General features: G+C 42.7%; 1 protein-coding gene and 1 non-coding gene across 2 annotated transcripts; both read right to left on the bottom strand.

Moving 5' to 3' along the window:
- Positions 1–12,853: 12,853 nt before the first annotated feature.
- Positions 12,854–87,942, bottom strand: SNX31 (sorting nexin 31). The gene is made up of 14 exons (XM_053559107.1): positions 87,822–87,942; positions 87,646–87,720; positions 75,321–75,435; positions 71,230–71,294; positions 50,103–50,213; positions 45,765–45,855; positions 44,750–44,837; positions 41,710–41,779; positions 33,908–34,000; positions 31,532–31,735; positions 25,443–25,556; positions 21,639–21,716; positions 15,835–15,891; positions 12,854–13,236 (listed from the first exon to the last, which is right to left on the bottom strand). Exons 1-14 carry the CDS (start codon positions 87,885–87,887, stop codon positions 13,141–13,143), a joined length of 1,323 nt encoding a protein of 440 aa, XP_053415082.1. The 5' UTR covers positions 87,888–87,942; the 3' UTR covers positions 12,854–13,140.
- LOC128564224 (U2 spliceosomal RNA) lies at positions 76,552–76,749 on the bottom strand. Its single transcript, XR_008374081.1, has one exon. It is a non-coding gene; the product is annotated as a U2 spliceosomal RNA (small nuclear RNA).
- Positions 87,943–134,270: the final 46,328 nt, after the last annotated feature.

The following is a 134,270-nucleotide window of genomic DNA, read 5'->3' on the forward strand; positions in this document are numbered from 1 at the left end:
GAAAAGTTTCTTTCGCTATGCAAGGTGACATATTCATAGGGTTCTAGGGATTAGGGGTGGATATCTTTGAAGAATTATTATCAGCATACCACAAATGCCCTAAAACTTAAACTTAATTCTATTCAGGTAAATCTGCCTCTTCTTCCTTATTTCCAAAGTCTGTTTGGTCCTGAGTTCTGATCGTGAGAGTTCCAATGGGGTACAGGATAGGGGGATGCCTGTAATTACAAGCAGAATAAGTGTTATGAAGGGAAAGAGGAAAGCTATATGAGAGCAAACAATATGGGACCTATTTTAAATAGAAGGGCAACAATGGGCTGGGAGCAGTGGCTCACACCTGTAATCATAGTACTCTGTATCTGGTGGATTGCTTGAGTTTGGGAGTTCAAAACCAGCCAGTGCAAGAGTGGGGAGGATAGCTTGAGCCCAAGAGTTTGAGATTGTTGTGAGCTATGACATCATGGCATTCTACCAAGGGTAACAAAGTGAGACTCTGTCTTAAAAAAAAAAAAAAGAAAACGCCAGAAAACAAGGTGGGTGACGCCTGTGGCTCAAAGGAGTAGGGTGCTGGCCTCATATGCTGGAGGTGGTAGGTTCAAACCCAGCCCCAGCCAAAAACTGCAAAAAAAAAAAAAAAAAAACAACGGTAGGGCAAAAATGTTTTTGAATAAGTGATATTTGATTTGAAACTGAAAGTATGAGGAGTTACTTATGCAAGGAACAAGGGCAGCATTCTAGACAGAGGAGGAGGTACGTGTGGCCTGTCAATGGTGATGGCAGGGCAATGTGGCTGAGTTGTACCTCTACCATGGATTCCTCAGCACCACCGCAGTGACTGACACACAGGAATGTTAACTTAGTAGTTCTCAACCCTGGAAGCACATTGCAGTCACTGAAGAAAGTTTAAAAACACCAGTATCCAGACCCTAGTCACGACTATGTCAGAATTGCTTGGAAGTAGGGCCCAGGCATCAGTATTTTTAAAGGCTGCTCAGAGAATTCTAATGTGCAGCTAGGGCTGAAGTGAGAATCACTGTATTAAATACAACAGAGGGAGTGAATGAATGAAAAATGAAAGAAAACATTTGCTTGGGGTAGGGTTTTCTTCTTAGGAAAAAGAAGAGTCTTGGATATATTGGTTATATATGCCTATTCAGTCTTAGAAAATGCAGAAAGACTTTCAAAAACAGCACAATGGAATGCTTATCAGAGGACATTCAAAGCGATCTAGGAATCACCCCTGTGTAACTAGTTGTCCTTGTAGAAAAGAGATGTGGTCAGAATGCAGAGAATTTAAAAAATAACCATATCTACAAAGGAAGAGAATTTCTTTCTTTCTTTCTTTCTTTTTTTTTTTTTATTGTTGAGGATTCATTGAGGGTACAGAGTACCAGGTTACACTGGTTGTGTTTGTCAGGTAAAGTCCCTCTTACAATTGTATCCAAGAGATGTGTCACACACTGTGACCCTCTACCCTCCTCCCTCCTGCCCTCTCTCCACTCTCCCTTTCCCTCACCCCCCACCATGTACTAGGTCATCATTTGTCCTCATATCAGAATTGAGTACATGGGATTCCTGCTCTACTCTTCTGTTCCAGAGCACATTCTGGGTTTCTGTAGTACTAATGAATGACCGTGAGAGGGCGACATGCTCCTGGAAAGGGTAGCTTCCACGGGTCTCCAGTCTCTCAACCCAGACCAGCAAGAATCCGGTGTTTGGGACACACTGTGGGTTCAGGGGCCTAACAACTGAGTGAACCAGAATGAATGAACCACAAGATATGAAACAAGCAGCACATATTTATCTTTACAAGAGTTAGATTCATTTCAGCTCCTCAAAAGTTTTAAACATTTAAACTACCAGAAAAAAAAAAAAGAAATGTGTATGCGTGCCACATATTTTTACAAAGCCATTTGAGGAAAAATCTGAAGCTGAGAAAATATGTTCCTTCAGCAACTGGGAAATAAATATTCAAGCAAAACTTTCAGAAAGGGATCTCTCTCCTTTTGTTACCTGAAAGTAAACATCTTACATGTCCTTGAATTTCTGGAGTTAATTGCTTCTAAGATATCAACAGTTGGATGTGTGGAAAGAAAAAGAGTTTGGCTCCTTCCTGCACTGGCCCACACATGCCAGAATCACACGATTTTCACACACATATAGGGTGAAATAATGTGTGTGATGGGAATGTATATAGTGCTTTGCCCCGATTAACCTTCCTTCCCCAAAACTAAGCAACTGAACACTAGTAAGGAAATATCTTTTGCAAAGATTTATGCCAGGGTTTTTCAACCTTTTCTATCTTGCCGCACACTTGACCCTATAATTAAACTTCCACAGCACACTTAAAATATGTTGATTTAAAAAAGTTAAAAAAAAAAAAAAAGAATATACTTACTGTGCTTTGAACGTCTTTTGAAAATAATTTAATTAATGATATTTAAAAATTTTTGTAGCACATGGGTTGAAAAATCACTGGATTATGTAAATACTTTGAAAAGCCTTTAAAGGTGACCAGGAAAATCCTGGGTTCAGAGAAGCAGAACTAGGATGGTGTTATGGGATAACAGATTTATTCTAGGAATTCCGCTTGAACAATGGTGGCAGGAGTTCAGAAGTGAAAGGAGTCCTGGAGAATCAGGGAAAGAGTCACAGGCTAGACTGAGGATTCCGGAAAGCCAAGCACAGCTTGGGAGCCCTGAAGTGGCACCATGGAGGGGAGCTGTTGCCTCTGTGGAGTTAGTGGCACCATGGAGCATCTGGTGGCTGGCCTGGAGCTCCGAGGAAGGGCTGGCCATGGAGCAGACACTCAAGAAAAGCTGGAAACTGCTGGGCCCCTCTGCACCACACGGCACTGTATCTGATCACAAAAAGACCTTCAGAGTGTGATAAGCCCTTCCCTGACTGCCTCCCAACTCTCATGCAGCATCCTCCTCGGGTTCATTCTAAACTGGAACCACAGAGGAGAGAGGATTCGGAGAAATATAGTTCCAAACATCGCGAAACTGACAAAACAAAACCAAAAATAATCCAGCACACACGCAGGCTCTTACAACTAATTTTGCAGATAGGAAAACTGAAGGCAATATAAATTATTTTTCTAAATGCATGTTGATAACTAGAGGCAGAAGCAAGCTCAGAATTCAAGTCAGAGGGATCACCTTCCACTTACATTCATGACTCTCATCTTCTGTGGAACTTGAACACTGGTATTGCAAGAAGAAATTGTAAGAATGTTTTATACATCACTTCTGACTTCCCTTTCTAGGCTAAGAGTTGGTTTATGAGTAGTCTGTGTCCTATCACCAGGCATAGATGACACTACCTTGATTCTGTCATCTCTGGGCACCTGAGTTACAGGGTTCTTTAGTGAGAAATTATGCTTGTGAACACAGAACTCAAAATCACTGAGTAATCGGGCATTTGAAATTAGTACACTGCTCGCCCCTTACCCATGAGGGATGTGTTCCAAGACCCCCCAGCGGATGACTGAAACTTCATTACTAAGCCTTATGTTTATTGTTTTCTTCCTACATGATATAAACACCTATGATAAACTTAACTTATAAATGAGGTACAGTAAGAGATTAACAATAAAAGGGAATAATTGTAACAATATACCATAGTAAACGTTATGTGACTGTGGTATCTCTAACCATAAATATGTTATTATGCTGTAATAACCTGTATGGTTTTTTTGGGGGTAGAAGCAGAGTCTCACTCTGTCACCCCATGGTGTCATGGTAGCTCACAGCAACCTCAAACTCCTGAGCTCAAACCATTCTCTTGCTTCAGCCTCCTGACAGCTAGGACTACAGGTATTTGCCACTGTGCTCGGCTAGTTGGCTTTTTCCCCCCTATTTTTGGAAATAGGGGTCTCACTTTTGCTCAAGTTTATATTTTTAGAGATGGGGTCTCTCACTCTTGCTCAGGCTTGTATTTAGCTCTTTTCAGACCAAAGTCGATCATGGACAACTAAAACCATGGAAAGCAAAACTGTAGACAGACAACTGTATCTTACTTGGGATACAAGATATATGACAACTTGGATTCTAAAGCTCCTGAGACATGATACCAACCAACTCTGTTGCATATCAGTGAAAAAGACAATAAAAAAATCTTGAAAGACTGGGTAATTTATAAAAAACAGAGCTTATTGCTTACAGTCTGGAGGCTGGAAGTCCAATAGCTGGGTGTCGGGGATGTTCCTGCTGCACCTTCACCCTTCATCATAGGCGAAGGCTAGAGGGTGAGAATAAGAGGTAGAACTCAAGCCTGAAGCCCTCTCAGCAGCAGCACCAATCTCCTCACCTAAACCACTCATAAGGACCATGGGCATTTTAAATTAGAGGGAGAGATACAAAAGGTTGTATTACAGAAATTAAAAGATGAAAAGCAAATGCAAAGCAAATTCTTTCAAGCATCAACAAGGCCTGGAAATAATTTTACTGAAGCAACTTAGAAAGTAGCTTATATACTCGGGGGTTGGGGGGAAGGGAAGCTATTCAATGATGTAGAAATTGTGAAAGAACGCACTATTGAAGTTGTAGGGTGCTTAGACCCCAGTAACATTTCAAAGTATAATAAAAACAACTGCCTCTCTTAAGAAGAATCATAACTGATCAGCAATGTGAATTAGCATTCCACTTAACAGAACAATCTCATACAATATTTCAAAAGGAAAATATATATTATTTGTTATTGACTCGGTGCAGGCTTTAAACTTCATTCAGGCAGATTTTCTTCACTTCAAAGAGTTACTTGTTTTGGGCACTCTTGTGAACAGAACATGGGGAGCAGATGCCTTCAACAACTTTTAAGATAAATGTCGTGAAATTGGACTGATTTGGGTAATTTCAGTGAGTGGATGTATAGACAGTGCACCTTCCACGACAGGAAAACACGAAGAGTGTATTGCATAGATTTTAAAAAAAGTATTAATAGATCCGGATGCTCCCATTTCTTTTCACTATATTTTGCATCAGCAAAATCTCTGTGGTAAAGCTACTATTTTAAGTGACACTTTGCAACAAGTTATAAGCCTTGTTATTCATGCAAATGCAATGTGGCATTGTCACTTTCATAACATGCTAGAGTTAAACATACTAAAGTGAATTTGCCCTGTCATTGTAAAGTGCAGGGCAAGGACAGGTGTTAGCCAAAATTTTATCTGTGCAAGAACTGATAGTTAAATTTTATGAAGAACAGAATCACAAATGTGAATCATTGAAAGATTTATGTAGGAACGCAACATTTCTGTGTGATATCATGTCAAATCAAAACAAATCGAAATTTCTTTGCAAGGTAAAATTAAATCTATATATGATACATGGCAACAAATCCAAGCATCTTTTAAAAAAGCTATCTTTTTTCAAAATACTTCTTCAAAAGGAAATTTTACTTATTTATTTATTTATTTTTTGAGACAGAGTCTCACTTTGTCACCCTGAGTAGAATGCCATGGAGTCATCATACCTCACAGCATCCTTAAACTCTTGGGCTCATTTGATCCTCTTGCCTCAGCCTCCCAAGTAGGTGGGACTACAGGTGTCCCCCACAATGCCTAGCTAGTTTTTCTATTTTTAGTGGAGATGGGGGGGGGGTTCTCTCTCTTGCTCAGGTTGGTCTCGAACTACTGAGCTCAAGCAATCCTCCCAGAGTGCTAGGATTATAGGTGTAAGCCACTGAGTCTGGCCCAAAAGGAAATTTTAAATAAACATTTTCCTAAGTTAGCAAAGATCGTGAATGAGCAGGATGGTGTATGTGAATCATTTGGAGAATACACAGCTGTTAGTAGACCTATTAATTGGAGAATACAGTGAAAGTTTCACTGACTTTGAGAACCATGACATCACACTGAAATTAGCATTTCAGCCTTAAATAATTGATATCTCCAAGGCACCAAAAGTACTACAGATGGCATTAATTGGGCTGTCTGTAGATGACATTTTAAAGTCATTGTTTGATACTAGGAAAGATCTAATTGGAATACGGAAAAAATGCAGTAGAATACCCTTGCCTTCAGCAACATGCTGAAAAAAGTGCTTTCTTGCTTGTCAACCACTTATTGTTTCTAATCTACACTCTCCCACCTAACCTAAATCAAGATGCCCTTAAGGTCGCGCATGACTGATACCCATCTAGAGGAGCAACTGAAAATGTGAACCTTCATGGTACAACTTCATAATACAACAACATACTCAAAAGCAGACACAACAAAGTCATTCAAAGGTTAGTTAGCTTTAAAATTGATAAATACTTTTCATTTTTTAAATTATCAAGTGCATAGTAGTTACATTTTTATAAAATAACATACCTTTTAAAGTATATATAATTTAAGTTTCTTGAATATGGCCTTATTTGATTAAAGTAAATTAATGCAGCCTTCCAACATGAAAAGGTCCTCCGTCCTTGACCTAAACACTTCCCATTAGACACCACATTCCAATCTTGCTGCACTAGGGATTAAGTTTCCAACATGCGCTTTTTGGGGAACACATTCAAACCATAGAAATAGCTGTGTAAATTTTCTCAGAAGCAGTCAAGGAAAAGGAACAGAAGATACTATCAGAAAAGCTCATAGTCCAGGCTATTCTTGCCTGTCCTCCATTTTTTCTGACCATAGGTTTTCTTTCTAATCTTTTACTATGCCCATTCCTTGAGACCAAGCTAGTTCAGGGCTTGTTAAATATGGGCAAAGGAAAAGCTAAGGGTCATGCTGGTCCCCAAAGACCCTGAGATGTCTGCTCAGTTCAGATAATGAGCAGATTTGAAGAATCTGGCAATCTGTGTTGTTTAAGAGCTCACTTTAGCATCTTCTGAGGGAGTTTAGCTCACCCCAAGGACTCAAATTGAACTGAAATTTTAGACTTAGAGGGACCTTAACTCTCACATTAATCTCAAAAACAAACTCTTGGCAATCATTCAGACAGAAGCAAAGCAAATCTCCTTCTCAGTCTTGGAACATACTCCAGGAACTATCTGTATCTGACCTTGCCTCAAAACACTGATCCTGTGGTTTCTTTTCTATTTTTCTTCTTCTTTTTTTAATCCTGTGGTTTCACTTCTACCCTTACAAAACTGGGATGCCAGCAAGTTAAAGCCTGAGGCTATTCTTCTCTAACTTCTGAGGATATAGCCGTACTCTGACAACTGTTTTCTGCAAATTGGACTAGACTAATACGTCTTTTGACCTTATAGTCCTGTCTTAGTCTGTTCACACTGCTGTAACAAAATACCACAGACTCTCGATAATTGGGTAATTTATAAATAATAGAAATTTATTTCTCACACTTCTGGAGTCTGGAAACTCCAAGATCAAGACACTAGTACCTCAGTGTGTGGTAAGGGTTTGCTTACAGCAAGATGGTGCCTTCTTGCTGTGTCTTTTCATGGCAGAAGTCAGAAGGCAGAAGACAACAGGTGCTCCCCCTTCAACCTCTTTTATAAGAGCACTGATCACACTCATTAGGGTGGGGACCTCTGCCTTAATTATTTCCCCCAAACCTCTAGCTCTTAAGACCATCACCTTAGGGTTTAAGTGCCAACATGTGAGTTTTGGAGGGAAACAGTTATCAAAACCATAGCAACTCTTAGGCTGGACGCAGCGGCTCAGGCCTGCAATCCCAGCCCTTTGGGAGGCCAAGGCAGGAAGATCTCTGGAGGCCAGGAGTTCGAGACTGGCTTGAACAACATAGTGAGCCTGTTTTTACAAAACATTTACAAAATTAGCTGGGTATAGTGGTGCATACCTGTAGTTCCAGCTACTATGGAGGCTGAGAACCATCGCTTGAGCTTAGGACTCCACTCCAGACTGGGCAACACTGAGTAAGACTCAAAAAAAAAAAAAAAAGCGAAGAAAAGAAATCTTAGCAACTCTTGACCAGCAAGAAAAAACTTTTGTTGAGAAAATAAAAAAGTAAGTAAGGAACACAAATTAGCCTATGAATTTATTTTAAGGCAAACAGAATAAGAGAAGACTCTTGACAATAACTGCAAATAACTTTTATTTTGTAAAACCTGAAAAGTGAATTTTATATGTCTTACAGCTTACAAGATACATGTAAAAAATGTAGTTCATTGTTTTTGTGTTTGTTCTTATTTTGCTAATCATCCAGCAGGACTTTTTTTTTTTTTTCATTAAAGGAGTTGCAACAGGGAAGTACGGTTTTGGGATTTTTCTGTAGTGAATTCATTGCCTAAGATATCCTCAGCCTATCTTCATTTTTTTTTTGCAGTTTTTGGCCAGGGCTGGGTTTGAACCTGCCACCTCCGGTATATGGGGCTGGCACCCTACTCCTTGAGCCACAGGTGCCACCTCCTATCTTAATTTTTAATCCCCAGACTGCATGTCACCTCTGTTTTAGTTTTGAAAAATGAAAAAGAAAAAGAAATGAGGTAAGAAGAAAAAGGATAAAGAACAACCTGTAACACAAACTGATACTTGCTTGCAAAAAAGTAACCAGTACTTAACTGCATGATAAGAATCCAGTTACCTGTTAAGAACCTCAGGTTTAACACTGTGATTTGAATTCAGTCAATACTTAAAAATAAATCTTAATCTACAATTTTCCTATTTTTTTCTTTAATGTGGTATTGTACAAGGTGTGGGAGTGGAGTTTTGCTCATGCTTTTTGTTTTGTAGAAAATCAAGTTCTGAACTTTCCTTTATCTGAACCCAGATATAGATTTCTATCATCTTGTCCTCTGCACACCAGACCCATTACAAATGGGGAGCTCCCCAGAAATTCTGCCTGCTTTTGACAAGAATAGAGCTTGTATTTCCATAGCAAAGCCAACTCACAGTTACCAGGTTTGGCTGCCCCAAGTGCCTCCACTCAGGACAACTGCTGCAACCCAGAACCCATCGAATAGTACGTGCTCGTGTGGACAGATGAAAAACCCATTAGGAAGGACGACCAACTCTGTGTTCCCACGTTTCCAGGAAAGAAACCACATTTAGAGTAGGAGCAGTGCAAAATCACTAGGGTCAGCAGCCTTTAAATCCACTGACTGTCTCGCCTCTTTCAAGATATCATGTGACTAGAACCCTTCTGGTTAGCTAAAGATGTGCCTTCCAGAATAGCACATGGGTTACGGCTAGACCAAAACCCAAGCCCACCAACCACATCATGTACTTTTCCTTAGCTCTAATTTTTCTCAGCTGGAAAAGTGTTATACAAACAACTGACATACAAGAACACAACTAAGTAACTTGCGAGCAAAATATGATTATTCCTCAATAAAGGAGAAAGTACAATTGTAAGGCTTAAAAGCCATTTGTAAGGAATAACTAGTTAGTGAGACTTTTTCTTTTTTTTTTATTTTTTTATTTTTTTTATTTTTTATTGTTGGGGATTCATTGAGGGTACAATAAGCCAGGTTACACTGATTGCAATTGTTAGGTAAAGTCCCTCTTGCAATCATTTTTCTAAATTAACTCGGCATGTCCTATTTTTGTGTGGCAGCAAAATGTACCTACCTTCTTGGATCACAATGACAGGAAGGACAGCACCCTCTGAGGCAGGGACATTCTCTCCACTGCCTTGTGGGGTCCTGGGCCACTCCTGCTGCCTGCCCGCTGGGCTAGCACACACCCACTGAAGGAGGAGGGACAAGTAACCAGTATGCAGGGAAGTAGCCTTGCTTCTGTTGCTGGCTTTTCTTTTTTTGTGCGTATTTTAGGATCTTTTTGGCCACTATGTTTCCACTAAAGCTTGGAACCTATTTGGTTTATCTGCAAATGACGATCATTCAGCTCTTCTCAAATTTACTTTGAGGGTGATCTGAAGGTAATGTCTAACTGAAATATTTAACCAAAAATTTGCTTAATTGAGCCAGGCAAAGTGGCTCATGCCTATAATCCCAGCACTCTGGGGTTGAGGTGGGTGGATGCCTGAGCTCAGGAGTTCAAGACCAGTCTGAGCAAGAGTGAGACCTGGTCTCTACTAAAAATAGAAAAATTAGCCAGGTGTGGTGGTGCATGCCTATAGTCCCAGCTACTTGGGAGGCTGAGGTAAAAGGATCACTTGAGTACAACAGTTTGAGGTTGCTGTGAGCTGTGATGCCAACGCACTCTACAGAGGGTGACAGAGTGAGACTCTGTCTCAAAACAACAACAACAAATTTGCTTAATTGTATACATGGGGGTATCTGAGAGATGTAAGCTCACCACTTACAGACATAGATGGAGACCCTGCTCGGGGGAGGACGTCAGCTCTTCAGATAAGTCTACACATGCTTTCCTACACCCAAAGCAGCTCACACAGTGGGGGGTGGGGGGGAAGGGGCACAATTTAATCAGCTCTGCCCTTTTTTCTCATTATTTTTTATTTATTTTTTTTTTTTTGTAGAGACAGAGTCTCACTGTACCTCCCTTGGTAGAGTGCCGTGGCATCAAACGGCTCACAGCAACCTCTAACTCTTGGGCTTACGCGATTCTCTTGCCTCAGCCTCCCGAGCAGCTGGGACTACAGGCGCCTGCCACAACGCCCGGCTATTTTTTTGTTGCAGTTTGGCCGGGGCTGGGTTTGAACCCGCCACCCTCGGCATATGGGGCCGGTGCCCTACTCACTGAGCCACAGGCGCCGCCTATATGTTGATTTTTTTTTTTTGCATTTTTTGGCCAGGGCTGGGTTTGAACCCACTACCTCCGGCATATGGGGCCAGCGCCTTACTCCTTTGAGCCACGGGCACCGCCCCTTTTTCTCATTATTATTCATGTCAAAATTTTCAAACTCTGAGGCAGGGACGTTTTCAAATTTGTCTGTGGATAAATTGCTTAAGCTAGTGATTTTTGGAGTATGCACAGCAGTGAAAACACATGCGCACATCTAGAGGGCTGAGAATTGATGTTGGTGAATGAAGATGTCTCAGGAGAAAATGTGGCTGACTGGGGACCTCTTTTGCAGGCATGTGAGGAGTGTGTATGCACAGATAGTAATTTCTGAAGCTGTACCATCTCCCTTAGGAGCTGCCCAGATACCAGCAGCAGCCTACCTGGTCTCCTGCAGTGCTGGGGTCTATGCTGGTGGGAGGGCTGCAGCCCAGCAGATCATCACCTCCAGGAGCACCCGGGGTCTTCTCCCGGGGTCTGCAGCTGGGAAGCCCACTCAGGCGGTCGGAGTTCAGACTTTTTATCCAATGATCAAATGCTTAGATCGAGAAGTGACGTAAACTCCTAAACTCCTTTTAGATAAAAATAGTTCCAGTAGTTCCAAAGAGGGATAATAGCCTCCTCTTCTTCTCTCACACAACTACTAAAGAATGTGTCATTTTACAAAGTAGGTTTTGAATTTTGTTCCCTGCTATCCCAGTTCCTTTATTCTTCATGTTATATACCACAAAATGTATGTCATGCGTATTTTTCTTCTCATAGTCTCATATCAATATTTTGAAAAAACTACTAAATACAATGCTTCTGTTTTTGCCACCTTAATAAAGGATGAACTTCTGTACATATATGGGGCATAACTGCATTCGCATATACAACCTGATCCTCTCACATTTTTTCTTATCTCCGAACTAACACTTTGCTAACAGTAGGGTTGTTCACTGTTTCCTAAACACCAAACTCACTCCCCTATCTGTGCTATCCTGCCCTTTCTCCAGGGTCCCCCCACCTTTGTCCCCACACAGCTCTCCACTGGGGCCCTGAAACTTCCTTTGACACAGAGGTCCACACTACAGGCTCATTATAAAATATTACAGATGCATCTGGGGTCAAGTTCTAAAGTTGCAAGTCGTCTGGGATTATTCACTCTGGCATAGCAAGTTGAAACCTATAAAAGTGATGACATTGAACTATTTTTAACCTACAAAAATAGCAGTCACAGATGGTTCAATTTAATACATGCATTATCTTACCCCCCAAATTCTCTTTGTATTCCTAGTATCTGCAGAGCTCCTTATATTGTATAGGTGTTTTCTACTAAAAAAAAAAAAAAAAAAAAAGACCTGGCTATCCTTAAATTGGTAAAATAGTAGATAAACTTCCATTTTAATCTGCAGATGATTCTAATCCACTAATATATTCACTATGGATGATTTGGGATGACTCTGCCAAAATATTCTAGAACTTTAAAATATGAATGTAAATATAAAATGTAACTATAAAACTTTAAGGTACTCGAAGTTATGATGTTAGGCATTGAATGATAAATATTATAGGTTTCTAATAAATTCTAAATATTGAAAAGGTCATTCACAGAATTTTTATCAGTAAATTCTACATTCACTAAAACATATTTCATATTTATTATATAACCCACTTAGAAAAGAACATTGAAATATTACATTTTTTGAATACATTATATAGATTCCTCTATCCCTCTCCTTATTGTGGCCTTAATTCTCTACATAATTACATTAATTACTATTAGATAACTGAAACTGGATTGGAAAAAATCTAGTGAGAAAGCTTACATATTTTTAAAGCTAAGAGACTTAAAAGGTATTTGATTATGAAGTGCAGGGCCTTACGGCTTTCCAGATAAAAGCATCTAAAACAGCATGTTGACTGTTGAACTGAATTCAGGATCCTAAGGGCAGGATGCAAGAACAACAGTGCTGAAACACAGAGCTGGGCAGCCGATTACCCTGAGGACTTCCACACTGGTCGGATCGGAATTGCATAAGGAAACCGATCGGAATTTCACCACCTTCTTGTTCTAGTCCTGTGTAGATGGATCAGAGAAATCCAGATTTGTTTTTCAGTGATTCTACTTACAGCCACGTCTTCCTCAGCTGAGGAGTCATGTCTTTAGAACTTGACCCCAGATGCATCTATAATATTTTATAATGAGCCTTTCATTCATGTGATTTCAGAATACACAAAAGACTGCATGAAGCCACGTAAAGATCTGTTTTAGGGGGAAAAACTAGAATGAGCTTCATATTAATTGACTCAGACTTGCCACTTAGGAGCAACTAAAAGAAACTCTCACATTGGTTCCTATTTCTAATCTTGAGATTTACATGAACTGCTGAGGCCTATGTGCTGAATACAGGCTATTCTAATGCCAGAAACACAGGAATAGGTCAAACTTCTTTCACGGAGGGTAGGAAGCCCACCTCAACCCCCAAGTTCTTTCACTGTCTCGAGATAGCACTATGGGACATTTTAAAATACGAGACTTTTTTTCAAAGATCTTCTTCCTTTATGGTCCCAAAAACACAGTCATCTTTAGCCATCTTAATCTTGCTTGTTCTTGGCAGAAAACTAGAAGAGTCTTTCTGCTGCAAAGTAAACAGAGGTTGGAAACGTAAATGAGAGAAAATAATTTCCACAACACTAACAATAAAACAATTGAAGGAGCTTAAAACTCTATTAAAAGGGCGACAGAAGGTAATGTTTCTTTAAGCAATGGTTATTTTAAATGGTTTGCTCCTGTAGAAACTTGATTTAGGGGTAGGTGTGGGTACACCTGTTAGGGTGAGGAGGGCACCCCCTGCTGGTTTGCAAAGGTAGACATGTCAGTCTTTCTGGACTCTGGGATGTCACACCAGTTGCATTTAACTCTCTGTCTTGTCCTTTTCTCCTCCCTTAAAGACTTCCCATTTTTAACTTTGTCGAAGTCTTTGGTGTACACCCCACACAAATACAAACTTTCAAAAAGTATTATACTTATTTTAAAGCATTTTAAGAAGTCATGGCTACCCCAAACCTTTAGCGAGCGGTCTGTCTTCAATATTTATGAAATCTCAAAGACAGGGACATAGAGAGTAGAGCGTGAAAAGAAAAAAAAACATGTGGGCACCTCGATGGGCAGAGAGACCATTTTTCTCTACAAGAGATTTGTCTTGGTAGAGAGGCTCCATCACGGAGTGGTTCAAGGAACAAACAAATGTTGTTTGTAAACAACAAATAAAGACTGCTTGGGTTTGAATACCTCTTCCGCTGTCTCACTGGCTGTGTGACTTTGGGCAAGTTACTTAACCTTTCTGTGTTTCAGTTCTCTACCCTATAAAGGATAAAAATAATATGTAGGTTGTTATGGGTATTAAATGAATTATATGGAAAGTAATTATGGAAAGTAATTATAACAGTGCCTGGTTTAGGATGGGTTCTATTCTTATGAAGGGTTGCTAAATAAATGGATATTCAATATAGTTGGATACCAGGTCCCCTTCTGACATGGTGGTCCTGTTCTGAGCGTGAGGTGGTTGTGTGTCTGTTTTAGGGTCACTTGTCACCTGAGAGGACAACTGACTCGTTCACTGTTGTGCTGTGTGTTGTGTTGTCTGTTGTTCTGACACAGTGGCTCTCAAACTTGAAAATACATCAGACTCATCCTGAGGGTTCGGTTAAACAGGGATTTCCAGTAGGAAATCCTACCAAATCCCAAATCCCTGACCCAGTAGGTTTTGGGGCCTGAGAATTTGAATTTCTTTTTTCATTGTCTTTTGGTGGTGTTGCTTTTCAGACCTAATTTCTAGTAAATGGTGCTGACGCTGTTGGTCCAGGAACCACACATTAAGAACCACTATTCCAGGATAATGGTTCCAGTCCTGAGCATATATTAGAACCACTTGGGCAGCCTTTAAAAATTCAATTACCCAGGCCCCTCAGACCAATTAAATCAATCTCTGAGGGTATACCCGGCCATCAGGTTTTAGAGCTCCCCAGGTGATTCCCATGTGCAGCGATGGCTGAGAATCACAGCTCTGCTGCTATCTACTGCTAAACATGCATGAGTTTAAATATGAAGCAATTATCATATGTGTAAAGAAATTAAAGCGTGGGCCAGAGTGTCTTTCTGGGGTGCTTGTTATGAATGCTGATATTTTCCAAGTTCTCACCCCAGATCTACTGTGTCAATTTTAAGGGATGAGGCCCAGGATCTGTCTTTCCAGAAGCACCTCAGTAGTCCCTAGCGCACACTTAGATTTCTGCCTAAAGACACAGTAAGTGGTGGAGTTTCTGTCTCCTATCTCTGACCTAACCAGCCAGAAATGCTGTTATAATGAAAGAGAAACCTTTGCACTTAACTTTTACTTGTCCCCCTGAGCTTATTCACTCAAGAAAGGACCTTTTATACTTAACATATATGTAAAGACTGTACTTAATACTAAGGACCTTTATGTATACAGAAGACATTGTGACAGGTGCTGAATCAATAACAAATCCCATTCAAATGCTACTCAGACATCAACTTTCATTCACCTACACTAGGACTTGGCCGTAGAAAGGAAGAGTGAGGCAGGTTAGTTAAGGGCATGGTTCTGTGGTCAGACTGCTTGCTTCCTTCCACTATGATTACTGTGCAACTTTGGGCAAGTCACTTCACTTCTCTGTGCCCTAGTTTCCTCAACTTATAGGATCATGGAGGATCATGGAGGAATTTTTATAATTCACATAAAAGTGCTTGGAACAGTGTGTGGCAAAAATAAAGGCACAAAAATATTGTCTGCTGTGATTTTTTTCTATTATTAACTGTACAGCAGATCTAAAGGCTCAAAAAAGTATCTTATAAACTTAAAAGTTGTTTTGTACAAAGCACACTGCAGGAAACCTCTGAAACTAAAATACGGTATACTAAAATATACAAACGAGAAAGAGACCTTTTCTTCCAAAATGCATGAGGTATAGAAGAAAATCACCAATGAGTTTTGTGTTCCTCTCAGATATTTTCTATGTAAAAATTGTCTTATCCCTGCTGGGGGCTACAACAAAAAGCTGTATTTTATGTCAGCCTCCAATTGGCCCAACTTACAGAGAAGACCTTCTGAAAAACAGAATTCTGGATTATTCCTGGAAGTGGAATGACTCTGGATTAAAAAAGGGCAGATTTACCAAAATTACGATGTATTGATTACATAAGTTTACTCACAGACCTGGCTTTGCTGAATGTGGTATTTGTTACTTTTGCCTTGTTCCGGGACTTCAATCTGCTGAATAGATTAGTAAAATGTCAGCCAGCACTGCCCAGAGAAGCAAGCAACAAATACCCTATTTAACTAGCACATTGGCCCTTCCACCATAATCCTCTTAATGGTCCCAAAGGCTGCCAGTGAGCAGGTATTCCCACCTGTCATCTGTGCTTTTCTCCTTCACTCGCCAGAGGCTAAATGTTACGAAAATGGTGTCCCCAAAAGTTAAACGATCTTTGACGTTTAACATTAGTGGCTGCCTACGGATTTTGTGATTTAAGAAAGCTTTTAAAATAACTTTACAGGAGATGAAATGTACTTCTAAATTCTGAAATAATCCACGGAGCGCCAGTCCACATGCTGAATCAAAGCCAAATGGGACTTTGGTTCATCAAAAGGCACCATTAATCAAATGAAGAATCAAAGTGAAGTTCAAGACACTTGAATATACTTTATGTATGTAAGGTGAACTTAATATACCAGTCATGGTCCCAGCAGGAAACAGATGGTGCATTCTCGGGGTAAGTGGGGAGAATTTTAGAAAGGAATTATTTAACTATTTAATGGAGGTGTGGACAGGATTAAAGCAAATCAATGAAGGGATGTTGGGGCCCCCAAGGCTGGCAATGACGAGGGTTGAGGGGCAATTTCATACCACCTCTAGGCCTGCAGGGGCAAGGGAACAGCTGTTACAGGAACCTGACAGCAGCTGTGGCTGTAAGGAGGCAAGGTTGCCTGACAGGAGCTGCAGCCTCCAGGGGAGGGATATGTCAACCACAGCAGGGCTGCAGGTGAAGAAATCCAGATCCAAGCTCCCTTCCTCCCCCAACCTTCCGCTGGACTTCCCAAGGAGTCACCTTCTACACAGCAAGGTCACAGAGCAAGGTGGGGAGTGAATCTGGAGGGACACCTCTAGTAAATATGACCCAGCCAGGACTTCAGGGCAAGAGTTTTAGAATTTTCTTAATTGGAAAGAAAAGAACTATTAACCAACTGTGCAGTTTGTGCGTATCTCAAACAGGGCCCAGTGCTTAGACCTCGACAATTACAATCGTCTCTGTACTAATTGCCTTCCCCGGGAACAAATAAGCTCTGAGACAGAATAAAGGGGTGAATTAAGTTATTTGTCATTGCTTACTATAGAATCAGACATTTCAAAATAAATAGGTTAAATAACTGCAAACGAGGACTGCCTTTTAACTGCACTTGACAGAATGTGCCAGTAATCAGTAAGGATGCCATGATGAACTTTTTTGTTGTAAAATAAATTGCTTTAAATAGGTATGCATGAGACTTCCTTTCGGTTAGTATTTTTTTTTTTTTTTTTTGAGACAGAGTTTCACTTTGTCACCCTGCGTTGAGTGTCACAGCTCATAGTAACCTCAAACTCTTGGGCTCAAGCAACCCTGTTGCCTCAGCCTCCCGAGTACTTGGGACTACAGGCACCTGCCACAATGCCTGTCTAGTTGTTTTTAGAGATGGGGTCTCACTCTGGCTCAGGCTGGTTTCCAACTCCTGAGCTCAGGTAATCCACCCACCTCGGCCTCCCAGAGTGCTAGGATTATAGGTGTGAGCCACTGTGCCCAGCCTCTGTTAGTATTCTTAATAGAAATGTTCATATATTTGAAGCTTATCTCAATAATTTTTTAAAAATCAGTCAGATCCCAGAAATGAGAAATTAAAGCTCTGATGTCTAATGTATTTTGTTACTATTATTATTTTACAATATTATATTATAGTTTGTAAATGATCTTGTGCCATGAAATATAGAACTTGGGGGGATTACTTAGCATTTTTCTCTCTTCTTCTTCTTCTCTTCCCCCTCCCTATGTCCAAAGAAATAAAATCATAAGCAGTTTCTAATATTATCAGTTTCTCTGACTTACTACAATAAGGCCTTAAATTCATTATATACTAGGGGGAATAGAGTTGAGGAAAAAAGTGAATCTTTTTCGATAATACAATATTCCTGTATTTTCTCTTTCATCAACAAATCAGCTACTGTTAATAATATAAACGGCTGTGTGCAGTGGCTCACGCCTGTAATCCTTGCACTCTGGGAGGCCAAGGCGGGTGGATGACTTGAGCTCAGGAGTTCGAGACCAGCCTGAGCAAGAGCAAGACCCTGTCTCTATCAAAAATAGAAAAACACCTAGCCTGGCCTGTAGTCCCAGCTACTCAGGAGACTGCGGCAAAAGGATTGCTTGAGCCCAAGAGTTTGAGGTTGCTGTGAGTTATGACCCCACAGCACTCTATTGAGGGTGACAAAGAGAGACTCTGTCTCTCTCTCTCTTTTTCTCTCTCTCTCTATATATATTATCACTTACATATAATCACACATATATAATCACTTATTTCTATACAGCAATTTCCCTCTGGCTCTCTAAAATTTTGTCCTCTAGCTATATTCAGACAATTCTCGTGACTGTTGTTTATAGTTTTACCATTTTCTGAACTGGACCAGCTCTTCAAAAGGCTACCATTCCTAGGACATCAAATACTGAAACTTTCCTTTGTAAATCAATAAAGAAGTGCAAGGTGAGAATTGTGGTATGGGCCTAAAACTCTGTAAAGGCACAGGCCTAGCTAAAAATGCTGATAATAATCAGCCACTGTACTCTTTGTGGCTTCTCTATAACTGGTTTCTGGTGATATTATGGAACCACATACCAGCACTAGAATGCCTACGGCTGGACTTCTTTGAGGGAGATACAAATTTGTCTAAGACTCTTGTTTTCTCTTGTTTTATTTTCTGTCACACATAGCTAAAAGTAATCCTCACCAGTATACTTTATTTTAAAATAAAATATCTTTTATTTTATAAATAAAATTATCAATAAATTAATAGTTAATAGTTTAAAAGTTATAATTAACTTTTATAATTCTACTCTAGTTAAAAGTAGCAAATATTAACAAAATTGATTCAGGCTTCTTCAACAAAAATATTATGCTTATTTTTCTTCTGGCTTATGGCTAATAATTGCACTTAAGAATTTAACATGATTTTTTTTTTTTTTTTTTTTTGGTTTTTGGCTGGGGCTGGGTTTGAACCTGCCACCTCCGGCATATGGGACTGGCGCCCTACTCCTTGAGCCACAGGCGCCACCCTTAACATATTTTTGTCATGGTTGTATGTTTATATTATTCTTTAGTGCATTTGTTTGACTCAAAATTTAATGATTTCTTCATAAACAAGTTAAGTCTTAACTTTCAAAACATTGCCTAAAGCTAACGAAGCTAATCTACCTTATGTTAGCAATAAAGTTCTTCTTTCCCTCATTCCATCTTCCTGGAAGAAAACCAGCGTGCTTTAATCTGCTTGTACAGACCATCTGCTTCATTTATGGGGCTCATTTGGGTTATAGTTTCCTCAATTTCTCCCCCCTGCTTCAGATTCTTCAAGACCATCAAAATCTTGAACTCAGGGTTTGCCTTGCAAAATAGAGATCTTTGTGTCCTAGCCCGTGCAAGCCTCCTACAAGTGCTGTGTGTTAGTTCACACTTTGTGTGTTTTCCCGGAAAATAGGGAACTGTCATGAATGTACATTTGTATAGTGATGTTAAGCCACAAAATGACTTCACACAACTATACTTTGTGAGGAGGCCTACCACTTGGTATGAGTTCCAACAGCTAAACTGTCTCACTCCTTTACATTCTTGGGTTCCGTTCTACTCATAGCTTTAGAGATGACATTCCAGATTGAAATGTAGACTCTCCCTTCAACATCCTGAAAACTCATTAGAGGACGGGTCTGAATTTTTCTTTCTGAGAACCAAAATGAGTTAAAAAAAAAAAAATATATATATGTAGTTTTTGGAAATAAAACTTGTTGAATATTTGGATAAAGCAATACAAGAGTAGTGACTAACATGCTGATTTTGCTATCTGTGAAAGAGAAATCATGGTTCTCAATTCATGTACAAATCTGAAGAATGCAATGCTGTGGCTTTTCTTGAAAACTTTAAATAGATGACTACCTTCCCTATTCTAACTACTTAGCTATTCATCCCTCAAGTATTTCCTGTAATAAAGCCTCTTACATTTTATTTATCCACATTTAAGAGCACTTCCCCCTTTTAATGAGACCACTTCAGTTAATTACTTTTCTCTTTCTTCTTCTTTTTATATAGATAAAAAGAACCTAAGAGGGCCCATCCTGCCTAAGAGGTTGGATTTTATTATTCTTTTTAAAAGAGTCCTTGATTCCTTTATTGCTTTGATTTACTACTCTCTAGTACATTTTGAATTATGCCCATTACTAAGAGGCAGGGAATTTATTTTCCCTGGAAAAATATTTTCAGTTCTAGAAAAAAGAGAAATAAGTATAAAATGCAATTATTTTCTTAAGAAAAATCTGTAAAGTCAAGTAAAGACCCTTGTTAACTAAAGATGCCACCATCCTTTTATAAAAGACTAAATTTAAATGAAAACATTAGGGACGTTTCCACATGTTTTCCACTGTATTTTTAAAGATCAGTGTAACAGTCTATAAAAATATTAAGTTTACAATGTCATCTAGGCATTAGCATTTGTAATCATTTTAAAAGATCAAATTATACTGTCTTGGGTGATGCCTGTGGCTCAAGGAGTTGGGCACTGGCCCCATATACCAGAGATGGTGGATTCAAGTCCGGCCCTGGCCAAAAAACTGCACACACAAACAAAAAAAGTATACTGTCTGTCTTATTTGGGACATTCTTATATCATCATGATGACAGGCAATTAAAAAGATTAAAATCTTAGCAAAAAAAAAAAAATTTTTTTTTTTTTGCAGTCTTTGGGGCTGGGTTTGAACTTGCCGCCTCCTGTATATGGGGCTGGCTCCCTACTCCTTGAGCCACAGGCACAGCCCAGCAATTTTTTTTTTTTTTTTACAGCCTGCCCACCAATGCTTTCAATGAGCCACCAGGCCTTTAATAAATAAATGCAGCCTAGAAAAATAAAGTTTAATTTTATATTGAGAAAAAATCATAGCTTTGATAGTTTCTTTGACTCAATGGCTTTCTCCAAAAGGCATTTTCATTTGGCACAATGGAAAAATCAAGAAGCTGTGAACTCTTTCTAGAGACAAACTTGAGACCTTATTTATAATCATTTCCACTGTGTTAAAGATCCCTGCAAGCTGGGTGCGGTGGCTCACGCCTGTAATCCCAGCACTTTGGGAGGCCACGGTGGGTGGATTGCTTAAACTCAGGGGTTTCAGACCAGCCTGAGCCAGAGTGAGACTCCATCTCTCAAAAAAGAATAGCCAGGCATCATGGCAGGCACCTGTAGTCCCAGTTGCTTGGGAGGCTGAGGCAAGAGGATCACTTGAAGTCAAGACTTTGAGGTTGCTGTGAGCTATGATGCCATAGCACTCTACCGAGGGTAACAAAGTGTGACTCTGTCTCAAAAAAAGAAAAGAAAAAAGAAAAAGATTACCCAAGATCCTAACTTTATGATGTAGCTTTTATGATAAACCCAAGCCTCCATGTGGGCGAAGGCAGAAAGAAAATGAGACAGAGTAGATGGCAGCGAGTTCTCTGTAATCCAAAGACAACTTCTCACTGGGAAAATGGCTTGAATTCGAAAGCCAGCCTTCCTTACACACTGCCATTCTGAGCTCTGAGCTGCCAAAGGAAGAGGAGCTCCCTTCTGTGTGGTTTGGATTTCTCCCTTCAGGACCAGATCTGCTGGCCCAGGGAATTCATGAGTGTAGTTTGGTCACCAAGTGTCAGCTGACGGTGGAAACTTAAAGTGAAAAATAAACACAGCCAAGAGCACTTACCATTTCTGGATTCTCTGCAGCTAGCTTTACCATCTTTTCTGAGACCATCTTTTTCAAGCAGCTACTCAGCAAAAAAGCCTAATAGAGCCAGAAATAAAGAACTCTCTCAACTATAGAAATCGTCATTCTCTTCCTTACCTCCTTATAAAACAAAGCAGAGTTTGAGCTCTGCCCTCCCATAGAATGCTTCCTAGAATTTAGTTTGCATAGGATGCAATTAGCAAGTAACCATAAATTTTCTCAATTACACAGATACAGGCAAAGTAAATTTCAAAAAGTCAAATTTAAAATGCCCAGGATCTCATTACTAATCTTTTTCCTCTTAACGCCCCCCACCCCCCGCATCCCATGTTTTCTAGTATTTTAGAAACAGATCACGTTTTATGAGCAAGAAACAAAACTTATTTATTATAATCAAATAAACTGATCATGATCAATCTTATATTTAGTTCTATATGTATTTAAACCTATTATTAGGCATAAATAGTAACCTGTGTAAAAAAATATTTTAGCAGCTTATTGCTTTTACTGAACTAAAAAATAAAAAATCAGCTGTTTTTCTTCCCTTTCTCAGTATCTTTAATCCCTCTTTCAAGACTGATCGTTGCCTCCAGTGTCATCTGTGGCTTCATCATGATAGTTGGTGGTACCAAGACACATATAGCTACACATGTTGTACACAAAGGCTGGGCATCCTTGCTCCAGGCTCTTCACTTCAACTTCAAATTTAAGGTTCTCTATGATTTTCCCACTTGCTCCTTTCCCATGAATCCTTTGTCTCATCCTGCTCTTAATTCTTGACAGTTTTCTCCTTTGGTCCTACGAAGTTTAAGACTTAAAGCTGAGGCTGCAGAATCTCAGCAGAGCTATGTTCAGGGATGGTCACGGTACTAGAGTGGATGATGGAAAGGAGGAAGAAGAGAGAGAAAAAACCCAGCTAGATAGTAGCCCACGTAGAAAGCTCTTGCAGGGAAGGTCATAGAAAGCAGAATTCGAGGGAGAAAGGGCTACATACAGATCTCAACATCTTGCGGGGTTATGAAGCATGCTAGAAATTAATTTTATGTAAGGGGAAAGGAGGGAAGAAAGAAAAAAAGGTTGCCACCAATAAGGGAAAGAGTAACAGATACAAAGTTCATACATAAATTTTGACTTCCTGGCCTTGCTAAGAACTGGCCCCATTTGTCTGTGCATATATGTAACTTACATGAAACTAGAGAATGAAATAGTTAAACAACAAAACCTCTGAGCTAATGCAGCCAGGAAGGATGTTTAATGGTACTAAACAAGATGCAGACCGATTCTGTATTCCCACACAAAGCACACAAGTATGGAGGCCGGAACTCTGTTATAAACTAGGTTAACTTATGAAATACAAAGGGACTGAGCTTTTCTTTAAAGGGCCTATAAAGGTTTGGAGCCCAAAACCTTATTTGTGCTTGCAAGGCATACAAGCCACATCTCTGCCTTTTGCAAAAGTAGCCCTTGGGTACACATCAATAAAACTCACACTCCAAAGGAAATAAGACTTTATTAGGAATTCTTTGAAGGAATGTTTATTGTACTTCTTTATAGTGGCTTAAACTCATTTGCTACTGAATAGATTAAAAAACCATAATAAAATTTAACTGCACTTAGCATTCTAGGGGGAGGGTGGTTGGGGGAGGGGTGTTTCCACCAAAATCTTTCTGTGTCTGTCCAAGTGAACCAAGCTACCATTCTGTAAGGATGTTTCACATTTAAAGTGAATCTAAGGACTCATTTCTTTAACCCAGAATTTTGGTTTAGTGCTTTGTGTTTTTCAGAGGACTTTCATATCATGACCACAATTGCACTAGAAGTAGAGTGTTGAAAGAGGGTGGTGATTACCAGAAACCAGAAGGCTCCATGGAATTTAGCATGATCACCAGGGAATAAAAGTTTACTTTAATATTTTGATTTCATCTTAGAACATCTGTAGTTTTGATTCCAATTTTAAATAGCTTAATTCAGTAAACAGAGTTTTTCAATTGGATTTGGTGTTAAGAAAATTAGGAGTTTTTTGGGTTTTTTTTTTTTCAGTTATCAGCCTATAGCAGACATGGATAGTTGGCTATCCAATAGCCACTGCCCCTTCTTGTCTTTTAAGAGATGTTGATTTTATTTGGGATGATAAAATGCTTAGCTTAGGTGATGATTCATGCTTCCTCTAAGCCAATCATAAATCCTGTTTCTCTTTGCTAGTTGCCTGATTTGCAAACTCCTCTGATTTGCAAAGAGTGGTAATAAGACCCAGTATGGCCAATGAGACATAACAGAAAGTCTACTGGGGGATTTCTAGGGTAAAGCTTTTGCTTTCCAGATATGTGAGATACAGATTAAGCATTCCTAATCCAAAAGCCAGAACTTCTGGAGCAAGGACAAGTGGAAAACACTACAAATGGAGAATTCCACGCCTGACCTGTGTGACTGGTAACAGTCAAAATTCAGGCACACAACACAGTTTTCATTGCTGGTCTTTAGCATCTGCTATGGGTATTCTGGTGGGACTACTTTGCTCAGTTACCCTGAACACGTAGTTTTTTTTACTGTATTTATGGACCGTCACACTTTCTACTATTAACTACTTACATGTGAATAAATGTAAGAAAATTATTACTTATTAGTAATATATAAGTTCAGAGTTGGGAATGGTGGTCAAATAATCGCAGAGCGTCCACATGGGTGGCTGAGCTAGTGACACCTTCACTTTCTGATGGTTCAAGGCATACCAACTTTATTTCTTGCATGAAATTACTTAAAATATTACATAAAATAATCTTCAGACTAGGTATATAAGGTGTATATGAAATAAATTTTGTGTTTAGACTCAGTCCCACCTTCTAGATAACTATTATGTACAGTCATGCACTGCTTAATGGCAGGGATATGTTCTGAGAAACGTATTGTTGGACAATGTTGTCATTGTGTGAACATCTTGGAGTGTACTCACACACACCTAGATGGTACAGCCTGCTACACCCCTCGGCTACAAGCCTATGCAGCATGTTAGTGTACTGAATACGAGGGCAGTATAACACAACGGTAAGTATTTAGGCACCTAAACATCAAAAAAGTACAATACAAATATATTATTAAAATCTTATAGGACTATGGCTGCCTATGTGATCTATTGTTTTCTTAACTGTTGTTATGAAATACAAAATCTAAAACTGTCCAAAATCCAAAAAAAATCCCAAATCCCAAACCTCTGGTCCCAAGCATTTTGGATAAGGAGTATTGGACCTGTAGCTTTTGATCTGCTTGGAAAAGGCCCCGAAGAAAAAAAGAATATCAGCAATCCAATCTTTACCTTTAGTGTTATTGAGATAATTTAAAATGTGTATTGGCTAAACCAGAAGTAAAGAAACAAATCCAGTCCACCATGTGTTTTTGTAAATAAAGCTTTACTGGAACGCAGCCCGGGGGCAACATGTGCTGTCTGTGGCTGTTTCCAACACAGTAATTGCAATAAGGATCTTAAGGACCTCAAATCCTAAAGTATTTACCACCTGGTCCTTTGAGAAAAATTTACAGATACCTGGTCTAAGGCACTGTTGTTGAATCTCCTATTACTTGGTAACTAAATTCATTTTTAACTGATACGAAGGCCATGGTGACTAGCAAAATAAAACAAAATAAAAAGTCATTGCAGTCCAAAAAGAGAGTGTGTGGCACACTCCAGTGCCCTGCTCTAGTTGGGTTTGGGTAATGCATTTTTTCCACCCAGCAAGCAAGACAACATTTTAGCACAGAAGGTTTTTATGCTCTGCCCTGAGAACTTACCTGCTTGGTATAAATAACAAACCACTGCCAACGACTATCTTCACTGTATTGAAATCTGAGCTCCAAGTTCTGGTTGAGAGTTCGCTGGGGCCCACCCAAATCCAGCAGAGTTCCCTGCAGAGGAAAAGATATTTGATATTCAATAGAAGTTTAAGTGTCTGTTAATGTGTTGGCCAAAATATCAAAATGAACAAGACTGTTCTTATCGCCAAGAAGCTATCAGTGGATTGAGGAGCCACGAAAGTAAACCACCACAGTGTGGTGTGGTGAGTGCTGGAGCGGAAGCAGACACAGGTCTATGGAAGTAAACAGGAATGGGCACCTAACCCAGGCTGGGAGGGGATAGGGGGCTTGCTGGAGGGTGGGGGGCATCTGAGCAAAGTAGAAACCATCCAAGTGCATTTTGTTTTGGAGGGAGTGAAGGTGAGAGGTGGTCCCTGGTAGAAGAAGGGGCAAGTGCAAATTCACTGAGGCAGAAAGGAGCCTGGCACGTTGGAGACACCATGAGGGATGGAGTGTGGCTGCAAATGGGGCTCCAGGCACAGAGGGTGGTGTGAAAAGAGGTTAGAGAGGCAGGGTAGGACCAGACCCTGAAAGCTGGCTAGGGAACATCTGTGACTTTTGCTGTACAGCATCTATCACTCTTTTCCCTAGTATGGGGTCTCAAATTCTCTTGGGAAAACCATCTCTCTTCCACTGGAGGTTATCTATCAGGGAATGGTGAGTCAGAAGGCGGCATAAGACATAAGGTTAGACCAGTTGAATAAGTGATTCTGTGTGTCCTCCATTTGATTCCAGAGTAGAGACACCCAAAGAACAGGCCCCAATAAAGAGTTTGTGTTTCCTATAAATCTGACCTTCTTTGGTCCCTGCCTTTCATAAGCTTCAGCTTTTCCTTTGAATCTGTAAATTACTACATATCGCTCCAGTAATTCCCTTTTCTACTAGCATTGGTTTCTGTTGCTTGCCACCAAGAAGCCATAACTCTTATAGGTTTTATAAGCTAAGGATCTTTTCCCTACAGAGGGCAACAGACATTAAGAGATTTTAGCCAGACACAGATGTGTACACCTGTAATCTCAGATACTCAGGAGGTTGAGGCAGAATTCTTTGAGCCCAAGAATTCAGGACCAGCCTGGGTAACATAATAAGACTTTGTCTCAAAAAAAAAAAAAAAAAAAAATATATATATATATATATATATATATATACACATATATACATACACCCCCCACACACACACATACTTAAAAGCTGGGGAGTAATACAATTAGATTTATATTTTTAAAATATTGGTCTGACAGCATCAGTGTAAAAAATGAACTTGGGAATAGCTGTTTTCAGACATCAAACAACAGATAATGCAGGATTGTTAACCCAGAAAGAAATAAAATAAACAAGTGAGTCCCACAATTATTCCAGCTTACTGCCTAAAAGAGTTTTCAGGATGTAGCACAAGGACAGGGAACCCAAAAAGATCCCAAAGATCTTGTTGAATTGAGGAGAAAGAGACGTTTAAAGAAGCTGAAGTTCAAACAAAGAGCAGGGCATTACACACAGAGCTCTGAGGCCTCCTCTCAAATATTTGGCTGAATAATTATCTATGTACATGGAAAGTACAACTCAGTGAGGCGAGGGAAAGAGCCGAAAAACAGTAGCTTGAACAATTCCAGGAGCTCACAAATAAGGCTGCAGAGAGTTCATGCTCCCATCAGTCAGGATAGAGCCACAAGGCCAAGATGTTGGGTAGAGGTCTAAGATGAATAGCTAATGAGTAAAAGGCTAAATTAGCCTTAAAGACTACTCTGGACTTTGCAAAAACTTAAAAGCAAACCTCAAAAAAGTAAAACTAATCCCAAGTAACTTAACTGCATGTCAGAACAAAGTCTAATACTCTTTTAAGGAATTTAATAAAATTCAATCATGTAAAATGTGACAATGTTTGGCATACCACCAGAAGATTAGCTGGCATGAAAAAGAGAAGGAAAATATTATCTGCAAGCAGGAGAAAAATCAACCAATAGAAACAGATCCAGAAATGACAGACATGATGGAATTAGTAGATAAAAACATTACAACAGTTATTTAAAGTATGTTCCACACACTCAGGAATTTGGGGAAAAAATAAAAGCATGAGAAAGAGAGAAATAGAAGATGTAAAAAAAGTCCTAAATGAAACTTCTAGAGAAGAAAAATACAATATTAGAAGTAAAAATTCCCTGGATGGTATAAACAGCAATACTAGATATTATATAAGAAAATATTAATAATCTTGAAGCCATAGCAATAGAGACCCCAAAATAAAGCAGAGACAGAAAAAATACTGAAGTAAATGAAACAACCCATTAATGAATACAACTATACCCATTAGGTTGGCTGTAATAAATAAAAGACAATCAGATAATCACAAGTACTGGCAAAGATATGGGAAATCCAGACCCCTATATGCTGCTAGTGGGGATATAAAATGGTAGAGCCACTTTAGAAAGCAGGCTAGCAGCAGTTCCTCAAAAATTTAAACTTAGAATTATCATTTGACTCAGTAATTCCACTCTTAGTATATACCCAAGGAAAACGAAAACTTAAGTTCACACAAAAGCTTCTGAACAAATGTTCACAGCAGCATAACTGACAACAACCAGAAAGGTAGAAGCAATCCAAATGTCCATCGGTGGATGAATGGATAAATAAAATGTGTTGTGACTATTTGGTGAAATATGATTTGGCCATAAAGAAAATAAAGTACTGATAACATGCTGTAGTAAAGATGAACCTTTGAAACATGCCAAGTAAAAAGTTAGTCAGGAAGACCACCTATTACATGATTCCATTAATAGGAATTGTCTAGAATAGACAAATCTAATTTATAGGGGCAGAGAGTAGATTAGTGGGGTTTTCCTGGTTAGTGGTTGGGGGAATAGGGAGGTAACAGGTAAGTGGTTTGGGTTCTTTCTGAGATTAGAAGTGTTCTAAAATTGACTGTGGGGAAGGTTGCCCAACTCTGTGAATGCACTAAATGTACACTTGTACAATGCACTGAATTGTACACTTTATACAGGTGAATTGTGTGATACACAAGTTAAACCTCAATAAAACTTTTACAAAGAAAGACAATAATTATGTCACTTTGGTGGAGGAATATATATACGTATCATCAAGAGAGAACAGAGAGCCATAAATAGATCCACATGAATGTGCCCAACTGATTTTTGACAGAGATGTAAAAATAACTTAATCGAGGAAAGGCAGCCATTTCAACAAATGGTACCAGAGCAACTGGACTTACGCAGGCCCAAAAAAGAAACCTTATTTTAAGTTTCATACTCTATATAAAAAATTAACTCAATGGATCAGGACTACATGTAAAACCCATAACTATAAAACTTTCAAGAAAAAAATAGTAAAACTTCAGAGTCTAAGGTTTAGCAAAGAGTTCTTAGACTTGATACCAAAAGTATAATCCATACAAGGAAAAAAAGATAGGTTAGATTTCATCAAAATTATCTGCCAAAGACCCTTTTTAAGAAGATAAAAAACTACAGAGTAAGAGAAAATATTGGCAAACTAGATGGTCAAGAAAGGACTAGTATCTAGAATATATAAAGAATTCTCAAAATTCAACAGTAAAAATCCAGATAATCCAATTAGAAAATGAGTTAAACATCTGAGGAGACATTTCACTGAAGATGTACAGATGGCAAATAAGCACATGAAGGATGCTCAGCCTCAGAAGCCATGAGGGAAACGTAAATTGAAATCACAATGAAATGCTATTATAGGCAATTCCCAAGTTACAAACATCTGACTTTCGCTTATAAATGGAGACTAATATAGTAAGCCCCAGAGTTGCAAACATTCGACTGAAGTTTGACTTGCACTTATGAATGGAGGCTCTCACAGGGAGTAGGTAAATGTACTTGTTTCAACTTACATACAAATTCAACCTGTCTCTTTTATAACTGGGGGATGCCTGCACATACCTATCAGAATGACTAAAATAAAAAACAATGACAACACCAAAAGCTGATGAGGATGCTGAGAGACTGGGTCACTCATACCTTGCGGGTGAGAAGGTAAAATGGAATAGCTGTTCTCTGAAACAGTTCAACAGTTTCTCATGATTTAATAAAAAAATTTAAAAAAAAAAGCAAACAGGCAATATCATAAGACCCTTCAGCCTCTCTTCTGGGTATTCATGCCAGAGAAATGAAGACTCGTGGAAAGACAAAACCCTGTACATGAATATTTACGGCAGCTCCATTCATTATAGCTAAAAACTGGAAACAACCAGATGTCTTTCGGTGGGTAAATGGTTAAAACAAATGTTGGCACATGCATATCACGCCCTACTGCTCAGCAATAAAAGGAGACTAATGAGGGCGGCGCCTGTGGCTCAGCGGGTAGGGCGCTGGTCCCATATGCCGGAGGTGGTGGGTTCAAACCCAGCCCCGGCCAAATTAAAAAAAAAAAAAAAGGAGAATAATGAGTGGATGAACTTCCAAAGAATTATGCTGAGCACAAAAAAGAAAAAGTCAATCCCTAAAGTTACTGACATTTACAGAATACTCAGAAAAATAGCAGAAGGCACATTCTTTTTAAGCACATATGAAATACTTACCAAGAAAGATCAAATTTGGGGCCATAAAGCAAGTTTCCATATGTTCAAAAGGACTGAAATCATGTCAAGTGTTTTCTCTGACCCCTGGGGGGTGAGAGGGGGCAGGGAGAAGGGTTAGGGAGCTGTTCCACCCATCCATGTAGGCAACGCTGAGACTGAGCTGTGCGCTGGAAACCAAAGGAGATCTCCGAGGGATAACAGGGCTGGCCTCCATCAGCACTTACACGTGCAGGATATGAGTGAGGAGAAAATAGCTAGTTTCACGATTCCTGGTTTGGAAGGTGGGGGTGGTGGGGAAAGTACCGCTTACCAAGCCAGGGGCCCAGGAGGAAGAACTCCACAACAGGCAGGAGAAGGGAAGCACGAGTCTGCTTTGGGAAAGTTTGGAGACGTCAGTGAGATACCCACGATGGCATCTAAAGGGAGCAGGAAATCCTGGGCCTTGGAGAGGGGGCTGAGCAATTGATTTCAGAGAATCAACTGGGGAAAGATGCTAAAAATGGTCCCCTGGGAAACACCAGCGTTTGGGCAATGCTTGGAGGGAGAAATGGCCCACAGGAATAGTGGGGAAGGAGAGGAAGTTTTGAGAAGCAAGAGATAGTTGACAGTGTCAAATGCCCCAGAGAGGGCAAGTGCTCAGCTAAAAAGTTCCCAGTAAGCCCATGGATTTAACAAGTGGCCTCATCGTGGCTGCCCTATTAGCTTTTTCCCTTTACTAGTCAACCTCGGTTTCCTGTGCAAAGAGGATGATCCCACTTAGCTGAATGAGTTCTGGTGAGAATTTAATAACAGAGGTGGTGGTGGCTAGCAGAGCACCTGGTACAATGTAGGGACTCAATAAATCTGATAGGAGTTTCTCTTGTAAGGAGCTGGTGATGCAAGCACAAGCCAGGGCTCCTTAGGAAGAGCTCTGCTGGTCATGGCCAGTTTTGAAGGGTAGTGATCTTATCAGCACTGAGCATATAGTAAGCACTCAATAAATGGTAATTGTTCAAGCAGCAGAGGTCTGCTTTTGGAAGGCAGGAAGACTGGTGTCTCTGCTGCTCTGGATGGGGAACCCATGTCAGACTCCGGATAGGTTTTACCACTGAACGAAGTGCACTGTGGCTTAGATGCCACTCTACTCAAGGCAGGGATGCAGGCAGCAAACCTGTCTCCCCAGCGCCAACTTTGTCCTCCAAGAGCAACAAGATCTTATTTATTTTTTTGCCATTAGTTTATTTATTTTTTGTTTTTAAGTTTCTGGTTAATGTGAGGGTACAACTAGGTTACAATGTTTGCATGTGTTATGTAGAGTCCCTCTTGTAGTTGTGTCCTGCAGCCAGGAGGTGCTCCATATCCCACATTGTGCCCATCAAGTGACAGCATCCCAACCCCCTTTCCCTCTCTCCCTCCCCCCAGAGCAACAGGATTTTAAAATCACAGTTGGAAACTTGCAACCATGGGCAAAGCAAAGTGCCAAGATACTCACAAGGAAAGTGACCTGCCAGCACTTCACCCTGTTCATCTGGAAAACAACGTCCTGGGTCTGGTTACCAGGCAGGGTGATGCAGCAGCTGATCTCGCTGTTGCCGATGGAGAGGACAGCCCCGCAGCCTGGTTCCGGGCAGTCGCAGGTGCACGGGTCCAGCTGCATGTACCCGTAGTGCTGTACCTCCCGGCACAGCTCCAAAAACTGTTCCAAAATCAGGGCAGGTGATGGGTAGAGGGAAGCAAAAGACCATTTGAAGCAAACAAAAACCTCACATCACAAGCTCCTGCCATCCTCACAGAACACATGGAATCAAGACCTGGATGAGTATGGTGGCTCACGCCTGTGATCCCAGCACTTGGGAGGCTGAAACAGGGGGATTGCCTGAGCTACAGGCTCGAGACCAGCCTGAGCCAGAGCGAGACCTCATCTCTAAAAATAGCTGGGTGTTGTGGTGGGCACAACTACTTGGGAGACTTAAGCCCAAGAGTCTGAAGTTGCTGTGAGCTGTGACACCAGGGCACTGTACCCAGGGTGACAGCTTGAGACTCTGTCTCAAAAAAAAAAAAAAAAGTGAAGCTCTATTTTGCAAGAGAGTTGATGATGAATAAATAACCTATTTAAAATGAGTATTGGTATTTGCTATTCAATAAAGGGGCATTATGATATCACTGTATGAAAACCAAGAGATGGAAATCTGCAAGGATTATATACTTGAAAAAACCATTTCTTTTAAGAAGACTGTATCTGAAAAACACAATATAGGTAATTACAGAAGGTATATTTGTATTTTAACTTAGATCAGTGGTGGGCAAGTACTTACATATAGTAAGTATTTTAAGCTTTCTGGGTTTATGGTCTCTATAGCAACTACTCACCTCTGCCATTGTAGCACAAAAGCAGCCTTACACATTACATGAAAAAGTGTGACTATGTGTCAACAAAATTTTATTTATAAAAACAGTGACCCATGGACCATAGTTAGCCTAACTCTAATTTAGATCAGATGATTCTTTAAATTAATTTTATTCATTTTTAATTCCAAGTTTTATTGTATATATACATAAAATACTAGTTATTAACACTTTTGCTCCTTTAGCAGGAGAAGAACTTCACAAATAATGCTGGTTATTTAGCAGTACATTTCAGTTAATTTCAATGATTTCATTTTTTTCACCTAATTCATGTATTCAAAATTTTAAAAATGTATTATTATAAATAATATGATAAATTTAAGTAAAGCATTTATTAAAGAAGATAAAATTTGCTTTGTGGAAAAAGTACAAGTATACATTTAAGGAAAACCTCGTAAAAATAATATTCTTAGTGCATTAAGAAGTTTATAGGGCAGGCATGTGCTTAGAATTGGTTGTGATACACACAATCTGTAATTGTGCCTGAAGCACCAGCAATATTCTACCCATCAAAATAGAAGCTGTAATTGTACAAATTTGCAAATGCACAGAGAAACTCAACTCCAAGGTTTTTGTGACAAAGCTTAGGTAGAACCCCAGGGATTGGTGGGGGCGGGTAGTAAAAAATAATGTCAGTATGTACCTTTTCCTCTTTATTTATTTATTTTTTTTGTAGCCCATCAATAAAAATCTCAAAGTGTCTGAACCTTTGAAGAGTTACTTTTTATGTCACCCTAAGTATACATAAGTCCTCTAAATTTTAATTGTATTCTATTTAAAATCAATGCTGTAGTTGTGAACATTGGCCAAGTCAAAAGAAGAAAAACAAGAAAACAACACAGTGAAGCAGAGGCCATTTCTTCTGTTAAAATGTCTTGTTTGTCAGACTCATTCCCTGCTGGGGGGGCAGGAGGTGTGTGAATTGGTACCACCTTTATGGAAGCTTTAAAAACAGATGCTTAGAAATATATCCTGGGGAATAATAGAACACATGCTCAAAGACAGGATGTTGGCTGCAGTGTGCAGGGACTTCAGCCAGGAACTGTGGCAGGTGCTGTGAATCCACAGAGTAAGTATAAATTAGACACAGTCCTGGGCCTCGTGGTACTCACTGCCAAAGTGACTTATAGCAGCAAAAGCTACAAACAACCTGACTTCCAATAAGAGAAAGGTGGTTCGGCAGACGATGACATAATCATGAAAAAGAATACTCTGTAGTCACTAAAAATGATTCTGAGGATCTATGTTAATTAACATGGCAAAGGACTCACTATCTACGGTCTGTATTTTTACAATCTTTTAAAAACAAGCTTTCATTAATTCTATAATCAGAAAAATCAATAAAGGTTTTCTTTTTTTGAAGAGTCTTTCAGTGCTTTATAAATTACCGAAGCAGCTCAAATCCAACATGTTTCTTTAACCCCCTTCCAAGGGATTTCTCTTGGTAAAATATTTGATTCACCTTTGTTTGATTATCTTCTTTCTGGAGGGCTTCTAATTTCTCCCTCTGCACCTGTGTGGGTTTGGCCCATCCTTTTCCAATGTCCTGTACTGCCTTAAAACAACAGAAATTGTAAAATGAGCAATCTTAGCAGAAATTAATCTGATAAAAACATACTTGTGTATGAAGCACTATTAGAACAGACCCAAGTGGACACATGTTTCAGCACTTAGCATGTTAGGAAGGTTACTTTTTAAATTAGTGAGTTAGGAAGAACAATTAATTTGGCAAAGAAAATAAAGTTAGCTTTTCCCCCAGCACTACCTGATCAAATAAATCCCAGACAGATCAAAGATTTAAATGTAAAAAACCATAAAAGAACTTGAAAAGATATCTTTTTCTGATCTTGATATAAAATATCTTTTTAAGATATAAAGACCAAAATGTCATAATGAAGGGATACTAATATATAATTACCGAAAATATGAAGACCACCAGAACAAAACTAAATCAAATGGAAAACCAGGGGAAATGACTGCATCACACATGGCCAAACATTAATATTTATATAAAGCAATAAGAGAAATGCAAACATTCACAAACAAGGAAAATGGATAAAAGCCATGTATTGGCAATTAACACACACACAAAATCCCAAATGACAAATACATTTGAATCATAAACATCAATGTTAGAACAAATTGTTTTTGTTCATACTAATGTTGCCGTAATTGTTACTGTTTATACTAATGAAAAAGTTTCAGCTTATTAATTAATAACCTGTAGAGTGCTTATTATGGGTCTGGCAGTGTTTGAAGTATTTCAACTCAATCCTTATAGCCACTCTGTGTGATAGATGCTGTTATGATATGCCCCAAAATAGATAAATGAGTTACAAAATAGGAGTATAGCAGTAGACCTTAAATTTTTACAAAACAAACAAACAAAAAAATGTTGTGTGCATACTTATGAGTCAAGACAATGCATGCGCATATAAATGAGATATACATGAAATAAACACATCGGCAAAGCTAACAGTTATGTGTGGGGGTGATTTAAGATTTGGGGTGACATTCACTTTCATTTTTGAACTCTTCCATATTTGCACCTTTTTTATAGGATGAAAATTTTACAATTTTTTAAAAAATTAAAAATTGAATATATTGTTGGGCCCTGTCTGGTCAGCTTTGGGTAATTGCCAAGTGTTCCCAAACCTCAAATCCTTAATGGGTTTCTCAGTTGTTTCCTAATCCCTGGCAGGTTTAAGCAGAACAACACTGGGCTGGAAGGCAGACATGGCCTGGAGGACAATGGCCCTCTCTGGAAGCTCATCAGGGTTGTTCTGGAGCAGAAGGAAACCTGGAAGTAAGAAGGCTATTGTCTATTTTCAGCCTGCCTTCCTGCTCCAGGCCCTTTCCTGTGCTCATCCTTCTCCCTCTGGCACCTAGATCCCCTCCCCTTTAGCCAGCCTGGCCCTGGACAGCTTGGTATGAGCTGTAGTCTCATCAGCTGCATAACCCCAGAGTGTGCTGCTGCGACTTACTGTGATTGAACAGCATGGTCCATTGTTCCTCAGTTAGATGGTCAACCTCCCAAGGGACGACCCTGTGCCCTCCGCCTCAGGGAATCTTCCCCAGTGTCCTACATACTGCAAACACTCAATAATCCTCTGCCAATTACCAGGTGCTTCTTTACACCTTAGTCTGAATGTAAGTCTACGTGTTACGTCCCTCAGGGTCATGCTTTATCTCTGAAAGAAGAGAACACTCTTTTGGACATTGTGGAAAAGGATTTAGAGAGGAGAGAAATAACTAATATTTGTTGAGAACCAGTTTTAGATAGGTTTTCTCACTGACTTTTTCCCAGCTCCAGTAGTGCCCCCTCATCCTTGGGTGGGGGGGTCCTTCCAAGACCTATAGTAGTGGCCTGAAGCCACAGATGGTACCAGGCTCTATATGTGCCATGTTTTTTACTGTGTTACACAACTTTGATAAAGTTTAACTTATAAATTAGGCACAAAACTCTTGCACTTTGGGGCCTTTATGAAGTAAAAGAAGGGTTACTTGAACACAAGCATTGTGGTACCTCGACAGTCAATCTGATAGCTGAGATGTTATAAAGTGACTAACAGGCAGGTGGCGTGCACAGTGTGGATAGAGTGGGCAAAGCAAGGGTTTCTGTGCTGGGTGGGATGGAACGGGATGGAATGAGAATTCATCATGCTACTCAGAGATGTGCACAAATTACAAGTTATGTATTGTTTATTTCTGGAATTTCCCATTTAATATTTTTGGACCATGGTTGACCACAGGGAAAGTAAGACTTCGAATAAGGGGATACTGCTATATTCAGTAGGAGATGAACAATTCTCACCATTTTATAGATGGGTAAATTGAGGTTCAGAGAGGTTATGACATTCAAGATAACCCAGGAAGTGAGTGGCAGGAATTAGATTAAACCCATGTCTGAGCACCACCCTCAAGCCCTCTTACCCTTGCCCAAGCCACTGACTTCTTACCAGGTAGGCACATACCTGCCCCAAGGCTCTCTCCTTGTTGCTAAGTGTTCTGAGAAATGAACCTACAGGCTTGGCGCCGGTAGCTCAGTGGTTACAGCACCGGCCATATACGCTGGGGCTGGTGGATTCGAACCCAGTCCAGGCTTGCTAAACAACAATGACAACTACAACAAAAAAGTAGCAGGGCACTGTGGTGGGCACCTATGGTCCCAGCTACTTGGGAGGCTGCGGCAAGAGAATCACTCAAGCCCAAGAGTTAGAGGTTGCTGTGAGCTGTGATGCCATAGCCCTCTACTGAGGGTGACATAGTGAGACTCTGTCTCAAAAAAAAAAGAAGAAAAGAAATGAACCTACACACCACACCAGAAAGGAATCAGCAGGGACATGAAGAACTAAGCACATTTTTCTTTTCTTTTCTTTTTTTTTTTTTTTTGGCAGTTTTTGGCCAGGGCTGGGTTTGAACTCTCCACCTCCAGTATATGGGCCGGCGCCCTACTCCTTTGAGCCACAGGCACCACCCTAAGCACCTTTTTCTTTCCTGCATTTACTTTATGTTAGGACCCCGAAAGGACTGTTAGCACAGGGCAACAACCTCAAAAAGAAGGCATGGCTACAAAGGAAGATAAACAGGACTCATGGTGGTAAGTATTAACTGAAAATGTAATCAGTCATCAGTAGACTAGCATCCTCAAACACAGATTCAAATGGTCTACAGCAGAGGTAACACAACTGTTTTTGTTTTATTACCTTTAAAAAGAGTTGGCCCTACAAGGGTACATGTGAAACTTACTAAATGTAGAATATAAATGTCTTAACACAATAACTAAGAAAATGTCAGGAAGGCTATGTTAACCAGTGTGATGAAAATGTGTCAAATAGTCTATAAAACCAGTGTATGGTGCCCCATGATCGCATTAATGTACACAGCTATGATTTAATAAAAAAAAAAAAAAAAGAGTTGGCCCTGTTTATGGGTTCACAAGTCATCCCTCAAATGCACTATATATAGCACCTCACTAAGTTGGTCCAGACTGTGAGTCAAGTCTAGACAAATGTTGCTACAAAGTTACATGGTTCCTTCCCTGAAGACTGGCTGAGAGGGACTTATACAGAACCTAATTTTTTTTTGTAGAGACAGAGTCTCACTTTACCACCCTTGGTAAAGTGCCATGATGTCACAGGACTCACAGCAATCCCCAGCTCTTGAGCTTTCACGATTCTCCTACTTCAGCCTCCCGAGCAGCTGGGACTACAGGGGCCCGCCACAACGCCCGGCTATTTTTTGGTTGCAGTTCAGCCGGGGCTGGGTTTGAACACAGAACCTAATTTTAAAAGGGAAATCACATAGCCATGGTTTTCCAGAGCTCCTATCACATACCAGCACCCTCCACAGAGGGCACAGTATGAGGCATAGAGAACAGGTGGGTATCAAAGTAAGGCACTGGCCATTGGGTACTGGCTGGTTGAAGCATGGTGGAGGAAGGCCAGGGACGTATGTGCCTGCACGGGGCACTGGGCGGCGGGAGAGTCAGGAGGCCAGGCCAGCCCCCCACCTCTCACCAAACCAGAGTCCCAATGTGGGGCTAGGCCCTCCTGGAGGAAGGGGCGCCTTTTTCTAATTTGTACAAAGTTACTGTATGGGCTGAAACGCAGGCCCAGAATTGACTGAACTTTCAAATGTTTAGAGAAAGCCCAGAAATGTATACTTTTAAATGCAATCTCTCATTTTGTTTATTTATTTATTTATTTATTTATTATTTTTTTTTTTTGTAGAGACAGAGTCTCACTTTATGGCCCTCAGTAGAGTGCCGTGGCCTCACACAGCTCACAGCAACCTCCAACTCCTGGGCTTAAGCGATTCTCTTGCCTCAGCCTCCCAAGTAGCTGGGACTACAGGCGCCCGCCACAACGCCCGGCTAGCAATCTCTCATTTTGTTAACATCATTCTTTTTAAAAAAGCTAAAGATGCTTGTGTAAATTTAACATAATGTGAAAAAGAAAGAGAGAGAGAGAGAAGAAAGGAAATAGGTTGCGGGAATCCATTTGACTCCTTGGACATCATCTGCTTGTAAAAAATCAAGAGTAGCTCATAAAAAATCAAAAGAGTACCTTTTCTTTTTTAAGTTTTTACTGTGAAGGTGTTTATTCAAATATAGTCAGAACCTCTATTGAGTTTAGATCAGATGATTTTTCACAAGTTATCAACTCTTTCGTGTCCAAAGGCAAAGCCCTAAATGGGCTGGGTCAGACATCTGTCACCAGTACTCAGGGGCCATCGTCAGACTTCCTGGGTGCCTGACTATATTCAATGTGAAGTAAAAATTATCTTAAGTCTTACACTAAAATAGTGGCTCTGACTTAGAAGTATGCTTTTAAATATGACATTTTGAATTTTTTTTTTGAAGTTTTTACAGTGAAGGTGTTTATTCAAATAACGGAGTATCTTTTAATAGTTAATTATAAGGACTCCATTTTTTGCTATGTATCAGATCTCGTGAGAGCTTTGTGAGTTAACTTTTTAAAAGGATGACTGCTTCTCAGTCAGCCAGGTATCCGAGGCACCCAGGACACAGGGGAAGGCAACACAGTCTCTGTCCTTGGCCAGTCAGAGTCTGGTTAGGGAGAAATGCAGTGAATGGTATTAGCAATGCTGGGTGAGAAGTGCTGGAACAGAGGATATAAACAAAACACCGTGGGAACAGGGAGGGAGGAAGGCATTTTTTTCTTTGAGAAGAGTCAAGGGCAGCTTTCCAGAGGAGGCGGCCACTGGGGTCCTGACAGCCCTGCTGCTTCCTTTGGACTTCTCAGTACTCCACTCAGACTCAGGCGATGATAGTGATGGTGATGATGATAATAGTAAGAGCATTATGAGAGCAACTACAATAGTTTGAAGATTTTGCCATGCAAAAAGCCAAGATTGGAATATAACAGTCTATTAAAGCCGGGAGAGCCCTTAGACACTATTAGTTCAACCTCATCACTTAACAGGGAGACGTCGTGGTTCAGAAGGATGAAGTGGCTGGCTCAGGACTGCACAGAGAGAGGGCTAGGGGCGGAGCAAGGGACAGACTTCACTTCTCAAACTGCAATTCAGTGAGCTTTCCATGAAGCTACCTTTTTGCCAGCTGCAAGCAGAGGAAATACCATCATCTATTTCTCCCTGGTTTACAACTCCTTAATGAAGACAGATTAAGAAATCACAGCATGGGGCTGACAATTCTGACCTCTCACCGCAGTGGGAACTGGAAGCCATCGAGACTGTAGTTCCCACAGGAACGATACTAGAATTAGGTGATGTGTTCTCAACTAAGGACTTGACATCACAAAAACCAGACACCGTGTATCATAATGGCAAGGATACAATGAGCTTTATTGAACATTTAAATTAAGTTAAATGTTCTTAATGAACTTAAATGTTCATTAAGCTGTGAGCTTTAATGAACATTTAAAATGGTAATTCAGCTCCAAGTTATATAACGTGGGTATAAGTATACTGGACGTGATTATATGTGGATGGAAGTGTAATATGAAATAAACTCAAGCTATGTTCTGGCCATACAAATATAATAATGAATATTAAACATTTAACGATATTTTGATTTGCCTCTTTAGGATTTAGAAAAACGTTGTGGTCTTGATCTCTTAGAAAGTCACCTAAGGAAGTACACAGTGAGGTTCTTTCCTATGCCCTCTAGTAAGTCAAAGCATAAAAATCCACCCGCTGACCTTTTTTTTTTTTTTAAGACAGAGTTTTACTTTGTTGCCCTTGGTAGAGTGCCTTGGTGTCAGAGGTCACAGCAGTCTCAACTCCTGGGATCAGCCTCCCGAGTAGCTGGGACTGTAGGTACCCACCACAACCCCAGCTATTTTTAGAGATGGGGTCTTGCTCTAGCTCAGGCTGGTCTTGAACTCCTGAGCTCAGGCAATCCACCCACCTCGGCCTCCCAGACTGCTGGGATTACAGGCTCATTGACCTTTTTGTTGTGCCGAAAGTTATACAGTAGGTTTTGTTGTTTCCTAGTCTCCTTGAAAAGCTCATTAAAAGTAATGACTGGACCATAACCTCTCTCCTCTTTTCGAAATTCTACCTCCTGACTTGGAGGCAGCCCTGGCAGCGCTGTGACCATCACCCTGCCTGTGGCTTAAGAACAGATTATAGGATATTCTCAGGGACTCCTAGAAGTTTCCAAGTCTCCCTCCCAAAAGGGTCCAGCCAGGCCTGGGCAGCGTCAGGTCCCTGAGGATGTTGGCTTGGTGAGCGGGTGAGCGTGCACACTTGGAAGTGGCCGGCAGAGCAGGTGGAGAACTGAGGTTGGGTAACGTGGTGGGTGCATCATGTCACAACTTGGCAGAACCTCCACCTTACCAGGCAGGTGAAGGGAACAGAGGCCAAGCTCTCAATTTATTTTATTGGAGGCTAAGGGGCAGGGATAGGCAGGACCAACTATATAATGTGCAGGGCCAATTTGTGAAGAATGAAAATGCAAGTTCTTGGTTCAAAAATAATTAAGAATTTCAATAGCAGATCATCAAACAAGCAAGAGGCCCTATACAACTGCATGGATTTCGTGGACATGGAGTCAGCCGTCGGCGCAGGTAAGGGAAAAGAGGGGTATGCTAGAGTGAAAGTCAGGGTCATGTGTGACTTTAAATTATTAGGTATTCTTTCTAGGCTCACATCAAATTAGCCTAAATAATACAGAGGGTGCCAAAAAAGTATATACATTTTAAGAAAAAAACAGACTGTATTAAAATTAAAATACTCAATATATATCAGTAATGTTTGCTGTCTTGCAGAATCTCTTGTAATTGCAGAAGTCAAATGTGACTTGAGGATTACAATTTTAATACAGTTTGTTCCTTTTTAAAGATGCGTATACATTGCAAATGCAGAGAGCAATTTAAAATAGAGGTAGAATTCTTTCTATTCCTCTTTCTAAACTGCTCTTCTTTTGTTTTTTTAAATCATAATAAAACATACACAACATAACATTTATCATTTTAATCCTTCCTAAGTGACCGGGTCAGTGGCATTATACGTGTATACATTCACAATGTTGGATAACTGTCACCACTATCTATACCTAAAAATTTTTCACGAGCACCCAACAAAAACTTGTATCAATTAAATACTAACTTCTTTGTGCCTCACCTTAGCCCCTGCTAACCTCTGTTGTACTTTCTGTTGGTATGAATTTGCCTGCTCTAGGTATGAATATAGAATTATTACCTACCACATTTTTTAAAATGATTCCAAACCAAATAGCCTGTAACACACGTTCTGAGGATTCTTGGCAACACTCACCTGCATATAGAGCAAGTCTATGGCTGCTCTACAGCCCATCAGCATGGAGTCAAGGGCTGGATCCAGATACCTGCATAATTCAGGAGCATTAGTATAATTCACATGCCATGGAAATGGCACGCCCAGGAGTGAGTGCGTTAGAGAGTGGAGGCCCTCTACCCTAAGAAGCAGGGACCCCTTTACCAACAAAGCCACACCCCTATCTGTACTTGTCTACCTTCTCTGTGTACCCCCCCCCACATCTCTTTTCTTTCCTAATTTCTTTATTCTATAAGCTTTTACCTGGTGGGCTCTGAGAGTAAAGATGTAAACAAAAAGAAAAGTTCTAGTGGGAAAAGTCCATATCCCTGTCCACACTCAGCCTCCCTCTTGGACGCCAAGTCCTGGATTGCCTTTCCCTTCCCCTGAGGGCCTGGCAGAGTCATCTGCCCCATACGGACCCACCCCCATAGTCATCACCCTGCACCAGGCCATCCTCATGGCCTGAGCTGCTCTAGTAAGCTTCTTCATAGGCTTTCTGCTTCATTTGTGTGCCCTCAACCTCACTCTTCACATCCTAACCTGAGTGCTCCTTCCTGGGTACCCCTTGAGACTCTCATAGCCCTGGGAGTTCGATCTACCCTACTTGCTTCCCAGGCCCTCGGTGGACCCTCTCCTGCCCTCATTTCCAGTTCCATCTCCTACCATCCCCACCCCAGCACTACATTCTAACCCTGCCTGGGAGACCCCTTCCTACCCCAGCCTCCTTCCCTGACTGATCCACCTTGCTCTGCAAGCCTCAGTGGTGCCCTCACCACTGGTGTCTCCTCCCCAAGGCTGTGTTAGCCACCCATCCTCTGAACCTGCCCAGCACCCTGTCTTCATCCCGACCACTGCTCTGATCAAGTTTTCTGAACACCATATGTGAAGAACCTTGAGACCAGGGGCTGGGTCCTATCCAGAGTTGTTTCTCTGCACCTTCATGGAGTGATTTGCAGATAGCAAAGGCTCCATGTCAGTCTGTTAGATTCAGAATCACCAGGATGAACTGAAACTAGTTACTGCACAAGCAGGGCAGCATTTAAGAAAGGAGAGGAACTATCAGGAAACAATGCACTATGGCTAATCTAGAGCTGACCAGAAGGTAAGGCAGAGACTCTAAGTTCAGAATCATAGGGTGAATTGGCCGATGGGTGAGCTTAGACCAAGAAAATCAGGGCTGCACACTTCACACTCCATTTCGGTACAACCTCGCACATCCCAGAGGCCCCTGTGTGCAGAGAATAGCAAACACTGCAACAGAGAGTTAGAGGACGCCCTGACCCCTCCCAGACTGGGGCTCTGGTAGGCCAGGGCAGGAACCCTCTGGTTTGGAAGTGACCACATCACCCTGCAGAGAGGACCCAGAGAAGTCTCAAAGAAAAATCCTTAGATCTCCAGCTAGACCTTACTGCGAGGCCTCACTTGTTATGAATATACAGCTTTTGGACCTTGCACCCTAGTGCTCACCTAGCAAGGCCCCCTCTGGAAAGAGGGTGAGGCACCTGGGGTCCCCCACAAGGCTCTCCCCTCATCGGTTCTGGTCCCTAGCTCAAACACATAAGTTCCCACAAGCAAAGGCAATCTGCTGGATCCTAGATGCTGGCCTATGATTGGGTAGAAGATGTTTTATCTTGTACTTATTCTAGAATTTACCTATTAAGTGACCTATTACCTATTAAGACACAGGCAAAGCCTAATTCAAGCTGCAAGGTAAGGAACAGAATCCTCCTTGCTCCTTTGATCTCAAGTTTTCAGGAGAGGTCATGAGCAAAAACAACAACAACAACAAAATCTAAGCCCCAGGGATTTTGTCTTCTTTTGCTTACTATAATTATTATCATCAATATAACAGTAACAGACATAACCAAAACTCACTGAGCATATGGGATTACTTTATTTAACCCTCACAATAATCCTACGATGTAGGCACTACTATTCCCATTTTACAGATAAAGGACTAAGGCCTTTAGACTAAGGTTACATAGCTAAAACCTGAAAGAGCTGGGACTTAGGTTCCCATATTCTGGTCCCAGGAACAACCATGCTCAGCCATCACCTCAGTGTAAGCAGCTTCCAGAACAGCTATTCTCTAAACAGATAAATGGAACTGAGTCCTTCTGTCTTTCTCAGGGTGCAATGGCACAAGATTTTGACCATTTCTCAGAGTACTTCTGAACAACAGTATATGAACTTCTAGCTTTGCTGAGATCTTCCTTCCCAAATTCAAAGCCACAAACGGGGGCTCTAGTGAGGCCAAGCTAACTACTATTCCTAGATTTCAAAATGCCTTTCCTGAAAGCGTCTGTGGGTGGGGATGAACCTAAGCGCATGTAAAATAGCCATGGTAATAATGGTGGGAACTAAAGTTTATAGGAGTGGGTGGGGCAGCATCCTGCTTCTCATTGCTATTTTCTATTTGCTTATTCTCCACAGGACCTCATATACCTGGGGGAAATGATAGTATTTTCTGCAGAGGGACACTTGCGTCCTTATCAATCTAGGAATATGGGTGGCCCTGGTATGCAATGCTGTCCATTAGGAGCATAAGCCCAATACGTAGAGTTCAAATTCCCAACAAATCGGCTGAGTCCACTCATTGCCTTCAGAGAACACCACACGTCAACAGAGGAATCAGATCTTGTGATAATCACAAACTCCTTCTGTTAATACGGTTAGTAATCCTTTCCAAAGCAAACCAATGGCCAGCCATTTATCTCTCTTACCTGCTTCGAACCTCCCTGGCCTGCCCCTGCTTTTCAAGCCTGTTTTCTTGACTGCTCAGGAGAGGTGTGGAATAGATGGCCACCTTCCTCATTTGAATACCCCCGAGTGGCCAGGTGAGACTGGTAAAAGCTGTCCTCAGCGTCCTATTCTGTAGGATAAGCATCTGGTTCACGCTGCCTTCTCTCAGCTTCACTGCTCTTCCCAAGACTTTCCCGGAGTCTCTGGTCTCCAGCTGTCAGGCCGGAGCAGGATGTGGTGAGATGTCCTCAAAGGCCTTCTGTACTCAAGTACTTACCACTTTCGGAGTCCAACTCTACAGTTTTCCACTTCAGAACTCCGAAGACTAACATAAGGGAGTTCAAAGTCCGCCAATTTTTTCACCACTAGAGAAGGGAGGAAGGCAGTCTTACTGGTTGAAACAGCACAAAGAGTTCACACACAGTAGCTTTCAGATAAGAAATAAAACATTATTACTAGAAATAATAAAATCACAATAAGAATATTCTCTTGCATTTTTAACTTTCTGAAGTTCATTCAAAGAATAAATATCCTTTGATCCTCATAAAATACCTGCTCCTCGAGTAGGGGATATTTCACACTGTGCTATCGCGTCTATAGCACAGGAAATAGGTCCAGAGACATCCAGCACCTTCATCAGCACTCCACAGCACCTTGGGGCCGTGCCACCATCTGGACCCTTGAACTTGCAACTCAAAACCTCCAACCCACAGGCTCTGGAGGATATATGTAAACTACTTTAATATTGCTGATACCACTAGACAACTAGAAAAACATTTGTAACGTCTAGAAACACACTGTAGAGAAAAGCAAATTGATGTGAATTGGACTGTCTTTTATTATTTCATGAAACATTTTAAATAAGAATCTAAGAACTTATTTCTATCATCTATGTTATATCAAATATTCCTTAACAGGGAGAAATCATGCTGGAGTGGGAGGTCCAGACACCTGGAGTCTAGGACTCCATCCCCAGAAGGGTGTGACATGGACTGAGAAGGACACTGGGATTGGGACACCAGGATTGGGACTGGGGGTGCACAGAGGAAGTGCGCTTGCTGGGATGGCCTGAGGTCTTGCTGGAGCTGCTGGGCCACAGCTCTCTCTGAACAAAGATGCAACCTTCCACCCCTCAAGCCTTTGCCGCAGGGGCCAATAACAGTAGCAGAGACTATCCCCTGGGGGGTGACTGGCCCCTGCTGTGACTCCCCCTCCTCCTGGGCTGTCTCCCCCCCACCTCTACCTACACACACACATCCCCTGGCTGCCCTCATTCCCTCTTGTATTCTTACGAGAGAGCTTGCCTTCCTTGCAAAACCGAAAGAGAAAGAGGCCGAAGTAGTCCAAGAGCTCCCGACACAGTTCAATTTTGTGTGACACCACCTTGACCAAAGACAAGCAAAAAGGGGGAAGGTTAGGAGTATCCACTGTGCTTCTTAACTGACATGCAGATTTGGAAATTGCCTGCACCGTCAGTAAAAAGTGCCCTTGTGGGTAAGCAGACAAAGAAAGCTTTTTGGAATCTAAAAATAGTACATATTTTAGAACATCTAGAAATAGAAAAAATTAGAGCAAGGAAAATAAAAATCAGTCCCACCACAATGGACAGAGGCTGTCCCAACTCAGATATGGACACATCTCCTGGTTATTTTGGTCTTTATTGTTCTATGGAAGGCAGCAGCCATCAGCAGCCACACCCCAGGAACATCTGTCCTGTGATATCTGCCCATGGAGGGTGCACACTAACTTATCCCCCTGTGAGCTGGATTACCAGACATTCAGGACAGGGCCACTCCCCGCTGCCCTGGTGGCAAACCAAGTGCACCTGTTCCTGTCTCCCTTTATCACTGCAGGCCTGCTTCTCCTGATGCCTCCTGTGATGGTCAAGGGTAATTTACTATAGCATTTGCTTCGTGAAAACCTCAGACGCCAGGTACGAGCTGATTCATTTCACTTTCCTCTCTGACCTTTACATCAAAGGGCTTTCATTTTGACACCAATGGTTTCATTTCTACCATCTGGTCTTCAGACTGTAAGAGAATCTTCCACATGTCCACAGGCTATCGCACCTCCCCTCCTCCCCCAGCCTGGCCCCTCTTGAAGACTGGGCTCTCAAATTTTCCTTGCTCTCCCAGTCTTAGCTTGCTGAGCCACCTCTGTACCACACCTGGGCTTGCCTCCCCAGCACCGCACAGGAGCACTGCTCTAACCACAGCTCTCAGCTCTCTGGGTGGCAGTTGTACAAATACCAGGCTCAAAGGGGCACTTTTCTTGTCAGAGATCTGCCAATTACCCAGCAGGCAGTCAGACTAGGTGGCTGGTATCAGTGGGTGTTCTCAGCCATGGCTTTGAAAATAAAGAACAGCTCAGGAATAGTTTCACAACTTTCACTTGACGACATGATTCCCATTGCCCTTCTGTCATGCTTCCCCCCCCCCCCCCCCCCGCCCACACACACCCTTGCAAAACACCCGGGAGCAAAACACAGGTGCTCTTCCTTGCATGGGGGTGACTGTGTGGTAGGTATTGTGTAGGAAAGACTTCTTTCCTACAGTAAATCTGGCCCTGTCCACTCCAATCCTATCTCTCTCTTTTTTCATCCATTTGGCAAAAAATATACCAAGGCAGCAGATAAAGAAGAGTGGGATCAAAAAAAAAAAAAAAGAAAGAAAAAAAGAACAGAGAAGCTTTTTAGAATTTATACAGATGTAAATATAAAACTTCCTTTTGTGAGCAGTGAGCATCAGCAAAAGAGACAATAATATTTTCTCTCTTCACAGTGTTCACGGTTATCGAAACTCAGGAACACAAGCACCCTCAGTAACTCAGAGCAGCCCCAGGACATAGCCTGCTACTGGCCCTGTGAGCCCACGAGAAAGGAAAAGTCCGGATGGGCTGAGGCGAACCCGAGGGAGCAACGTGGGAATGGCAGCTGGTGTGCTGAAGACGCCGAAGATGATTTTTACTTAGAAAATGTAAATGATGTTTTCATGCAAACCAGAGAATTTGCCAGCCCCGGGAAGGAACTTCACATCCGTAGCTGGCCAAGTGCTCCCTTTACCTTTCATGGGAACTTACCACTTCCAGGGTAGAACCTCCAGTAAAACTTACCTGATCTCAGGCTTGAGTTTCTCATAAGCCAGTGCAGAAGGAAAGCTCATTTTCTCTAAGACCACAAGTGTGCCTCAGCAAATGCGAGCTATTAGTTTCAAGAGAAATGGACAGAACAGGGGTACTGTGGAATCCAGAGGGACTGCCCCACTCAGTATTGTTCAGTGCTCCCTCTGATACCAACACTACCACCAGTAATGACCAATAACCGCATTTATAGAACATGAACCATTTCAATAATTACTTAGACCTTGTCTTTAGGTAAAGTAACTTACCCAAACTCACACAGCCTCTACCGGGGCAGCACAACACAGTCCTGCATCACTTAACTACATGGATATGTTCCAAGAAATCCATCACTCGGCCATTTCATGGTTGGGTGAACGTCACGGAGTAAACTGACACAAGCCTGGTCTAGCCTACTACACACCCAGGCTATATGGCAGGCCTATTGCTCCTAGGCTACAAACCTACACGACACATTACTGTGCTGACGAATGTAGGCCATTATAACACAACGGTGTTTGGGTATCTAAATACAGAAAAGGTACAAGAGAAATATTACACTATAATCTCATGGGATCACCATCCAGAATTGACTGAAACATCATTGTGTGGTGCATAGTTGTTATCTGAATCCAAGGTTCATCCTAAACGCAGAAGCTAGGACCCCAAACCAACACTTCTACCTTCACCTGCAGGTGTCTGGTTGGGCCAGTGAGCCCAGGGTGAAAACATGTCCACAAAGATGCCTGCAGGCAGGACAGGTGCCCCTGACTCTGCAGAGCCCCACCCATTTCCAAATTATCTTCTGTCCTGCAGCAGCACCCCTGAGCGACCTGCCTGGGCCCAGATGCATCTGCATTTGTGGAGCTCACCTCCTCTTGCTTCGTTTATGTGACTATCACCCACTTTGCAGGTCCTTGGCAATTTAGGCAACTGTGTTTCTGTGCTTTTTATTTTGAGTGCAAACTCCATAAAGCATCAAGGGCTTTGGATGCTTTTTAGAAAAATTATTATGGAAATCTGCAGAAGAGATTGGCAAGACTGAAAGCAAAGAGACTATTGATGGGCAGCTACAGAAATATAGGTAAAAAATGCTGAGGGTGGAGCTGAGGTTGGGACCCGGGAGGGAGAGGAGGAAATGGAGAGGCTGTAAGTATGAGGGAGGGCCGGTATACAGAATCAGTAGGACTTGTGGGATGGAGGACTGGGAGCCTGGAACTTCTTAACAAGTGGTCTCAGTAACAAGGTGCTACAGATACTGTTCCCCCGCGTGGGGAATACAGAGCTGAGGAAAGGTGGGGCAGGGTATTTATGATGACTGGGGAAAAAAAGAGTGCTGGAGATGCAAACCACTCCACTGAGGCCAGGAGGGCATGGGCAGCCCGGAAAGAGGATACAGATGCTCAGGTGAAGGCAGGCCTGGCAGCTCGGCACCCAAGTGGGAACACTTTGGTCTCCCAGCTCTGAGGGGTCAGATACCACAACCCCAGCATAAGAACTTTCTGTTCTTTGAAAGGTCCTAGAGACTTTCCAACTTTTCGTGTTTATAACTTCTTATTCTTTCTTGCATATTTCTCTGGAGGATTAGAAGTAAAATCCTCCAAAGGGAAAAGGGCCTGGAGCTGGCCCTGGGAGCGGTATGTGGGTGTGAGACAGCAGCACGTGCTGGGCAGCTCTGGGTCCTGCCCCTCAGTTCTCAGAGAGCTGACTAAAACTCAGCTCTGGCCCTGTGAGCCCAGAATTAGACCCACCAGGCATTGATTTCATGAGTTTTCCCTAGGGGGGGGAAGAAGACTTCAAGAAATTTCCTGTCGGCTCAGCACCCGTAGCTCAGTGATTAGGGCAATAGCCACATACACTGGGGCTGGTGGGTTTGAACCCAGCCTGGGCCTCCTAAACAACAATGACAACAGCAGCAACAACAACAACAATAAAAATAGCCGGGCGTTGTGGCGGGCGCCTGTAGTCCCAGCTACTTGGGAGGCTAAGGCAAGAGAATCACTTAAGCCCAAGAGCTGAAAGTTGCTGTGAGCTGTGATGTAACAGCACTCTACTGAGGGCAACACAGTGAGACCCTGTCTCAAAAATAAATAAAGAAAGAAAAGAAAAGAAAAGAAATTCCCTGTCACCCTATGCCAGGAACTATCACCAGCCCACCTGGGTATGGCCTGTTTCACACTCAGCCAGGCTCGTACCACTTCCTGCTCCCATCCCTGCGGGCATTCCATAATAAAGCAGTGTGCACATTTTCAGGGAAGTGACAGGAGCTCTAGGAGGGACCTAGGTGATCTCTGGGAAATTGGTGCCCATAAGGAGGGTGACATCGGAGAGCCTCTGGTGGACTGGCTGGAAGTTAGAAGTTCTCCAAGGGATGCACCTCTGCAGACGAGTCACCCACAGAGCAAAATAAAAAGGCAGGAAGCTTCTGGAAGGTAACCATTTCCTAAGCCCTGCTTTTCAAACAAAATTATTCCCCAATTCAGTTCTGGAGCTGGAGTTTAGACAAAGCTTACCTCTAGGACTCTTTCGGCAGTATCCGATGTTAGAATTTCCACTTTAATACTCCTTTCATTGGGCAGAAATATATCCAGAGATGTTTTCTTGATAGTGATGTTAAATGTGTTCTGTAAGCAAAGGAAAGCAAAGTCAAGTTCCAACCATCCTTCAGAGCTGCTCAGGCCCCACAAGTGGACAGCCAGCTGCATCCCTTCTCCAGGCACCCGAAGTACACAGACCCAGGCACAGACAGGGAAGAGGGGAGACCTAGGTACAGTCAGAGTGGGGTGAGGAGGGGCCAAGGCAAATCAGTAACATGAAGCTTGAATTATTTCCAGAATATTCATTATGGAGCAAAAGTTTTTGATAAAATCATCCACATACTTAACAATTTCAGAATTAACTCTCCCATTTTCGAATATTTCTAAGAATCCCTAAAAGTTTACATCTTAGATTCTTTCTTTTTTTTTTTTTATTAAATCATAGCCGTGTACATTGATATAATCATGGGGCATCATTCACTAGCTTCACAGGCCGTTTACCAAGTTTCACATATACCCTTGTAAGATGCACCCTTAGATTCTTTCTGACACTAAACATCCAAGACTTTTCCTCATGGCTCCTAATTCTCCAATTCTTGGGCATCAAATGGGTGTCCAACAATTCAATTTAATTCTGACATGATTTACCCCAAGTTAGCATCCGATTCCACAAGTTAAAGGACTCAGTTCCACAAAGCCAACCCCCTTCAGATACCAGCTACAAAGGGGTGTCTGGGTTACCCACACTTCCAGCCAACTGACCACAAATGCAGGGATTCCCATGACCTCTTCTCAGGTTTGATAATTTGCTAGAATGACTCAGAACTCAGGGAAATGGTTTAACTACTGGCTTATTACAGCAAATGCAACTCAGGAACAGCCAAATGGAAGAAATGCTCAGGGCAAAGGGGCGTGGAGTGCCCACGTGTTCACTAGCCGGGGCGCTCCAAACTGCACCACTTAGGGGGTTTTGTGGAGGTTCCATTATGGGGGCATGGCTGATTACAGCACTGGCTTTGGTGATGGAACTCGATCTCCAGCCCTTCTCCCTTCTCAGGTCGAGAGTGAGGATGAGACTAAAAGTTCCAATCCTCTCATTGTGTTCAGCGGACCAGTTTCTTTCTTTTGTTTTTTTTTTTGTAGAGACAGTGTCTCACTGTACCGCCCTCAGTAGAGTGCCATGGTCACACGGCTCACAGCAACCTCCAGCTCTTTGACTTATGTGATTCTCTTGCCTCAGCCTCCTGAGCAGCTGGGACTACAGGCGCCCGCCACAACGCCCGGCTATTTTTTTGTTGTTGCCGTTTGGCCGAGGCTGGGTTTGAACCCACCACCCTCAGCATATGGGGCCGGCGCCCTACTCACTGAGCCACAGGCACCACCTGAGCAGACCAGTTTCTATCCTGAAGCTGACTAGGAGCCTCCAGCCAAAAATCAACTCAGTACAAACTCTGGAAAGTTGAAAGGCACTTATACAACTAAGAAAAGATATTCCTATCACTAAGGAAATTCCCAGGTTTTTGGAGTCCTAAACCAGGGACTGGGGACAAAGATCAAGTGTGTTTTTTTTATCACACTACACCACGACATACAGTAGTGTATGATTTTATTACAGCAAAAGTCTAACCTCACAACCTATGTGGCCAACACGGGGAAACAAGTGCCCATCCAACAAGTGAGTGCCCAGCTGAGGGCCCAACTTCCCAGCTCCACACAGCCCTGAAGGACAGGTGCTAGAAACAGTGACAAATCTGGAGACCTGCACACTTCTCAGGATGAAATCCTCTGGAATGTTGACAGGCTAGAGACACTGTAAGGCCATCAGAATCCAGAGAAGCCTGGGGCTGAGGTGGAGCTCCAGTTACCCCAGGGAGAGGCACCCCAGAAGAGGTGTGGCCTAGAGAGGCCAAAGGCTGCCCAGAAGGGGCCTCATGGGGATCTGTGGCTTCTGGGGATAGATGGTTCTCAGCATCTCCCTAGCAGAATCCTCTCAGTTCATAGACTGGCTTATCTCTGATTGAGGTCACAGCTTTCTCATCCCAAGTTCCCAGAGAAGATTAAACTCTGATGCCCCAAGACTTCCATTGCTGCCAAGAATTAACTTCTCTCCTAGGCCTTTGGATGGTGCTAGTCAGGTGACATCCTCGAGAGAAGAGGGAGAGGAGTGAAATCGTTCTCTGTGTTAGGAGACTGCTGTAGAAGCCAGAATACCAGTAACACAGTGGGGAGGAAGGGAGGAAGTCTCTTTTCACTGACTAGAATATTTGCATCTGGCCCAAGTCACCTGCTTTTGGGTGTCAAGTGGGGGGAGGAAAATCCAAATGATCAATCAGCTGATTGTTTGGGGATCACAAAGTTGGGGTTCAGGCAAGCTGATTAGGTGAGAGCCTTTCCCCTCATCAGACAATGCCATACCTTCCCTCAGACCTAGCCACCCACATATGCAGCAGATTAGGCCTTGGGCTTCGTAGGGTCCCCAGGGGCTCCAGCAACTCAGTCACCTTGCCCAAGCACCTCAAAAGAGTGATTACATTACTGACAGGCCTTTCTCCTCCCCAACCTTGTTATCACAGGGCAAGCTTTGCCTTTAAATTTTAATTCCTCCCACATAAGTTTTTGTGATTCTAAATCTAACTACTTTAGAAGAGAAATCTGTTGTTTTCCAAAATCAAACTGTTCTTTGAAAAAAGCATCATATTATATGCACATGTCTGGGCAGCGTGTATACCTGATGTGTCATTTATGAATATAATCCCTATGTATTTACTATACACAAATATACTGCTAGATCATGACACCGATCAGCATGCCCGTGCCAACTCTTCACGTACAGCAGTTCACTTAAATGAACTCTCCTAACAACTCGAGGAGGCATGTGCACTTAATCCTATTTTTTCAGATGAAGTAAACATTCGCAAACGTTAAATAAGTTGCCTGTGGACATGCCGCTAGTTGGTGGCAGAGGCAAAATTCAAGGCTGGCTTCACATGACTCTAGAGCAGGCGTCCTCAAACTTTTTTAAAAGGGGGCCAGTTCACTGTCCCTCAGATGGCTGGAGGGCCAGACTATAGTTAAAAAAAACAAAAAAAAACCTGTGAACAAATTCCTATGCACACTGCACATATCTTCTTTTGAAGTAAAAAACAAAACGGGAACAAATACAGTCCACACGGCTTCATGTGGCCCGCGGGCCGCAGTTTGAGGATGCCTGCTCTAGGGCCTGGGTTCTGAACAGAGTGAACATATTTCCCAGGTGGCCCAGAAAGGCTTTGGTATGAGCCTGTCACTCATTCTTCTCACTCTCAAAATACACCATTTGGGGTACATTATAGGGCTGCCCTACAGCTGAGCCTCCACGGCTATGCTGCTGCCTGTGCGTTTGCTGCTTACAGATGGCCAAGTGTATAACTTTCAAGCAGTCCCGTGACGTCTCGCTGTCAGCATGGACTATCATCAAACAGGGGCTACCTGCCAGGTTTTCCCTATATGCCCCCAGTGCAGGGACAGCCCCCTTCCTAGCAGCCCTTGAGAATGACCCAGAGCCCTTCGACAGAACGCAGGGCGGCTGGCCTCCCCCTGCACAGCACAGGCCCTGAGCGCCCCATACAACCCTGGGCCACGCTTTCTTCACATCTCTCACTTCAACTCTGAGCTTCCCAGGAAGGGGTAGGGTGGTTAAAAGATTTCCCTAGTTTTCCTGCAAACACAGTAACAGACTGAGGGCAAACCACAGCAGGGCCCCCAAGACCCTGTATGTAGCTGAGACACAGCTGGTCAGAGAGAAACCTGACCCCCAGAGCCACTGTTCAGATAGTCCCTCTTCAGATACATTGTTTCCTAGGCCTTGGGTCTTTAAAGGTTTTGTGTCACCTCAGGGGAAAAACTCAAAATGATTCGGAAAGAATGGCATTGCTCGATTAATAAGATTCTAAAGGAGACTGTTATTTCTTTCTTTTCTTTTGACTCACTATGTCGCCCTCGGTAGGTAGAGTGCCATGGCATCACAGCTCACAGCAACCTCAAACTCTTGGGTTTAAGCAATTCTCTTGCCTCAGTCTCCCAAGTACAGGTGCCCGCCACAATGCCCGGCTATTTTTTGGTTGCAGTTGTCATTGTTGTTTAGCAGGCCCGGGCCAGACTCGAACGTACCACCTTCAATGTATGTGGCTGGCGCTCTACTCACTGAGCTATGGGTGCTGAGCCAGGACAGCATCATTTCAATGCAATTCCCAACTCAAACCATACAGCAGCCCATGAAATATCTACATTATGATAACTGTTAAAATGATATAAATGTTAAATTCTTCTATAAAAGAAAAGTGAGGAAGCAGATTGGATTGGCTGAGTGGGTGAGATTACAGATGGCCCTGAAATCGGAGACTCTAGGATTTGATTAAAGAGGCAACAGGGAGCCATGGTGGTTCTAGAGCAGGGAAATGGAAGGATAGAGAGAAAGTTGCAGGAAGATTTGTTCAGCAGTGTCATGAAAACAGACCAGAAGAGAGACTGAAGGAGGGGGAGACCCCTGAGAAGTTGGCAGGGCCATCCCTATACCAGGTACTGAGGGACTGGGCTGGAAACACACAACCCCCAGGGCAGACTGCCTGGACTCTGAGCCTAGCTCTGTCACTCACTGAGAGTGGCCTCATGTGAATGGGTTGCCTCCCCTCTCTCTACCTCAGTCCTTCAGCTCTAACCTAAGGATGGTGACAGTGCCTACCCCTTTGGGCTGAGGTGAGCATTCAAGGAGATAGTGTATATGGGACTTAGAGCAGCACTCGTCACAAACATTCACAAAAACGATAGCTTTAGTGTTTTGTTGTCATTAGCAGGAGGAACAAGGAGGAAATTATATACATTCAATTTCACTTAGTAGGGTGGTGCCTGTGGCTCAAGGAGTAGGGTGCTGGCCCCATATATCAGAGGTGGCAGGTTCAAACCCAGCCCTGGTCAAAAACTGCAAAAAAAAAAACAAAAAACAAAAAACAATTTCACTTAGTGGCAAAAACTAGGAAAGAAAGGAGTCAAGAAAATATTCGGATGTTTTCAACCCTCACATCCGGTCTAGTTCTGAGTCCTGCACACTTCACACCCTAAACATTCTTGAGTTCAGCTGCATCTCTCCACCTCCCACCAGCGCCTTAGACCTGACGGGTCATCTCCTTTGCCCTGCACTCCCACCCAACCTCCTATGGGTCTCCCCGCTTCACTCTCGCCCCTGTTGAGCACTCCCCACACAGCAGCCTGAGAAGGATTTTTAAAAGCACAAACCTAAAAATGTCCCTCTCTTGCTTAAAACTCTCTGATGTCCTCACACTGTTCACAGGACACCCAACTCTTTGCCATTGGTCAGGGCGAGGCAAATTGGTGGGTCTCTGCCCCTCGCTTTCCTCCTTAGCACATCCTACAGCTTGCCTCGCCCAGTGGAATTCTCCCTCCCCAAGAGAGCAGGAGAAGGAAGGTGGGGTACATGCCCTGTGTTAGGCAGCTAGTCCTGAGGCAAAGGCCATTTTTACCATGGCAGGGAGAGCAGCTCTGTGAGAATGAAGTCATCAGACAGGGAAGCAGGCCTTGGGGCAGGGGTGGGAAGAGGGAGCCAGTCAGACTTCTGAGACCTTTTAGTCAAGTGAGTAAATCTCCCTCTTGTGATTTTTGTCCTTTACAATTGAAAAAGGCCTGACCTGCTCGGCACAGTGGTTAGGGTGCTGGCCGCATACACCGAGGCTGGCGGGTTTGAACCTGGCCCAGGACTGCTAAACAACAATGACAACTGCAACAACAACAACAACAACAACAACAAAATAGCTGGGTGTTCTGGTGGGCACCTGTAGTTCTACTTGGGAGGCTGAGGCAAGAGAATCGCTTAAGCACAAGAGTTCGAGGTTGCTGTGAGCTGTGACACCATGGCACTCTACTGAGGGCAACATAGTGAGACCCTATCTCAAAAGAAAAGAGAGAGAGAGAGAGAGAAGCCTGACTCATAATGGAAGCAGTGGAGCTCACCTTATCCACTCTAAGTGTCTATTTGTTGAATGCTCATGGCTTTTTTATACTTCATTTGTTTAAAGCCAAGTGGGATGGCTGTTTAGATGATAAGCATCGCATCTTCAGACTAGCATCATGTAGTGATTTTATTTTGAACAGTACTCTGCACCAATAGACATTTAATAATCTTGGTGCTGTATTTCTAAAAAGAACCAGCATAGTGACATCTAAAACAGAGCATTAAAAATGGATCATCGAGGCTGGGCGTGGTGGCTCACACCTGTAATCCTAGCACCCTGGGAGGCCGAGGCAGGTGGATTGCCTGAGCTTAGGAGTTGGAGACCAGCCTGAGCAGGAATGAGACTCTGTCTCTAAAAATAGCCGGGTGTTGTGGTGGGCACTGATAGTCTCACCTACTTCAGAGGCTGAGATAAGAGGATCACTTGAGCCAAAGAGTTTGAGGTTGCTGTGAGCTGTGACGCCACAACACTCAACCCCAGGGTAACTGAGTGAGACTCTGTCTCAAAAAACAACAACAAATGGATCATTGATATACAGTCTCTCTCTCTAGCTCATCACTGCATACTTATCTTATAGATACTTCAGAGGTCTCCAATGATCTGTTTTGACATCGCAACACTGGTTTTGGTTGAGGTAATCTCCTTTCTGTGAAAAATCTCCATAAGAGAGGCAAAAGGTTAAAGGCCACTAACCCATCGCCATTGCTGAGGATGAAACAAATGGTCCTCACTTTCCTTCCTCCTTCTCTCTAGAGTACGTCCTTGCCCAGTGGAATTCTCACTCACATTCTATTGCAACCTTCTCCGCTTTCCCCAAGACTCCACCATGACTACTACCTCCCTCATTCCCACCCTTTAACCTCACCTCCTACAAGTCACAGAGAAAGCATCAAGTGGGAGCTTACTCTCCTTCCGCTCATCATCTAAGCTTGGACCATGCCGCCAGCCTAGTACAATTTTTCTCTTTGTCTTACATTGAATTTAAGAGGTGCCCTTTCTCTGCTGCATCGCAGATCAAGTCCAAACCTCCTTCCTCAAGGACTTGGACCATTGATTACCAAGGTCTCTCCTGCCCACCATCAGGCAAACAACTTCAATCTCCCTGATCCTAAACAACCAAGACAGAGACTCTGGATGTACCATCTCTAAGGAAAAGAATCTGACCTGACTATGGAGAAAATTCTGTTTTCAGCACTGCTATAGGTACAGAAAGAGTTAGTAATATGTTTTAGGAAGACTAAATTTTTTTTTTCCTAAGTGATACAGTTTTAACTTGAGGAAAACAATAGATGTTCAAGGTAACCACAGACATTATTTACCTGTGCAGTAAAAAATATTTCCATATTATATAATAATTATATAGTAACCAAGGATTTAATTTTTAAAAATTGTGATATCCACAAAGTTAGGGAGAAGGGAGACATAGAAGAGGTGAAATAAGAAAGTTGAAATCGGGCGGCACCTGTGGCTCAGTGAGCGGGGCGCCGGCCCCATATACCGAGGGTGGCGGGTTCAAACCCAGCCCCGGTCAAACTGCAACAACAACAACAAAAAAAAATAGCCGGGCGTTGTGGCGGGCGCCTGTAGTCCCAGCTACTCGGGAGGCTGAGGCAGGAGAATCGCCTAAGCCCAGGAGTTGGAGGTTGCTGTGAGCTGTGTGACGCCACAACACTCTACCGAGGGCAATAAAGTGAAACTCTGTCTCTACAAAAAAAAAAAAAAGAAAGTTGAAATCATTATTCCCTTTAACAGTCAGTGGGCCGTGTTTCAAAATTGAGGAGTAATGGCCAGATGCTATGTCATAGCCCTGCAGACGCAGCTACTTCAGAGGCTGAAGCAGGAGGATAGCTTGAACCCAGGAGTTTAGTCTAGCCTGGGTGGCATAGCAAGACCCTGTCTCCAGAAAAAAAAATAAAAGAAGGAAAGAAAAGCATATGTAATTAACCTCCATATTTTTAGATGCCTGAAGAAAAAGCTAAAAGATTGCAAAGTCCTTGCTTTGAGAGATCTGAGGACTATTATAATTCCTTTTTGCACTTTTTACTTCTAAAATCCTGCATTTTTCTTTGATTAAAAAAATTTGTAGAATAATAACACAAAGAGGAGAAATGATAGCATCAAAAGACGTTTATGTGATGAGATAAAAGCAAGTGCAAAATAGATGAAACATTGGTTTGGAGTGGTAACCAAAGAAGAATTTGGCTCTATTTGTGATATTTGAATTTTATTAGAATGTTTAATGTATTACTTATATAATTAATAAAATGTAAAATTAATAGGAAAACACAGTTAGGCTGGGCATGGTGGCTTACACCTGTAATCCCGGCACTTTGGGAAGCCAAGGTAGAGGGATGGTTTGAGCCTAGGAGTTCAAGGCTGCAGTGAGCTACGATCATGCTTCTGTACTCCGGCCTAGGCAACAGAGTAAGACCCTGTCTCTAAAAAAAAAAGCAAAAACCAAACCCCAAATCAAAAATACCAATTAGAGGGAAAAAGTTCAACTTAGTGGAGTAGGTTATATAAAAAAAAAAGTTAAATAAGCTGCCATCTAGTTTTTTAGTGTTTATGGTGGTATCAGGGAGAAAATCATAATCCACTCTAGAACACCGAGAAAACTGCCTTCATTCTTAAGAGACCTCAAAATCTTACAATAATATGGGCGTCTTTAACATATTTTAAAAACATGTGCTCCTTTCAAATTGAATTTAACAACCAGAGAAATCTTGGTGTTTCTCAGGAAGATGATCGTGCTTTGTTGATATTCTGCTCTGAGGTGGAGGATGCCTGATGGCCAAGATGCTTATACCTATAGCTATAAAACCTAAGGTTTATGCCCAAGAAAATCCACTTGTGTGTTCAACAACCCCTAAACTTCCATCACATGAAGTGATCGGCCCTAATCATTTCTCTATAAAGAAAAAGGGAGGTACTTTTAAGAGGAAATTGGGGTATTGAGCCAGGTATCATGGCTCACACCTGCAATCCCAGCACTCTGCGAGGCCAAGGCAGATGGATTGCTTCATCTCAGGAGTTCTGAGCAAAAGCAAGACCCCATCTGTACTAAAAACTTGCTGGGTGTTGTGGTGGGCACCTATAGTCCAAGCTACTTGGGAGGCTAAGGCAAGAGGACCTCTTGAGCCCAAGACTGTGATGTTGCTGTGAGCTGTGATGCTGCAGCACTTTACCAAGGGTGACAAAGTGAGAATCTGTCTCAAAAAAAACAGTAGAGGAAAATAAAATATTATCACTACCTACATTTTACAGAACACAAAACCAAGAGCGAGACAGAGGAAATGGGGGGGAAAGTCACTTCCCAGAACCCCAAACATAGACATAGCTAGACAAAACTTCCTAAGTAAATAAATTGCCCCCAACTTCCCAGGTACACAAAAGCCACTCCAAATGGCTTCTTAGTCTTTTTCCCAAACGTGTCGCTTCATGTGGGGCCCTAGAATATTGTAATTAAGAAGCAGGAAGATAAAAAAGTCTTTAGTCTAGACTCTGATTTTCCCTTTTCAAGTCTCTTTATCTCTAAAGTGACCAAAGAGCAAAACTCTAGAGCAGAGTAAGTCAGGGGGATCCTTGATACACAAACAAGAGGGATTGACGTGACACCATGGTGGGTGGGCTACCAACACTCTGGAAATCTCTCCCACCATCCATGCAGTGGGGAGCTGAGTCCAAGCTCCTGGGGTTAGACCCCAGCTCCTCTGCTTCTTAGCTGTGTGTCCTTGGACAAGTTGCTTAACCCCCAAAAGGGATACTAATAGCACATCCCTCAAGTTGTGAGGAATAAATGTGATGTTGTGCCTGAAACGCTGGGCCTCACACAGACTACCAGCCCCTTCTTGGGCCAAAGCCCTCTTCTTATTGGATGTATGTTGGCTTTGGCTGTCTTCGATAAAGGCTTTCCTTAGGAGCCTCCTGGAAGGTCACATGGAGTCATGCCTTTAACACAGTGTGCCCTTTCCCAGGAGCAGGAAGATGCTCTAGGACTCACTGGAGAGCCAGGCCTGGGGCAGGGGAACCATTTGGAAACTGTGAGCCCCTGCACTTAGCACCATAGTGAAAACAGCCAGGTGGGGAAACTGCCCAATCTCTGCTCCTGGGGCTCCCTTCATGGTCTGGCTCATCCCAGCCTCCCGACAGCCCTGCTGGAGCAGTCAGGCTGCAAGTCAAGCCAGCCACGTCTCTGCCGCATCTCCTGTGTCATCTAACTGCCAGGAAATCACTCTGGCCCTGGAGAGAGGTGGGGAAGAGTCTGATGGCAATGGGAGCAGACACTCACCCCCAATAAAAAGTGGCTCCTGCTTCCCTTTCACCAATATCAGTCCAGCATCTCCCAAACTAATCCATTCCTGGGATTTGGCCCAAGTCTGTGTGAGGCCCGGGGTTTCAGACATTATGTTTAATTTTCCCCAAATGGGGGTGGAGAGAACCAGCTAGAGTATATGATCTTGCCTATCCGCCCACCCTTTCAAACACCAGACCAGGGCACCCTCCCCACCACATCTCCCGGACACACACTCATCCTGTGACACTGCCTCCCATCCCTCTTTCCACCAAGTCACACACCAAAATGACAATATTTGCACCGCACACTGGGGTAAGTGGGCATGATGCCACTGGAGGAGGTGGGGCACACTAATGCCGCAGCACAGTTGAGGGGATGAAATCTCTGCACAACCCCAACCCTCTCCTGGAATGAGGTCCTGCACTTCAGCATTTGGTCCTGCATCACAGTACACAGCCCCACAGCATGGCGTTCAGGACGTTTATTGATGTGCCCCAGCAACACGGCAAACTCTGCAGGCGGACTGGGTGTCGGCTCACAGTAGCTGTTTGATATGTTTTGAGTGTGCAGACAGTTAAGTGATAGGATCAAGCAGGACCAGGCACAATGAACACAGGATCATCTTCCTGACTGAACCTTAATGTCCTTTTCAAAATCATAATATCAATGTCCTTTATAAACATCTTTAGGAGCAAAGTTACCATTGTCCTGCTCTCCTAGTAGAAGCAAACAAAAAACATTTGGAAGGAAAACCATCTTTGAAGAAACAGTCCTGAACCTGAACCTCAGGGATTTCAGAGGGGCTGCCAAGCACAGTGGCCAGTGAGGCAGGAGGTGGAGGGCTCAAGGTGCCTTGGGGCCCAAGCTACACATGAGCTGCCTCAAAGTGGTAAATTGCAGGGCTCCACAGTTCTGGGAGCACAACTCTGGGCCCATCTGACACCATCTGGTGGCAAGGGATGCTGAAGAGATGTGTAGACACTCCATTTTTGCAAAAAGCAACTTCTTAGCATGGCTGGGAAGAGAAAAAGGGACTGGGGTTCAGAACCATAATGGCAAACTCGTATGTATGAACATTGCGCCAGATACGCTAAATGCTTTAAGGGTATTGCTTAACTTAATCCTCAAAGCAACCCCAAAAGACAGGAGTACTTCTCTCCATTTTATAGGCGGGGAAACTGAGGAAGAAAGAGGCTAAGTAAATGGCAGTAAGTTATAGTAATCAAAAGTGGGGCAGCCAAAACTGGAATCCAGGTCCTACCACTCTGGAACCTGAACTCTTAACCACTAGGCCAGTTCAAGGGCTTCTGATCTTTGTAAACAGAAGACTCTAGAAGACGAGATCATGACTCCACGTGCTGTAGCTCATGGCTTTACCACAAGACTAATGCACTGCTTGTGCCCTAGGGCACAGTGTTCATGAGAAAGTACTCTTTCTCACTAGAAAGAAAGGAATAGGAAACAAGACCCAGAAACACAAAAGACAGATTCAACTGACTGATTGTTAAATGAGACATGACTGTGTGTGTGTATGTTTGACATACACAAAAATGTATAGAAAGAGAATATAGAGGCATCTGGCTCTGAGGAGAGCATCAGACGCTGGTGTTGGAGTAAAGGTCGTCATGTTTCAGCAGTGCTTGAGCATCTGCAGCGGCCAGTAGTTTTCGCCCTTGTGGTCCAAACTGGAAACAATGCAAGTGTTCATCAAACAGTGAACAAATAAGTAACATGTGATATATACACATGGTGTAATACTATCCAGTAATTAAAAGGAACAGACTACTAATAAATGCTGCAACGTGGATGAACCTTAACAACATTATGCTATGTGAAGGCTTTGTGTCACTCAAGGATGTGACTGTGGACTTCACTCAGGAGGCGTGGCAGTGGCTGAACTCTGCTCAAAGAAACCTATACAGGGATGTGATGCTGGAGAACTATAGCAACCTTGTTTCAGTGGGGTATTAGTCCCTGAAGTCAAATCTAATGTTGAAGCAAGGAGAACCATGGATGGAGGAGAGAGGAATCTCAAGTTGGCCCTATCCAGGCAGCTACAAGATTGCATTAGGATGAAGCATTGCGGGGGGGGGGGGGGGGGGCGGAGACAAGATGGCTGACTGAAGCCAGCTTTTCACAGAGGCTCCCGTCTAGAAGGAGCATTAAAGGACAGAAATTTAGCAAGTAACCTGGTGGATTAGAGCTGCACCAAGAGAGAAGGTTGAAGAATGCACATCAACACTGCTGAGGTAAGCTGCGACCCCAAGGATACAAACAAAAGGTACAAAATCCATCACCAAGCAGACAGGAGTACCCTCCCCCATGAGAATGGCTCGGAGTGCCCCACAAACAAATGAGCAGAGTTCAAAGGTCCTCCCACTCCACTCCACGGGAGAGACCCTCTAAAAACTGGACCTACCTGCCCTACTAGGGTGCCATGGCATTCTCCTGCCAGGCATAAAAATGTATAAAACTATATATATTCTCTACCTGCAACTCTGAGCTCCCAGCACTCCCCTCCACTCTCACTCTGAGGTCTGGAGGCCTGTCCCCCAGGAGTCCAGATTCTTGGGTGATTTCTCGAGGCGTGTGGACAGGGCCTGAACTGCAGCTGGTCAGTGCTGGCTCTGGGGCATGGGAGTGAGGAGAGGACGCAAACCACACTGAAGCAGAGGTGCCCCAAGGCACAGAGCAGCAGCTGTCTTTTAGCAACAATAGGCCTCACTCCTGGATATTCTGAAGCCACACCCCCTGTCTCCATGGGCAACCAGAGGAGGCCGGGCATCTACTCAGGTGTCAAACACCACAGAACAGATCTGGGATGGAAACGCAGGCCTTGTGAGTAAAGGGTTTGCCTGAGGCAGTACTGGCCTGCCGGAAAGTTCCCAGGGCAGGGCTGACCCAGAGGACCACTTTACTGAGCCTAAGACGCACCAGGCCCTCAGGGGATCATCAGCCTATAGACAAAGGAAGACAGGAGGCTAGAACTGATGGGTAACCAAATACAAACCTGCAAGAGCAAAGACAGGGCCTGAGGTGCAGGCTCTGGGAACTCAAAACAGCTTTCTCTTCTGCAGGGGAATTTAGCAGGGACAGAAACAAATTCCCACAAAGTTGTTCTGTTCTGTTCTGTTAGTAACATCAATCAGGGGCGGGGCTGCAACTGAGTGAACACCCCCCAGCCTCCATCAAGCCCCGGAGGTTGTCAGGCCTCACCTTCCCCTTCTTGATAGAGGCAGAGCGCAGTGGCCTGGCTGAACAGAAATAGATTTCTTTGTGATTCAGGCAGGTGCAAACCCTTGGAGTATCTGTTCACTACAGGCAACTGGTCAAAGCCCTGCGGGACTATCAGTGACTGGGTGTGACAGAGGTGCAAGGTGGGGAAGGAGGCATCACCCTTCCCAGACTAATCTATTTGCTGGGTGGGTCCTCCTGACTCCACGGAACACTGGAGCAAGCCATATCAGAGTAGTCACCAGACCCCTGCGATCCAGTTGCCAGAGACCTTTTAAACTCTCCCACCTGAGACAGGTGCTGACTAAGACAATTTATTTGGACCTTTTGAACTGAGCCAATCGCCCAAGGACTATTCAGGTGGTGCCCTGGGTGTGTGGTTGTAGGAAGGTTTGATTTTCCTTTTCCAATTGGTGCCTGTGGGGGGTGGGGTGACTTAATTGCTGGTATTTCTCCACAGCTGAGACTTCAACCCAGAGTAACTGTTTCACTAGGGTCAAACAGAAACCAGCTGCAAACAAGACAGAACCACTTAGCCCCACCACACCAAACAGGTTCCCAGTTTCTCAGGCCATAGCACTGTACAGGTCCTCAACAAAGCTCCAGGGGCAAAATCAAAAGGTGTAAAACAATCATGGGGCGGAATCAGTGGAAAAACTCTGGTAACATGAATAACCGGAATAGATCAAACCCCCCAAGGAAAGATATGGCAAATGTAACTGAAGATCCCATTCATAAACAGCTGGCCGAGATGTCAGAAATTGAATTCAGAATTTGGATTGCAAACAGGATTAATAAAATGGAGGAAAATTTGGAATTAGGAATTCGAGCAGCAATTCAAAAGTCAGAATTAGAAATTCGAGGAGAAATTCAAAAGTTGTCTCAAGAATTTAACAAATTTAAAGACAAAACCACCAAAGATTTTGACTTGCACTGAAGCAAGAATTTACAGCCCTCAAAGATCTGAAAAATACAGTATAATCCCTCAGTAACAGAGTGGAGCAAGCAGAAGAAAGGATTTCTGACATTGAAGACAAAGCCTTTGAAAGCTCCCAAACTGTCAAAGAGGAAGAGAAATGGAGAGCGAAAATGGATCATTTTCTCAGAGAGCTCTGGGATAATTCGAAGAAGGGTAATATCTGCTTAATTGGAATCCCTGAAAGTGATGAAGTGGCCTTGCAAGGCACAGAGGCCCTTCTTCATGAAATTATGAAAGAGAATTTTCCAGACATGCCAAGAGATTCTGAAATTCAGACAGCAGACAGTTTCAGAACCCCAGCACGACTCAATCCCAATAAGACATCCCCCAGGCATATCATAATTAACTTCACTAAAGTTAATGTGAAGGAGAAAATTCTGAAAGCAGCCAGACATACCAAATCCATTACCTACAAAGGGAAAAATATTAGAATGACTGCAGATCTCTCTGCTGAAACTTTTAAGCCAGAAGAGGGTGGTCATTGACTTTTAATCTCCTAAAGCAAAATAACTTTCAACCCCGGATCCTGAATCCAGCTAAACTGAGTTTCATTTATGAGGGAGAAATTAAATACTTCAACGACATTCATATGTTGAAGAAATTTGCCATAACCAAACCAGCTCTTCAGGATATTCTCAGACCTATCCTCCATAATGACCAGCCCAATCCTCTACCACAAAAGTAAACTCACTCAGAAACTTTTGATCAAACTCCAACTTCCACAGTGGCAAAAGGATTAAAAATGTCCACTGGACTTTAAAAAAACTCGATACCCCAAATTTTACCAGACTTATCAATATTCTCCATTAATGTGAACAGCTTAAACTGTCCTCTAAAGAGGCATAGGTTAGCTGACTGGATACAAAAACTCAGGCCAGATATTTGCTGCATACAAGAGTCACTTCTTATCTTGAAAGACAAATATAGACTCAGGGTGAAAGGATGGTTGTCCATATTTCAGGCAAACGGTAATCAGAAAAAAGCAGGTGTTGCAATTCTATTTGCAGATATAATAAGCTTTAAACCAACAAAAGTAAGGAAAGATAAGAATGGTCACTTCATATTTGTTAAGGGTAATACTCAATATGATGAGATTTCAATTATTAATATCTATGCACCCAACCAGAATGCACCTCAATTTATAAGAGAAACTCTAACAGACATGAGCAACTTGATTTCCTCCAGCTCCATAATAGTTGGAGATTTTAACACTCTTTTGGCAGTGTTGGATCAATCCTCTAATAAGAAGCTGAGCAAAGAAATTTTAGATTTAAACCTAACCATCCAACTTTTGGATTTAGCAGACATATACAGAACATTTCATCCCCAAAAAACTGAATACACATACTTTTCATCAGCCCACAGAACATACTCCAAAATAGATCACATCTTAGGTCACAAGTGTAACCTCAGTAAATTTAAAGGAATAAAAATTATTCCTTGCATCTTCTCGGACCACCGTGGAATAAAAGTTGAACTCGGTAACAACAGGAATCTGCATACCCATACAAAAACATGGAAGTTAAATAACCTTATGCTGAATGATAGCTGGGTCAGAGATGAGATTAAGAAGGAAATTGCCAAATTTTTGGAACAAAATGACAATGAAGACATAAATTATCAGAACCTCTGGGATACCGCAAAGGCAGTCCTAAGAGGGAAATTTATAGCACTGCAAGCCTTCCTCAAGAGAACTGAAAGAGAGGAAGTTAACAACTTAATGGGACATCTCAAGCAACATTCCAACCCCAAACCCAGTAGAAGAAAAGAAATAACCAAAATCAGAGCAGAATTAAATGAAATTGAAAACAAAAGAATTATACAACAGATCAATAAATCAAAATGTTGGTTTTTTGAAAAGGCCAATAAAATAGGTAAACCTTTGGCTAACCTAACCAGGAAAAAAAGAGTAAAATCTCTAATCTCATCAATCAGAAATGACAAAGACGAAATTACAACAGACTCCTCAGAAATTCAAAAAATCCTTAATGAATATTACAAGAAACTTTACTCTCAGAAATATGAAAATCTGAAGGAAATTGACCAATACTTGGAAGCACGTCACCTTCCGAGACTTAGCCAGAATCAAGTGGAAATGTTGACAGGCCCACATCAAGTTCTGAAATAGCATCAACCATACAAAACCTCCCTAAAAAGAAAAGCCCAGGACCAGATGGCTTCACGTCAGAATTCTACCAAACCTTTAAAGAGGAATTAGTACCTATATTACTCAACCTGTTCCAAAATGTAGTAAAAGTAGGAAGACTACCCAACACATTCTATGAAGCAAACATCACCCTGATCCCCAAACCAGGAAAAGACCCAATAAGAAAAGAAAATTATAGACCAATATCACTAATGAATATAGATGCAAAAATATTCAACAAGATCCTAACAAACAGAATCCAGCAACACATCAAACAAATTATACATCATGACCAAGTCGGTTTTATCCCAGGGTCTCAGGGCTGGTTCAATATACGTAAATCTTCAGCACATAAACAAATCAAAAAACAATGACCATATGATTCTCTCAATTGATGCAGAAAAAGCTTTTGATAGTATCTAGCATTCCTTCATGATCAGAACACATAAGAAAATTGGTATAGAAGGGACATTTCTTAAACTGATAGAGGCCATCTACAGCAAACCCACAGCCAATATCGTATTCAATGGAGTTAAATTGAAATCATTTCCACTTAGATCAGGAACCAGGCAAGGTTACCCATTGTCTCCATTGCTCTTTAACATTGTAATGGAAGTGTTAGCCATTGCAATTAGGGAAGAAAAGGCGATCAAGGGTATCCACATAGGGTTAGAAGAGATCAAACTTTCGCTCTTCACAGATGATATGATCGTGGAAAATGCTAGGAATTCTACTACAAAACTTTTAGAAGTGATTAAGGAATACAGCAATGTCTCAGGCTACAAAATCAACACCCATAAATCTGTAGCCTTTATATATACCAACGATAACCAAGCCGAAAAAACAGTCAAGGACTCTATTCCTTTCACAGTAGTGCCAAAGAAGATGAAATATTTGGGAGTATACCTAACAAAGGACGTGAAAGATGTCTACAAAGAGAACTATGAAACTTTAAGAAAAGAAATAGCTGAAGATGTTAACAAATGGAAAAACATACCATGCTCATGGCTGGGAAGAATCAACATTGTTAAAATGTCTATACTACCCAAAGCAATATATAATTTTAATGCAATTCCTATTAAAGCTCCATTGTCACATTTTAAAGACCTTGAAAAAATACTTTGTTTTATATGGAATCAGAAAAAAACTCGAATAGCTAAGACATTACTCAGCAATAAAAACATAGCAGGAGGAATCACACTACCAGACCTGAGACTGTACTATAAATCGATAGTGATCAAAACAGCATGGTATTAGCACAAAAACAGACAAGTAGATGTCTGGAACAGAATAGAGAACCAAGAGATGAATCCAGCTACTTACCAAGAGATGAATCCAGCTATTATTTGATCTTTGACAAGCCAATTAAAAACATTCAGTGGGGAAAAGATTCCCTATTTAACAAATGGTGCTGGGTGAACTGGCTGGCAACCTGTAGAAGATTGAAACTGGACCCACACCTTTCACCATTAACTAAGATAGACTCTCACTGGATAAAAGATTTAAACTTAAGACATGAAACTGTAAAAATACTTGAAGAAAGTGCAGGGAAAACTCTTGAAGGAATCGGCCTGGGTGAATATTTTATGAGGCGTACTCCCTGGGCAATTGAAGCAGCATCAAAAATACACTACTGGGACCTGATCAAACTAAAAAGCTTCTGCACAGCCACAAACATAGTAAGTAAAGCAAGCAGACAGCCCTCAGAATGGGAGAAAATATTTGCAGGTTATACCTCTGATAAAGGTCTAAAAACCAGAATCCACAGAGAACTCAAACGTATTAGCAAGAAAAGAACACGTGACCCCATCTCAGGGTGGGCAAGGAACTTGAAGAGAAACTTCTCTAAAGAAGACAGACACGTGATCTACAAACACATGAAAAAAAGCTCATCATCCTTAATCATCAGAGAAATGCAAATCAAAACTACTTTGAGATACCACCTAACCCCAGTAAGAGTAGCCCACATAACAAAATCCCAAACCCAGAGATGTTGGTGTGGATGTGGAGAAAAGGGCACACTTCTACACTGCTGGTGGGAATGCACACTAATACGTTCCTTCTGGAAGGATGTTTGGAGACTACTTAGAGATCGAAAAATAGACCTGCCATTTGATCCTATAATTCCTTTCCTAGGTTTATACCCAGAAGACCAAAAATCACATCACGACAAAGACATCTGTATCAGAATGTTTATTGCAGCCCAATTCATAATTGCTAAGTCATGGAAGAAGCCCAAGTGCCCATCGACCCACGAATGGACAAGCAAACTGTGGTACATGTATACCATGGAATATTATGCAGCCTTAAAGAAAGATGGAGACTTTACCTCTTTCAGGTTTACATGGATGGAGCTGGAACATATTCTTCTTAGCAAAGTATCTCATGAATGGAAGAAAAAGTATCCAATGTACTCAGCCCTACTATGAAGCTAAATTATAGCTTTCACATGAAGGCTATAACCCAACTATAGCACAAGACTATAAGGAAAGGGCCAAGGAAGGGGAAGGGATAGGGGAAGTTAGGGTGGAGGGAGGGTAATGGGTGGGGCCACACCTACGGTGCATCTTAGAATGGGTACAGGCGAAACTTACTAAATGCAGAATACAAATGTCTACATACAATAACTAAGAAAATGCCATGAAGGCTATGGTGAACAGTTTGATGAGAATATTTCAGATTGTATATGAAACCAGCACATTGTACCCCTTGATTGCACTAATGTACACAGCTATGATTTAACAATAAAAAAAAAACCTAAGAATCACAAGCATTATGCATGTCTAAAGTACAAAAAATTCTACAGAAAATAACTATAATTAAAAAAACCATAATAATACAATTGATTAAACTACTATAAAACTGAATTTTTATTCATCAACAAAGTTAGAAAATAAAAAGTTTTTTAACAAATAAATCACTAACCACAACAACAACAAAAAAAAGATAGAGAATGTATTAAATTGAAACAACAGCTGTCCTTGAGCAGGGGGGACCATGAGGAAGGAAAGTTACTTTTCATTGTATACACTTTAGTGCTGTTCAAATTTTACTACCATCACCACTTCAGCCATAAACTTTTCAAAGAAAAAGAAAGTATGTGTGTATTTAAGCTACCAAGGGTATGTGAAAATAAAAACCACTACATAACAGAAGACTCAAGGGCCATTCTCAAGTTGCATAGACCAGTAAAGATATCAATAGCCTGGGGCCCCTGTCTAAATGAAATGTGTTCTGATATTTGCAAATCCGAACAAGGTATCCTTCCTCCTCCTCCGTGAGGATCCAGTTCAGTGGTATATTATTGTACAACTTCAGTCCCTTCAGAGCTTTTCCATTCAGTCAAGTGCATACATGCAGGCATCAAAATGTTTTCATATAGTCATGTGTGACTAGATTAAGTGATGTGCTAAACAAACACACTTAGCAAAGCGTCAGCCTAGGGGTCAAGGGGCCAGTGGTTACTCAGATCAACAAATGAAAGGGAGTTGCTGTATGTCATTCTGTTCATGCTTAATTTCCTCCACGACCCATTTACAACAAAGTTAGGAGCAGAGAGTATACAAGTATTAGCTGCATAAGGCCCAGTGTTTTGATGTCGTCACCATGTTACGCTTGGAAATTACAGCTGCAGAAACAAGATCACAGACTTGTTAGGGGGCACTCAGCAAGAAGAGCTGCAGTTATTTTACTATGTCCTCGGGTTTTCTTCTTCAAGGCCAGTTTTGAGACGTATGATTCTTAGGCTATAGAAAAAGCTATGCTTAACAAAATAAGCCAATGGTCAAGTGACATACCTCCTTTTCCAGCTAGAATCTAAAACTCCCAAAGAAAAGAATTAAAAAGAAATTTAAAAAATTAAATAAATAAATAAATAAATAAGTAAACCTCCTGCAGGACAGGAATTCTCATAACCCTGACAGGAGAGCAGCCATTTTAGCAAATCAGGTCAGAAACCAGTAATCCCCTCCCCAGACTCCTGCAGTACCTCATGGCCAGAGTTCCTGGAAACACCCTACCCAAAATCCTGGTTCCAGGAATAAGTTCATAATCGTGACCAGCACTAAAGAGCCCCTGAATGTACTCCTGGCTCACTGCCCCATTCCAGCTATTCTTACAAGGCTAATAAAAGCCCTTTGCAACTGTGGGAGCTGAGCTGACACCTGCTCAGTCTCCATTCTCCTTTCCCCTCTGTGAACGTCTTTCCTTGTCCCTGGACTGGCCTCCTCTCCTTTCTTGTGGACCTTCACCCTGGTTCTTTGCCAGAACCTCCAAAAGAACAATATAGGAACCACCCTTCCATCTATTTGAAGTGAATATAGTTTCCCCGAGTCCAGGCTCTGTGGGGCTGATGCCACGGCACACGTCTGAGCATGGGCGTACACACGTGATTAATGAAGAGACATGTCCTGCGGGGGAGTCACGGCCTCAGTAAAGAAGCTTACCAGCTGTACCAGTTTTAAAAACTCGGTGAAGACATCGCTTCTCAATACGTTTGGGTCCATGGTCACTGAAAAACAAGGACAGGAAGCTGTTAGCAGAGGCTGGGTGGAGCCTATTAATTGCCCTGTCCTCCTGAGATCACTCCATGGCCTTGCCCATGCACAACTGCCTCCCTGAAGACGATGGGGGTTGTGACCTTTCAAATACAGGAAAATCCCTAGTGCTTGCCTCCTCCTGGCAATCCTGATGACGCTGAACTCATTACAACCCATTACAGTGTTCCGGAATCTTACCTTATTCCTGCATGCCCCACTGCGCAACTCCCATTTGCTGCCTTAGCAGGGTAACGGAGTTAACAAGAAGCAGCAAAAGGTCTTAAAACTTGTGTCTGGACTCCAAGCTTAGCAAGATGCATGGTAATTTGAAAAATTTAAATCAACCGAGAAACATTGATTAAATGACAGGAAGTTACAAAAGAAGTTACAAAAAACCCAGCAATGGTAAGGCAGAAAGATCTAAGGTCTTTCCTTCTTCCATATTTACAAAAATATTTTCACCCTGAGCTTTAAAGCCCTGGATGCCTATGGCCAGGTGCGGTGTCCAGGCCAGGTGAGAGCTGCATCACGCCCAGCCTGCTTCTTCCCCTCTTTCCCCTCTTCCCACGAGCCCTGGACGCCCCCACTTCAGCTTAACTCACATACCTACCATATATTACCTGTTACGTTTCTTTCTTCTTCTTTTTTTTTGTTGCTGTCTTACTGATTTCATCAAATAACCTCCACTAGCATTAAAACTATCACTGACTGGCCAAAACTATCACTGACTGGCTTCTTACGGGTTGTACCTTTCCCAAACAATGCCACGTTTTCAAAATAAACTAAGAGAGTGTCTGAACATGAGAAACTCTTCCTAAAAGGCATACCCTCTTTCCACAGGGTAATTTCAGATTTCAGGGTGAGGGAAAGCCTTTGCTTTATTTTCTGCCATATATGTCACAGGGAAAACTAACTTTATATATTCATTAGCATGGATTCTTGGGGATGGAGAAAACTGTGGCAGAAAGTATTCACCCAACTAGTATTTACTGTGTGACTACTAAGTTCCAGGTACTAGGCTAAGCACTTCGTATATTTTAGCTCATTTAATCTCCATGACAAACCTGAGGGAAATATTTTACCGAAAGAAACTGAAGCTCAAAGCAGGTTAAGTATCTTGCCCAAGGTCACAGGCCAGTGAGGAGTAACAGTGGGATTTGACCCAAGGTGTAAGGGTCATGACTCTCAGTCATGATGCTAAGCTACATGGCCATGCTCTCAGTCATGATGCTAAGCAAAACGGTCTCCTTACCTGACCTTGTCAAGGAGGGTACACAAGACATCCTGATGGTACAGATAAAGACCAGGCCTGGAAAAGTAATCCCTTAAGCTCTGTGATCATTTGTTAAAAAGGACAGGTCTTAAAGGACTATTTTGCTAAGACATGAGAAAACAAACCAAGAGACAATGAAAATTTAAAAGGGATTACATTTTGAACTTGAACGAGCTTATTCAACATGTCTAAAAAGAGGTATGGTTTTAAGAGAGAAAGGGGTGGGGAAAGGAAGAGCAGAGAGAGGGAAGGAGGGAGGGGGGTGGGGCCTTGGTGTGTGCCACACCTTTTGGGGGCAAGACACGATTGCAAGACGGACTTCACCTAACAAATGCAATCAGTGTAACCTGATTTATTGTACCCTCAATGAATCCCCAACAATAAAATACAAAAAAAAAACAGGTATGGTTTCCATTATCAGAAACAAATGGGAAATAGATGGCTTCTAGAATTTTCACCTACTGTGCTTGAAAAAGATGCAGCTATAAAAAATGAGATTAATCTATAGTTGCTGACATAGAATGAGCTCTAAGATATATATATATATACATATATATATATGTTTTGTTGTGTTTTTTTTTTGAGACAGAGCCTCAAGCTGTCGCCTTGGGTAGAGTGCCATGGTATCACAGCTCACAGCAACCTCCAACTTCCGGGCTCAAGCGATTCTCCTGCCTCTGCCTCCCAAGGAGCTGGGACTATAGGTGTCCGCCACAATGCCTGGCTAGTTTGTTGTTGTTGTTGTAGTTGTCCTTGTTGTTTAGCAGGCCCAGGCAGGGTTCAAACCAGCCAGCTCCGATGTATGTGGCCAGCACCCTAACCACTGAGCTACAGGCACTGAGCCAGAAAAACTTTTTTCTTTAGCTATGAAAGACATTAGTGTGATAGTTGACAAAGTTTAAATATGGGCTCTAGATAACATTATTGATTTCCTGATTTTGATAACTACATTATGGTTATATAAGAGAGTGTCCTGAATCTTAGGAAATATACACAGAAATGTTTAAGGATAAAATGGCCTAGGCTCGTAATACTCAAGTGTTTCCAAAAAATTATATATATATATATATAGAGAGAGAGAGAGAGAGAGAGAGTCATAATATATACATACACATAAGAAAGAGAATGGTATTGCAGATGTAAAATGTTAACATTTGGGAAATATGAGTGACGAGCATACAAATATTCTTTTCATGGCTCGGCGCCTGTGGCTCAAGCAGCTAAGGTGCAATCCACGTACACCTGAGCTGGCAGGTTTGAATCCAGCCCGGGCCCGCCGAACAACAATGACGGCTGCAACCAAAAAATAGCTGGGCATTGTGGTGGGTGCCTGTAGTCCCAGCTACTTGGGAGGCAGAGGCAAAAGAATTGCTTGAGCCCAGGAGTTGGAGGTTGCTGTGAGCTGTGATGCCACAGCACTTGACCCGGAGCGACAGCTTGAGGCTCTGTCTCAAAACAAACAAACAAACAAACAAACAAAAACAAATATTCTTTTCATAATGTTTGAAACTTTTCTACAAATCAAACTTCCAGAATAAAAAGTTCTTAAAAAATCAGGTATAGAAAAATATGTAAACTTCAATTTGTGTTGAACAGAAAGGGACTCTCATACAAACCAGTGTGCACATGGATCATTTCTGGGGAACACACAAGTCACCTGGGGGCCAGAGTGGAAGGGAAACTACTTTTCATTGTATATTCTTTTGCATGATTTATATTTTCTAAAATATGTGTTTAGACTTTTCTAATTTAAAAAATTTCAGTATTTAGGGTGGCGCCTGTGGCTCAGTGAGTAGGGTGCCGGCCCCATATGCCGAGGGTGGAGGGTTCGAACCCAGCCCTGGCCAAACTGCAACAAAAAAAATAGCCGGGCGTTGTGGCGGGCGCCTGTAGTCCCAGCTGCTTGGGAGGCTGAGGCAAGAGAATCGCGTAAGCCCAAGAGTTAGAGGTTGCTGTGAGCCGTGTGACGCCACGGCACTCTACCCGAGGGCGGTACAGTGAGACTCTGTCTCTACAAAAAAAAAAAAAAAAAAAATTCAGTATTTAATTGTCGGTTTTGCTATTTCCCTTCAATACCCTCTTTTCTCTGAGAGCTGAATGTGGCCAACCATAGTTTTGCTGTGACAGTGTTTTCAGACCCAGGCTGTCGTGAGGCTGTTGCACTGTGAGCCTGGCGGTGGCTATGGCAGACTGCTGAGCCTCCTTGGTGCCCTAGTCTGGCTTCCTGAAAGCACTGAGATGGCAGTCCCGTCTCTGGCCCTGCTAATAAAGATCTCTGATAGATCTTTCTTATAACAGGGGCTTCCCTATAAACAATTCAACTTATCCCTTTGTTCATTCTTGATCCAGATAGCATTTCTTCCACTTCCATAGTCAAAGCCAAAACAGCACCCGAGGGTGAATCTAAACAAAGCATTTTTTAAAACCAAATATGACGAACACCTATTTGATTCCACATGTATCAAATGTCCAGAATAGGCAAATCTTTAGAGATAAAAATTAGAGTAGTGGTTCCCAGGGCCTAGCGGGGGAGGGGAATAGGGAGTGACTGTTAATGAATGGGTTTAAGGTTTCTTTATGGGGTGATGGCAATATCTAAAACTAGATTATGGTGATGACTGCAAAATTAGATAATTGTAGTAAAAAACATTGATTTGTACACTTTAAGCAGGGGAATTTTGTGTAACCTATAATACAATAAATGTTAAAAAATCCAAATACATACAATTTTGCAAATATTGTTCCAGCTGGTCCCTCCTCTCATCAGCCATGGATGTGGTCATTGCCAGATAATACTTTGGTGGAAAGAGTGGCAAACAATTTCCAAAGACCCTCCTCAGCTGAAAGATCCAGAAAGCACATAGTTAAGACAAGTGAGCCTCCAATTCAAGGTTGATGGGCTACTAAAGTCTCTTCTTAGGACAAGTCTTATCCTAGCTGACCTTATTTAATCCTTTTTGGTAGCCAAAAGGAGAAAAAGAGGATAATTTGATTTTCTTTTTTTTTTTTTTTTGAGACAGAATCTCACTTTGTCTCCCTTGGTAGAATGCCCTGGCATCATAGCTCACAGCAACCTCAAATTCTTGGGCTCAAACGATCCCCTTGCCTCAGCCTCCTGAGTAGCTGAGACTATAGACACCTGCCAAAACATCCAGCTATTTTTAGAGATGGGGTCTTGCTCTTGCTCAGGCTAGTCTGAACCCATGAGCTCGGGCAATCCACCCACCTTGGGCTCCCAGAGTGCTAGGATTACGGGCATGAGCCCAGCCTATAATTTGATTTTCTTAATAAGGAATTTATCTCAGTATATATATATATATATATATTCATTAATAAGAAATTTATCTCAGCATCTCTCAGTTCTGGAGCTGTTTCTAGACTTATCACAGACTGAAAACTCCAGTCTAAGTTTGGTAGTAGAATGGGGATGCATTTTTATTTTTCATCTGTTTTATAATATTATGCACTCATATCACACACTATTTTCTTATTTCACAAATATCTGATATCAATGGTGAAAATTAGGAATTTAATTCCTCCACCAAATATGAACTTGACAAATGTTGACAGCTCTGCTATTTAACGTGGTGGCCTTTAGTGACCTGTGGCTTCTAAGCACATGAAATGTGACTAGTCTGAATTGAGACGTGCTGTAAGTATAAACTGCACTCTAGCATTTTTGTTTGTTTGTTTTGCTTTTGTCCCTGGGTAGAGTGCTGTGGCATCATCATACCTCACAGCAACCTCAAACTTCTGGGCTCAAGTAATCCTCTTGCCTCAGACCCCTGAGTAGCTACAGGCACCTACCACAACACCTGGCTAGTTTTTTCTATTTTTAGCAGGGACAAGGTCTCACTCTTGCTCAGGCTGGTCTTGAACTCCTGAGCTCAAGAAATACACCTGCCTCGGCCTCCCAGAATGCTAGGATTACAGGTGTGAGCCACTACACTCAGTCGTATGAGAAAGTTGGGGAGGACTGTTACTGCAATACCGGGTCAATTTGTGGAGAGGATGGAGCAAGCTTCTATTCCAACTCCCTGCTCCAAAACTCCATTTAATACATTATCCTCATTATCCTCTAGAGGATGTATCAGATATTAAACTGATAAGAACAGATATTACACTTGACCTTAGCCAAAAGGCTGAGAAGTGATCCAGTTTAAATTTCAAAGAAAAGAGAATGTGAATCATCTTATCGCACTGATAATTTTTATATCATTTACATGTTTAAATAATATCATATTTTGGATATATTGTATCAAATAAAATAAACTAAAATTAATCCTCATTCCTTCCTCTATTTTTTTTTTAAAGACAGAATCTTTCTCTGTTGCCTGTGCTAGAGTGCTAGAGGGCAGTGGCGTAATGAACCCACAGCAACCTCAAACTCCTGGGCTCACGCGATCCTCCTGCCTCAGCCTCCCAAGTAGGTGGGACAACAGGTGCCTGCCACTATGCCCAGCTAATTTTTCTATTTTTTTTTTTTGTGGATACAGGGTCTCACTCTTGCTCACACTGGTCTCAAACTTCTGGCTTTAAGCAATCCTTACCCTCAGCCTCCGAGAGTGATAGCATGAGTGACAGTGATAGGCACAAGCCACCATGCCCAGCCTCCATCTGTTTCTTTGTACTCTTTTTAACGTGACTACTAGAAAATTTTAAATTACATAGATGGTTCACATTATATTTCTATTGGACACTGCTGGTGATGGAATTCCTATTGACGTACGATCCCTAAAACCCAGTCCAGCCCTTCCCTCCCACCCACCCATACATGACCCATGATCATACTGGTAATTATTTTTATGAAACCTTAACAGTAGATGCAAAGAAAAACAATTTTTAAAGTAAGAACCAAAACTCTTCTTTTTGCAATGTCTTCCTTGCAGTTGCAGTGGCAGCGTGAAGGTAGTAGCATTATGTTCTTTAAAATAAGAAAAAAGAAACTCAGAAACCTAGTCAGGTTTTTAACATGGTACCTTCCGAGCAAGAAGGCTGAACTCTTATTATAATACTATAGTCAGGGGTTAAAGAAAATGAAGCGGGTCTAAGAGACATGAGGCTGCAAACAGACAAGAATTTTAACTCCATGGTCTTTAAAGGCTGGGCGGGGTGGCTCACGCCTGGAATCCTAGCACTCTGGGAAGCCAAGGTGGGTGGACTGCTTGAGCTTCAGGAGTTCCAGACCAGCCTGAGAAAGAGTGAGATCCTGTCTCTAAAAATAGCCAGGTGTTGTGGTGGGCACCTGTAGTCCCAGCTACCCCAGAGGGTGAAGCTAGAGGATCACTTGAGCCCAAGAGTTTGAGGTTGCTGTGAGCTATGACGCCACAGCATTCTACTGAAGGTGACAGAGTGAGACTCTCTATCAAAAAAAAAAAAAAAAAAAATTCCATGGTCTTGGTCACAAATACAGTAAATATTTGGCGAATACTTACCTTGCATGGGCCCTCACTTTAAAGGACATCCAGGAGCTGACCACACCTCTCCACCCCTACCACCAGTGTCCCAGACCAAGCCACTACCATCTCTTTTCTAGATTATTGCCACGACCTTCCAACAAGTCTCTCTGCTTCCACCATGGCTCCTTCAGTCTAATCCTAACGCGGCCTCTAAGACAATACTTGAAAAAAAACAAAACAAAACCAAAAAACCTTAAGTCAGATAATTTAAGGCTCCACGGCTTCCCATCTCGCTCCAGTAAAAGCCCAAATCCTTATGATAACCTAGAACTGTGCCATCTGATATGGTGGCCAATAGACACCAGTGAGTAAATTTAAACTTAATTAAAATAAAAGGGCAGCACCTGTGGCTCAGTGAGTAGGGTGCTGGCCCCATATACTGAGGGTGGCAGATTTGAGCCCGGCCCCGGCCAAACTGCAACAACCAAAAAAAATTAATTAAAATAAAAATTTAAAATTTAGTGCTTCAGTCTTACAAGCCATGTTTCAAATGTTCAGTAATCACATGAAATGTTGCCAGTTGGTATCGAATTGGACAAAGCAAGATAGAGCATTTCCCACAGCACAGAAAGTCCTATTGGACAGTACTAGTCTCATGTCCAGAAAGTTTATTAACTGCCTGTCTTTGGGCAAAATACAGCCCCCTGATGCTTTTTATGTGGCTATCATTTGTTTGATTTTTAGAGAATTTGAATGTGATGCCAACACTTATTTTTGTGATTTAAAAAATTTTTAATTATGTCCTATAGGGAGTACAAAACAGTTCAGCCATTTTGGACGTCAGCTTGACAATTTCTTATAAAGCTAACCATAATCTTACTATAGAATACAGCCATAAGTATTTACCCAACAGATCTGAAAAATATGTTCACACAAAAACCTGTATGTGAAAGTTCATAGCAGTTAGGCCAGGATTGATAGAAATGGTAAAAATGAAAAAAAAAGTGAAAGAAAATTCATAGCACCTAATCCCCCAAAACTGAAAGCAACAAATATCTCCTTCCATATGTGGGTGGATAAACAAACTGTGATGTATCCGTACAATGGAGTATTATTCAGCAATAAAAGGCAATGAACTACCAAACCATTGAAAGATACAAATGAACCTTAAATGCGTATTGCTGAGTGACAGAGCCAGTCTGAAAAAGCTACATACTGTATGATTTTAATTATATGACATTCTGGAAAAGGAAAAAGTATAGAGACTTTATATAAAGATCAATAGCCACCAAGATTTTACTGAATAGGGGAATCACACAAAATTTCTTAGGGCAATAAAACTATTCCATATGATACTACCATTGTGGATCCATGACACTGTGCGTTAAAGTCCATGACACTGAACTTTACAATAGAAGCTTACTATGTGCAAATACGTGTATTTTAAAAAAATCATTTAGGAGACTAGGGGAATCCCAGGAGAGAATGCAGAATGTTACAAAACTATATTAAAAATGTATGAAACCACATCCTTGACAGTCATGAGGAAAAAATACTGACCTTAAGTAACTTTGGAAATGAATGGAGCCTGTCAAACTAAAGGTATAACCACCGCAGTCTAGTTGATAAAGTTGTTTCCCATGAGAATTAGCCATTCTGACTCTCCTGCGTCTACATACAGAATCAAACAATTAAGTAAATGAATGGCAGACAGTGGAAGTCAGGTTTCTCACTGTTGGAGTTACTGGGAAGACCCAGTAGCAATGCATTAGAGTGAGATACATTAATACAACTTCATGTTTACCTTAATGTAGACACAGATGGTTACATATAGAAATATTTACCAATATGCCTGTATATATGGGTAGTACACACACGTATTTCCTTGCTCTGTCGCTGCAGTAGTAACGAGCATATTTAAGGTTCAGATCCCTGTTTTTAATACCATTCTCCAAGAGAAGCAACCAGGGATCTGTGGGGCAGTGGTGGACTCTGGAACTCAAGCAGGAGATACACAAGATGATCCTGGAGCATCTTGTAGCTCCAGAAAGTAACCCAGGCCAGGCACCGTGGCTCATACCTGTAATCCCAGCACTCTGGGAGGCTGAGGCCGGTGGATTGGTTGAACTCATGAATTCGAGATCAGCCTGAGCAAGAGTGAGACCCCCACGTCTACTAAAAATAGCAAAACTAGCTGGGCATTGTGGTGGGTGCCTGTAGTCCCAGCCACTTGGGAGGCTGAGGCAAGAGGACTGCTTGAGCCCCAAGAGACTGAGCTTGCTGTGAGATATGATGCCATGGCACTCTACCCAGGGCAAGAGTGAGACTGTCTCAAAAACTAAACAAAAACCAAAAATGTATAACCCAAAGTATAAGGCAAATACCCAGGAGTCCTTACAGATATAATTACTGAAAGATAAGTAGGAAAGAATAGACACATCTCCTGTGCAGAAGAATACCAGATAATTTATGCAGATGCTTCTTCCTCAGGAGAGGGGCATAAATCCTCAGTCCTTAAGACTGGGCTGCACATAGAGACTTCCTTCCAAAGAGGGCGCTATGGAAGGGAGGAAAAAAATCACTTTAGAATAAAGAAATGTGACAAACACTACTTCAGCCAGGTGATGGGGGTGGAGATCTAGAGGGATAAGTCAGGTTGATAGCAGGTACCCTTGATATGGTGAGTAGAATGGCACTTTGTCTCTGGGGTCTTCATTCCCAAATCCTATCATTCCTGTCCAATCATGTGAAAAACATAAGACAAATTCTAACAGAGGGATAGCTTACAAAATATCTGACGAGTACTTCTCAAAACTATCAAGGTCATTAAAAATAAGAAAAGGCTAAGAAACTGTCAACAAGAACTTAAGAGGATGGGATGACTAAATGTCATGTTGTACCCTGGCTGGGATCCTGGAACAGAAATAAGACGCAAGGCGCCTGTGGCTCAGTGAGTAGGGCGTCGGCCCCATACACGGAAGGTGGCAGGTTCAAACCCAGCCCCGGCCAAACAACAACAACAAAAAATAGCCGGACGTTGTGGCGGGCACTTGTAGTCCCAGCTGCTTGGGAGGCTGAGGCAGGAGAATAGTGTGAGCCCAAGAGCTGGAGGTTGCTGTGAGTCCTGTGACATCATGGCACTCTACCAAGGGTGGTAAAGTAAGACTCTGTCTCTACAAAACAAAACAAAACAAACAAACAAACAAAAAATGAAGGAAGTCTGAATAAACTATGAACTGTAGTTAATATAACAGTAATAATAATAATGTATCACCACTGTGATAATGTATCACATCTGAGGTTGAGTGTGGTGGCTACATATGTTGAGGCAGGAGATTTCTTGAGGCCAGGATTTAGAGACCAGCCTGGGCAACACAGCAAGACTCCCATCTCCCCACCCAAATTTTTGATAATAAACGCAGGTATCTCTGGTTCATTGACTGTAACAAATGTACCATACTTGGTACATTTGTATGTACCATACAAATGTACCATTTTTTTTTTTTTTTTGAGACAGAGTCTCACTTTGTCACCCTTGGTAGAGTGCTTTGGCATCATAGCTCATAGCAACTTCAAACTCTTGGGCTCAAGAGATCCTCTTGCCTCAGTTTTTCATTTTCATTTTAAGTACGATGGGGTCTGACTCTTAGGCTGGTCTTGAACTCATGAGCTCAAGCAATTCATCTGCCTCAGCCTCCCAGAGTGCTAGGATTATAGGTATGAGTCATAGCACAGGGCCCTAATGGAAAATCTTAATAATAGAAGGAATAGGATGTGGACTATGTGGGAACTCTGTACTATCTTTTTTGTAAACCAAAACTTCTCCAAAAAATAGTTTATTAAAAAAAAAACCCTGATGTTCTGGCTTATTTTTAAAAATCCAAACATCTTAAATCAATGGGTCACACTCACTCAAGCAACAATCTGTTAAAACTATTCCACCACACCCCACTATCCCTCACCTCACTTAAGTTATTTGCCCAACTTCATGATCTAAAAAAGATTTCTAAAACAAATTTTAAAAAATAGGAAAAAGAAAATCATGACCTAAAATTGATTTTGGAAAAAAGAAGTAATAAATTACTTGTAATCTCTGTAACCATCTAAACTCGCAACCTCTCCTTTAAGCCTAGTATAAAATATTACAGCAACAATTTGGTTTCTTTTAAATTCAAAGACATTTTTCTGCCATGACAGATGTCCAAAGGCATCTCAGGTGGAGTATCACCCCAGGCAGAGCTGCTCAAACAACCTGGGATTTATGCAACCCCATCTCTACTAATTCTATTAAATAGAAACAGAAAGTTGTCTTCTTGCATGCAATTATCTCTTGATTAACTGATTAAATGATCTTTAAAAGGCAGTTATCTTCTTTGGCATGTGTTCATAAATGTCACAGATGCTCCCAAATTGGTGCTAATCACAGCAGCCTTGAGTCAACAGGCTGCCTGTCTTCTCCATCTGCAGGAGAGCATCTTGATGCAGATCTGAGGCCAAGAGTTGGGGAAGAGGCAACAAGGACCAAGGTTCTAACATCTATCACAGAGCAAACCTTCCCAGCAGGTTTGACAACCTGACCTGACTTCTCAAGGCATCTCTTCCCGCCCTTCTCTGATACTGGTCTAAGAGGGAAGATAAACAAACAGTAAACGGAGTAGTTAAGTCAGCCAAAAGTCAACCATCAACTCCACAAATTTGACCCATCAAAAGAGAATCTCCACGGGGGACAGCTGAGCTCACGCAGACACGCCATCTCTTTCCCAGGTGCAGTCTTTGTGCATTAGCTCTCCACATACCCCGACGTGGACCGGGGGCTACCTTATCTGCACCAGGGGCTGCTCCTCAACCTCAGAGTTACCCAACCAAGTATAAATCTGATTCCTAAAGCCAAACCTCAAAGTCACTGTCTGCACCTAATTTAACAGAGTACATGGCATATAACAGAAACTCAGTAAACATTTAAGTAAATGAATAAATCAGCTAATTCTATAGGATGAAAACCATTCTATAAGGATGCAGACCTTCCCAGGAGATAAACTTATACTCACCAAACACACACAGCCTTGTTATTATTATTTTTGTACAGTGCTTTGTATTAAATCGGGTGAAGAATTCTTAGCCTCACGTCCTCGGTTTACCTTCCTGCACCTGTTGAGTCAAAAGAACTCCCAAGGAACATTTGTTTTGCTGAAGGGCCTGGTCTTGCTACTGATTACTCTAAAAGGTTCATCATGTAATTCTTGACAGATTGGAAGTGTCCTTTGAGTATGCCGCAAGCTCTTTTTGGAGACCAAGTTAAGAAACCCCAGTGCCTGGAGGACACAGACTTGAGCCAGCTCTACACAGCAACATCCCTGATGCAGACCAACAACAACGTGATGAGGAAGTTTCATGGCTACAACTCCCCGGAGGCACGTTAGCAGGAAGAAAGCTGCATGAGATCCCTGCACACGATGTATGTGCCTCTCATGCTGGTTAATGCAGCTGAGGACCCTTTGGTGCATGAGGTCTTCTAACTATCCCCAAATCTCTTTCAGAGAAATGGGAGAACATCATGTTTGTGCTGCCTCTACATGGGGGCCACGTGGGCTTCTTTGAGGGTGCTGTGCTGTTCCCCGAGCCCCTGACGTGGATGGATAAGCTAGTGGTGGAGTATGCCAACGCCATTTGCCAATGAGAGCATAACAAGTTGCAGTGCTCTGAGCAGGTGGAGGCCAACCTGGAGTGAGGCCTCCGGACTCTGGCTCCAGCAGCTCTCCTCCGGAACCCACATCCCCTCATCCCCTGTTTCAGGTCTCCCATCCCCCTCAGTGACCTGGAACTGACCTCACACTATCTGCAGGGGGCACCCACCATGCACACCTGTCTGGAAGTAGGCAACTCTCCCTGGGAGCTGCAGGCTAATTTTGTACTTAGTTACTGTTTTTTTTTCCATTGCATTGTTAGCCTTGGTGACAAGTGACACAGTTCTCACCCTCCTGTTCAGTTTCAGCATCTGATTGCTTTTAAGCCCATTACATCTAGTTTCCCTATTAAAAAATGTGTCTGAACAGCAAAAAAAAAAATTCTTAGCCATTTCATGCCCTCTATTGAATAGGAAGAATAAAAACTAGTTGAGAAGAGGCTAGGAAAGGTCAGCCAATCTTTAAGTCTCAGACTTAGGGTAGCCAGACAAAATACAGGATGCCCCAATAGTACATGGAACATACTTATACTATAAACTGTTTAGTACATTATAAATAGTTTATACCAGTGGAAAATCTGAAATTCAGATTTAACTTGCAGCTTTACTCAGATTCTGTATCTATAAAATGGGCTAGGCAGCTTGAACAAAATCCTGTGCCTGAAACTCTCATAACAGAAAGTAGATACTAGTTGCCTGGGACCAAGGGTGGCTGGAGGGATCAAGAGCAAAGATGACAAGGAGACTTTTATGCTTTTTTTTTTTTTTTGAGACTCAGTCTTACTCTGTTGCTCTCAGAAGAGTGCTCATCATAGCTCACAGTAACCTCAAACTCTTGGGCTCAACTGATTCTTTTGCCTCAACCTCCTGAGTAGCTGGGACTACAGGTGCCTGCCAAAGTGCTGGGCTATTTTTAGAGATGGGGGTCTCACTCTGGCTCAGGCTGGTCTTGAACTCCTGAGCTCAGGCAATCCACCCGCTGCAGCTTCTCAGAGTGCTAGGATTACAGTTATGAGCCACTGCTCCAGGTCCTGATAAGGGAGACTTTTAGAGTGAGAGAACTTTTTAAAATGTTGATCATGATGGTGGTAATCGCATACATTTACTAAAATTAATCATACTGAACCCCTAAAATTGGGAACTTTTATTACATTATTCCAAAATATAGTACAAACATGTTAGTTTAGAACTCAGTCATTTGACTCATTGTTTCACTGACACAATTTATTTTGTCAACTTTAGAAAGAAACCACACAATGTAAGTCTTGGAGATCAAATCCTGACCACCACTCTAACAGTATGACTTCAGAAAAATTGTGTTTCAGTTTCTTCATCTGTTAAATGGGACTAATTATAATCCCAGCTCAAGATGCTTATAAAAATGAAGCTATTACCTGTAAAGTTTTTGGCACCAATCTCAGCACATGGTAACTGCTCGCTAGTTAATGTTTAAAATTAAAAGATCAATAACCATCTAAGATCTAAATCGTTTCTTTAAAAATGTAGTAGTTCATATGAAAAGGGGGAAATGATAAACATAAAGTGTAATGAAATTGGAAACTGGATAAAGAAATCTCCATCTTAGGATTTAAAACAAATGGAAGTGTTCATTAAAATCTACTGCCTGCCCCACTGGGGCTCTAAGCTGTAGCAATTCAGTATTTAAGGGCCCCTGCTGTGACGAAAAAAGTTTCTTATTCATGACTTCTCAAATAGAAGATGAAGAATAAAAGTTTACACAATTCATGTCTCTGATTCTGGACCTGTTAGGGTTTGATTAGTTTGTTTTCCTGAAATTAAGCATTTCTCTGAGTCTGTTGGTTAAAGAGGGCCAAATTCAGGGATTCCTGAAGCCTCTGAGTCAGCTAATGTTTACTGAGAGTGTTTAATGCGCCAGGCTCTGAGAGAAACTGGTCCTTGGTCTTCACAAGCATTCTGGGAGATTGACATCCATAACGACCTACTTGCTTCTTACTTCTACTGAGAAAATTGGGCAGAGGGAGAGGTGAGGCATTTAGCCAGTGGATCTGTCCCAGCGCTCTGCTGCCTCCTGCTTTGCTCCTGCAGATGGTTACCTCCCTTTTCCCACATCACACTGCAGGACAGAAGAGCATGGGAGATGGTACCATAACTTCTGCCTCCAAATGCCTAAAACAGCCTCTTTTCTCTCCCTTTCAGATTCCCCTCCGCCTGTCTCTGTATTCCTCATAACTCCCCACTTACTCACTGCTCCTACTTACTTGCAAGTAGCGTCTCACCTTTCAGAAGTCTGAGTCCATGCCTCTGCTTCTCTACATTCAATACTGTGTTGCAGGCACTACTAATACAAAGATGACCACTCAAATTAACTAATAACTACATTGCAACTGCTTTCTTGTGGATACCGAAGATACTTAATCATACCTTTAAAATGGACTTTTCGCCAGGTGTGGTGGCTCACACCTGTAATCCCAGCACTTGGGAGGCCAAGGCAGGAGGAGTGCCTGAGCTCACAGGTTCAAGACCAGCCTGAGCCAAAGTGAGACTTCGTCTCTAAAAATAGCCAGGCTTTGTGGCGGGCACCTGCAGTCCCAGCTACTTGGGAGGCTGAGGCAAGAGAATCGCTTAAGCCCAGGAGTTTTTGAGATTGCTGTGAGCTGTGACGCCACAGCTCTCTACCAAGGGTGACAAAGTGAGACCATCTCAAAAAAAAAAGGACTTTTCCAATGTACCATGGTGTATAAGCAAGAAGGCTCTCTGCAGTGACCATTTTAGTAGCAGAAAAATCAAACTGAGCTGTCCATCAACAAGAAGACAGTTCTAAGTAAACTGGTGTGCCCCGCTCACTAGAAGCCCGCAGACTGTCTGAAAAGACTCTCCTGCAGAATGCTAATAGCTGTTGCCTCTGGGCAAGTTTTTTTCTGTCTTCTGTACAGTTTTCTTTTTAACTTTAGGTATGTGTTCCTCAGAATCTAAAACTGAAAGAAAAATTCATAGAGCAGGGGAAGGAGGGTAAAGTTTATTTTCAAACTTCCATTCACTCCTCTGATTCATTTTGAAGACTTATGACTTATAAGAGTATAAGAACAATAAAACCTATTAGAATGGACTAATAAATCAGTCTGCCTCTCAGAGAAAGTACTGTCCAGATATCAGGATGAGTAACTAAGGTAGGAAATGGCCTTCTAACTTGATAAGTCATCTGTTTCCTGGGTTCCCAGCCTGCCAGTACTTACAGCTTGTGAATAAGGCCATTTGAAAACAAAAATGGAGACACACCTTTTTAAAGGGGGTAAGCTTAAGAAACTGTAGAGAAAAGGAGATTATCTTTTCTTTTTTTTTTTTTCTTTGAATTGAGACAGAGTCTCATTCTGTCGCCCAGACTGGTGTTAATGTGGCTCACTGCAGCTTCCAACTCCCAGACTCAAGCAATCATCCTGCTTCGGCCTCCCCAATAGCTAGGACTACAGTCACATCACCATCATGCCTAACTATTTTTTTCAATTATTCTTTGTAGAGATGAGGATCTCACAAGTTGCCCAAGCTGGTCTAGAACTCTTGGCCTCAAGTGATCCTCCTGTCTCGGCCTTCTAAAGTGCTGGGATTACAGGTGTGAGCCACCAACCTAGACCAGAGAGGAAATTAAATATCCCTGCATAAGATTCCTAAAACTCTATACGTTGGTCTAGACTCTGCTTGCTTAATTTTGAAGGGGAAGGGGCATTGTCCTGGGGAACAGAGGGCACTTAAATGGAGTCCACCAGAACCCCAGTGTCCTGCCGGGGCGCACATCTCACAGCTGTAAATAATTAGGAGCCACAAGTCTTCAAGTATTTGTGGGGCTGTATCGCAAGCAATTCACACTTAATCTTTGCTACAACCCATTTCACAAATGAGAAGCCTGAGGCACTGAAAGGTCCAGAGTCTTGCCAGAGTCACACGACCCAGGCCCTTGCACACTTTTCCCCACCTGCCTCCAACTCGCTCACCTGTTCGTTCCAACCATGCAGCTGGCTGTAGCGCACCTTGCAAAAGAGGAAGCCATCCAGGTACACGGAGTACAGCTGCAAACACACAGGCACCCCGCCCCGGGTTAGCGCAGAGAGCCGCTGACCATTGCCACCGGCCCCCGCCCTGCGCAGCCCGCCCCGGGCCCCAGGCGCACCACGTAGCGGCCCCCGAGCGTGTCGGGGAGCTGCTGGGACAGCGGGATGCAGAAGTGCGTCTTCATGGCTGGAGAGGTGGCGGCAGAGCGGCGCCGGGAGTCGGACCTGCGATGGCCAGCCTGTCCGCGGTCTGAGTTGGGCGGTGCGGATGCTGCTGGGCAGCTGTCGCCCAGGTGGGACCCCCCTAGTCCCCGCCCCGCCCCGCCCGTCGCTGGCGTTCGGGACGGGTGGGGGCGGGGCGCGCCCAGGGCCGCCCCATTCGCTCCTAGTGCACCGTGCGCTGGTGGCATTTTACCCAAGTACGTACCGTACGGGGCTTTAAAAAAGTTTGTGTCCATTACCTGCTTACACCGCCTGCAGTGCATTATGAATTTAAGATTTTTAAAAAATATATGAATTAGTAATTACCCTATGACTAGCCCAATTACACCAGGTTCAATTTTTTGTGTGGTCGTTAAATGTAACACTTCAGATACGCTGCAATATATGTAACCCTACTTTAGGGTTTTTTAAACCCTTTCTCTCTTAGCATACAAGAAACATCAAAAAACAGAAGTGGCTTGGATCGGTCTCCGTCTCCGAGAAGCCCTGGTTTCGAACAGATGCCAGCGCCCAGTTAGCTGGATTCACACCAACACTTTATTCTGTGGACCACCCTTCCCAAGTTCTTTCAACAGTCTCTCATTTTTAGTTGCTGTGGAAAATAATCCTTCTAATTCTCTTGCTTCAGTTGAATCAGAAGAGAATTCCTCCTGCCTTGCCGCGGTCACAGGTGGAGAAGGCAGCAGAGTCAAGCTCCCAGGTCCTGAGCAGTCCATGGGCTCATCCTTCCCCCCTCCTCTCCTTTAATCCACACGTTACTCTTCCTGTAAACATTAGAGCAACATCCTATGAAGGACAAAACAGGCCTAGTGGGTGGAGGAACTTTCCCAAGGTCACAGAGCATCTTTTCATAGGTCAGAATCATTGAAAGTCCTTAAAAATGCTCATCATCTCCAGGGTAAGAGCTGAGTGCCTCCTGAGGGTGTCTGAGATCAGGGAAGGGGAGCCAACACTTGCTGGACACTTCCTGTTTATCCTGCACGCTTACTGTGTGTGGGCCCCGAAGACATTGTGACATTTAATTTTCACAGTAACTATGAGCTAGGGACTAGTTCTGTTCTTAGAGAAAAGGGAATTGCAACATAGGGGAGGTGGTGTCAGGTAGAGGGTTAAGAGAAGAGCAGCAGAATTCATATCCCCACTTAGCGGCTTCTAGCTGAGAGGACTTGGGCAAGTTAGTGGGCTCTTTAAGCTGCAGCTGCTGCTTCTATGAAATCGTATTAATAATTGTACTCACTTCAAGGGAATTTTCAGCCCAGGGTAGATTGGCCTTAGGGTCTTCCCCTGCCTGTGGGTCGTCTCTGATCTGGAGGCCCAGCCTCTTCTAGAGCCTTCTGGGGCAGAGGCTGATTGGGTAGATGCTGAGGTCTGATCCAATCTGTAGGGCAAAGTGGAGGAGCCTGGTATGGCCCAGAGGTGGCCTCCGCCTTCAGGGAACTTTCTTGCTCCTGTGGATGGCTGGGGCCCTGGCTACACCCCATGGCGATGTCCACACAGGGCCATTGCCTTCCTTTCATTTATTCCACCCCAGAAGCTGAATTGGAACAGAAAAGGCCTCTGCACAAGTCCCTGTCCTCCTCCATCCTGACCCCTGCTCTCAGGTCTCATTCACTGACCGAATGGTCAGTGAATATTACTGAGCTCCCTCTGTGCACTCTGCACTGTGTAAGATCGAGTACTTGAACATGACAGAGAGTTAAGCACGTGTGTAACAACAGTAGCTGACGCTATTGGAGATGCTGCTCTGAACACTTTACATGGGTGAAGTCATTTAATGCTCCCAAGTGCCTGAAGTAGATACTGATATTATCCTCCTTTCATAGCTGGAGAGACCGAGGCATGGCACAATTAAGGAATGGGCTCTGAATTGCAGAATCTGCGATGGTGACATGGGACCATGAAACAAGTGGCTGGCATTACGAGTCTGTGCTCTGGGAGGCTGCTTTTCAGGGGGGCCTCGGGAAACCTGCACCCTTACTTCACAGGCATGCCCTTTACAGTTTTTAATTCTTAATGCAGTTTTAAATAAATAAATGTTTACTAAATCTTAAATAAATAAATTTTTATTCAGTTTAGGAATCAATTCTATATTGTTTCCAAAGGGTAATTTACTCTATGCCTGGCATACAGTCAGCATTCGGTAAAAGCTTAGCCTTCCTTCATTCAGTCAGGAGCCACTGGGTGCCTGTTATGGGCAGTGACGTTGGTGAACATGACAGCCTCAGTCTCCGAACGTTACAGATCCTAAGCCTAGTTTACAGATAAAAAAGACGCAATTTCTGTAGTGTGGCACATAGCATTACAGAGCAGGTTCACAACTGACTGCTACTTAAGCCTTTTCACCATTATTTGAGTGCCTCATCTCATCTACTTTGTGTAGTCTCTTTTTGGTCCTTTGATATCTGGCAGCCCACTCTTTTGGTAACCACTCTGTCTGGCTGTGGAACTTAGTCTCTCTCCTGAGTCCTTCACACCCTTGTGCCTCCGGAATGGGCAGTGCAGTAGGGACCATGAGAGAGCCAGCAATGTGGCTCCTACTGACTGGTGCTCTAGCCAGCACTACAGGGGCCCACCCAGTGTGCATGATGGTGCCCTTGGCTCCATCTTTTCTTATAGCTCAGGCTTTGGAAGCCTTACTCCACTGGTCAAAGCCATGGACCGTGTGTATAAGGGACTTGAACAAACATGGAAGAGCTTCCTGGTTGGTGGACAGCTTTTTAGAGCAAACACAGAAAGAGATAGGAGCCATCAGATGAGATGCGTCCAGGTAAGTCTTCCCACCTGGTCAGTGTCTTCTTCACTCCCTTGAGGGTCAGATGGGAGAGTCAGAAAGATGAGGCTAGAAAGCTTGGGCTGTGTATCTTTCTCTGTTATGACTTCACCTGTACTGGGCTGTGCTGAATGCCCTCCGGTCCATTGGAATTTGCAGAAATAAACAAAATGGTAGGATACAAGAAACTGCAAAATTGTACCGGTAGTTCTGAAATTTCCATGGTTCCTGGGTGATTTTCTGGTCCAGAACATCTAAACCTAGTGAGTCGAATATTGTCCCCCCCAAATTCACATCTATGTGGAACGTTAGAATGGGACCTTATCTGGAAGGAGGGTCTCTGCAGATATAATGAAGTTAAAGCTCAAAATGAGATCCTACAAGATTAGGGTGGCTCTAAATCCAATGACAGTGTCCTTGTAAGGCACAGAAAAGGACACCCAGGCACACACAGACGTGGCTCTGTGAAGATGGAGGTAGAGTGAGGAGCTGTGCGGCCTCACGCCAAGGAGCTCCTGGGGCCACCAAATGTTCAGGAAAGGTGAGGAAGGATTCAGCCCTGAGGCCTTCAGAAGGAGTGCGGCCCTGCCCACCCTTGTTTTCAGTCTTCTGGCCTCCAGAACTGGGAGATAGTTCACTCCTGTGGTTGTAAGCCACCCAGGCTGTGGTACTTTGTTGCCATAAAAAGTCATGAGAAAAAACTGTCCTGACCCTGTGACCACAGTCAGCCTCACACAGAGTATAGAGGGCAGAGCCCTGCCATGCGTGTGTCTGTGAGGAGGAGACACAGGGAGCGAATCCCCGAGGAACGGAGATCTGTGATCTAGCGGACAGGGTCCTGAAAATAATACCAAGACTGGCTGACCCTATGCAGCACTCTTCATGGGCCAGGCACGGCACTCCATGCTGAAATATCCAAACTCACCTTCTCCTTGTAACAATCACATGAGATCAGTGGAAGGTCATCTCTGTTTTCCAGCAGGTGAAACCGGGAAGAGAGAACTCAGTAACTCACCTGAAGTCACGCAGCTTTTCAGAGGGGAGTCAGGATTCAAATCCAGGCAGTCTAGAAAGTCTCCAAAGTCCTTATCTCTAATCACTTCCCAATCAAAAAACTCTTTATTCTTGGCGGTGCCTGTGGCTCAGTGAGTAGGGCACTGGCTCCTTATACCAAGGGTAGCGGGTTCAAACCCAGCCCCGGCCAAACTGCAACAAAAAAATAGCCGGGCATTGTGGTGAGTGCCTGTAGTCCCAGCTACTCGGGAGACTGAGGCAAGAGAATCACCTACACCCAGGAGTTGGAGGTTGTTTTGAGCTGAGACGCCACGGCACTCTACCAAGGGCGATAAAGTGAAACTCTATCTCTAAAAAAAAGAAATAAATAAAATAAAAATAAAAAAACCTGTTCATTTTGTTCTTAACCACTGAGAGGAAACTCTAAAAAATTAAGGGTCCCCAGATTTGGGGGATGACCTCAGGAAGAGATCACTCTGTGAAAATAACACTGCTGTGAATCAAGCTGTTGCAGAAGCGACAACCACCCACCCTCCCTACTGAGCAGCTCAGCTCCACCCACAGGCTTCCGTGCAGGCACCACGTTAGGTGGGGGGATTGAAGGAGGAAGGTGGGAGAGGTGAAGATGAAAGAGATGACCAAGCCTGACAGCCTCGCAGCCCACAGGGAGGCAGATACGTACACAGAGCGCTAACCAACAGCCCCAAGGGGAGCTCCTGGGCAGAGTCGTGTCCACTGTGCCAGGAAGCACTCAGAGGGAATATTAACCCAGCAGGTGTGGACGGAGGAGGGGGCGGCAGGAAAGGATATTTGAGAGGGATCTACAGGGTGAGTTAATTGTTGAGAGCATTCTAGGAAGACAACACAGCCAAAGCCTGGGATGATGAAAGAAAACAAAACAAAAACACACAAAATCTTAAGGAGTTTGCGGTTGTAGGGAAATAAAAGTGAGGCCTGAAGAAGTGGTTGCTAAGTCTGGAGAGGGAGGCAGACTGGTATTTTGGAGGCTACAACTGCTGGGCTAAGAAACTTGGAATTTGTCCTGTAGTTTTAAAGAGGGAGAGGATGTGGACAGTGTACATTCTAGATGGATCCTCTGGTGAGTGTGCAAAGAATGCGGGGAGGTGCTGTCCTGTAACCAGAAGCAGTCAGGCCAGCAGGGACATTTTTCAGGAGAAGAGATTGTAGAGTAAGTTCCTATAATGCACTTCTCCAAAACCGGGAGCCCAGGAGCCGGAGGTCTGGGTGCCATTACCTGTAATGACCCCCTCTTAGAGGGTCACAAAGTGCTTTTGTATATTCGGGGCTCTGAGATGTCTGCAGCAAAGAAACCTGAAACTCTGGTTGAGCTTGTGCCTATCACACTGCGGGGCTAGTGTCCCAGGAAAAGCTGTCACTGTGCGAAAGAAGCCTAGGCTAGAGCAGTGTCAAAGGGGGTGGATTAAAAACTATTTAGGAGGGCGGCACCTGTGGCTCAGTGGGTAGGGTGCTGGCCCCATATACCTAGGGTGGTGAGTTTGAACCCGGCCCCGGCCAAACTGCAACCAAAAATAGCCCAGCGTTGTGGCAGGTGCCTGTACAGCTACTTGGGAGATGGAGGCAGGAGAATCACTTGAGGCCGGGAGTTGGAGGTTGCTGTGAGCTATGATGCCATGGCACTCTACCCAGGGGGACAGCTTGAGGCTCTGCCTTAAAAAACAAACAAACAAACAAAACTATTTAGGAGGCTTAGCTCCCATAGCACAGTGGTTATGGCACCAGCCATATACATAGAGGGTGGTGGATTTGAACCCAGCCTGGGCCACCTAAACAACAATGACAACTGCAACAAAAAATAGCCAGGCATTGTGGTGGGCATCTGTAGTCCCAGCTACTTGGGAGGCTGAGGCAAGAGAATCACTTAGGCCCAAGAGTTGGAGGTTGCTGTGAGCTGTGAAGCTACAGCACTCTATTGAGTGAGACTCTGTCTCAAAAATAAAAAAACAGGGCAGCGCCTGTGGCTCAAAGGAGTAGGGTCCCGGCCCCATACGCCGGAAGTGGCGGGAATAAATAAATAAATAAATAAATATGCTATTTAGGAGCACAACACAAACTCCAAAATTAGTTAGAAATGGCTCCTGTCCTCACGAAGCCAAAAGATAAGCACTTAAGGCATTCATAACTTGTCATTTGGCCCTTGACTGCTTTGTCATCTTCCATCTTCCATGATGTATTGCCAAGTCCAGCTACTTACACTCGATCCTGATAGAGGGTTTTGTTTCCTTTCTCTCAGAGCCTCCCTTCATGGATGATGGTTGCTGCTGGCAAGTGTTGCCAGATGTGACCCTGCTCTATCCCCATCCAGCAGTGAAAACTGAACCAGGGATTGAATTCTGAAGAGATACAGGTGCAAGAGCAAATATTCAACAGCAATTCACCTCACTCAGGAATATCACTGACAAAAAGATCACATACGACTATATATTGTACCTGACAAAACAGTATTTTGTTAAATTGTAAAAAAAAAAAAAGGGGGGGGGAGAGGGCAAGTGGCACAGGACTTGGATTGATCGGGATGGGAAGTAAACAAAAGGAAGGGAAGGGGACCCCAGGCTGCCTCTGGGCTCAGGTGGGAGAGGCTTACAGGGAGGCAGGAGCTACGGGTGGGAAGCCCAGACTGTGCTTGGACGTGCTGAACTGGACATGACGGAGGGGTCAGCTGATGGGACGAGGAGGGGACTGGGAGTCAAGGGAGCACAGATGAAGGTCAGAGTGATAGGAAAGGATACAGTCATCTGGCAAAGAAACAGGGGTTAAAGGACCCCTGGGCTCATGCTATAGAGAATTGGTAAAACCCTGGCAGATGTGGTGAAGGTGACAGGAATGAAGTGAGATTAGATCTGTAACCCAGCCAGTTTTCCTGTCCTGGGAATGTCTGGGAAAGGCTGTGGACTCCTCAGGGCCCTTGTGGGTGGAATGTCTAGGAAATAACTTCTAATAAGCCAGGGCTCCTTCAAGCTCTGTCCAAGAGGAAGAGATACATCTTGAAGATGGGGGATTCTAACTCCTGATGTTAGAGGGCTGGGAAAGGTCATCAGGCTTTTGTCTAGCCAAGATGAAGTAGCATTCAAAACCACTCAGCTTTCTCAGCTGTGACCCTATGCTCACCAAACAGCCTTCCAATTAGTGACTTGGATTTCTGAGGGTGCCAGTAAGGGGGCAGTGTAAATCAGAGTCTGTCTGGCACATTGTTTTCCTGGAGGCCTGGTGCATACGTCCTTTATGAGCCTGACCTATTCCAAGTACCCTGACCAGCCACCAGTGACTGCAGGGGATACCTGCCATGAGGTTGTGTGAGGCCTGAGGGTGGGGGCAGGCAGCAGGCACCTGCTGTGGAAAGATGAATATTTCAGTGAGAAGGATACCGAACAGATGACCTTTCTCCAAGAAATGGGATAAAATGAACATATGTCATAAAATTATTATAGTCATATGGATGTCAATCCCGATGACTTAAATGCAGCCCTGACCATCAGTGTTTTAAAGACCACCCAAAGAGTTACCCCACATCTACTAACGGAAGGAGTTTTCTGCCTCTCAAATGTGATCAAAATGCTTTTGAAGAAAATTTCATCCAAGTTGTAGAAAAGTCTGGACAACCATTGCTACTTAATAATAATTCGATAAGAATAGTAAGCCCAGCTAAAGGTTTAAGGGTTTTCTCAGTGGAAAACAGCATCCACTGTACAGATCTTATACTAACACATTTAATCCTCAAAGCGACCTTGAAGTGGATATGGACAAGCAGAGGCACAGTGAGGTTGAGGAACTTCCCCAGCAACATCCCCTCTGATGTCCCTCCCTGATATCCTGGGTTCCCCCTTCTCCAGGTGGCTTGGCCTGGCTTCCTGTCTCTCCTTCCTCACTTGCTAGAGTTTGGTTCTTTACCTTTTGTATATCAACTCTCCACAAGGAAACACTAAGAGGCTGGAGAGCAGGCCTGGAAAGACGTCAGGCTCAGACTTGCCAGGCAGCCATTCCTGAGCCTGGGGAGTTCTGTTGAGAGCAGGGAGGGCATGTGCAGATGGAGGCGCTGTTCTCCTAAAACCTGTGAAGTACAAGGACAGAAGCAGTGCTGCCTGGGGACCCCCAAACCAAGCGTCTTTCACCACGCCAAGAGAATACCATGCAGCTTAGAAATCTTTTTTTTTTCTTTTTCTTTTTTGTTTTTGAGACAGAATCTCACTCCATTTCCCTGGGTAGAGTGCCTGGGCATCATCATAGCTCACAGCAACCTCAAACTCTGGGCTCAAGCAACCCTCTTGCCTCAGCCTTCCAGGTAGCTGGGACTAGAAAAGCAGGCCACCATGATTGGCTAGTTTTCTTCTATTTTTAGTAGGGACAAAGTCTCTCTCTTGCTCAGGCTGGTTTCCGAACTCCTAAACTCAAGCAATCCACCTGCCTCAGTCTCCCAGAGTGCAGGATTAAGGCATGAGTCCCTGGGCCAGGCCAGGTCCAGTTATTTTGTTTGTTTGTTTTGCAACAGAGTCTCACTTGGTAGAGTGCCTGGCATCACAGGTCACAGCAACCTCAAACTCTTGGGCTTATGCGATTCTCTTGCTTCAGCCTCCAGAGTAGCTGGGACTACAGGAGCTAGCCACAATGCCCAGCTATTTTTAGAAGCGGGGTCTCACTCTTGCTCAGGCTGGTCTTGAACCTGTGAACTCAGCAATCCACCTGCATCAGCCTCCCAGAGTGCTAGGATTACAGGCATGAACCACCGCACCCAGCCTCAGGTTTAGCTTTGATATTTTATTTTATTTTATTATTATTTTTCTTTTTTCAGTTTTTGGCCGGTGCTGGGTTTGAACCTGCCACCTCTGGCATATGGGGCCAGCGCCCTACTCCTTTGAGCCACAGGCACTGCTCTAGCTTTGATATTTTAAAAACCCCATACCTGAACCTTTTATGCCCTTTAATCTAGTTAGTTTATAAAATTAAGATCTAGGCTTGGCGCCTGTGCTCAGTGGTTAGGGTGTGAGCCACATACATTGGGGCTGGAGGGTTCGAACCTGTCCTGGGCCTACTAAACAACAATGACAACTGTAACAAAACAAACAAAAAAAGGACCAGACGTTGTGGTGGGTGCCTGTAGTCCCAGCCACTTGGGAGGCTGAGGCAAGAGACTCGCTTGAACCCAAGAGTTTGAGGTTTCTGTGAGCTGTGATGCCACTGCACTTTACTGAGGGTGACATAGTGAGACTCTGTCTCAAAAAATAAAAAGTAAAAAAATTAAGATCTGCTTATGTTTTTCAAGGTTAACATTAAACCACCACATGTGACTTCTTCCTACTGTGGAAATACGCACAAGTGCACAGCATTTTGTTCCAGCCCCAGTGGTGCTGCTCATCCTCGATTGCACACTGGAATCACCTGAGAAACTTTACAAAATGCTGATGTCCAGGTCTGACCTCAGAGATCTGGACTTAATTGGTTTGGAGTATCAGGATATTCATACAGGTGGTTCCCGGGTTACAGACAAGATGTGTTCCTGAGAATATCTTGTGGTTGGATTTGTATGTAAATTGGATCCCTGATGAACTGTGTATAGGGTAATAATAACAACTCTATAATGGGTCATATGTGGTAATAATAACACAGCGTAGGACTGTAACAATAATAATACCCCTAGTGTGTTGTAATAATAAGTTACAGAAACTATTGTGCTGTTTCTTGTAATTTCTAGGCCAATGGAATGTTATTCTTATGTTGTGTGACTGGAGATGTGAAAGAACAGCAGCTTTGCCTTGGGTATAAGCTCACTCCTGCAATTATTAAGGGTAAACAAGAAACGGACTACATAGTATGGGATGGCGTGTAGCAAAGTTCTTTATTCAGGGATTTGATTTTATACACTTCTAGTCACATACACACTTAATCAATCATCTGTTAGTTTCAACATTACCTCATTTTACCTATCTGAAATTAACTTGTAAGAAAACATCCTGTTACTGCATCAACACAATCTCTTCTGCAGTAAACATCCTCTTCTAGACAATGACTAATCTCTTGGGCAGGTATCTAAATAAAGATCACAAAGAAGAAAGCAGCCACAGGGGAACAGAGTTAATGCAAGAGTACCTTCAAGCGTTCACTCAGCATGAAGTAACGACTGTGTCTCTCCTCAGGGCAGAGCACCTATAGACCTCTGACAATATGTTTTTAACATACGTCAACCCTCTGGCCCCTATGTCTGAGGAAGAGCGGCATGCCCTTTGGCCTCAGGCTTAACGGGGTGCACAACTTCAGAGAATTGGCTTGTAGAATTTTAACTCCAGGCAAGCTAACTCTGCGCGTGTCCCAGGGGGTCCCAGGTCCCGTAAGCCTCTGCAAGAATAGCAAACCGTTTTAAACTCACACTGAGTTCACTTTGTATGCTTGATGTAGGATATGTTTATTTCTAAATATTATCCTACATGCTTATTTTGATCTTCTAACCAAGTCAGTAAAATCTTTCCATTTCAATAATTAATCCACTGTGCTGCTTAGTAATTATGGATGGGTTCACAGGAGCGCTGCCTCTCGCAGGCTCCATTCTTCTCACTTTACCCTTTGTAATTAATTTCCCCAAGGCCGAGCTACTGAAGTCTATGCTTTCCCAGTGAATGGTGGCATCTGGCCTTTCTCTTAACACTTTATTATTTCTACTTTGATTTTCACTGTGATCACCGCAGCCTCACCTGGACTTGTGATGGACTTTCGCTTTGGAAGCGTGGTCATAAGGAGAAATACAGACTCACTAAATTGAATTAAAAAGTTAAGACAAGGCTGGGCGCGGTTGCTCACACCTGTGATCTTAGCACTCAGGGAGGCCTAGGTGGGTACATCGCTGGAGCTCAGGGGTTCTAGACCCACCTGAGTGAGACCCGTCTCTAAAAATAGCTAGGCACTGTGGTGGGCACCTGTAGTCCCATTACTTGGGAGGCTGAGGCAAGAGGATCACTTGACTCCAAGAGTTTGAGGTTGCTGTGAGCTGTGACACCAAGGCACTCTACCAAGGGCAACAAAGTGAATGAACCTGGGCCTCAAAAGAAAAAAAAAAAAGTTGAGAAAAAAGTGGCGCTGAGCACAGCTACCTTATCAACAATGAGACTCTCCACCGGTGTGAAGAAGCTGCGCGGCCACGCGCTCATGCAGGGAGACTTGTCTACACGTGCGGAAGGAACTAGGTCCCAAATTCTTAATTTAATTATTGAATTACAAATGATCCTGATGGGGAGCTCTGGGAACCCGTCTGTACGTGGGGAGCACTATAAGTCACTCCATCCATAACGGGGGGCGCTGCCTGTCCTCCCCACCTCCCCCGAGTGTGACCGCCGCTGGGGCTCAATGAAACCAGTGCGGCCCTTGCCGGCCCTCGCCCACCCTCGCCGGCCCTCTCCACCCCTCTCACAGCAGGAGCGCTCCGGCAGTGTTTCAGTGCTGAAGGCCGAGATTGAGGCTCCAGCTTGCTTTGCAGAAGATGGGGGCTAGTCTTGGAAAAATGCCTCCCTGGGGAGAAGCTGCATTAGAACCTCAGCCAAGCAGCTTGCGGGGACGAACTGAAGTCTGTGAAACATTGCCTGGGATTTTATTCACAGTCTTTTTCACCCATTTCTAGAATAAAGATTTGTTTCAGGTGCTGCTAGGACCCTGGTGAGAGACAGTGAGTGGCTTCTCAAAAGCTGAGCAGAAGCACGGAACGGTAATAAAAATAATAGGTAATACGGAGAGAGTACTAACTGTGTGCCAGGCACTACTCCAGAAGGACGCTTTGCAACATTAATTCATGTGATCTTCACAATGACCCTAGGAAACAGAGTCTATTATGCACATTTTACTGATGAAGAAACTGACATATAGAGAGCTTAAGTATCTTGCCCAAAGTTGCACAGCTGGCAAGTCTTTTTTCTTTTCTTTTTTTTTTTTTTGGCCAGGGCTGGGTTTGAACCCTCCACCTCTGGTATATGGGGCCGGTGCCCTACTTCTAGAACCACAGGCACTACCTTCTTTTTTCTTTTTTTTAAGTAAATATATTTCAGGTTAATGTGAGGGTACAAACAATCAGGTCAAAATATTTGATTTTGTTACGTAGAGTCCCTCTTGTGTTTCTAACACACAAAAGGTGTGCCAAACACCCCCACCGGCTGCTCATTTAGTGCGAACACCCAACCCTCTCCCCCTCCTGTATTACACCTCCCCCAGCTTGAATTGAAATGAGTTTTCTGCTATGTGGGCATGCATCAGATGGTCCACTGGCTTCGTGTTAGTATTGAGTACATTGGATAATTGCTTTTCCGTTCTTGTGATACTTTACTAAGAAGAATGTGTTTTAACTCTATCCAGGATATTACAAAAGATGTGAAGTCACCATCTTTTTTATGGCTGAACACTTTTCCCTGGTGTGTATGTCTTATAGCCGGGATTTGAAACTTGACTGCATGGGCTCTGCAGTGAGATGTGGGACACTAGGACTGTGGTGGGGCATGGCCAGAATGAACTCTGTGAGTACACAGGAGATGCTTCTGTGTATCACCATAAGAGGTTCTTTGCAATGGCTCAAGGTGGCCATTGGGGATAAACCAGTGACTGCTGTTTGATCACTTTTGGTGGGACTTACTCTGCACCACCCACTGGCTGATTGGCTTGGAGGAGTCCAGGGCTCAATACAATTGTTTCAAGATGAGTCATATAACCAGGAAATATGTCAATTTAAGAAAGATCAATTTATGTATGGATTACAGAGTAGAATCAAGAATTAAGGGACATAGGAGGCTTAGGGGGACATCACTGTTCTTTTCATGTGCATGTTAAGGGTATAGTATAGCAGCACATTCCTGAAGCTATCCCATGGTACAACTCTCAGAGACAGATGCCTAAGCTGGCCAGATCTTGATCTTGAGGCATGTTACTTATTTCTCTGGGTTGGGTGCAGTGTCTCATACCTGTAATGCCAGCATTTTTGGAGGCCGTGGCAGGACTTTGAGACCAGCATGAGAAACATAGTAAGAATCCCATCTTTACAAAAAAAATTATTTTTAATTAGCAAAGCTTCATGGCACACAACTGTGGTCCCAGATACTCCAGAAACTGACACAGGAGGATTGCTTGAGCCCAGGAGTTTGAGGCTGCAGTGAACTATGATTGGACCACTGCACTCCAGCCGGGAGAGACCTTGTTTCTAAGAAAAAAAATTTTTTTTGTTTGTTTACAATTGATGGCTATCTGTTATAAGCAATAAGAATGTTTCTTGCTTTTCTGAACAAAGGTAGCAATTCCATAGATATCAAAAATGTTTTATTTTTTTAAAGTTTTCTTATTACAGGGTGGTGCCTGTAGCTCAGTGGGTAGGGTGCCGACCACATACACCAAGGCTGGCGGGTTCAAACCTGGCCCAGGTCTGCTAAACCACAATGACAACTGCAACAACAATGGCAACAACAAAAAATAGCTGGGTGTTGTGGTGGGGGCCTGTAGTCCCAGCTACTTACGAGGCTGAGGAAAGAGAATCGCTTAAGCCCAAGAGTTTGAGGTTGTTGTGAGCTGTGTTGCCACGGCACTCTACCCAGGGCAACAGCTTGAGACTCTGTCTCAATAATAATAATAATAATAAGTTTTCTCATTGCAAAAGCAATAGTGATATCTACTCATTGCATAAAATTTAGAAAATTATAACATACAGATAAGAGAAGAAAGAAAAACCCAAGATGAAGAGTAATTACTATTTTGGGTTTGTACCTTTTGGCTCATATTTGGTACAGTTTTAGTTTGTGTCTCTCCAGTCTTTTTTACTCTGACTTTATAAACTCCTTCCCACCTTCAAATAAATGGTTCTAAAGTTTGTAATCCTCTTCTTCCTGTTTCCTCTTCATTTTGTTTCACTAATTAAAGTGAGGAAAGCTCTTTGATTTATTGACAACTCTACTGTATCATTTCTCAGTATAATGAAAGCATTAACAATAGAAAGGTTAACAATATTAGAAAAATGTTAGGAACTAGGAAAAAGGGTGAAAATATAATTGAAGTCACTACTTGGCTAAAATGAACCAGTGGGAATGGTGTTACTTAGATAACATATCACTTACTATTATTATTAGTTACCATTTATTTATCATTTACTACCTTCCGATAACCATGTTTAGATGCATTACCTCATTAAATCCTCGCATCTACCCTGGAAATTAGGTAATAGTATTATTAGTAGTAACAATAGTACTTCTTTACAGATTAAAAAGTAAAGAAGAAAGGGGTGAGTTTTCCCCGTTTTTGCCACTGTGTAAAAGTGGCAGAGCTAGGAATCAAATCCAGGCTCTCTACACCTAAGCTCTTAACAGCAATTTCTTTAATATATTTTAAATTTACCTCATTTGGCTGGGCTTCGTGACTCACGCCAGTAATCCTAGCACTCTGGGAGGCTGAGGCAGGCAGATTGCTGAACTTAGGAGTTGGAGACCAGCCAGAGCGAGACCCTGCCTGTAAAAAAATAGCCGGGAGTTGTGGCTACTTGGGAGGCTGAGGCAAGAGGATCTCTTGAGCCCTAGAGTTTGAGGTTACTGTGAGCTATGACAGTACAGCACTCTACTGAGGGTGCCAAAGTGAGACTTGGTCTCAAAAAAAGGAAACATCAGTTTCTGAATTTAAAAAAATATATGAGCTCAGTGCCCATAGCTCAGTGAATAGGGCGCCGGCCACATGTACTAAGGCTGGCAGGTTCGAGACTGGCCTGGGCCTGCTAAATAACAATGACAACTACAACAAAAAAATAGCCAGGTATTGTGGTGGGCGCCTGTGGTCCCAGTTACTTGGGAGGCTGAGGCAAGAGAATTGCTTAAGAACAAGAGTTGGAGGTTTCTGTGAGCTGTGACGCCACAGCACTCTACCGAGGGTGACATAATGATGTTCTCTCATAAAAAAAATATATAAATATATAAAAAATAAATACAAAATAAATTTACCTCATTTGAGCTTTTAGCTACTAATTTGTGCTGTTTCCTGCATCCAAAATGTTTTATATACCCCCAGTAGAGAGTGACACCGAAAAACCGTTTTTTTACATAATAGATCAAGCCAGGTCCAATAATGCTACCTAGCACTGGTATCTAACTCATCAAAGGGCAGGGCAGGGCACTAAAATAAGAAGGATGGGATGGCTCGGTGCCTGTAGCTCAAGTGGCTAGGGCGCCAGCCACGCATACCAGAGCTGGTGGGTTGGAATCCAGCCCAGGCCTGCCAAACAACAATGACAACTATAACCAAAAAAAAAAAAAAAATAGCCAGGCGTTGTGGTGGGCACCTGTAGTTCCAGCTACTTGGGAGGCTGAGGCAAGAGAATCACCTAGGAGTTGAAGGTTGCTGTGAACTTGACATCATGACACTTTACCCAGGGTGACAGCTTGAGACTGTCTCAAAAAAAAAAAAAAAAAAAAAGGATGGGATTAGTGAGAAAGAATGAGAGTTATTGTTTCTTTTTCTCCAACAGCTTTCTCCCTATGGAAGAAGGCTCTGAAGGTAACTAGCTCCATGCCCCAGAGTTCCTAAATATAGTCATCTCCGCTAACACTGCCCTGGCCTCCCTAAGCAGCCTGGTCTGGGTCCTTTAAATTCCATCCTTGTTCTGAATCCCTCCTTTTCACAGACCCCAATGATTAGCCATAAAATGAACATTCACAGTAAAATCATAAATCCAAATGATGCTTGTAAAAGGGATGCTTTAAGAGATACTTAGTATCAAGTTGTACTGGCAGACCAATTCCTGGCAAAGACATCAAACACCCAAGCCTAAAGTAACATATGTCACCCTCTTATGTTTGCTTGACACCATACAGGTTTTTGGAGCTTTTTGATGAACATTTCTACCCTCAGTCTTCACAACAATCCAAAAAAGGCAAATACATAGAATTTCCATATTGCTGATGGAAAACACCAAGCCTCAAAGAGGTTCAGAGGGCTAGGCAGTAAATTCTCGCTAGTGGATGAATCCAAAAGTTCATTAAAACCAGAGAACTGAATGTTGACTGTGATCCAGGGAGTGAATACCTGGGGCACTGGAATAAGAAGGATGGGATTAGTGAGAAAGAGTGAGAGCTATTGTTTCTTTTTCTCCAACAGTTTATAATAGTACATGTTAAAAGTATACAATCTGGGGAGGCTCCTGTGGCTCAAAAGGAGTAGGGCGCCAGTCCCGTATACCGGAGGTGGTGGGTTCAAACCCAGCCCCGGCCAAAAACAGAAAAAAAAAAAAAAAAAAGTACACAATCTGGTAAGTTTCAACAAATGCGTATACTTGTGAAACCATCATCACAATCAAGATAGGGGACATACCCATCATCCCTGTAAGTTCCCTTCTGCCCCCTCGTCATTCCTAACTTCCTGCCCCTCTCTGCCTCATCCCCGAGCAACCCTGACGTGTGTCCTGTCGCTATAGATTCATTTGCATTTGGGGGACTCCTATATAAATGGAATCATGCGATATGTTCATTTGGTCTAGCTTTTTTTTGCTCAGTGTAGTTATTCTGAGATGCATCAAGGTGGTGTAGATATTACAGTAACAGTTTTTCCCTTTTTCATTGCTCAGTACTATCATTATATATATATTCTACTGTTTATCTGTTTACCTGTTAATGTGGGTATGGTCTGTGTCCAGTTTTTTTGTTTTTTTTTTTCTTACTAGGTAATATTTCTCAAGTACTTACTTTGGGCCAAACATTCTTCTAGGTGCTGTTTATATATGAAACCATCTAATGTCTCACCCAACGCCCTGACATGAAGTGGTGCTCCTCTGCTCCTCCTTTGCTGATGTGCTAATGGGGCAACTGTATGACTGAGAGAACTGACCGAGATCAGGCAGCTGGTAAGTGGCAGAGCCAGGATTCAAACCCAGACAGTACGTAAAGCCTATCAACTGCCATGTTAAACGGCTGCCATCACTTAGCAACACCTGTTGCAGACAGAGGTGGGAAGACACAGCCCTTGCACCATGTACTTGCAATACCCAGGCTCTTAATAGCCGTCCTCCTTTCTCATCTCAACTGTCCCCACGTGGTTAAGTCCCCTCTGTGACATCCATTTCAGCTGTTGCTTCAGTGGAGAACGTGTCTAGGTAGGGATCTGCTCAGCGTTAGATATTTCTGTTCCAACAACAGAGTATCATAGCACAGTAGGTCTAACTTTTTTTAAAAATTTACTTTTGAAAATAAATCACTGAATATCAGGAATACGTGACTGTCACAGAATAGGATCTTTGTATTTGAGCGTTTAAAGAGAGAAATAGCTTTTTTCTCTACAGTACCACTGGAAATGACCCAACCAACCCTTTTTGAATGCACAGGGCCTTGCAGAACGCTTTGTCAGAGAAGTTTTGTTTCTGCTTTTGATTCTATTTTTGGCTTTTCCTCTTCCTCAGTTATGAGGATACCATGTGAATTACAACGCCCCACAGATCTGAAGCAGTCTGAGTAGGGCCCTCCCTACCAATTGAAATCTTATCTTTTAAAGGGCCACATAAAGATTTTGTTTCTTCAACAGAAACAAGAGCTACAGCTCCATGGCTGGGGATAAAGAAAGGGCATTTTCAGCCCTGCCAGGGTACACTGTAAATAATGACATGCCAGGGGACCTTAATAATGACAAGCTGGTCTTACTATTCAGCTATTATCAGACTTTGATTTCAGTTAAGTAAACATGAACTTGGGGACAACCAGCTTTTCTGCATCTCTAGTCAGGGAGTTGTAGGGGCAAGGTTGAGCTGGTGGCTGAGCTGGCCAAGCAAGGTGGCCTGTATTCAGTCAAGAGGGCAGAGACCGAATCTTCAGTGGACACTTCTGGTGGGTCTGGCACTGTGGGCCCTGCTGTGGATGCCCCTGTGCTCACACAGTCTGATGGGGAAGCCAGACGCTCAGCGAGGAGAACACAAGTGGAACTGATTCCAAGCGTGGAATTTCGTGACAGGCAAGCGCAGAGGCAGAGCATGGACTGTGCCCGGGGCAGCAGTCCTGAGTGTGGGGACAGGGATGGCTGACCTGGACCAGGGGCATTTAACTGTGGCCTGAAGTGTGAGTCAGAATTAGCCAGGTGAAGAGGCAGTGTAGACGGTGAGAATGAGTCTGGGCAGAAAAACAGCAAGTAAGAGAAGCCTCAAGTTCTCTTGGAGAAGCAGACCAGAGACCAGTGACCTGGAGGGGACGGGACTGGGGTGCTGAGCTGCTGAGCACGGGGGTCTTGCGGGCCACATGAAGGTTTTTGTTTTGCTTTGTTTTACTTTATAAATCCTACTTCATATAATCCTCCAAATAACACTGAGGTCAGTATCATCTGCTCAATGTACTAACGAGGAGAAAAGGCTCTGAGAAGTGAATGATGTGCCCAAGCTTCTGTAGCTAGAACTCCCAATCATCACTCATCTTAGCACAGCATTTGTCCGTGTCATCCCACTTTGTGCCCATAAATCCTTTAAAATGTGTCCATTTCAGAGACAAAGAAATTGAGGCTTAGAAAAGTTTTGCTCAGTCGGGCGCAGTGACTCATGCGTGTAATCCTAGCACTCTGGGGGGTTGGGTTGGGTGGGTGGGTTGCTCGAGCTCAGGAGTTCAAGATCAGCCTGAGCAAGAATGAGACCCCATCTCTAATAAAAATTCTAAAATTGGGGGTGGTACCTGTGGCTCAACGGACTAGGGTGCCAGCCCCATATGCCAGAGGTGGCGGGTTCAAACCCAGCCCCGGCCAAAATCTTGCTTAGTAAATAAATGCATGAAAGAAGTTTAAAAAAAAAAAATTCTAAAATTAGCCAGGCATTGTGACAGGTGCCTATAGCCCCAGCTACTTAGGAGGCTGAGGCAACAAGATCTCCTGAGTCCAAGAGATTGAGGTTGCTGTGAACTATGATGCCATGCGGTCTACCCAGGGACTCTGTCTCAAAAGAAAGAAAGAAAGAAAAAGATAAGGAAGAAAAGTTTTGCTCAAGATGATACCATCAGAAAGCGTCAAAGCCAAGATTTAAATGTCTGAAGTTCTGCCTCATAAAAAGTGTTTTCTTTCTCTCTCTTATTCTCTCTCTCTCTGCTTTAGCAGTGGCTCTCAAGCTCGAGTGTGAGAGAATACTGAGGAACTTTAAAAACTGCAGGGCCTTTGGCCTCACCCGCAGTTATCTGATCCAGTGTTGGGCAAATCACTCAGCTCCAGCCACTTCAGCTTCCTAGTGTGCAGCAGGAGCAGGCAGGTCTTCCTTTTCCACGTGGGAGATCAGTAAGATAGTGTCAATAGGAAAAGTAAGACGTGTCATCCCAGACATGCATTTGGTGGCATGGAGGTTATCAGCCAGATACAGGAAAAGGTTGCCTTCTGAGAGGGAAATGCTAGGGTGAGGCCCGAGACTACTGTTGTCTGCAGAAATCTTGTAGGACTACTTGACTCTTTAACCTACATGCAACTCTCACCTTGACAAAAATTTTAAAAATATCAAAGTTAAGGGTTGGACTAGATAACCTCTGAGATCCCTCTCTCCTCTGTCATTCTGTGCTTTGTCAGAATTTCTGATTAAAATTCAAGCCCAAGAGAAGTCTTGCCCTTTGTGCTAATACTCTTGGAAGATCTGGTTGACATCTGCACATACTGAAGTTTACCTCCCCTTTCTAGAAAGATAACAAGGAAGACTGAGCCCTGACTTAGGTCTAGACACTGACCTAAGTGTGCTAAGCACCCTATGTCTTCATCTCAGCCATCTTTGAAACCAGGGAGGTGTGGTGTTATTGTCCCAAATTTAAAGATCAGGAAAGTTACGCAAAGATACACTAAGGATGATCATCAGAGACTGGATTTGAACCACAACTATGGTGGTTTCTTGTATTGACCTCTGATTAAAGCCAAGGGCAGGCCAGGGGCAGTGACAGTTACCCTAATTACACTGTAGGAGCCCAAGATGGAAGGATCAAAAGCTGGGAGGATCACTTGAAGCCTGGCATACCAGATCAGCCTAAGCAAGAGTGAGACCCCCATGTGTACTAAAAATTAAAAAAATCTGATGGGCCTGCTGGTGGGCACTGTTAGTCCCAGCTGCTTGGGAAGCTAAGGTAGAAAGGTGGTTGAGCCTCATGAGTTTGAGGTTATGGTAAGTTATGACATCACTGCACTCTGGCCAGGGTTAGATAGAATGAGACTTGGTCTCAAAAAAAAAAAAAGCCAGAGGCAGCACATTACCTCCCATCCCCAAGCCCAGCCCCCTGAAGGTGATTCTGTAGGGCTAACCCCACCATGCTGTGTGGCTTCCTGATCTAATCTGATCTCATTGGATGCAAGGAGGGAGTTTAAAATACCTATAGGAAGAAAGTGCTAGCTTACAGTTTTTCAGAGGCAAATCATAGAAGCCCACTGTAAATATAAATAAAAAGGGAAAAATCACTTAGCAACACAGGCGTTCTTGTAGGACTGAAGGGCAGGATATATTGGATCTAAGAAACGGGGGTCTTAGAACTAAGAAACTAGAAGTTTCTTAAATTCTATTTCTCTTTTCTTCTTTCCGCATACCTACTAGCCAGTTTCCCCTTTCCCTTAAATCACCTGGCAGATGTAGCCACTGCACTGCCTCCCCCTCCTCCACTCTAGTTTTCAGGTCACCTGTAACAGTTCCAGCCTTGGAGAGTGATTTAGTCCACTGGCAACCTGGTTTAGAGTTTTCGGGAAAGAGAACTTGGTTGGTCCATCCCTGGGCTAATCAAATCAGCTATACTCAGAGACAGTGGCCACACTATACGTGTGTGTGTGTGTGTGTGTGTGTGTGTGTGTGTGTAGAGTCATTCTATGAGAAAAAGAAAAGGTGGGCCATTTACTCATAGGTTTTACCGAGTCTGACATACTGGGACACAGCACTCTGGTGTTCATTTCCCTTTTCTAGTCTGATTTTCCAGAATTAAAAAGAAACCCATGGTAATACTAAAATATCATTAAACAAGAAAAAAAGGCTAAATTGTATATACAACTGCCTTTTGAACTAGGCATTAGGATTAGTCTGATTTTTAGTTTTCGTTGCATATGTCAGAAACTAAATTCAAATCAGAATCTACAGAGAACTAAAATTAATCAACGACAACAACAAAGAGCAAACAATCCCATATACCACTGGGCAAGAGAAATGAACAGAACCTTTGCTGAGGCAGACAGACAAATGGCTAACAGACATTTGAAAAAATGCTCATCACCCCTGATCATCAGAAAAACGCAAATCAAAACCACCCTGAGATACCGCTTAACCCCACTGAGAAAAGCACACATCACAATGTCTCAAAGCTGCAGATGCTGGTGTGGATGTGGAGAGAAGGGAACACTTTTACACTGCTGGTGGGACTGCAAACTAATACCTTTTTGGAAGGAAGTATGGAGAATCCCCAAAGAACTCAAATTGGACCTCCCATTTGATCCCCCAATCCCACTGCTAGGTATCTACCTAGAAGAAAAAAAAAATCATTTTATCACAAGGACATTTGCACTAGATCGTTTATTGCAGCTTAATTTACAATCCCCCAAATGTGGAAACAACCTAAATATCCACCAACCTAGGAATGGATTAACAAGCTGTGGCATATATATACCATGGAATAGTATTCAGCCATAAAAAGATCGAGACTTTACATCTTTTGTTTTAACCTGGATGAAGTTGAAACATTCTTCTTAGTAAATTATCACAAGAACGGAGAAGCAAGAATTCAATGTACTCAATACTAATGTGAAGCCAGTAGAAGATCTAATACCTGCCCACATAAGAGAAAAACTCAAATCAATTCAAGGTGGGGGATGGGGAGTAGGGTGCGGGATAGAGGGAGGAGGGGGGTGGTTGTGCCCACTTCATGGGCACAGTGTTAAGGTGTATGGCTCACTTCTTGGGGGTGGGACATAATTATAAAAGGACTCTGCCTAACAAATGCAAACATTGTCACCTGATTCTTTCACCCTCATATTAATCTGAAAGAATAAAAAATAAAAGAAACTGAATTCAATGTAATTCAAGCAGAAAGGAAATGTAATACCCATGTAAACTGGGAAATACGGATGCTATCTGATGTCAGGCATTCCTGGATTCAGGAGCTCAAACAGCACCTTCGAGACAGCACCTCTCTCTCGCCACCTCTCATTTCTGCCTTCCTCTCCTTGCTCCCACGAAGTAGGGAAAGATGGCTGCAAGTAGCTGCAGTTTCTGGGCAGTTAACAGCCCCTCACAGTCCCAGAACGGTGGGGGGATGGGAGTAGCGCCCCCTCGAGGGAATCCTGGAAATCTGTGGGGATAGATATGGTTGTCACTGTGGCGGGAAGCTGCTGCTTGAACTTGATGATCGCAAAGCATGGGACAGTGCTACACAAAGTATCATCCTGCGCCTCACACAACGGTCTAATGTCCCACTGTACGTTTATGTGGGTGGAAAGCCTGTAATTAACCGAGCCTACACTTAACCCCATTTTACATATAAGCAAAGTATTTCTTGTACACTTTTAATATACACAGCTTTGTCCATGAACTACCATGTGTAAAGTCAGGGAAGATTGCTTTTTTGTTTGTTTGTTTGAAATTTTACCAAGGGCTTTTCACTATTTCACTGTTTCGGAAATCACAGCACCAATGGCACGGTCACTCACGGAACTGGAGGCATGGCACATCACATCTGCACATAGCTCTGCCTGCTGCTGCCACACTCGTGGTGATTCTAGTTGTCGGGGCCAGCATCTGACTCCCTCAAGTGTTCTAATGTAAGCATACCGTGCATTTACGTATTATTATTTTATTGTGTGCTATTTTTATAAATGATTTTATTCTGTTAGAAGCTATTTTAATTTCACTTTTGTATTATCACTAGGGCATCACATTTACTTCTAAATGACCTGTGCATTACCTATGAATTCCCTTTCAGTATATTAAAAGTGTAACAACACAATACTTGTTTATTTAAAGAAAGTGTTAAATTTGAGAACCATTATCTTAGAGGAAGAGGACAACCCCCTCTTTCCTAATGAACACCAACTCGTAAGGAGGACCCAGATGGTCTAGTGTGGGTCATACCCTTTTCCTGAACCCAGGGATCTTCTCTGTGACCAGGAAAGAAAGGGCTCTTGGCTAGCCTGGCTAGCTGGGCAGCCTTGGGTCAGGGAGGCAGAGGTGGCAAAACACCCAGATACATAGCCCCACCAGGGCCACATGGAGGGAGGGAGGGGGTCGCCAAGGGGAAAGTGGAATGCTGTTACTACAATAAAGTGAAAGGGAAGTTGGACAGACCAAAATGACAAATACACGTAAAAACCAACTTAGCAACCTCAGTAATGGGAGAGTGTTGGTGGAACATTCCCTGCCACAGCCTGCAGGGTTTACAAAGTAAAGCTACAGCAAATCAGATTGCTAAGGATAAAGAGAAACAGAAAGTTAGCATTTAATTGCAAGAAAAACTTAAGAAAAAGCCGCGATCCCCTCTAAACAACTTTGATGATGCAACAATAACAAAGCTTCTTGCCTAAAATTGGCAGGGATTCCAGCTCCACCATGCCCCCAACGCAGTGGGAGAAGGCCACAGCAGCGAGCAGGGAGTGGCAGGCAGGGTCCTCTCTGCATGTGGAGTCTGTCCCCAGGAAACAAGAGCAAATTTTGGTAATCACTGATGGCATATAAGCTGTCATACATAATCATGGCACTCCAGGGACTTGGACCCACTCACCTGGAAGAACCAAGCAAAGGACTTGCATTGCTGTTATCAGCTGGTGGCCCCTCTGGACACACCTCCTTGTGGCTGCAGACTATCATTTTTTAGAAAAACAAAGCCTTAGGAGAGCTCCATAAATATCACTTCTCTTGGTTGGATTGTGTGTGGAAGTAGGAAGTGAACACTTGAGACTAGAATATTGACATTCTAGTTTGCTGATGGAGGGGCTATACATGTTAGGGATTAATTTTCCCTTATTGGATAAACATTTATGGAGCATATTCCATGGTCTGGTATAAGACCTGATACAAAGACTTGAGACTCTTCGCCTCTGGGAGGTCATGACCCACAAACAGATGTGCTGAGTGACACGGCGGGTTCTTTCCTGTTCACTCCACCCCGTGCATTCTGCCCTCTTCTTTCTAGACCTGCCAAGCCAAATCCTGCCACAGGACCTTATTTTTGGCTTTTCTCTCATCTTTAGATGTTTTCTGGGTCCATCCTTCTCTTCATTCAGGTTTTTATACAGTGTCACCTCACTGCAGAGGTGGTGCCACCTTCCCTGACTATCCCAGCTAAAATAACCTGCTCCCCTCCCAGCCCTTTTTCTCTCACCCCCACTTCTTTCATTTCCTAATCCAATTTGAATTTTGTTCAAAATATTCTCATTAACAAAGCCGGGGTGGCCAGGCATGGTGGCTCATGCCTGTAATCCCAATATTTTGGAAAACTGAGGCAGGAGAATTGCTTAAGGCCAGGAGTTCAAAACCAGCCTGGACATAATAGTGAGGAAAAAAATTTTTTTAAATTAGCTGGGCATGGTGTGCAACTATAGTCTCAGCTACTCAGGAGGCTGAGGCAGGAGGATCACTTGAGCCCTGGAGTTTGAGGTTACAGTGAGCTATGATGATATCTCTGTATTCCAGCCTGGGCAACAGAGTGAGACCAGGAAAAAAGGAAGGAAGGAAGGAAGAAAAGAAGGAAGGAAGGAAGCTAGCTATCTGGGTGGAAGTTATAAAATATTGCTCCTCAAATCTGGGGATAGAATTGAGATTCTCTCTCCAGAAAAACATACATGTGCCTACAACTCTGTAGGATGTTTCAGGTGGTTTATAAATTCCCTGCAGCCCTATATTCTGGGTTAAGAAGCCCTTGTATAAACCATACATTTCAGGCTCTACAAAGTGTTCTTTAAAAATGCGAGTTCTCTCTCTTTGAAGGGGTTTTTGAAAATAAGTGGGTTTTATAAGTTTGGAATTGTCCAGACATGGTTCAACTGGAAGGAGGGAGAACAAGGACCCCTATCACTTCCCAAACCTCCTGGCTGTGCACCTGAGTCACCTCGGGCAAACTCTCCAGCCAGGCTCCAGGGACGGTTCCCCAGGATGACTGCTGTGGGGCCGCCCTGTGGGGGGTAGGATGTTTAGCAGCATCTCCGGCCTCTACCCACTTGTTCCAGAAGCAGCCCCCCTACCAGTGTGACAACTAACAACGTCTCCCTATATTGCCAGATGTCCCCTGGTGGGGGTAAAATCAGCCCCAGTTGAGAACTTATTTTTAAAGGAGCACTTTAAGATTTAGTTTTGTCCACACACACGTGAATAGACATAGCAGCAGCATTCTTAACGGTGAAAAGGTAGTAGAGCCCTCCAAAGGACGGATCAGCAAATAAAATGTGGATCTCCATAAAGTGGAATGTTATCTGCCCATAAAAAAAAAGCAATGAGAGGGCGGCACCCATAGCTCAGTGGGGAGGGCGCCGGCCACGTATACCAAGGCTGGCGGGTTTGAACCCAAGTCTGGGCCAGCTAAAAACAACAATGACAACTGCAACAAAAAAACAATAGCTGGGCATTGTGGCGGGTGCCTGTAGTCCCAGCTACTTGGGAGGCTGAGGCAAGAGAATCACTTAAGTCCAAATGCTGGAGGTTTCTGTGAGCTATGATGCCATGGTATTCCACCCAGGGTGACAGCTTGAGACTCTGTCTCAAAAATAAATAAATAAATAAATAAATGGAGAGTTGGTACACACCACCTCACAGATGAACTATGGAAAGTCACAGAAGATCACGAAGTATATGATCCATGTCCCAAATAGGTGAATCTGTAGGGTAGCACTTGCCCAGGGCTGGGGAAATAGGGGGGTTGGGAAGTGACAGTGAATGGCTCAAGGTTTCTTTTTGGGGTGATGAAAATGTTCTAAAATTGATCATGGTGATGGTTGCATGACTCTTTGCATATACAAAAAAACCATTAAATTGGGCGGCACTCGTGGCTCATTCAGCAGGGCGCTGGCCCCATATACTGAGGGTGATAGGTTTGAACCCAGGCCCAGCCAAACTGCACCAAAAAATAGCTGGGTGTTGTGGCGGGCGCCTGTAGTCCCAGCTACTCAGGAGGCTGAGGCAAGAGAATCGCCTAAGCCCAAGAGCTGGAGGTTGCTGTGAGCTGTGACACCACGACACTTTACCAAGGGCAACAAAGTGAAACTGTCTAAAAATAAAAAGAAAGAAAGAAAAAAGCATTAAATTGTACACATTAACTGTGTGAATGTGTGATATGTGAATTATATCTCAATAAAGCTGTTACCAGCCTCCTACCCCAGACCTATTGAATCAGCGTCTCCAAGGGACAGGCCCTGAGGATTGACCAGGTGTCAAGAGCTCCTCAGAGGTCCTGAGGCACCTGGCTGGTCAGTGCTTGGGAACCCACACCAACCCTGTGATGCTCTCCAAATCTCAAAGAGAGAGATTAAAAAAAATCTCCCTTGCCCTTTAAGCAGAAGAGGAGATGAATTAATAAAGGCCAGACAGGATGCCCATTAAGGTAAATGACGGAGTTGTCCCTTGTCTTGGTCTGGGCGTGGTTTCTCCTGCGGGCTGGTGATGGCATGGAAAATTCCACGAGTTATGAATTGGCGTGCAATGCCCCCCTGTGGACTGTTGCAACAAGAAGTCTTGGAGTTTACATGCTGTTAGGTCATTTAACAGAGTCTCTCTCCAGTCTGCCTCAGTTCACAGTCAGTTCATCTGTCCCTAGAATGCTAGATACAGAGCACATCTTAGGCCTTGGAAAGTATAAGAGGAGAGAACACACCTTAAAAGGTGCCATTCACAGAACTGGGGAAGTTCAGGGACCGATTTCCTCAAGGTGAGTGAAATCTGCTCACATCTTTTTCTTTCAAGTTTTTACCATCAAAGGATCCAGCTGCATCAGTGGCCATCTCGGCTGGGAAAGCAGGACATGGTGGTGGTACCACAGCATCCTATCTGTCCCAGCAGCAGGGACCTGAGCACCCCCTCTTCTTGTGGTGTCCCCCCACCTCCCACTGGATGTACCGTGACCTCAGTGCTTCCTACCCACTCAGGCAGACCTGAGCTCCAAGGCTGGCTCGCCCAGACATTGTGGCGTGTGCTTTTCACACATTATCCTAATTAATTATCAAAACAATCCTATGAGAGAGATGCTGTTCTTAGCCTCTTCAGATGAGGAAACTGAGCCACCAAGAGCTTGGTCAATTGTGCAAGGTCAACTGGGCATGAAAAGCACGTGCCATAGCCCACAGCATGCAGCGAGGTCATATCGGCACGCCGCGAGGTCATACTGTCGTTTGCCTTATTCTCCAAGTTTCCAGGTCCTCCTTCTTAGTCTGCTGTTTGTTAATCAACTTAACTGATTCTTTTTTTCAAGGGACAGGATATCACTCTATTATTGAGGCTGGAGTGCAGTGGCATTATCATAGCTCACAATAACCTCGAACTCCTGGGCTCAACAGATCCTCCTGCCTCAGCCTCCCAAGTAGCTGGGACTACAGGTGCCCACCACCATCCCTGGCTAATTTTTTTTTTTTTTTAGAGATGGGGGTCTTGTTACATTACCCAGCCTGGTCTTCTTGAATTACTGACCTCAAATGATCCTTCTTCCTTGGCTTTCCAAAGTGCTGGTATTACATGTAGGCCTGAGCCCTTGCACCCAGCAAGGTAACTGATCTTTGATAAATGTTCAAATTTTCTAATTATTCACTGTATTAGCACTTGCATTAAATAACACACTTGCAATTTAACAAGAGTCTTCTAGCAATCGGATCATAAGCCCCCAAACCAAATTCCTAATGCTGGGCTTCTGAATGTCATGGCTCCCGTGAGGGTGAGAGGGTATATTATTCTGGGCAAGGGCTTTTTCCAGGTGGCCCTCCAAGTACCCCTGAGCACATTCGCTCCATTTGCTGGGTGCCTCCCTGCTTTGCTGCTAATGTACTTTATCTCAGTTAATCCTCCTGATAACCTGCAAGGGAATTATCCTATTTTACAGCAGAGGAGGCGAAGGAAGGCTGAGTGCAGTGAGCAGCACCGCTGACATTCACTGCTGGGGTCTTTCTGGCTCTGAAGCCCGCGCGGTCTTGCCCCTCATGCAGCCTTTCCAGGGAGTGCGGGGGGAGCTCCCTGACGAAAGTTCTGGGCACTTTCTTTCTTGTTCTTTATGTTTATGCCACACTCCCTAACAAACCATACTCTGAACCTCTCAAGGGGGCTGAATTGTATTTGCTTTGTTTCCAGTAGGTTTTACTTTGCTCGTAGTAGGTGCACAATCATGTACATTACGTGACTGTATGACTGGTTAGACATGTGACTGCTTATTTGCTGCAAAGAGGAACTCAGCATTCAAATGAAATGTTTTAGCCATGCCCCAAAATGCTTGCCAGCAAGTCAGGAGCACCTTTCCTATGACAGGTAATGGGCATCTGTCCAGGCTAATTGCAGTAGGCAGATAAGCCATATCATATGGAATGTTTACCTTGCCTTTGGACAAGTTCTTTTTTAAATGTCTTAAGCTAACATCTCTCCAGTCCTGCATCTCTAGGCCCAGGAGAGCAGGTTGACTTGCCTTACCAAGGATCTTTCTATTACAAGTGACAAAAGTCCAACTCAAACAAGCTTACATAAACTGAAGAGCTATTGCTTCACAACTGGGAATGTCTTGGGGAGGCTTGGAGAACTGAAGAAAGAACTCCTGAGCTCAGGGGTCTGGGGATGGAGTGAGGGACCTCATCCTGGCAGGACCTTCTTTCCTCTCTACTTGCCAGGTGTTGTTATTATTATTACTCTTACTGTTTTGAGACAGGGTCTCCCTCTGCCACCAGGCTGGAGTGCAATGGCCCAATCATAGCTCACTGCAACCTCCAACTCCTGGGCTTTCCAAGAACTCTTCCTGCCTCAGCTTCCCAAGCAGATGGGACTTCAGGCATGTGCTGCCACACCCATCTAATTTTTCTATTTTTCTGTAGAGACAAGGTCTCCCTATGTTGCCCAGGCTGGTCATGAACTCCTGGCCTCATGCAGTACTCCATCTTGGCCTCCCAAGGAGCTAGAATAATAGTCATGAGCCACCACACCTGGCCTGCCAGGTATTATTTTACAGACAGGTGAGCACCAGAGGCAGGAAAGATGGGCATCTGCAGCCCAGAGCCTGCCTCTTCCACTTTTGATAAGAGAAATTCTGGGGAAAAGGCTCCAGTTTGCCCAGTCTATGTTGGAAGCACACTACGTGGATCAATTCACTCACTGTCAGTCATTCAACAACTATTATGAGCAAAAATGACCCCGTGCCTAGGCTTACGGAGTTCATAATTGGTGTGTGTCACACTTTATGGGGGCAAGACATGATTGCAAGAGGGACTTTACCTAACAATTGCAATCAGTGTAACCTGGCTTATTGTACCCTCAATGAATCCCCAACAATAAAAAAAAAAAAAAAAAAAAATCAGTGGGAGAGACAACATGAATCAGTTGGCCAACACGTACAAAATCGCACTGTGGCAAGTGCTTTGAGGAAGAGATAGAGGGCGTGGAAGAGCATACAGGGAGGATGTGACCTTGGAGGAGGTCAGGGAAAGCTTCCCTAAGGAAATGCTAAGATCAAAAGGATGAGTTACCTAGGTGAAGGGTTAGGGCAAGGGTGTTTTGGACAGAAGGACCAGCATGTGAAAGCAGCATGTTTATAATAGAAACTGTCTAAGTGGCCAAAATAAAAAGGGCCGGCAAAGAGTGGTGCAAGGTAATAGGAGAAAGGGGGAGGGAGAAGTGCAGGGCTGATGAGCCACATCAAGGAATTGTGTCTTTATCCGAGGGCCCTGGGAAGCCAGGATTGAAGTGGGTTGATATGATCCTATGTGTCTTTTGATAGAAGAATTCCAGCTGCATTAGGCTGGATGGAGGTGGCCCCGAGTGAATGAATGAAGGGACATCAGTTAGGAGAAAGAAGATAACAGCTGGGACGAGGGTGGTCAGAGAGGGGACAGGAAAGAGATAGAGCAGGTAATGTCAGCAGACCTGGAAGCTTGGCTACGGCAGGGAAGGGAGAGATTGCTGTCCAGAATGAGCCCCAGCTTACTATAATAGGTTTCTCAACAATGTCCAGAGGGGTGCAGGACTAAGTGTTGTCCCCTTCTCACCCCAACGGCAGCATCAGGCACTGTGACTAATCTAACTCACTAGGTTCACCAACAGTTGAGAGAAATTCCCTGAAGAAAAGGGAATATAGTTAGCAGGAAAAGAGGAGCGAGAGACCAAGGTGAACGGACCCCAGCTATCCCCAGAAGACACAGCCCACTGCAGAGACAGCGTGGAAGATCAGTCTCTGCCAACTGCCACATTTATATTGGTTGTTAGTCAGCAGTTTGCATCTGCCAGTGGGCCAGACTCCGGGGATGTAATCCTGCTGCTTCGGGAGGCCCCTGGGGAGGGTTCCTACTGTCAAGTCCAGGTCATCAGCACACCAGTAGGGGCACTGTTACTCTTCTCAGACGCTTTGCTGGCCCCTCAGGTGCCAATCAGGTGGCACCTTGCCCTCAGCTTGAATCAGAGTTTAAAAGGGCAGAGGGATCAGTTCCAACGATTTCAGCCAATCTGGGAAGTGACAGAAGGAACTAAAGCCGGGGAACATGCAGTCCCAGTTTTGCATAAACACCCACGAAGACACACACACACTTAAGCACCCTTTGGCTTTCTTTAAATCTTTCCCTGATATGTCATGGAGACATAGATCTTAAGAATAAAATATGCTCTTTGTTTATCTTAGGTATTTCTTTCAGTGACACCTAGAAGCTATTGGCAAATGTGTCAGAATTATAAACCAATGTGATAAGCCAGGGAGGAGGTTAAAATAACCAGAACTGGTCTTTCAAGGTTCCCCAAGATACTCAGCTGAACCGGTTGTATTAACAACAAAGTAAAAGGAGCCAAATCGCCCAGGATGTTTGTCTAAGAAAATGATAGTGTCACTTCTCACATATTCAAAGATGAATGTGGACTTGCCAGTGTTCACTAAGTCCTCATAAAGGGCAGCAGTGGCCGTAGGCTTTATTGTGGAGAGGATGTGTGCAAAGGCAGATGTTATATCTAGCACATCAGTTTATTTGCCCGTCCTTTTTTTCTTTTTTTTCGGAAGTATTGTTTAAAGAAATCTGTTGTGAAGAGTTCAAGTAGTCAAGAAGGGAAACCAAAACTCAGGGAAAGGATAGTGTCCCACAAAATAACAAAACAGGAAAGTTCCGGGCATTTGTCAGAAGGGTATAGAATTTGGAGCTGGTTGCAATCTTCTCTAAACTGGTAGAAATACAGGGCTTAAAGTATTAAAGCAAATTACAGCACTCCTTGGTTGGTAGTTTCCAGGCTTTCTGTGGAATAGGTCTCTGGGCCCACGCCCACCATCAGGGCTGCCAGCTGCCTCCAGAGAGGTTCTACCTCAGCTCTGCTGAGAATTACCCTGTTTCCCCGAAAATAAGACAGTGTCTTATTTTAAGGTGTGCTCCCAAAGATGCACTAGGTCTTATTTTCAGGGGACGTCTTATCTTTCCTGTAAGTAGGTCTTATTTTCGGAGGATGTCTTATTTTCGGGGAAACAGGGTAGTAACTAATATTTCTGGAGCTCGCTGTTGGCTCCAAGAGCTTTGCATAAGGGCTATGTCCACTAAATCTTTACAGTAACCTTCGAGGTAGCCCCACATTCATGCCCATTTTAACACAAGATGCTGAGCCCTAGCAAGGAGACATAAATTATTGAAAGACCTACAGCTAGTTGGCAGTGGCACTTGGTTTTGAACCTGGAGAGTCTGTTTTTAGAGTCTGCCAGCTGAGCTGTCCTGCTGAAGTGTGCCTTCCAAACTTGCTGTTCTACTTGGTTGCTCCTTGATTCTGGCCCTAACTGCAGTCTGGTGCAAGGTGGAAGGTGAGATTGGCGGGCATGAAGGTAACAGAGTCTATATGAAAAGGAGGGTTTGGGTAGGGGTTTTACTTTTGTCCTTCAGTTCTGGGTCCACCCTGATGAACTCCCTGTCCACATATGGGTGACTGGTCACTGTGCTCAGTGTTGGCCGCTGTTGCCAACAATGTCCCAGCATGCTGTTACTGAGTAAGGCCAGCGGGGCAGAGACTCTTGTAACCTACCTGGTAGCTATCAGCCCCTTTGTCCTTAAAACAGAACACAATTTTCTTTTAGTTGGGCCCATTGCCACGTTTCCCTGCCTCCCTCACATGTAGCCGTGGGACTAAGTTCTAAGCAACAATAAATTAGCAGGCTTGTCTTGAGATATTTCTGGGACCAAAGGTACTGACTCAACAGGAATAAATTTGTTTGCCCCTTCCTCCTTCCTGATGCCTGAAGAGCAGCTGGAATGGCCGACACTCCAAAGCGAGCTTGGATGGTCCAGACTGCTGTGCAGGTGAGCGGCGCTTCTCAAACTTTAAGCTGCATATGCATCAGGGGATGTGGGAAAAATGGCAGACTCTGACTCAGTAGGTCTTGGGTATATTTCCTGTTTCCTTAACTCTGTTCACCAAAGGAGCGTAGGTACAGTGACCCCCCCCCCCATATATATGAGCATACGTGACACCCAGATCTTGGTCTTCTGTGCCATTTAGCACTAAAAGAAACCAGGGCTTCTTAGAGGAATGGCTAATTCCAGGGCTGGAGCAAGAAAAGTGTACCAAAAGACTGGACTATCTTGTGCCATAAAGCCAGGAGGTACTCAAAAAATAATAGAGACACATCAAAAGGACACACAAGCCAGCTTGCAGGACCTGCCACAAGTCACATCAATGACAATTGGGGCCCTAAAATGAATAGTTACAGTAAAAGATTGTAACTCATTGAATAAAATAGGAAACCATGAATCCATACAGATACAAATAAATCAATGAATAAATTGAATGTTTGATGAGGAACCAGATATTCACATGCTTTGAAGATAATTCCCTACAAAATATTTATTAATTAAAAAGAAAATACCAGCAACTTTATAGTGGCAGATACCAACCTAATCAAACGCTAAAAATGAACATCATCAGTAATGGCATTAAATAAAGCCATGGGCCACCTACAGGCTGTAATGAGAAGAATATAGCACCAATTCAGTGATGGTCCCACTGAAAAATGTCTAATCTCAATCTAATGGTAAGGAGACATCAGACAAACCCGAAAGGAGGGGTCTTCTATAGAATAACTTTCCAATAATGTTTGAAATGTCATCCAAGTCAAAGACAGACTGAAGAATTGCTCCAAACTGAATGAAGTGACTCATATTCAGGCATGACAACCACATGTGACTTTTGATTTTGAACTAGATCATTTTGCTATAGAGAACATTATTGAAGCACTGGAGGAATATTCATGAGGTCTGGGGATTAGATGGTAGTAACAGTTTGCATGGAGTTATTATGGTTGTGGAGAAGAATGTCCTTATTTGCAGGTAACTAATGTATGTTTGAGGAGTTTGGGCATCAGGTTGGCACCTTACTTTCAAATGGTTTGGAAAATAAGTTCTTTGTACTATATTTCCAACCTTTCTATAACTTTTATGAATGTCTTAAAGTAAAAAATTCCATTTTCAAAATAACATGTTCAGTACTAAAGCAGGTCATTTTGATTCAGCTACTCTGTTTCAGGGAAAATTTGGAGGTTTCGACATGGGTATGGTTGTTTAGATTTGCCCGTGTCCAAGTCTCTTGTTTAAAAATGTAAAATCTTAGCCAGGCGTGGTGGCACACTCCTGTAATCCCAGCGAGTCAGGAGGCTGAAGTGAAAAGGTTCCTTGAGCCCAGGAGTTGGAGGCTGTTGTGAGCTATGATTGTGCCACTGTACTCCAGCCTGGAGAACAGAGCCAGACCCTGTCTCTATAGAAACATCTTTTTCATTAAAGAAATGTAAAATCATTCTTTAGAACAGTGGTTCTCAACCTTCCTAATGCCGCGATGATTTTCATTGTTACAAAGGGGTCTCGAGCCACAGATTGAGAACCTGTGCATGGAGGATGTGGCAGACATTTCTGACTTTGACTTCTGATTTATCTCTTGTCTCAATTACTCAATTTCCCCTTTCCCCCAATTCTGGGGGACTTTACTTTTTGCTAAATTCTGAATTTTTTGTAGATATGGGGGTCTCATTATGTTGCCCCATCTGGTCTTGAACTTGCCTCAAGCAATCCTCCTGCTTTGGCCTCCCATAGTGCTAGGGCTACAGGCAGAAGCCATCATGGCTGGCCTGAATTGGTTTCTAAGAGGAGCTAATTGTTAGATAGTGTCTCACTCTGTTGCTCCAGGGTAGAATGCCATGGTGTCAGCCTAGCTCACAGCAACTGTTAGGTTCAAGGGATTCTCCTGCCTCAGCCTCCCAAGTTGCTAGGACTACACCTACCCACCACATATGCCTAGCTAATTTTTCTATTTTTAGTAGAGATGAGGTCTTGCCAGTCTTGCTCAGGCTGGTTTTGAACTCCTGAACTTAGGCAATCCTCCTACTTCAGCATCCATAGTACAAGGATTACAGGTGTGAGCCACCACACCTGGCCAAGGAGCTAATATTTTTAAAACAAGAGGAAAATTAAAACAATAAAGACATTTTCAAAAAATATGCTATAACTGGGTTAGCCTCTAAGGCTGTGCTACTTGGTACCTGACCTTTCACATCTTGCCTCCAATGACCATCAAGGAGTTTATTAATATTAGGTATAATACTTTTGCATTACAAGAACACCAAGAGAGGACATAAATAGCACAAATTGCCAGGCACAATGGCTCATGCCTACAATCCCCGCTATTGGGGAGGCTGAGGCATGAAGATCACTGGAGCCCAGGAGTTCCAGGCTGCAGTGAGCTATAAAGTGATGCAGACTCCATCACTTAAAAATAAAAATAGGATGAACAATATAAGAAAATAAATGGACCTAGCACTCTGGGAGGCCAGGGTGGGTGGATTGCTTGAGCTCACGACTTTGAGACCAGCCTGAGCAAGAGCAAGACACCCATCTCTACTAAAGTTAGAAAAACTGAGGCAAAAGGATCACTTGCGCCTAAGAGTTGGAAGTTGCTGTGAGCTATGATGATGTATGGCACTCTACCCAGGGCAACAGCTTGAGACTCTGTCTCTAAATAAATAAATAAATAAATAGATACATTGAATTTTATCAAATTTAAAATCTGCTCATCAAAAGATACCATTAAGAGGATGAATAAGTGGGTCACGGAATTGGAGAAAATATTCAAGACCTAGCTATGACAAAGAACTTGTATCCAGAACATGTAAAGAACTTCTACATCTTAACAATAAGGAGACAAAAACCCCATTAAAAATAATTGGACAAAAGTCTTCGGTAGACACTTCACAAAACAAGATATATGAATGACCAGTTATCCAGGAAAAAGTGCCTGGAATCATTAGTCATTAGTAGTTGGAACTTTTCAATTAAGTGAGGCTTAAGAATGGTGTCTACCAACATCAATAACTAGAACTTATTTAAGTCCTGATTCAGATAACCAACATGTTAAAGAAATTATAAAATAATGTGGAAAAATATGAATACTAACTGGACATTTTTTGATACTAAGGAATTCTTTTTTTCTTTGAGACAGAGTCTCACTTTATCTCCCTCGATATAGTGCTGTGGCATCACAAGCTCATAGCAACCTCCAATTCCTGGGCATACCCGATTCTCTTGCCTCAGCCTCCCGAGTAGCTGGGACTACAGGCACCCACCACAATGCCCAGCTATTTTTTTGTTGCATTTTGGCTGGGGCCAGGTTCAAACCTGCCACCCTCACTATATGGGGCCGGCGCCCTACTCACTGAGCCATAGGTGATGCCCTATACTAAGGAATTCTTAATTTCTTACAGCTGGGATGATGGTATTTTAGTAATGATTTTTTTTAAAAAATTTTCTTGATCTGGGCACCGTGAGTCTGGGGAGATAGGACTCCAGGCATCTCTGGCCGGTGGGATCTGCCTATCATCACCCCTGTGAGGATACTGGGAGTCAGCGAGAGACTTCTGGACCCCAAGAGTAGGACTAAACAGTGGAAAAATGGCAAGTGGTCGCGAGTGTTCAATTGGTCTAAACCCGCCCACAACTGTAAGTTCAGTAGCAGCAAGGGTGCAACTGGAAAGGCCTTACCTGTGAACTGTTTTGGTGTCTTTGGACTTGGCACTCAGTTGAACTGCCTTGGGGAGAGCCTGAGCGGGAGTGCGGAGAACTTTGGCCATTGTCTAGGGCCCCAGTCTGAGCCTCTGAGCCAGACGGAGCTAAAAGTGTTTGGCTGTGGGCCACAGGGAGCCATTGTGAGTGATCTGCCCCGGCAAGCTCCACCCTCAGGGTAGCAGAGCTAGAATCCGGGTGGGAGCTGGTAACCTAGCAACTGAGTAGCCTAAGGGTGGGGTCTGAGCCGCCTTGCAGCCCTAGCCCTCAGGGGCAGAGTGAGACGGGTTTTGGCACACTGGTAAGTGGATAGCCACTTCAGCAGTGATTCCAGCAACAAGCACTTTCCCGGGAAAGCTTCTGCTCAGTAAGTTTACAAGTTCAAAGTGCCTTTTAAGTGGGCTGAAGAGAGATTTAGGGTGTCTACCTACTGGGGTTTGAGAAATCAGCAGCCTCCAGTCATATCAGAACTGTAATTAACATCTCATACCCTGGAAGACCACGTGTTGCCCAGACAATATTCAACAACATATACATACTGCTTTGTTTTTGGTGGTGTTTTGTTTTTTTTTTTGGTTTGGTTGTTTTTTCATTTATTTTGATGTTGTTGATGTTGTTTTGTTTTTTAATTTCAACCTATTCCGTACAGATCTTTTTTCTTTCTCAATTTTTCTAGTTTAATTATAATTTCCCATTGCTGCCTTTTTCAATAACTAGAACTTCATTTTTGCTAGTGTTTGTACCGCTATTATTTGGTTTGTCACCCAATTTATCCCGTAAAGTTTTCTGTTTGCTTGTTTTGGTTTGATATATAGCATTTTTGTCTTTCCTCTCTACTTGGTGGAGGTGGGGTACTGTGTCTGATCAGGTTAGCAAAAAAGCTGCTGACCTCAAGGGAACCACCAAAATGGGCACACCCAGAAGGTGGGTTTTTTTAAAGGTTGTGTCAGAGTACCCTACTGTACACCTATATTGCTCTGTCTCCTTCTTTCTGTGCCTCTCTTCTTTTTGTCAATATTCCATTTACCCACCGCCTCTCCTTTCTCTATTTTTTTTTCTTATCACTGGGTCCTCCTTTCTTTCATCCCTTTCTCGCTCTTCAACCTTCTCACCCTTTGGTCCTGTACCAAAAGGACTCATCAAACCCTTAGTCCACAGGCATGAGAACTTAAAGAGCAAGAGGAAGTTAAAGGAAAACTAGGGCAAGGACACAGATAAAACAAATCACTCATGAGGAAGAATCAGCAGAAAACTCCAGGCAACATGAAGAACCAGCCCAGAACAACCCCGCCAAGGGACCATGAGGTAGCTACTGCAGAGGATTCCACCTATAAAGAAATGTCAGGAATGACAGAAAGAGAATTTAGAATACACATGTTGAAAACAATGAAAGAAATAATAGAAACAATGAAGGAAACTGCTAATAAAGTAGAAAATAACCAAAAGGAAATCCAAAAACAGAATCAAATAAGATATGAATGATATGAAGAATATAAAAAGGATATAGCAGAGCTGAAGGAACTGAAACAGTCAATTAGGGAACTTAAAGATGCAATGGAAAGTATCAGCAACAGGTTAGACCATGCAGAACAAAGAATTTCAGAGGTAGAGGACAAAGTTTTTGAGATAACTCAGATAGTAAAAGAGGCAGAAAAGAAGAGACAGAAAGCAGAACGTTCACTATCAGAATTATGGGACTTTATGAAGCGTCCCAACATACGAGTTATAGGAATCCCAGAAGGGGAAGAAGAATGCCCCAGAGGAATGGAAGCCATACTAGAGAATATTATAAAAGAAAATTCCCCAATATCACCCAAGATTCTGACACACTGCTTTCAGAGGGCTATCGGACCCCAGGTCGCCTCAACTCTAACCGAGCTTCTCCAAGACACATTGTGATGAACCTGTCCAAAGTCAAGACAAAAGAAAAGATTCTGCAAACTGCCAGGAATAAGCGCCAGTTGACTTACAGGGGCAAATCCATCAGAGTGACCACAGACTTCTCTAATGAAACTTTCCAAACAAGAAGACAATGGTCATCTACCTTTAATCTACTTAAACAGAACAATTTCCAGCCCAGAATTCTGTACCCTGCTAAGGTAAGCTTAAAAATTGACCGAGAAATCAAAACATTTACGGATATACAAACATTGAGGAAATTCACCACAACAAGACCAGCTCTACAGGAAATACTTCAACCTGTTCTGCACACTGACCACCACAATGGATCAGCAGCAAAGTAAGAACTCAGAAATTAAAGGACAGAACCTAACCTCCACACTGATGCAAAAGATAAAACTAAGCAATGGACTCTCACAAAATAAGACGAATAGAATACTACCACACTTATCAATTATCTCAATAAATGTTAATGGCTTGAATTCCCCACTGAAGAGACATAGATTGGCTGACTGGATTAAAAAACACAAGCCATCCATTTGCTGTCTACAAGAAACACACCTAGCTTCAAAAGACAAATTAAAGCTCCGAGTCAAGGGTTGGAAGACAATTTTTCAGGCAAATGGAATTCAGAAGAAAAGAGGAGTTGCAATCTTATTTTCAGATACATGTGGATTTAAAGCAACTAAAGTCAAAAAAGACAAAGATGGTCACTTTATATTGGTCAAGGGAAAAATACAACAAGAAGATGTTTCGATTCTAAATATTTATGCACCCAATTTAAATGCTCCCAGATTCTTGAAACAGACCTTACTCAGTCTGAGCAATATGATATCTGATAATACCATAATAACAGGGGACTTTAACACTCCTCTTACACAGCTGGACAGACCCTCTAAACAGAAATTAAACAAAGATATAAGAGATTTAAATGAGACCCTAGAACAACTGTGCTTGATAGATGCATATAGAACACTCCATCCCAAAGATAAAGAATATACATTCTTCTCATCACCCCATGGAACATTCTCCAAAATTGATCATGTCCTGGGTCACAAAACAAATATCAACAGAATCAAAAGAATTGAAATTTTACCTTGTATCTTCTCAGACCATAAGGCACTAAAGGTAGAACTCAACTCTAACAAAAACGCTCAACCCCACACAAAGGCATGGAAATTAAACACTCTTCTGTTGAATAACAGATGGGTGCAGGAAGAAATAAAACAGGAAATCATTAACTTCCTTGAGCATAACAACAATGAAGACACAAGCTACCAAAACCTGTGGGATACTGCAAAAGCCGTTTTGAGAGGAAAATTCATCGCTTTAGATGCCTTCATTCGAAAAACAGAAAAAGAGCGCATCAACATTCTCACAAGCCATCTTATGGAATTGGAAAAAGAAGAACAATCTAAGCCTGAACTCAGCAGAAGAAAAGAAATATCCAAAATCAAATCAGAGATCAATGAAATTGAAAACAAAAGAATCATTCAGAAAATTAATGAAACAAGGAGTTGGTTTTTTGAAAAAATAAATAAAATAGATAAACCATTGGGCAGACTAACGAGGAATAGAAAAGTAAAATCTCTAGTAACCTCAATCAGAAATGATAAAGGGGAAATAACAACTGATCCCACAGAGATACAAGAGATCATCTCTGAATACTACCAGAAACTCTATGCCCAGAAATTTGACAATGTGAAGGAAATGGATAAATATTTGGAATCACACCCTCTCCCTAGACTTAGCCAGGAAGAAATAGAGCTCCTGAACAGACCAATTTCAAGCACTGAGATCAAAGAAACAATAAAAAATCTTCCAACCAAAAAATGCCCTGGTCCAGATGGCTTCACTCCAGAATTCTATCAAACCTTCAAGGAAGAGCTTATTCCTGTACTGCAGAAATTATTCCAAAAAACTGAGGAAGAAGGAATCTTCCCCAACACATTCTATGAAGCAAACATCACCCTGATACCAAAACCAGGAAAAGACCCAAACAAAAAGGAGAATTTCAGACCAATCTCACTCATGAATATATATGCAAAAATCCTCAACAAAATCCTAGCCAATAGATTACAGCTTATCATCAAAAAAGTCATTCATCATGATCAAGTAGGCTTCATCCCAGGGATGCAAGGCTGGTTTAACATACGCAAGTCCATAAACATTATCCACCATATTAACAGAGGCAAAAATAAAGATCACATGATCCTCTCAATAGATGCAGAAAAAGCATTTGATAAAATCCAGCATCCTTTTCTAATTAGAACACTGAAGAGTATAGGCATAGGTGGCACATTTCTAAAACTGATTGAAGCTATCTATGACAAACCCACAGCTAATATTTTACTGAATGGAGTAAAATTGAAAGCTTTCCCTCTAAGAACTGGAACCAGACAGGGCTGTTCTCTGTCACTTTTACTATTCAACATAGTGCTGGAAGTTCTAGCCAATACAATTAGGCAAGACAAGGAAATAAAGGGAATCCAAATGGGAGCAGAGGAGGTCAAACTCTCCCTCTTTGCTGATGACATGATCTTATACTTAGAGAACTCCAAAGACTCAACCGCAAGACTCCTAGGAGTCATCAAAAAATACAGCAATGTTTCAGGATATAAAATCAATGTCCACAAGTCAGTAGCCTTTGTATACACCAATAACAGTCAAGATGAGAAACTAATTAAGGACACAACTCCCTTCACCATAGTTTCAAAGAAAATGAAATACCTAGGAATATACCTAACAAACGAGGTGAAGGACCTCTATAAAGAAAATTATGAAATCTAGGGCAGCACCTGTGGCTCAAAGTGGTAGGGTGCCGATCCCATATGCCGAAGGTGGCAGGTTCAAACCCAGCCCCGGCCAAAACCCACAAAAAAAAAAAAAAGAAAATTATGTAATCCTCAGAAAGGAAATAGCAGAGAATATTAACAAATGGAAGAACATACCATGCTCATGGATGGGAAGAATCAACATTGTTAAAATGTCTATACTTCCCAAAGCAATCTACCTATTCAATACCATTCCTATCAAAATACCAACATCATACTTTCAATATTTGGAGAAAATGATTCTGCATTTTGTATGGAACCAGAAAAAACCCCATATAGCTAAGGCAGTTCTTAGTAATAAAAATAAAGCTGGGGGCATCAGCATACCAGATTTTAGTCTGTACTACAAAGCCATAGTGGTCAAGACAGCATGGTACTGGCACAAAAATAGAGACATAGACACTTGGAATCGAATTGAAAACCAAGAAATGAAACTAACATTTTACAACCACCTAATCTTCGATAAACCAAACAAGAACATACCTTGGGGGAAAGACTCCCTATTCAATAAATGGTGTTGGGAGAACTGGATGTCTACATGTAAAAGACTGAAACTGGACCCACACCTCTCCCCACTCACAAAACTTGATTCAAGATGGATAAAGGACTTCAATTTAAGGCATGAAACAATAAAAATCCTCAAAGAGAGCATAGGAAAAACACTGGAAGATATTGGCCTGGGGAAAGACTTCATGAAGAAGACTGCCATGGCAATTGCAACAACAACAAAAATAAACAAATGGGACTTCATTAAACTGAAAAGCTGTACAGCTAAGGAGACAATAACCAAAGCAAAGAGACAACCTACAGAATGGGAAAGGATATTTGCATATTTTCAATCAGACAAAAGCTTGATAGCTAGGATCTATAGAGAACTCAAATTAATCCACATGAAAAAAGCCAACAATCCCGTATATCAATGGGCAAGAGACATGAATAGAACCTTCTCTAAAGAAGACAGACGAATGGCTAACAAACACATGAAAAAATGTTCATCATCTCTATATATTAGAGAAATGCAAATCAAAACAACCCTGAGATATCATCTAACTCCAGTGAGAATGGCCCACATCACAAAATCTCAAAACTGCAGATGCTGGCGTGGATGTGGAGAGAAGGGAACACTTTTACACTGCTGGTGGGACTGCAAACTAGTACAACCTTTCTGGAAGGAAGTATGGAGAAACCTCAAAGCACTCAAGTTAGACCTCCCATTCGATCCTGCAATCCCATTACTGGGCATCTACCCAGAAGGAAAGAAATCCTTTTATCATAAGGACACTTGTACTAGACTGTTTATTGCAGCTCAATTTACAATCGCCAAAATGTGGAAGCAGCCTAAATGCCCGCCAACCCAGGAATGGATTAACAAGCTGTGGTATATGTATACCATGGAATACTATTCAGCTATTAAAAAAAAAATGGAGACTTTACATCCTTCGTATTAACCTGGATGGAAGTGGAAGACATTATTCTTAGTAAAGCATCACAAGAATGGAGAAGCATGAATCCTATGTACTCAATTTTGATATGAGGACAGTTAATGACAATTAAGGTTATGGGGGGGAGCAGAAAGAGGGACGGAGGGAGGGGGTGGGGCCTTGGTGTGTGTCACACTTTATGGGGGCAAGACATGATTGCAACAGGGACTTTACCTAACAATTGCAATCAGTGTAACCTGGCTTATTGTACCCTCAATGAATCCCCAACAATAAAAAAAAATAATAATAATAATTTCTCTTTTGTAGATACCTTCTGAAACAATTATGGATACATCATATGATATTCGAAATGTGCTTCAAAATAACCTGGGAACATGTGCGTTAGGAAGATATAAATGAATGAAAATGGCCAAGTATTGGCTCGATGCCAGTAGCTCAGCAGGTAGAGTGCTGGCCACATATACCAGGGCTGGCGGGTTCAAACCCACCCCAAGCCTGCTAAACAACAATGACAACTACAATAAGAAAATAGCCAGGCGTTGTGGAGGGCGCCTGTAGTCCCAGCTACTTAGGAGGCTGAGGCAAGAGAATCGCTTAAGCCCAAGAGTTGGAGGTTGCTGTGAGCTGTGACACCACAGTACTCTACCCAGGGCGACATAGTGAGACTGTCTCAAAAAAACAAAAGAAAGACAAGAAAAAGAAAATGGCCAAGTATTGACAGTTGTTGAATAGTGTGATGGAAACATTGGATTTATTACACTATTTTCTCTCCTTTTGTACACATTTTCGAATTTCCAAAATAAAATGAACAAATGGCAAAACAACAACAAAAAATTGAGAGAAGTGAGAGATAAAAGAGAAGATAATATAATCAGAACACTGAGTCTTAGATGTGTTGAAGTCTTTGACTTCTGAGTCATAGAAGTCAAAAGATAATATGAAAAATTAACAGACCTGGCTCAGCGCCTGTAGCTCAGCAGTTAGGGCACCGGCTACATACACCGGGGCTGGCGGGTTGGAACCTGGCCCAGGCCTGCCAAACAACAATGACAACTACAAGAAAAAAATAGTCGGGCATTGTCACAGTAACCTGTAGTCCCAGCTACTCTGGAGGCTGAAGCAAGAGAATCACTTAAGCCCAGCAGTTTGAGATTGCTGTGAGCTGTGACACCATGGCACTCTACCGAGGGCGATACAGTGAGACGGTCTCAAAAAAAAAAAAAAAATTTAACAGACCAAACAATAAAAGATTTAGTTAAAAAATAACATAATTAGAATAAAAGCACTCTTTTTAAATACCAAAAGGAAATTTTAAAAATAGCCTCGTGTACTATGTAAAGAAAAATGTAAGCATAACATTACACATTTAGCACCTACAACACAATCAGTGTGATAGAAATACAAATATAGCAATCATTGTCAGTAAATGTGAACAGGCTTAATTTACCTATTAAAAGAGAAAATTTTTCTAATTAGCTTGTAAAGTATTAAACGGGTCAATCAAAAGACACTTGTAAAAAGACACAATTCATAATGGATATACATACATGTGTAGCATTTATTTGACTTTATTCAAAATATATATACTGGGCAATGCCTGTGGCTCAGTGGGTATATGGTACCCGGCACCATATACTGAGGGTGGCAGGTTCAAACCCAGCCTCTGCAAAATACAACAAAAAATAGCCGGGCGTTGTAGTGGGCGCCTGTAGCCCCAGCTACTCGGGAGGGGGAGGCAAGAGAATTGCCTAAGCCTAGGAGTTGGAGGTTGCTGTGAGCCGTGCCGCCATGGCACTCTACTGAGGGCAGTAAAGTGAGACTTGTCTCTAAAAAAAAAAAAAATACAAAATACAAAATATATATACTACTGTACCTATATGTATATATAAATATCCTATATAAATTACATGTGTGTATGTGTAGGTATGTGGAGAGCTATATCTCCATTCTAAGCTAGTGACTTACCCAAGTGTGAAACACCAAAGGCATTTCCACTATTCTTTTTTTTTTTAGAGTCTCACTTTGTTGCCCTTGGTAGAGTGCCATGGCATCATAGGTCACAGCAACCTCAAACTCTTGAGCTCAAGCGTTCTCTTGCCTCAGCCTCCTGAGTAGCTGGGACTACAGGCGCCCGCCACAACTCACCACTATTTTTAGAGATGAGCACTCACTCTGGCTCAGGCTAGTCTCAAACTGTGAGCTCAAGCAATCCACCCACCTCGGCCTCCCAGAGTGCTAGGATTACAGGTGTGACCCACAATGCCCAACCCTCCACTACTCTTTAACATTGCATGTGAGGTATTTAACAAAACAATTAGAACAAAGGCATAAAAATTGGAAAAGAAAATGTGAAACTCTCTATTTGCACATGACATAACAGTACACCTGAGACCACAGGGAGAAAAATGGTGAAATGAACATAATAAAAAAAACTCAAAAGCAAGATAAAAATTAACATACAAAAATCAATTGCTTTCATATATACAAATAAGAACCACTTGGCACGCATGCATATATTGGAAGAAAAAAGCCCATTTATAAGAGCAACAAAAGGCTAAAATATTTAGGAATAAAACTTAACAAGAAATATTCAAAACCTATGCAAATGAAACTATAAGATTCTTGAAAGATGTGAAAGTGGACTTGAGCAAATAGCTGTTCTTGGTTAGGATAGTTCAACTTCATTAATATTTCAGTTCTAAATTAAATGCATACATTTAATGTGATCCCAATATAATTACCAGGAAGAACTCCTCCCCCATCCCCCAGCTAGACCAACTGAGATGATAAAATAAATGTGCAAAGATAGCTAGGAAAACACTGAAAAGGAAGGACTCTGAGGAGATACTGGTACTATAAGATATTAAGCCACATTAAAAAGCTGGTATAATGAAGTAAGAATGGTTTTGGAGCATGAATAGACAGACCACTGGAATGGAATAGGAAACAGAGATAGACTCAACTCTATATGGAAATTTAGAGTATGATAAAGGAAGTATCATAAGTCACCAAGGAAAAAATGGACTTTTAAATAAATAATTTTAAAACAACTGGATAGCCATTTGGAAAAAAATAAAATTAGATTCAGCTGGGCACAGTGGCTGACACCTGTAATCCTAGCACTTTGGGAGGCCAACATGGAAGGACTGCTTGAGGCCAGGAGTTCAAAACCAGCCTGAGCAAGATCCCATCTCTACAAAATATAGAAAACTGGCTCAGCACCTATAGCTCAAGTGGCTAGGGCACTAGCCACATACACCAGAGCTAGCGGGTTCAAACCCAGCCTGGGCATGCCAAAACAATGACAACCACAAACAACAAAAATAGCCTAATGTTGTAACTGGCACCTGTAGTCCCAGCTTCTTGGGAGGCTGAGGCAAGAGAATTGCTTAAGCCCAAGAGTTTGAGGTTGCTGTGAGCTGTGATGCCACAGCACTTGACTAAGGGCAACATAGTGAGACTCTGTCTCAAAACAAACAAACAAACAAACAAACAAACAACAACAACAAAAAAAAACAGAAAACTTATCTCGGTGTGGTGGTGCACACCTGTGGTCCCAGCTAATCAGGAGACTGAGGCAGGAGTTTGCTTGAGCCCTGGAGTTTGAGGTTGCAGTGAGCTATGATGACACCACTGTACTTTAGCCCAGGTGAAAGAGCAAAATTCTGTTTAAAAATAATAATAATAATAATAATAAGGATCCATTTTTCATGTGATATACATACAATAATAGATCAGACCAGAGATATAAATAAAAAACAAAACTAAAAATGGTGGAAAGAAAACGTAGACAAATTTTTCATAAAATGAGTGTAGAAAAAATCTTCCCACTATGACTAAAAATTGAAATAAAAAAAAAAAAAAGAAAATATTGGGGGGCGGCGCCTGTGGCTCAGCGGGTAGGGCGCCGGTCCCATATGCCGGAGGTGGCGGGTTCAAACCCAGCCCCGGCCAAATTAAAAAAATAAATAAATAAATAAATAAAAAGAAAATATTGATACATTGGACTACAGTAAAAGAAAATTTTCTCATGGCAAAAAAAAAAAAAAACATAAACAAAGCTAAAAGAAAAAAATACAAATTGGGAGAAAGTGTTCCCAACATATATCACAGACAAATGTTTAATATCTCCAATACAGTATATAAAACAGTCTTTAAAATTAAGGGGTAAAATTTGCACATTAAACTAATAAAATAGAATGAAATTTGAAAATTCTTTTTAAGAGTATTATGAAT

Source organism: Nycticebus coucang, chromosome 13, assembly GCF_027406575.1.
Source record: "Nycticebus coucang isolate mNycCou1 chromosome 13, mNycCou1.pri, whole genome shotgun sequence".
Taxonomy (NCBI): domain Eukaryota; kingdom Metazoa; phylum Chordata; class Mammalia; order Primates; family Lorisidae; genus Nycticebus; species Nycticebus coucang.

What these genes read in the sequence shown, in the direction of transcription:
- SNX31 (XM_053559107.1), bottom strand. Translation starts at nt 87,887, where the DNA reads ATGAAGACGCACTTCTGCATCCCGCTGTCCCAGCAGCTCCCCGACACG. An exon ending in AAGAAGATAATCAAACAAAG is followed by an intron (nt 31,736 to 33,907) that starts GTGAATCAAATA and finishes ATTTTGGAACAG; the next exon opens with TTTTTGGAGCTGTGCCGGGA. An exon ending in ACCACATTCAGCAAAGCCAG is followed by an intron (nt 13,237 to 15,834) that starts GTCTGTGAGTAA and finishes TTTACTTTGCAG; the next exon opens with CAGAAAGACTCTTCTAGTTT.